Source organism: Gossypium hirsutum, chromosome D05 (genome assembly GCF_007990345.1).
Source record: "Gossypium hirsutum isolate 1008001.06 chromosome D05, Gossypium_hirsutum_v2.1, whole genome shotgun sequence".
NCBI lineage: Eukaryota > Viridiplantae > Streptophyta > Magnoliopsida > Malvales > Malvaceae > Gossypium > Gossypium hirsutum.
This window is the reverse complement of record NC_053441.1, coordinates 51,037,615-51,181,793: the sequence shown is the minus strand read 5'-3', so window position 1 is coordinate 51,181,793 and position 144,179 is coordinate 51,037,615. Positions and strand designations below refer to the sequence as shown.

At 32.8% G+C, this 144,179-nt stretch overlaps 2 protein-coding genes and 4 long non-coding RNA genes across 20 annotated transcripts; all 6 read right to left on the bottom strand.

Moving 5' to 3' along the window:
• Positions 1–71,300: 71,300 nt before the first annotated feature.
• Positions 71,301–75,512, bottom strand: LOC121217061 (uncharacterized). The gene is made up of 2 exons (XR_005913282.1): positions 74,666–75,512; positions 71,301–71,519 (listed from the first exon to the last, which is right to left on the bottom strand). It is a non-coding gene; the product is annotated as an uncharacterized lncRNA (long non-coding RNA).
• A 3,495-nt stretch (positions 75,513–79,007) lies between these two features.
• LOC107903897 (plant UBX domain-containing protein 11) lies at positions 79,008–83,824 on the bottom strand. Of its 4 annotated transcripts, XM_016830093.2 has the most exons (10): positions 83,620–83,812; positions 83,196–83,301; positions 83,008–83,060; positions 82,829–82,910; positions 82,218–82,283; positions 82,036–82,103; positions 81,691–81,909; positions 80,986–81,478; positions 80,211–80,480; positions 79,008–79,422 (listed from the first exon to the last, which is right to left on the bottom strand). In XM_016830093.2, the coding sequence occupies exons 2-10, from the start codon at positions 83,299–83,301 to the stop codon at positions 79,208–79,210; spliced, it is 1,572 nt and encodes a 523-aa protein (XP_016685582.2). In that variant the 5' UTR covers positions 83,620–83,812; the 3' UTR covers positions 79,008–79,207. The 4 variants fall into 4 exon arrangements, with proteins under 4 accessions (XP_016685582.2, XP_016685580.2, XP_016685586.2 ...); XM_016830091.2 differs by lacking the exon at positions 83,008–83,060 and having other exon boundaries at positions 83,620–83,824; XM_016830097.2 differs by lacking the exons at positions 83,008–83,060; positions 83,620–83,812 and having other exon boundaries at positions 82,218–82,324.
• A 10,030-nt stretch (positions 83,825–93,854) lies between these two features.
• Positions 93,855–103,816, bottom strand: LOC107903896 (uncharacterized protein At3g49140). Of its 4 annotated transcripts, XM_016830088.2 has the most exons (12): positions 103,623–103,816; positions 102,106–102,229; positions 101,463–101,694; positions 100,985–101,087; positions 100,730–100,794; positions 99,943–100,059; positions 99,746–99,850; positions 98,883–99,036; positions 97,917–98,026; positions 97,336–97,485; positions 95,704–95,799; positions 93,855–94,366 (listed from the first exon to the last, which is right to left on the bottom strand). In XM_016830088.2, the coding sequence occupies exons 1-12, from the start codon at positions 103,654–103,656 to the stop codon at positions 94,256–94,258; spliced, it is 1,401 nt and encodes a 466-aa protein (XP_016685577.1). In that variant the 5' UTR covers positions 103,657–103,816; the 3' UTR covers positions 93,855–94,255. The 4 variants fall into 4 exon arrangements, with proteins under 4 accessions (XP_016685577.1, XP_016685578.1, XP_016685579.1 ...); XM_016830089.2 differs by lacking the exon at positions 99,746–99,850 and having other exon boundaries at positions 103,623–103,802; XM_016830090.2 differs by lacking the exons at positions 100,730–100,794; positions 100,985–101,087 and having other exon boundaries at positions 103,623–103,801.
• A 6,792-nt stretch (positions 103,817–110,608) lies between these two features.
• Positions 110,609–114,042, bottom strand: LOC107903895 (uncharacterized). Of its 9 annotated transcripts, none has more exons than XR_005913277.1 (5): positions 113,811–114,042; positions 113,444–113,694; positions 112,226–113,100; positions 112,099–112,150; positions 110,609–111,855 (listed from the first exon to the last, which is right to left on the bottom strand). It is a non-coding gene; the product is annotated as an uncharacterized lncRNA (long non-coding RNA). The 9 variants fall into 9 exon arrangements; XR_005913280.1 differs by having other exon boundaries at positions 110,609–111,852; XR_005913272.1 differs by having other exon boundaries at positions 110,609–111,852; positions 112,963–113,100.
• Positions 114,043–127,481: 13,439 nt separating this feature from the next.
• LOC121217058 (uncharacterized) lies at positions 127,482–128,378 on the bottom strand. The gene is made up of 3 exons (XR_005913270.1): positions 128,080–128,378; positions 127,913–127,963; positions 127,482–127,836 (listed from the first exon to the last, which is right to left on the bottom strand). It is a non-coding gene; the product is annotated as an uncharacterized lncRNA (long non-coding RNA).
• A 945-nt stretch (positions 128,379–129,323) lies between these two features.
• On the bottom strand, positions 129,324–130,114 carry LOC121217057 (uncharacterized). The gene is made up of 2 exons (XR_005913269.1): positions 129,658–130,114; positions 129,324–129,546 (listed from the first exon to the last, which is right to left on the bottom strand). It is a non-coding gene; the product is annotated as an uncharacterized lncRNA (long non-coding RNA).
• Positions 130,115–144,179: the final 14,065 nt, after the last annotated feature.

The window sequence follows — 144,179 nt, the reverse complement described above, 5'->3', positions numbered from 1 at the left end:
AATGTAACCTCCAGAATTCGATCTAAAAGGGTGGACGAAAAGATCTTTGAATGGTTGGGGTGGGTTTTTTACTTAATGTATTCAGTTTGCATTTGGGCATATGTGTCTGATTATGGAATTCTGAAATTGTTTGCGAATGGTATATTAATTTGATGTGTTCATACCACAATTTACCGCTTCAAGGTTTTATGCTCTATTTGTGTTTTCTTATCTAGGATAATTGTTTTTGAAATGACGCCTTTTTTCATTCATTTTTTGTTTCAGACTCATACTTATGTTGGACTTTCGTAAAGTGTTATTTGGACTGAACTTTAGAAACTGTAGATTTTAAGTCAGAATGTTTTGATGCCGGTTTAATATTGTTTCAAACATAGTTAAGTTTTATTTAGTTTCTTTAAGTTGAAACGAACAAAAGGGTTTTCTTGATTTGAATTAAGGTTTTTATTTTCGCCACCCTTGGTAGCTAAATATAACCTCCAAAATTTAGTCTGAAAGGGTGGACCAAGAGGTGATTGGATGGTTGGGATGGGTTTTTAACTTAATGCATTCGATTTGCATTTGAGCATATGTGTCTGGTTATGAAATTTTCAAATTGTTTTTGAATGGTATATTGATTTTATGTGTTTGTACCTTTTTTTACAGCTTTAAGGTTTTTATGCTCTATCTGTATGCTCTTATCTGGGATAATTGTTTTTGAAATCTCACCTTTTGTCATTCATTTTTTGTATCAAACTCATACTGAGCTCGCATAGCTCTTTTCCCTTCAGTTTCTCTCTTTCAGGTAACTCAGTGTTTGAGGCTAGACTTGGTAGTTGGAGGTCTCAGAGTGATAGTGTTTGATTTGGTTTAGGTAAAATTGTCATAAGTTTTGTACGGTTGGTTTAAGACTTTTTATAAAGCAATTATATAAAGTGTGTTACAAAGTTTTTATGTTGGACTTTCGTAAAGTGTTCTTTGGAATGAACTTTAGAAACTGTGGATTTTATGTCTGAATGTTTTGACGCGGGTTTCATATTGTTTCAAAACATATCTAAGTTCTATTTAGTTTCCTTAAGTTGAAACGAACAAAAGGGTTTTCTTGATTTGAATTAAAGTTTTTGTATCTGCCACCTTCGGTGTCTAAACGTAACCTCCGAAATTCGATCTAAAAGGGTGGACCAAGAGGTGTTTAGATGGTTGGGGTGGGTTTTTTACTTAATGCATTCGGTTTGCATTTGAGCATATGTGTCTGATTATGAAATTTTCAAATTGTTTGTGAATGGTATATTAAGTTTATGTGTTCGTACCTCTGTTTACCACTTCAAGATTTTTATGCTCTATCTGTGTGTTCTTATCTGGGATAATTGTTTTTGAAGTCTTGCATTTTGTCATTCATTTTTTGTTTCAGACTCATGCTGAGCTCGCGTAGCTCACCTCCCTTCAGTTTGTCTTTTTTAAGCAACTCGTGATTTGAGGCTGGACTCGGCAGTTGGAGGTTTCGAAGAGATAGTGTTTGATTCGATTTAAGTAAAATTTTCATAAGTTTTATACGGTTGGTTTAAGACTCTTTGTAAAGCGATTATATAAATTGTGGTATAAAGTTTTTATGTTGGACTTTCATAAACTGTTATTTGGACTGAACTTTAGAAACTATGGATTTTATGTCTGGAAACGAACAAAAGAGTTTTATTTAGTTTCATTAAGTGGAAACGAAAAAAAGAGTTTTCTTGATTTGAATTAAAGTTTTTGTTTCTACCAGCTTTGCAGACCAATATAACCTCTAGAATTCGTTCTATACTTCTAGGTCGGGTTTTTTCATGTTACATTTAGTGGTATCAGAGTCAAGTTTGTTAAAACTCGGCCTATGTTTTTACGTGCCCTCATGCGCATGTGATAAAAATATTTTCAATAAACATACCATAGTGTTTTGAAAATGATTTGTGTTTGAAAATGGTTTGTGAAGATGAAATGTCTGAGACTCCGGTGTTGGTCCATATGAAAACTCTGAGATTGTAAGTTTAGATCTGAAAATTTTGAATTGTAGTGTTAGATGTTAATTTTCATACTTGGTTTTGAAATTATAGATATCTTAAGGTTAGATATGAGGTCCGATATGGATTTTGGTGGTAAGCGAGATCGTGAGGATCAACCTGGTGAGACTCTCGAGGAGTCGTCAGTTTCTCCGGGACGTGTGTCTATTCAGGAATCAAAAGTCAATGTGGTTCTGCCAGCTACGGGTAGTGATAACTCGAAGGTTGTTACTGAGGCTTTGACTCGGGTAGTGAGAGAGGTTTTAAAGAAAGTATTCGATGCTAGCTTAGAAAAAACCAGAGAAATGGTTCAAGGTAAGTGTGTGGATTGTGGGAAGAGGAGAGATTATAGCCATTCGAGGTTGGAGCCTCAGTCTGCGAAGCGTGTAATATCACAATTAAGTGATAGCAAAAGTAATGTGGAAGATTCTAGTAGTGGCACAAACATATCAGTTTGTGGGTATTGTAAGAAGCGTCATCTGGGCGAATGTTGGAAAAGTCAAGAGCGTGTCTTAGATGCGGGTCCACAGAGCATCGGATTAGGGAGTGTCCTTGACGACTTTGAGTCATGTATGGTTGTGGGATATTGTTGACTTTGTGTGCTATTATTTTTGAATGATTTGACTTTCTAAATGTGGCATAGTGTTTGTATGTGTGGTAGACAAGTAAATTGGTTTGGCATAGTGGTCAAGTGTTCTGGGTATGTGTGTGAGATTTTAAAGTTTAGTATGGTGGTGTTTTAGAGTCAAAGTTGAGCAGTTGGAGCTTGCTGGTGAGTGTTGTATTTAGGCAACTGTTCAATAGTAGGAAATTTCGGGGACAAAATTTCTTTAATGAGGGGTGAGTTGTAACACCTCGAAATTTGGGGTTAGAAGTTTTGATGTTTGTAGTTGGGATCAATGAGTAGGTTGAACAATTGGGTTTATTTATGCATTTTAGTGTCAAAATGAGCCTACTGGTTCAGTGGTTGTGGTTGTGGGTGTGGTAGTTGATTTTTGGGTCTCATGTTCGAATCCTTGTGAGTGTTTTAGAGAAATCAATTTTAGTTTAGTTTAGTTTAGTTTCAAAGTTTAAATACTTATTTGTTTTGTTTTGTTTTTTTATGGGAAATAGAAAACTATCCTAAAAGACTTTTTCACGTTCTTTCCCTCTTTCTCACGTCAGTTCTTTTCCTTCTCCAATTATTCTTTTTGTTCTCTTTTGCTTTGTTCTTTTTAGGGAGTACTAAATTGTTGAGAGTATTGCATCATCCTGGTTTGGCTTTAAGAGTTTTGTTTTTGTCACTTCGCAAGAGGATCAACATTTGTAATAGTCAAAAAAAATTATGGCGTGTAAGTGGTTTCTTTGAATTGGTGATTTGGTTATCGTCGAATTTTTAATGTTGTCGACAGAGGTTGTTTTTTAATAATTTTGTTGTGGGTTATCGCAATTGAGGTTTCAGATTGCTAGAATAGAGGTGAACCAGTCAATTTTAGTGCTTTGGAAGCGTCCTTCAAGTGTGTGTTCTGAAACTAACTAATTTTGATATTTAATTGAATGAAATTCTACGTGTTTTTGTATATCTCTAAGTTACCTACGGTTGGGGTCTATTTTGTTGCCAAAAACACATTTTTCAGCCTATTTCGATCTGGTTTCATAACCATATTGGTGTAGGTAGCACACGGGCGATTCACACGGCCGTGTGACTTTGGGAATTAGGGTTTTGGGGGCAATTTTTGGTGTCACATGACCTGGCCACGCGGTTTGAATTAAAGCTAATATTGAGTAAATTTTGAAATATTCAATGTGAAGTTGAATTGTGTTGTATTGATGTATTTTAATTGTTTTAATTCCGTAGCTAATGTCGTACCGAAATCCTCAACTAAAAAGGGGAAGGATAAAATCGACGTCGAGTAGCTCGAAATCCATGGTTTGTATTTCTATAAATCTGAACCTAGTTGTTAATTGTTGTATTTCGATTTAATGCACATGGTAAGTGGTTGAGGTGAGTATTTTGACACTTTGATAGTGAATTGAAATTATAGTTGATTGAATTGGTATATACATTATGAATGTATTGATTATTTAAATTGAAATGAATATATGTGTAAATGTGATAATGTGCAAATATGAGAATTGGATATTGGTTGTATTTGAAAAGTGAAACAAAACCCTATTGTAACACCCCAAACCCGGCTTAGACGTTACGGTCGGATCTAGCGTCACATTAAAGTGACTTCGAAAGATTGGACTCGTTGGTAAAAATTTGTTTCCAAGTTTAAAATTAACTCCTTTATTATTAAATAGAGAAAAACATTTGTCTTGTTATCAGATTTCGTTTTAATAAGTTAGTTCTAAATCGTGGAAGCTTTCTAAATTATTTTTTTTAAATCCATGTCTTTAAAAACAATAATTATTTTAAAACTCGTCTTCTCCTAACTAGCAGTTTAAAATAGGTAAGAAAAAGCCTAATTAAAAATTTAAACAAACTTAAAGGCCTTATTACAAAAACATAACCCAACTTGTAATTTAAATTAAAATAGAAGTAAATGTGAGCAACAGCAATTGTGTGGCTACCTCCGAGTCCCTCACAGCACCAAATCGCCTAAGGCTGAAGATTACCTGCACATTTAAAAGGAGAGGGTGAGTTTACGAAACTCAGTGTGTAATCTCCTATCAGTCAATCAATATACGACATACAGTAACAGTCTCGGCCTAAGCCCTAAGCAGTATCAGGGTGGGCCTGAGCCTAATACAGTAGCAGTGTGGGCCTTAGCCCAAAACAGTAACAGTACAGCGTAGTAATGCAACCCATCCCAATCCAGCCAACACACCAGTCCGTACCACCAACACACCATGTGGGGATAAAATCAACCCACCCAGCCAACACACCAATATCGCAGCAAAGCTACCAGTAATAGAATTGCAGTGAAGCTGCCAGTAACAGTATGTGTGGCAAAGTGACCAGTACAGTATACTTTTCCCATATCAGTATCCCAACCCTATGCAGTATGTCATGTCATAAATCATACATGAATGCAAAACGTCATACTCAGTAACAGTCATATATATATCATAGAACAAACCAGCCCTACATATCATAAGGCTATAACGGTCATTTCATCTCCTAGGGGTGTATCAGTCATTTTACCCTATTGGGGTATTTCAGTCATTTTACCCTTTGGGGGTATTTCGATCATTTTACCTTTTGAGGGTATTTCAGTCTTTTACCCTTCGAGGGTATTTCGGTCATTTTACCGTTCGAGGGTATTTCGATCATTTTACCTTTCGAGGGTATTTCAGTCATTTTAACCTTCAAGGGTATTTCGATCATTTTACCCTTCGAGGGTATTTCGATCACTTGCCCACGAATCGCAAATTGGGGTTACCACTCGAGACATTACACGTCCGTGTGGTCTCAAATGCCGTGTTTACGGCTTTTTGGCTTTCCACCGATCTACGGTTGCAATGGGTGATTACACACCTATTTACGAGAAGAGCGTAAATCTCCACAAATGCCCACCTAGAATCAAACATGACCCAAAGTTAGTTCATTACTACGAGGGTAAAACGCCCTGTTAAAAGAACTTAATCCAAAACACCCTCCTTACCTTGATTGAACAGTGAAGCCAAAGATTGACTATTTCAAATAACTTGTAAACCACCACTCCTCGAAGGAATCCCTAAGACCGTAACGAGTAACACCATATGAGGAAGAAAACAACCAAAGGAAATCAAAGGATAAGGAAGAAGAGTATTCGGTTTTGAAAAATAAAAGAAAAGAACAAATATACTGAAGTGAGAAGTATAACTACATACTGAAAGTCAGAAACCTGCAGCACAGGAACGACAAGAAGCAGCAGAGAAGATCAACGTAGAGAACAATACAATGAATGGGTAATATTTGGCTAGAAGATAAGAAAGGAGAAAACTTGACAGAGACAAACCGATGAAAATAAAGAGATTATTCTGCCAAAGAAGAAAAAGAGAAGAGAAGGAAGGTTCGGCCAGTAGAAAAGAGAAAAGGGAGGATTCGGCAAAGAGGGAAAAAGGGAGGAAAACAGTAGAAATGAAGAGTGAACAAAACCCGAGAGGTACTTCCTAAAACTAGGCAAAATTCGGCACCAAAAGCTAATAGGAGAATACGAAACCGACCCCAAAACTGAAAATATTTAGTACCTAAAAACCAAATTCGACAAATGCTACCACAAGAAGTTCTTCCAAATGCTGAAAATGACAAACTTCCTCCTAGCCAAATTCCCAAGGGTTGAATTACCCCAAACGGCACACACTCTCTCTCCTCATCCAACTCCTTGATTTTCTCCTAAAAACTCTCCCCTTATCCCTTCTTGATTTTCTCCACCACTTCCTCCTCAACTCCCCAACCACTCCATTCAAAATCCATTCATACTCTCCACAACTGCGTTTCAGTCCAACACCACTACCTACATAGCTCAAGTAGCAAAATTATTACTTCCTTGCCCAACCCAAGACTTGAACCTCAGACCTCAAGAATACTTCACACGCCACCTAGCACTGGACCAATAGGCTCTTTGTGTCATAAAACAAGTACTAATATAAATAAGGCTTAAGTGCTAGTGTCCAGATTCATTTAAGGGAAAAACTAAAAATTATGCAAAAGCAAAGACTTGAACCCAGGCTTCTCAAAGACCCTCATACACACCCAAATCACTTAACCATTGAAGCAAACAAGAAATTTGTATCAAATCATGCAAAAAATTAAAGACTTAAATTTTTGGGGTGTTACACCTATTAGCTGTATCGAGATGAGTCAGATATAGATGACATGCCATAGGATAGAAAGAGTTTAGCGATTTCTTCAACTTTGATTTGTTGAGGCACTGGGTGCCAATGTGCTTCATTTTAACCGATGAGACTCTGGGTGTCAATTTATATAGCGTTGGGCGTAGTTATTACTTTGGATTTATCCAATGAGCACTGGGTGTCAAACTAGTGTGTTGGTTTGATCCGTGTATCTGTCCGAATCTGAGTCTTGTTAATAGGGGTAGATAAATATAAAGTTCTATATTGATATTGAAATGACACGATATGTGAAATGGAAATGAGATAGTGGATTGGAAAATGAAATGTGAAATATATGAGTTATGTACTCATGAATTAACTATGGAATGAATTGTGCCATTGTATAAATGCAATGTTGATTGATATATGGAAAACTATTTATATAGCAAGTGATAGGAATTGAGATAATTGTTTAAGCCAAATCAAGTATGAAATCATGTGAAATTTGAATACAACATGAAATGATGTTTTAATACATATGAAATTGAAATGATGATATCTTGTAATGATATGCATAGTTAATAATGTGATTGAATAATTCAGTTTGAGCATTCATGTATTATTATGTCTTTAAATGTCTGAATTATAGAAATATTACTGATTTTTACTCAGCATACGATTTTGTTTTCCTTGCGCAGGTTAGGTACTTCTCTTTTGATAGTTGACTCGACATCCAACAATGATCCCAATCTCAAATGTGGTGATGTTTACCTTTTATGATGACATGTACCTAAGAAGTCTTGATTAATAGTTATTTTGTGAATGGATTGTAATGGAGTTATAATTATAATTTTGGTTTGAGTATCTATAGTATATGTTTGTGTTTGGAGCCATAATTTGGCATGTTGATTTGAACCAAGACTTGTTAGATGTTTGTGAATTTAAGTTTGATGTTTTAGGTAGATATAAGCTAGGCCAAATTGATTGATTTTGGCATGCTTAAAACTTTGATTTGAATGATGTGTGGATGATATGTTTTGATGATATAACTTGTGGTACCAATGAGGGTACATTGGTCAGGCACCTAGGATGATTGTTTTAGCATGTTTTGAGTATATTTGATTGTGTTTTGAATAGGTTAAGTTAATGGTTTTTGAGTTGCTTAATGCCCAAGCGAGTAGGAAATGGTAAACTTGTTGTTTAAGGTACATTTTAGGTCCACACGGACAGACACACGGGCGTGTGACTTAGCCGTGTGAGACACATGGCTTGTAACATCCTAATTTTAGGTCTAGTCGGAACAGTAGTTTCATGACCACAAATCTGATGAGCAAAAAATTTTATTTTATTATATTTTTATGGTTTACGATTTCACAAAATGATTTCTTGAAAATTTCGTTTGAAAATTTCGACGTTTGGGCACTCAATTTAGTCAAAAGAACTAAATTGTAAAAATTGCAAAAGTTGAGTACTACATGTTAGAGGTGTCCAATTGTTATGAACTTTTAAATTGGAGGTCCTTATATGGTAATTAGACCATTGGTTAATTTGGTAGACAAAATGGACATGGTTAGGCATGTTTCCAAAGTTTTTCATTAAGGGCATTTTGTTCATTTAGTTATTAAAATGAATTAAAAACAAAATTAAAAGTCAATTTTTGTCCATCTTCAACCCCATGGCCGAATTTCACAAGGGGAAACCATGGCTAGGATTTTCAAGCTTCCAAGCTCGATTTTAAGTCTGTTCTAGCCCCGTTTTTAATGTTCTTTACGTTTTTGGAATCCCGGTAGCTTAATTTAGCTTATTCTAGCAATAATTTAACCTATGGTTCATATTTGTAAAAATACCCATAGGTCAAATATGTTTATTTTGATGTTTTATGGTAGAATATGAAGCTAGAAATTATGTTAAACAACTTTTGCTAGTCGATTTTAAGTGAAAACGAGTATATTGACATAATCGGCAAAAATACCTAATGTTCATAAGTAAGTGTTAGAGTAAGAATTTGATGTTGTCATAGAAGGGAAAAATGTTCAGCATGTTATAAAATATAAGAATAAGAGATGAAGTTTAATTTTTGAGCTTTGGGGAAAAAGTGTAATTATGTAAAATTTAGGGGTAAAATCATAATTTTGTCAGAGTTAGAGTCGAGGATTGTTTTGATGAATGTGGGTATTAAATAAGCTAAATTTGCAATTATAGATCACGAAGAACAAAATTCGGAGCTAGACCGGGGAAAGAAAAAGATTGAGGACTAAAGTGTTAGATTTGATCACATTTTTGTACTGAGGTAAGTTTACGGTAAATAAATGCAATATTTTGATAATTATTATTAATGCTGTTATTTTTCAGCAATTATGTATTTATTTCATGAAAATATCTAATGTTAACTCAAGTATGAGATGACAGAGAATCAGTGTTAAAAGGCCCCGTTGAAACATGAGGAATGTATCAAATACAAATGTCATGACATTAAGAGGATGAGATCCCATGTATGACCATGTCTAGGACATGGCATTGGCATCATAGAGATTATGAGAGGTCCCATGTAAGACCATGTCTGGGACATGGCATTGGCACCGAGATGAGAGGTCCCATGTAAGACCATGTCTGGGACATGGCGTTGGCACTGAGATGAGAGGTCCCCCGTAAGACCATGTCTGGGACATGGCATTGGCACCTATATGAGAACTCCCATGTAAGACCATATTTGGGATATGGCATTGGCAGTACAAGAAACATCCCATGTAAGACTATGTCTGGGACATAACTTTGGCATGTTATATTCAAACAGGAGACCCGAGTATCCTTAGTATTCCAAGTGATTCAACGAGCTAGTAAAGAGACGATGTTACATGAAAGTTCAGGTAATAGCCTAATAGACAAGTTCAGGTGAGTTAATAAGATTAAGAGTATCTCAGTTATCAGTTGAGAAAATAAATTTCAGTAACGAAGGAGTAAGTTAAGCAAGCAAGTAAGTAAACGAGTAAGAGAGTAAGTAAAGAATAAAGTAAAGATCTTAATGCTTAATGAAAATTTATGAATATAATGGTTTATGATAAATGTTGTTATTTATTTACTTGTAAACTTACTAAGCTTTATGCTTACTTCTTTTATTTCTTTTTCTTTCATATAGTATTATCAAGCATAGCCGGGATCTTGAAGACGTCGGAGAGCATTCACACTATCAACCATCACAACTCAATATTTTAGACGATAAATGTTTTGAGCTATGGCATGTATAGGGACTTGGTCATTTCGATTGTATATTCTTAAGATATGACCAAAAGATGATATGTAAATATTTGATGATGAATAGTTATTAAAATGGCTAAGTATGAAGGTGTTTGTTGTTATAAATGTCTAGGTGCTAAATTATGCATAGAAATCATGAAAAAGTAAAAATTTGTAGTAAATCAGTTTTGAGACAGCAGTAGTGACATTATTCTGAAAAATCACCAAGGATAGTAGAAAATGAATTAGAGGGTGGATGAGATATATAATTAAATCTTATTGAGTCTATTTTCATAGAAAAATAAAGGTGTAGACAAAAGAATTATGTATTTTGAGATATTTGCATTTTAGTTAGACAAGGTCAAAGTGGTTTTCGGAATCCCCTGTTATGAATTTGGAAAATAATTAAAAATTGTAAAAAAATATTTATGAGTTTTAATTTATATGTCTAGATTCCTTATTGAGTATATTTTCTGTAGAAACAAGTGAGAACACTATATTAAGTCTGTACAAAGAGATAATTGAATTTTCGTGACGAGAGGTTAGGATAGTTGATCAGTGAAACGGGGGAGACTTTAACTAATAAAATGTACTAATTGGCTGAACCAAAAATTCTGAAAATTTTACGGTAAAAATATATATGAGTCTATTTTCAGGGAAAATATACGGATCTAAATTTAGAGTTTTTTAGCTCGAGTTATAATTAATTTAGTAACTACTGCGCAGGTGGACAGCCTTATTATGAACAGTGAAATAACTTTTAAAAGTAAATTTTTATGCCCCGAACTTTTAAGTTAAGTCAAGTAAAGCCTCATGCTCGACTCCGGAAATGGTCTCGGTTAAGGGGTGTTACATGGCTGGGCGACACGACTGTGTGTCGTCTGTTGAGTGCTTAGGAAATAAGTCAGCTAGCACACGGCCTAGCACACGAGTGTATGGCTTGGCCGTGTGACCCAAGTTAGAGAGTTACATGGGCATGGACACAAGCTGGAACACAGCCGTGTGTCCCTATTTCGAGAGTTACATGGCCTGAGACACGGGCATGTGTCTCAGCCATGTGACCCCTGCAGTTGAATTTTTCTAACTTTTTCCTCAAATTTTCAAATGTTCCTGATTTAGTCCCGAATCGTTTCTAAAGTGATTCTAAGGCCTCGAGGGATTGAATAAGGGACGATATGCATGCTTAACGATGGATTATATTGTGATTATTGAAATATTTTGAAATGAATAATTTAGGTAATGTTGATTTGGTAATGCTTAGAAACCCTATTCCAGCGACAGATATGGGTTAGGGGTGTTACATATTTGAAACATGAAGTTTTAAAAAATAGGAAGAAATTTACATTTCATTTCTTTAGTTACCCGGAATCATGTTTGTGAATGAATTTACTATTTTTTTTTAAAATTCATAATTAATGAATCCATTGGTGTTATATACTATAATATATTTAAATCAAGTAAACCTACAATTCATAAAGGTTATTCATCCTAAAAAGATTAATGGGAAAACTAACAAAACGAAATAGCGCCTAAAAGCAATGACAACTTGAAACCTATGTTTCACGATTTCAAAATGTTAGCTATTAAAAGAATATATCTAGTTTTAAAAAATACAAACACTATATATAAGGTAGCTCTCTCCATTAATTTTAAGCATTAGAAAGTAAAGAATTCAAAAAACATTAGTTACCCTTATTTCTTTGATACCATAATCATTTCAAATGGAATTTTGAGGAGTAATATTTATTCTTTTTATTTTTCTTCTACTTGGAATTGATTCCAATGCCTTCCCAATGAATGATTGGTTAAGCAAATTGCCAAGACAACCAGATGTTAATTTCAGGCAATTTGCTGGATATATTGAAGTGGATGAAAATGTTGATGGTCGAAGTCTTTTTTATTATTTGGTTGAAGCTGAGAAAGAGCCCATGACTCAACCCCTCACTATTTGGTTAACTGGAGGTTAAGTTCTTTAAATACCTTTTATTGTAGTTTCTGATTTTATGCGGATTTCCTAGTAAGTATCCTATATGACTAAGTTAGATAAAGTTCACTATGAGCAAGTTAAAGCCAAGAGAAGGCTAGGGCTTTGGCCCCATCGGTTAAATGTTACAATGTCTTTTTTAGCCTTTCCCAAAAATTTATAATTAAATTTAACCCCCTTTAACCCCTTCAAATAGAAACATTATCACTTTTTGCCCTCCTTAGAAAGTAATGATTCAATTTAGGCCATTTCCATGGAAAACTTTTAGATTTATGTCCATCCCTAACACTAAATTTTTAACCTTGATTTGACTATGATTTTTTAACTCATCTGAAAATCCATACCTTTAAGCATATACTAAATACTTGTCAAATTAGATAAGTCATTACGTTAGATCAAGCAATTACTCCATTTATCTAGCTTTACTTAAGCCTGACCAACAAGTTTGTTTGATTACTCACATACAATAAAATATTTTGTGTAATACTATTCAGGACCAGGGTGTTCTTTAGTTGGAGATGCCTTTGGAAGTGTTGGTCCTTTCATTGTTACAAAAGATGCTCATGGTCTCCAAACAAATTCCTTTTCTGGGAACAAAGGTTGTCTAATTTCCTAAGATTATTTTTTTATTGATTTTTTTTGTGTATGTATATCATGTTTCATAGTTATTTCTATCATATCCATATAAATTTATCAAAAAATATTAAATGTGTCAGAACCATAAAATATTACAGAACATCTAGTTTTCATCATGTTTAACTAAATTGCATTGTCTTTCTTTTATATATATATATATATATATTATATTTCTATATCTATATAAAATTCTGCCTAATATATGTTTCAGTGTCAAATCTATTGTTCATTGACTCTCCTATTGGATCTGGATGGTCATATTCAAACTCAAGTAGTGATTATAATAACGAAGATGATAGCACTAGTAAAATCAAAATGTATATTCTTTGTTATTAAATAAAATAGTTTGGGTATTATATATATTGATATTTTTCAATTGTTTGTTTCATACAGATAAAATATTACTTACATTCATGCAAAAATGGTATGAAAAATATCTAGTCTTCAAGTCCAAAGCTCTATATATAGCTGGATCAAGTTTTGAAGGTGAACAATTTTTTTTTCTTTCTCTCATTTGTTTGTATATCAACATATTTTTAGCACACCAAAATATACTTAATGACTAACTAAACAAAATATAATGTGGTCTCTAGCATATAGTTTTTTCCATAATATATATTGTACTTTATTATTTAATATCAAGCTCGCAACATTATTTTTTAGATTCAAACTCAAATAATTAATCAAATTTCTTATTAAATTAACAAATTTTTAAAAAATAATTCAAAAAATGTAAATGAATTCATAAAGTATTTTTTGTAGCATACTTCTTGAATTGAATATGTCGAATTAATTATTGAATAGAAATATAACAATCAAATGATCTCGACTTAATACCAGTTATGGATAAGTCTCTATGCAACAATACAAACAATATAACATGTTCATTACTTCATTTAAACTTGTGGATTTTTATTTTTAGGACATTTCGTACCAAATCTTGCTAATGCATTGCTCAACGACAAAAAGCAATCCAAGCAATCCAAATTTAACCTCAAAGGATTGGTTGTAAGTAAAATTGTATTTAATTAATCTAATTTAATTGCCACTTTAATATATATATTTGTATAGAAAGATTAGTTAGAAATGTTCATGGTTGAGTAACTTGCCTAATTCAAGAAGGCTTAGATTTATTAGATTGGATTAGGATATACGTTTAGGATCAAATCATTATGACCTTGATTGTGACACCCCTAATTTGACCCTAGTCGGGAAGTGGTTTCGGGACCGCTAAACCGAGTTGCAGAAATAATTGAATATAATATTTTATGTCTAAAATATGTGATCATGCATGTGTGAAATTTGAATGCTTTGATTTTTGTCAATTTGAATGTGTTTCTAAATAAAAAGGACTTATGTGAGAAGCTTTGAATATATGTGTGGCTTATTTTAAGTGATTAATTATTGAATGATGCAAATAAGTGGGTTTGCATGCCAATTTGCCACTTTTAATGCTAGTGGCCGGCCAAGCTTATAAGTATGGGCATTATATGCATGGGTTAATATTATTATATTTATTAGTGGTGAGAAATATGTAATAAAAAAATGTATTAGATGAATTAAAGATGAATAAAAGAGTATGGGTAATAAAAATAATGTGTTAGTGGGAGGAGAAACCAAAGTTGGTTTATTCCTCCATTGCCGTAGCTAGGAAAGGGTGGAGAAGAAATTTCCTTTTTGTTGTTAAAATTTTCAGCTGAGATTGCTAGATCAAGGTATGTACAATGCTACTCTTGGAAATTCATGCATAAATTGAATGGTTAGTTTGAATTCTACCTATTTCACGGCTCAAATTTTTGTTATTTTGGAAGATTGAAATTCGGCCAAGGAGCTTGAAATTCTTAGTAGTTGTTTTGATGTCATTAGCATGGAAATTTATGTTGGATGTGTTGAAATTTGCTAGTTGTTTTGGCTTGGAAGTTAAGGTTTAGTGTTTGATTATGTGATTGCCGAATGTGTGGATAGTTGAAGGAAAATTTGTTAAAATGCTTAGTAAATGGATATTTGGTTAATATTGTGTATATTAATTACTTAAAATATAAACTTTAAATGAGTACTAAAGGTTGTATATAAATTCGGCCTTGGGAGAAATGTTAGTATAAAAATGCTTGAAAGTTAAATAGGTGATTTCTTTAATGACCAAATGTGCCAAAGAATAATGCATGATCTAGTTGACCAATATGTGTTAAGGGAACATGAATAAATATATTTCGATGAGATATACATTCGGTTATAGTATGAAATGCAATGTTAATACATAGTTGCTAGTATGTATATGTGTGCTGGCCGAATTTGAACTGGAATAATGATTTGAGCACGACGTATTGTATTGAGAATAGGCTTAAGTGAAATTGTGATGAAATTGATTGGTGATATACATGGTTAAATAATATGTAATGCATTAGTTAGTAAAATGTATGCCATTTATGTGTGGTATTAAGTATATAATCGGCCTAAACATAGACATGCATATTCGGCCATAGGAAGAAGATTGGTGTTGCATGTATTCGGTTAGAGGCAAGCATATTGATGCTTTTGTCTTGGCTTAGAAAATTCGGCCAAGGGGGAATATTAGCTAAAATGTTGAGTTTGATTCATGATTCCATATATATATGTGACTCTAATGCCTAAAGTATATATGGGCTAAGTACCTTGAGGTTTTCTTTTGATGTTCGAATGAATTGTATTAAATTGCTTGATGCGATTAAAAATGCATATGACCATTGTGTAGTTGAGCTAGAAGGTGGCCATATGACCAATCAAACTCCTTGTCATATTCGGCCATAAGCTAGCATAATGAGACTTTAATAAGTTAAATTTGTTTGAATTAGCTCAAGAGCTTAGAGGACCACAGTTGGATAAGGGAAAGGAAAAAGTGATCGAATAGCCGCCGAAATTGTTCGACCACATCCGAGGTAAGTTTTAAGTGATTAAACGTTGAGTAAATTCAATTATAATAGGACATGATGTGTTGATTTAATAAGATATGATGTGGCCATGATATGTTCTAAGCTCAAATGGTAAGTTCTTAAGTGTTTGAGCTTGGGAATTCAAGGGTAATTTGAAATAGTCTGCTTAGGACAGCAGCAGTAACGTGACTTTAGAAAATCACCATAAATTTATGGATTTGAATTAGAGGCTGAATGAGACATGAAATTAAAGCTTAATGAGTCTAGTTTCTTATAAAAGAAACCGTGTAAGCAAAGGAATTTCAGATAATGAGATACTTAAAGTTGTGTGAGACAGCGCAGAATGACACTGTAATCCTCTGTTCTGTTTTTAGAAAATCATTATAAATTGTACAAAAATGGTTATAAGATAAAATTTATATGCTTAGACTCCTTAATGAGTCTAGTTTCAAATCAAATCAAATACAACACATTTTGAATTCAGTAAAATGAGAAATTTGATTTGTAGTGAAGAGTGGTCAGATTAGTCAAACAGTGAAACAGGGGAAATTTTAAGAAAAATATGGTATTGATTGGCCAAACCTAAAATTCTGGAAATTATATGGATGGAAGATATACGAGTCTATATTCAGGAAAAATTAACGGAAAGTGATTTGGAGTTTTGTAGCTCCAGTTATAAATAATTTAGTGACTATTGCTCAGGAAAAACAGCTTGTGCTGAATTTGAGATTATGTTGTGAACCTTGATAAACTTGTTTTAGTTGCTCATAAGCTATTGATTAAACCCATACTTGAATTCTAAATCGTGATATTGTAAGTTTATGAGTATTCGAATATGAAATGATAGTAAGGCCTAATGGCCGATGTGATGAATGTGAAAGTGTATATATGCGATAAGGCCTAATAGCCGATGTGATGAATGTAAAAGTGTATATATATGCGATAAGGCCTAATAGCCGATGTGATGAATGTGAAAGTGTATATATATGCGATAAGGCCTAATAGCCGATGTGATGAATGTGAAAGTGTATATATGTGATAAGGCCTAATGGCCGATGTGATGAATGTGAAAGTGTATATATGCGATAAGGCCTAATAGCCGATGTGATGAATGTGAAAGTGTATATATGCGATAAGGCCTAATAGCCGATGTGATGAATGTGAAAGTGTATATCTGTGATAAGGCCTAATGGCCGATGTGATGAATGTGAAAGTGTATATGTGTGATAAGGCCTAATAGCCGATGTGATGAATGTGAAAATGTATATATGTGATAAGGCCTAATAGCCGATGTGATGAATGTGAAAGTGTATATATGTGATAAGGCCTAATAGCCGATGTGATGAATGTGAAAGTGTATATATGTGATAAGGCCTAATCGCCGATGTGATGAATGTGAAAGTGTATATATGTAATAAGGCCTAATGGCCGATGTGATGAATGTGAAAGTGTATATATGTGATAAGGCCTAATGGCCGATGTGATGAATGTGAAAGTGTACATATGTGACAGGGCCGAGTGGCCAACGTGATGGATGTGAAAGTGCATAAATGTGATAAGTCCCGAAGGGCATTTGTGTCAGTACTATATCCGGGTTAAAACCCCGCAGGCTTTATGCGAGAATATTATCACTGATTAATGTCCGTAAGCTTCGTGCTCGTACTATATCCGAGCTCTAAAGACCCGATGACTACGTGTGGGAATTTTGTCCGGGTAAGACCCGATAACTTCGTGTGGAGATTATGTCTGGGTAAGACTTCGTAATAAGAATTGCTTATAAATATATTCAATGCGAAAGGTTAAACAGGTATGTACTCCAAGTTTATATGTGAGCTTGATTTGCACTAAATCATAAGGTAGTTTGTGATGCATACGAGAGCAATCTATGAGACTATTCCTATGATTATGTGACATCGGATCAGTGTGAGAGGTGATGTGAAATCATACGATATATCTATGTCACATGAGCTCACTTTTATGTGAAAGTTTATCTGCCTATTGTATATGATGAGATGTGCATATTCGGTAAAGGGATGGTATGCCCGAAGGAAGAGTGAAATAAAAATACGAACAACTATGTTATAATTTGATTGTTACCTGTTGACACTGCTTAAAACTTACTAAGCATTGTAATGCTTACTCCGTTTACTCTGTTTCCTCTGTTTTATAGATCTCATTGCGAAGCTACAGGCTCGGGGATCGTCAGCAACTAGTCACACTATCACTATCCACTGTTTGGTACTGCTATGTTTTGGATTATCTTATGGCATGTATAAAATAGACTAGTGGCGGAAGAATATTTTGGTTAATGTATATAGCCATGCGAAAATGGCTTATATATGTTTGAGCATAATGTTATAATCATTTGGTATGGAATGGTTAATCACTATCATAATTTGTGCTATTTATGCTAAAAGGGCTAGTTGAATCATGGAAACTATGAAATAGGTAAAGTCTACCTTAAAGGCAGATGCTGGCAGCAGCAGTGATGTAGATTTGGAAAATCACTAAAAATAGTAGGATTGGAATTAAATAATGAATAAATTATGTAAACGAACCTTGATGAATCTATTTTCATAGGAAAGTAACGAAACAATCATATGGACAGTATGTTAAGAGATATTCAGGTTCTCATGAGACAGGGCCAGAACGGTTTCTGGATTCCCTGTTCCGACTTTGGAAATTTATTATAAATTAACCAGAGATAATTAGGAGTCATGACATATATGTATGGATTCCTCTCTGAGTCTAGTTTCTATAGAAACAAACAGCATCAGTATTTAAGCTCTGTGGAGGGAGATATCCAAGTAGTAATGCGCAAAGGTCAGTGTAGTTGATCCCTGTAACATGGGAGATTTGACTAATAAACTGTACTAATTGGCCCAACGAAAAATTCTATAAAAAAAATATGTAGATGGCCATATGAGTCTAGTTTCAGGGAAAAATTACGAAACTGATTTTCGAGTTGTGAAACTCAAGATATGATTTTTAAGGTGACAGTGTCGCAGTTAGCCAACTGCTTGGAAAATTTTAAAATGGACTGCGATAGTAAGCGAATTTAGTCTGTGAACCCCTCGTGTCTGACTCCGGCAACAGTCTCGGGTACGGGGTGTTACAAGTTTATTGGTATCAGAGCTACGGTTTAGTCGATTCTAGGACTAACGTAGCACGCGTGAGTCTATTTATACATGCCATAAAGTGATAAAATGATAGTGTGATGATTTTTGGCTATTAAAATGTGTTTGCTGTATTGTAATGAATCTTGATCCCGATCGAGCTGTAGCAAGCTTCTGACTATGAGAATTTGCGATATAACTTCATTTAGATATGCCTAAATTATTAAGTTGATCAGGTACGTATCATGTACTCGTATTTGAATTTCGATTTGGATTGAATTATAAGGGTATAAGTGATGCAATTTTGAAGGAGTGTTATGACTATAAATGTGATTTTTGTATGTGGCTATGGAACTGGAAGTTGAATGGTCGATAAGCATGTTGTGTTTGTATTCAAGTAATGTGAATGATATACTAATGTGTATTGCTATATGTGTATATGTATGTAGAGACGAAATTGTCGAATGTAAAAAGGCAGTGAAGCGTATAGAGTGGTTGGTTTTCAGCACTAAGTGTGCGGGCAATAAGTGTTCACGGTTGTGAGATTGGCACTAAGTGTGCGGGCTTGAAATGCATGGCACTAAGTGTGCGAGTTTAAAGTACATGGCACTAAGTGTGCGTGGTTGATTATTAAGCACTATGTGTGCGAACCCACTATATATATATATATATTTTCTATCAATTATTTATATTAAGGGTGCGACCTTACCAAGTCGATTTCGGACAGCGGAAAGGGGTAAGTTCTTGAGTAATAGAGCTTAAATTATGATTTGATTAGATCATGTTTTAAGCAAATCAAAATCATGCTCTTTGTGTGTGGCTATTGAGCCGAAATTGCAAGAATGATAAGTGTCTTGTGTTTGAGTTTTGCTAATGAAAATGAAATACAAATGTGTCATGATTTATTGTTAAATGTGCATGGTTATTCGAATGATGTCCGGGCTAAGTCCCGAAGGCTTTCTGCTAAGTGACCATATCCGGACTAAGATCCGAAGGCATTGGTGCGAGTTACTAAATCCGGGCTAAGTCCCGAAGAGCATTCATGCTAGCGATGTATCCGGGCTAAGTCCCGAAGAGCAATCATGCTGGTGACGTGTATTCGGGCCTTCGTGCCTAGTAGGCTTCGTGCCGGTAATTTGAGCAAAGTTTAAGTATTCATTACTATACGAATTCAAATTTAAATGAGATGATATGTTTAAAAGTGTACATACATGATGTTTATAGACTTGGTTAAGTCATATCAATGTGTATTAACGAATGAATAAGAGCACTATGTACGTGAATAATTAGAGGCACTGTGTGTGTGCGAATTCCTTTAACCGAGCACTATGAGTGCGAGATCGGTCAGTGGGCACTAAGTGTGTGAAGTGGAATTCATGTAAGACCTCGTTTGGGACGAAGGCATTGATTTGAGATAGTGTGTAAGACCATGTCTGGGACATGGCATCGGCTCGATATGTGAGAATATGTAGGACCATATCTAGGATATGGCATTGTAAGAGCTATATGTGCTATTGCTGAATGGACACTATTTTGTTAATCTTGTTCAAGAAATTATTTTGATTAAGTTTCGACATTCGAAAGTTTGAAAGAATTTTTGATGAATGTTGATAATTTTGGATATACGAGTTATGCGCTAGAATAAATCTCATGCCAGAGTATTATATTAGGCTTTATGCCTATTCGACTGTATACGGGTAACGTTAACTATGATTGAATGTGCTAAATGAACTAAATGTTCAGGTACGTGGAAGTTGACTTTTCTTTTGGAAATGAGTTAAGTTGAATATTGAGATGTGATAAGGTTATAAAGGATATTTATTGGGATGTTTGAGTATATGTGTACTTTCGGATAGGTTACAGCTTATTTATGAATGAAAACATGGGTTACAAATATGTGGGTTGATGATGTGAATTATACATATTAATATGTGCTTAATATGTGTTTGAGATGCAATTGTGAATTAAATTAAGTGATTATTACTTATGAAATCAAGAAAATGAGATATATGTGCATACTTGTAGAAATGTTTATGTATTTGTTTTAAGATAAGAAAATGATTTTACAGATCGATGCGAAATCAATAATGAATTACAATTGCCATCGATGAGCTAATGTTTATATGAATATAATTCAATAAGAGGACGTTATCCTAAACTATGCATCGGTAGAAATTTTCGGGGACGAAAATCCCTAAAGGGGGGAAGAGTTGTGACACCCCTAATTTGACCCTAGTCGGGAAGTGGTTTCGGGACCGCTAAACCGAGTTGCAGAAATAATTGAATATAATATTTTATGTCTAAAATATGTGATCATGCATGTGTGAAATTTGAATGCTTTGATTTTTGTCAATTTGAATGTGTTTCTAAATAAAAAGGACTTATGTGAGAAGCTTTGAATATATGTGTAGCTTATTTTAAGTGATTAATTATTGAATGATGCAAATAAGTGGGTTTGCATGCCAATTTGCCACTTTTAATGCTAGTGGCCGGCCAAGCTTATAAGTATGGGCATTATATGCATGGGTTAATATTATTATATTTATTAGTGGTGAGAAATATGTAATAAAAAAATGTATTAGATGAATTAAAGATGAATAAAAGAGTATGGGTAATAAAAATAATGTGTTAGTGGGAGGAGAAACCAAAGTTGGTTTATTCCTCCATTGCCGTAGCTAGGAAAGGGTGGAGAAGAAATTTCCTTTTTGTTGTTAAAATTTTCAGCTAAGGAGATTGCTAGATCAAGGTATGTACAATGCTACTCTTGGAAATTCATGCATAAATTGAATGGTTAGTTTGAATTCTACCTATTTCACGGCTCAAATTTTTGTTATTTTGGAAGATTGAAATTCGGCCAAGGAGCTTGAAATTCTTAGTAGTTGTTTTGATGTCATTAGCATGGAAATTTATGTTGGATGTGTTGAAATTTGCTAGTTGTTTTGGCTTGGAAGTTAAGGTTTAGTGTTTGATTATGTGATAGCCGAATGTGTGGATAGTTGAAGGAAAATTTGTTAAAATGCTTAGTAAATGGATATTTGGTTAATATTGTGTATATTAATTACTTAAAATATAAACTTTAAATGAGTACTAAAGGTTGTATATAAATTCGGCCTTGGGAGAAATGTTAGTATAAAAATGCTTGAAAGTTAAATAGGTGATTTCTTTAATGACCAAATGTGCCAAAGAATAATGCATGATCTAGTTGACCAATATGTGTTAAGGGAACATGAATAAATATATTTCGATGAGCTATACATTCGGTTATAGTATGAAATGCAATGTTAATACATAGTTGCTAGTATGTATATGTGTGCTGGCCGAATTTGAACTGGAATAATGATTTGAGCACGACGTATTGTATTGAGAATAGGCTTAAGTGAAATTGTGATGAAATTGATTGGTGATATACATGGTTAAATAATATGTAATGCATTAGTTAGTAAAATGTATGCCATTTATGTGTGGTATTAAGTATATAATCGGCCTAAACATAGACATGCATATTCGGCCATAGGAAGAAGATTGGTGTTGCATGTATTCGGTTAGAGGCAAGCATATTGATGCTTTTGTCTTGGCTTAGAAAATTCGGCCAATGGGGAATATTAGCTAAAATGTTGAGTTTGATTCATGATTCCATATATATATGTGACTCTAATGCCTAAAGTATATATGGGCTAAGTACCTTGAGATTTTCTTTTGATGTTCGAATGAATTGTATTAAATTGCCTGATGTGATTAAAAATGCATATGACCATTGTGTAGTTGAGCTAGAAGGTGGCCATATGACCAATCAAACTCCTTGTCATATTCGGCCATAAGCTAGCATAATGAGACTTTAATAAGTTAAATTTGTTTGAATTAGCTCAAGAGCTTAGAAGACCACAGTTGGATAAGGGAAAGGAAAAAGTGATCGAATAGCCGCCGAAATTGTTCGACCACATCCGAGGTAAGTTTTAAGTGATTAAACGTTGAGTAAATTCAATTATAATAGGACATGATGAGTTGATTTAATAAGATATGATGTGGCCATGATATGTTCTAAGCTCAAATGGTAAGTTCTTAAGTGTTTGAGCTTGGGAATTCAAGGGTAATTTGAAATAGTCTGCTTAGGACAGCAGCAGTAACGTGACTTTAGAAAATCACCATAAATTTATGGATTTGAATTAGAGGCTGAATGAGACATGAAATTAAAGCTTAATGAGTCTAGTTTCTTATAAAAGAAACCGTGTAAGCAAAGGAATTTCCGATAATGAGATACTTAAAGTTGTGTGAGACAGCGCAGAATGACACTGTAATCCTCTGTTCTGTTTTTAGAAAATCATTATAAATTGTACAAAAATCTTATAATTTATATGCTTAGACTCCTTAATGAGTCTAGTTTAAAATGAAATCAAATACAACACATTTTGAATTCAGTAAAATGAGAAATTTGATTCGTAGTGAAGAGTGGTCAGATTAGTCAAACAGTGAAACAGGGGAAACTTTAAGAAAAATCTGGTATTGATTGGCCAAACCTAAAATTCTGGAAATTTTATGGATGGAAGATATACGAGTCCATATTCAGGAAAAATTAACAGAAAGTGATTTGGAGTTTTGTAGCTCCAGTTATAAATAATTTAGTGACTATTGCTCAGGAAAAACAGCTTGTGCTGAATTTGAGATTATGTTGTGAACCTTGATAAACTTGTTTTAGTTGCTCATAAGCTATTGATTAAACCCATACTTGAATTCTAAATCGTGATATTGTAAGTTTATGAGTATTCAAATATGAAATGATAGTAAGGCCTAATGGCCGATGTGATGAATGTGAAAGTGTATATATGCGATAAGGCCTAATAGCCGATGTGATGAATGTGAAAGTGTATATATATGCGATAAGGCCTAATAGCCGATGTGATGAATGTGAAAGTGTATATATGTGATAAGGCCTAATGGCCGATGTGATGAATGTGAAAGTGTATATATATGTGATAAGGCCTAATGGCCGATGTGATGAATGTGAAAGTGTATATATGCGATAAGGCCTAATGGCCGATGTGATGAATGTGAAAGTGTAGATATGCGATAAGGCCTAATAGCCGATGTGATGAATGTGAAAGTGTATATATGCGATAAGGCCTAATAGCCGATGTGATGAATGTGAAAGTGTATATATGTGATAAGGCCTAATGGCCGATGTGATGAATGTGAAAGTGTATATGTGCGATAAGGCCTAATGGCCGATGTGATGAATGTGAAAGTGTATATGTGCGGTAAGGCCTAATAGCCGATGTGATGAATGTGAAAGTGTATATGTGGGATAAGGCCTAATAGCCGATGTGATGAATGTGAAAGTGTATATATGTAATAAGGCCTAATGGCCGATGTGATGAATGTGAAAGTGTATATATGTGACAGGGCCGAGTGGCCAACGTGATGGATGTGAAAGTGCATAAATGTGATAAGTCCCAAAGGGCATTTGTGTCAGTACTATATCCGGGTTAAAACCCCGCAGGCTTTATGCGAGAATATTATCACTGATTAATGTCCGTAAGCTTCGTGCTCGTACTATATCCGAGCTCTAAAGACCCGATGACTACGTGTGGGAATTTTGTCCGGGTAAGACCCGATAACTTCGTGTGGAGATTATGTCCGGGTAAGACTTCGTAATAAGAATTGCTTATAAATATATTCAATGCGAAAGGTTAAACAGGTATGTACTCCAAGTTTATATGTGAGCTTGATTTGCACTAAATCATAAGGTAGTTATGTGATGCATACGAGAACAATCTATGAGACTATTCCTATGATTATGTGACATCGGATCAGTGTGAGAGGTGATGTGAAATCATACGATATATCTATGTCACATGAGCTCACTTTTATGTGAAATTTTATCTGCCTATTGTATATGATGAGATGTGCATATTTGGTAAAGGGATGGTATGCCCGAAGGAAGAGTGAAATAAAAATACGAACAACTATGTTATAATTTGATTGTTACCTGTTGACACTGCTTAAAACTTACTAAGCATTGTAATGCTTACTCCGTTTACTCTGTTTCCTCTGTTTTATAGATCTCATTGCGAAGCTACAGGCTCGGGGATCATCAGCAACTAGTCACACTATCACTATCCACTGTTTGGTACTGCTATGTTTTGGATTATCTTATGGCATGTATAAAATAGACTAGTGGCGGAAGAATATTTTGGTTAATGTATATAGCCATGCGAAAATGGCTTATATATGTTTGAGCATAATGTTATAATCATTTGGTATGGAATGGTTAATCACTATCATAATTTGTGCTATTTATGCTAAAAGGGCTAGTTGAATCATGGAAACTAGAAATAGGTAAAGTCTACCTTAAAGGCAGATGCTGGCAGCAGCAGTGATGTAGATTTGGAAAATCACTAAAAATAGTAGGATTGGAATTAAATAATGAATAAATTATGTAAACGAACCTTGATGAATCTATTTTCATAGGAAAGTAACGAAACAATCATATGGACAGTATGTTAAGAGATATTCAGGTTCTCGTGAGACAGGGCCAGAACGGTTTCTGGATTCCCTGTTCCAACTTTGGAAATTCATTATAAATTAACCGGAGATAATTAGGAGTCATTCCATATATGTATAGATTCCTCTCTGAGTCTAGTTTCTATAGAAACAAACGGCATCAGTATTGAAGATCTGTGCAGGGAGATATCCAAGTCGTAATGCGCAAAGGTCAGTGTAGTCGATCCCTGTAACATGGGAGACTTTGACTAATAAACTGTACTAATTGGCCCAACCAAAAAATCTAGAAAAAAATATGTAGATGGGCATATGAGTCTAGTTTCAGGGAAAATTTACGAAACTGATTTTTGAGTTGTGAAACTCAAGATATGATTTTTAAGGTGACAGTCTTGCAGTTAGCCAACTGCCTGGAAAATTTTAAAATGGACTGCGATAGTAAGCGAATTTAGTCTGTGAACCCCTCGTGTCCGACTCCGGCAACGGTCTCGGGTACGGGGTGTTACATTGATTATTGTTCATTACTGACATAATAGATAATAAATTTTCATTTAAATTAAGTATCGAAACTAACATAAAAAAGTTAAAATGATCCTAAAATACTTTTAGGAATTTTATCGAGCCTAGATAGAACAAAAATAGCATGTGTTGCACCTTAACTCTCAATGTTAATTTAAAGATTTTGTTGTGAACTTTATTTTTATTTCTTTAATTGTAACTATTTTGAACTGTTGGGAAACCCAATGCTTCGTAAAAAGCTAGATGATATTGCAAAAATTGATTTCTTTTTCTCTTGGGAGATGATAAACAGCTCGTTGTATAACGAAATCAAGAAAGAATGCAATGCCATTGATGAAAATAATTACTTTTTTCGCATCAAAACCACTTGGAGCGCAAAATGCAAAAACCTTGTGTTCGAGGCTGATTTGGCTGCTTTCAAGACCGATGCTCATAATTACTCCCCATAGAAGCTATTTGATGTCTTTCGCCCTCCTTGTGCTGAAAATGAGCTAAATTTGAACTTAAGAAAACAGGTTTTCATTTATTTCTTTACATTCCTCTTACTTTACTCCAATTTGAAACTACAACTAACATAAGTTCCTATAGAATCGAATTAACTAATCAATTGACTAATTAATTTTGTGTTATTTTTCTTTTATTAGTTATATCAAAAGCATAAAACTTTATATTTTGGTCCAGGCTCCTATAGTTAGCACAGAAGTAGACATGTGCCATCCATTAAGGGTGCAATTTTACTTTAATCTCCCAGAAGTTCAAAAAGCTTTCCACAGCAACCGAACTAAATTGTCATATAGATGGCAGGGTTGTTTCACGTAAGTTTTCCCCTAAAATTTGAAACAAAATGAACTTTTTTTTCCCGATATGTTGATGTAATTACTTTTAGAAATTATTTTAAATTCAAGATTTAAGACTCACGGTAAATTTTTCTATCTCCATATTGTCACCTCTTTCTTAAGAAAAATAAATAAATTACTTGTTTATTGAAGTGAACGTTGTGTAAAATTTGTTAACCTTAAAATTTTCATTATATTTCACTCTTATTTATTTAGAGCTAATTTTAAATGCAACAAAGCTGATAAGGACCTTGACATGCTTCCTGCGCTTAAAAACCTTCTTCAACAATCCATGCCCATTACAATATTCAGGTTGGTATTGTATTTGTATGCCATTCTTTTTTCCAATACTTTCTTGAATTAAGTTAAATAAGTATGAAGAATCAAAGTGAATGAGTTTGAAAACAAATTCTCATGCCATTTGACTGATTTTTATTTTTATTTTTTTAATATCATTACAATGTTATAGTGGAGATCAAGATGGTATAATACCAACAGAGGGAACCTTACAACATTTGGAAAAGTTGGCTAAGGAGTTAAACATCAAGTTAACAAAAGTGGAAACATGGATTTTTAGAACCAAGGTTTTATGTTTACTCGTTTAATTATATAATAGCTTCTTTTTTATATTATGATTAGATATATTTAAGTGTCAAACTATCCCTCCGGTATGATTATCCAATTTGGGTCTAAACTTGAATAATAAATTTTAAGTGTCGACTTGATTACCTTTATTAGCTCTTTCAAGGCAAGCTCACACTACCTACCTAGTTCAATAGGCTTGACCAATACGTGCTAGGCCGTAGACAATATTTTTCACAAATTTTAGACAACTTGTCCTGAATTTTTATTTAAATATGAAATTTTTAATGTAAACATATTTTATATTTTCTAAATATTAAGTTGAGCCAATAGGTCGGCTCGGGCTAAGATTTGGTAATTTAAAAGTATTTTAAATTTAATCATAAAAAAGTAAAAATATTAGAAGAAAATAATTTTGCAGCATTTCATATATATTGAACATTGAAATGAGTTTTTTTTTCATTGAGTAGCCCGACTCAAAAGAACACTATTTATATTTATAAATTTTCTTTTTTAATTTAATAAAATTAATGATAAATATTTAACAGGAAGGAGGGTTAAAGTATGAATTTGGAGACTTACTAAAATTCTTGACGGTGAAAGGAGGTAATCATCATGTTACATCTTCTCGACCATCTCAAGCTTTTTCTATTTTCTCAATTTTCGCAATTAATTGGATGCATTAAGGATTGGTGATGAAACTTATGGAGCACACGATCATTATTCATGTTGAATTCATCATTCACCATAATAAGATTTGTCATTGTAATAATTTATTGTGATTTGTATTATTTTATGATGCATGAACATCGTAAATTTTTAAATTATGAAATAATATAATTAGTTAATTCATCTAATATCTAAAACATTGTTATTATTTTAATAAAAATCAATGGTCAATTTTTTTTCAAATTTTATACATGAAATTAATCCATTTGATTAATGCGTAAGTATTTTTACTAACCCATTTGAAACAAGATTTTGTTTACTAATGTTAAGGTTTGTTGGAGCAAATAAATTGATTAATGCTTGAACCTTTTCAAACATCTCTTATAGTTTTGTTATATGCATTTTGTATAATTAGTATATTTGAATATATTAGATACATACTCTAAAAAATGTCAATTTATAGTATTTTTTATATTTTCTTGATCATAAGCGTAATATATAAATAATTAAAAAAAAGATGGAGTGATACATTTACGTATTTCTTATGAATATAATGTTGCATTAAAATCCTCAATAATGGGAACATATGTATAATGTATAATGCTATTATAAAGTGTAATTCAAAATTAAGTGAATAATTATGTTATAAGTGTCATAGGTATTAAAGTATCACAGAAATAATGTGTGGATACCATAAGCTGTATTTATAATTTGATAAGAGGCCAAATTATATATACGCAAAACTAATTTAATAATCAATTATTTAAAAAGAGGTAGTGGTCCTCAAGAAATAGATATATATCCCGTATTTCTTTTCCATCCCCATCAAAGGGATATACAAAGAGAAAAACTATTTTCTTGGAAGATCAAAACCTTCTAAGCGATCTCCAGCAATGGATTGGGGTATGTTTCCGCATCTAGTTTTGGTATTGATTTGTTCTTGATAATTTAACATGACATATCCTGGTTAATTGAATTATTTATTAGATTGTTCTTGATAATTTGAAGATAAATGATTATTAGATTTTAGCTAGATGACCACTTGAAAAAGCCTATAAATAGGTTGTTTGTATTGCATATTGGCCAAATATCATAATTGGGTCACCCAAAAAGAAACAAATCCATAGTTGAGTGACCAATTTAAAAAAATCATAATTGAGTGACCCAAAAAAGAAATGGCTTATAGTTGTGTGACTTGTGGTGTAGTTTACCAATTGTGGCCAAATATAAATTCTAATCCCTTTACTTTTTTACATGACAATCGTAACACCCCAAAAGTTTTAATCTTGACTATCAGAATCTATTGTAATTAAGTCTCTGTATTTGTGGTTAGGTGCTTTGCTTATGTGTTTGAGGTCAAGAGTTAAAGTCTCTCTTTTGTTAAAGCTTGCTATTTTTTTTTTTGACTAAATCCTTACCCTTGAAGTATTGACTTAAGTTTTATTGGGTTTCAGTTTGTGACAAGAATGAGCTTGTTGGTTTATTGGTTTACTATTTGTTTACTTTCTGGTCTTGAGTTTTAGTCTCTGTGGAAGCGAAATGGAGATGTATATTTTTTTTTCATTTTGCTGAATGCATCTGGTTAATTTTTTTTAAAATAACCACATTAAAATTTTCCCCTTTCTTTTTCTCTCACTGTCCCTCATCCTTTCTCTTCTATTTTTCTTTTTCTTTTTCCTTTTCTCTACTTTGGAATTGCGACTATAACGTTGGTTGTGTGATTGGGTAAGTACACATGTCACTACTGCCAATTGAAACATTGATTGTGTGAATTTCATTGATCGTAGAACTTCCCTTATACGATGGTTTGCTCATTTCTGTTGGAGTTGTTTTCAACTCAAACTGTTTAAACCTTCTCTTAAGAAATCGTTTGGTTTCTTTTTAGGTGAGGATATCAAAAGCAACGATTCTCAGCGCATTAACTTGAGTAGTTGTTGTTTATTGTCGGTAAGTATGGTTTCGTTGAAGGTTTTGCATTTAAACTTTTGACATAGTTTTTCTATAACACCCCATACCTGGCCTAGATGCTAGGCTAAATATCGAGATGACACACCACCATCTCATCTCACTCACAACAAGTGGAAAGCTTATTCTAAGAAAAATGTCCTTTATAATAATATTCTTGTAGTTTTTAGGTCACTTAATTTGGTAATTATCATTATTGCATGCAAAGCATACCATAAGCAGTCCCCTAAACGAGTGTTAACATGCAGAAGGTCCATTTAGCAAAATTCTCAAAATATGTACCTAGGTATCAATACTGACACTAGGGTATCGATATTTTCTCTGTGTGGTAAGGATACCACTTGGAAAAATAATACCAAACTTGCGTTCTATTTCTCGACTAAAATCCTAAAGTCTCAGAAATTATCGATACCTGTTATGAAGTATCGATAAATTTAACCTGAGTATTGATACTTGAGCAAAGGTATCGATAGCAAATCTTTATTTTGACTTCTTGCTTGTTTAAAAACATAAAGGTATCGATTTTCAAACCCGATTATCGATACCTCTGGCCCAAACCTCAAAAACACAGCATATATGAGCAATAATCCATTTCAATTGAGTTCCTAAACATCTTACATCAATTACTTCAACAAATAATCATTCAACGACCCAATTAACGGTTCAATATCACAAAACCGTGTTCGAGCAAATAACAGTAATCCATTCTCATGTTCATGAACCCAAGCATAATAATAACATGTAACCTTCATAAACCAAACCAAAAACCAGTAAAATCTCTAGAATTTAACATGTCTATAAACAAGTCTATCATATTGTCTTTTTCCCGAAAATGTAAATAATATTGAACACTTACGAAATAATGCAAAAGTTTTGCTTGGATCACCTCTCAGAACCACACCACTCACGCTGGTACACAACTAATCTGTGATGATTAAAGAAGGGAGTGGGTGAGCTTATCAAGCTCAATGAATGCCTAGAACAACTACCATGCAAATAGTTCATCATGCATTAACGAAACAACCATATAGTCTAACCTTATAGTTTCAAATTTAGTGACATAATATACTTACTTCTGCATTATTATTAGTTATTTTACATGGTAAACATATTCACTCTTAAGCATATATCCTAACATTTGAGCATATATCACAATATTCAAAAACAGGTTTATAGATAAATTGCATAATGGTCACGCGTCATATACACACATATCATAATACACACGTATTCATAATTTAAGATAATGTGGCACTTGAGCTAAGAAACATAAAAGTGAGCTCTATCACCGCTCATTGGATATGCGGATCTCCAACATACCAAATATAGACTCATAGAGTCAAACATATCCCAAAAGTGAAGCATAAAGCTAACACTCTCCTTATTTTCCCTCACATGTCCCATTGAATGGAGCTTCGCTCACATTCCCTTATCCCTCCAACATGTCCCAGGGCCTCAATGCCCAAAAACACTATATATATAGGTGAGTACTCATAATCCTATGGCATGCCAATTATATCCAACGGTTTCAATAATTACAAGGCCAAAATATCTGAAATCAAACACATATCACTTACCAATTATCCGTGCACAATCACCGTATATTTGCATCTTTAGCTAAACATTGTCACTAACATTTAACATGTACATATTTGGACTTTCTCAATAGTTATCATAACCACATATCACATGTTATAGCATTTTATCTCAATTCACATATTCACAAACACATAAGCACTTTGTTCACAAGATAACAAAGGTATGTGAAAGCTTACACTCAGAATTTAGAGTAGGGGTTTAGGCTAACACTAAATTCCCAAATAATGCATTGAATCATGTCCACAAGCCATTATTCCAAACACTCACCAATTACGCTTTCATCAAAAAGTCGAAAGCTCAAACTAGATTTTCCTTGCCTTTATCTCTACCCGTAGAAGGTTTTATCGAATCCGAAACTTCAATGCAATAAATTCACACAACAATACATCCAAAAATTAGTCAATGACTCATTACAAGCATACAAAACATAAGCCTAAACTAACTTCTCATGAAACCGAAACCTTTAACATAGCCAACTTAAAACTCAAATATCTCAGTCTGTACTCAATCTTTTCACCTAAAACCAATTTTGTTCATCTTATTATTCACCTACGACTAATTCCCAACCTTTAAAATATAATAAAATACTCAATTCATAGTTTAACTTTTTCAACATGTTTTTTTGGCTATTTTCTAAAAATTCATTAAAACTCAAGAGATCTTTAATGAAACTTCAAAGTAAGTTTAGAAACCTTCTAATCATGTTAAGACAAGTTGAAAAACACTTTGAAACCACATTTTTATGCAAAATCCTGAAATTCACCATTAAAGACCCAATTTTTGGCTTTTATTTAAAACATATGTTTCAATGGCTACAAATTCAGTTTAAGGGACTAGATATCATTTAGAACTTCTAGAAAATCGAATGGTTACCTTTGATGGAAGAAAACAAGCTTTGACACAAATGTAAAAAAAACCCACGTTTGGAGAAGATGATGTAGATGATGAAGTTTTTGGGTGATTTTCTTGGTTTTTATAGAGGTTTATGGTTCAAGGGTGATAGAAATCAAAGAAGATTAGGAATTGGAGTTCAAAATTGATTGGAATAGGAAGAGAGAACAAGGGACAAAAAACACTAGTTTTGGGGGTTGTTTTTACGTGAAATAATTTAAAGAATGTGGGGTTTTTAGCTTGAATTATAAAATCAGGTTCAATTGCTTCATAAAAACTCTAAGTTTTGACTCTTTTATAAATCAGTCTTTTTTACAAAATTAAAGGCATTTAGAATTCATTTTCTGAAATTTATTTAACTTTCTAAAAACCATAGTAAAAAATATTACTAATAAAACATGTCACAAAATTTTGAACACTCCAATGCTAAAATTCCTAAAACACCCCTAAAACTCCTAGACCCTATTTTGGGGTGTGACATTTTCTACGCGTAATTGCATATTGTTGTCAATTCAATTATTTAATTGAGTTATTGAATGGTCGTTTTAGGCTTCGAAAGTCTTCTACATTGTTCGTACTTCGAAACTACTTCAAGTGCGTACCAAAAACTCAATTTTTTTGTGAATTTTGAATGCCAAAAAACATGGTTTTTGACACCACATAGCTGTGTGGTAGGCCGTGTAACTCACTGTTCAATAATAAAAGATGTACGGGCTAGGGACAAGAGTGTCTATCCAGACTGTGTGCGGTTATGTGATGTGCAGGATTCACATGGGCCAAGGACATGAACGTGTGTCCAGGTTGTGTAACTCACTGGTTGTGAATTAGGACCACACGGGCCAGCTATCCAAGACGTGTGAAACCACACAGGCATGTAGACCAATAGTTGGAATTTTTTCCTCTGGCTACAAGTGTCATTTGAGATGAATGTTGGCCTTTTGTGGGGTCCTTATAAACTGAATTAAACTATATAAATTATTATTCTATGACCTAAGACTCAGTATTAAAAATCTATGCATGTATTGTATATGAAAATTGTTAATGATATTGATTTATTCTGTACAAGTATGAATTGTATCTAAGTGGTAGTATATGCCTCTATATTAGCTGTCATTTGAAATATGCAACTGCACTGGGTGGTAATTGAGCAAAGGAGAAAGTATTTTATTCTGAGACAGTGGTTAAACCACTGGTATCTATATTCTGATATGGTAGCTAGTCTGTAATTACTAAAACATGTCAGACTGACATTATGTGGTGTGTAGGGTTAGATGGGTATTGGATACCTTATTTTGGTGTGTTGGGCTGGTCAGAGATGGTGTGTAGTGGATGGGGTTAGGAAAATTGCATCAGTCTTGATATATTCTGTATTTGAAAATGATTCAATTTATTATATATCTGAACTATCCTGATTTGTTAAATTGAACGAATTGTCTTCCGAATCTAATTTAGCATTTGAACTTGGAAATCTACTAGTGTATCTATAACTCTATTTGAATATATAATTGGTTCCTTTATTGTAGTATTAATTCATTTTGTTTTTGAATGAATTACAAGTAACCCATAGTCTTGAGGAGGTTGACGGATCAGAAGCTCGGTCACGCTGTTTAAAACATCTAGTACTGCTAGTATTATTAGTTAATTTCCATATTTTCAACTTTGTAAGATAATAAACCTCAAACTACTTGTTATGTTTTCTTTTAAGTCCTTTATGACAGACTCTGGAAGATTTTAAAAGTTAAGTTTTGAAAGTTATGTTTGAGAAATGTTCAATGTGACTCTCCAAACTTGGCATTATCGTCTAGGCCGGGTATGGGGTGTTATATTTAGTGGTATCAAAGCTAGGTTTGCAACACTTGGGCTGTGTTCTAGGCTCCTATTTTTTGTACGGTGTTGAAATGAGTAATCTTCAAAATCAATTTTATAGAAGACTAAGTCTCCTACGCCGGACCTATAAGTATTTTTGTTCACTTATTGAGATTAGTTGAGATAATATAGGAATTGAAACTATTGTCTGGTTAAATATTTTAATATGAACTGGCATGAGAACTATGATAAAGACTTTGAACTGATCGGTGCACTTCTGATATTGTAGATAAACTAATATTATGAGTTTGTGCGGTAGTCGTGTACGTGGTTCTCGTGGGAGTTGTAGACGCTAAGGAAGAGCTCGAGCAGATTCATCCTCTATGGACAGCATGCCCAATCTAGAGACCAATGAGACTTTGATACTCCTACTATTGAGACTGGGTCTTAGACCCTGACAGCTAGGGACAACGCACTATCCCGAGGGTCAGTTACTGAGCGACTTCGGTCAAATGGTGTTGAGTTATTCAGGGGTGTCATTGAAGTCGCCCTTACCATGGTCGAGTATTGGCTAGAAGCCACTGAGCGTTTTATGACTAATATCAACTTCACTCCCACTCAGAAACTAAGGGGTGTTATATCTCTACTCTGACAAGAAGCCTATCAATTGTTGCTGACGATTGAGCAAGGTGCTCAATTGGAACAGATTAATTTGGACTACTTTAAGATTGCCTTACAGAGTAAGTATATGGAGGCGAGTTACGTGGAGGCTCACCAACATGAGTTTATAAATCTGGTTCAGGACGAGAGATCTATGGCTAAGTATGAATCACTAATATTTCTAAAATTGAGTAGGTATATGCAAGTTTTAGTAGCATCTGATTATGACAAGTGTATGAGGTTTGAAAAAGGTTTCCGTTATAATTTGTGAGTTCTAATAGCTCCTTCGAGGGAGTAGGTTTTTGCAGCTTTAGTTGACAATGCTATGATAGTAGAAGAAGTGAAGCACAATGAAGGCGAGAGGCGAGACCAAGAGAGAAGTCAGTGCAAGGTTAAAAGGGATTCCGGTCCCTTTAGTTTTGGACAACACCCTAGGAAATGGGTGAGGTTCGATTAGCCTTCATGGATTGAGGCACCAGCTGCAGAAACTGAGATTCAACTCTGTAGTGATTGCGGAAGGCACCATCTGCACGAGTACTGGAGGAAATCGAGAACTTGTCTCCATTGTGGGTCGATGGAGCATTGTGTTTGAGATTACCTGGTCGACCAGATTAGGTGCTCGTCACGATACAGACTCCAACTCTAGATCCTGTTCTGAAAGTAGCTCAGCAACCACCTAGGGGTCGTGGTATGGTCAGGGGTGGTAATGGTTTTGGTTGGGGTCAGAGAGCACCGGACAAGGGTGTGGATCAGATTGAGGTACAATAGCCTATATTGATCTATGCGACAAGACGTCTTGAGGACAATGACGATGTCGACATTATAGTAGGTACATTCTATGTTCATTCTGCTCCATATTTTTCTTTGATTGATATCGGGTCTACTCACTCATATATAGCTAGTATTGTTTCTGTAAAATTGGATATTACTGTTGAGTGTATTGCTGGAGAGGTTTCAGTAATTAGTCCCTTGCGTCAATCAATCTAAGTTGACAAATTTTACAGACGGGTTCCATTAGAAATTCAGGGTGTCGTATTTCTTGCCAATTTATTAGAACTGTCTTTCAGTTAGTTTGATCTAATTTTAGATACGGATTGGCTCATAGAACATCGGGTCAGTCTAGATTGTGCCTCTAAGAGGGTTACTTTGCGAACTGATGAAAATAATGAGATTTTTATGATTGGTAAGCATCGAGGTTACCTTTCTAATGTAATCTCTACCATTATAGCTTAAAGGCTAATCAGGAAAGGTTGTGAGGCTTACCTAGCCTTTGTGTCCAATTTTGTATTTATAAAGGATATTTGCACTATGAGGGACATCCCGGATGTCTTTCCTGTGGAGTTGGCAAGAGTACCTCTGGATAGGGAGGTTGAGTTCGGTATTGATCTGTTACCAAGTATTTACCTTGTGTCCATTACACCCTATCACATGGCACTAAAGGAACTTGCGGAGCTAAAAGCTCAGCTCCAGGAACTTCTCAACCGAAGGTTCATTAGACTGAATGTGTCTTCGTAGGGAGCACTAGTATTATTTGTCAAGAAGAAAAATAGTACGGTGCGAATGTGTATAGATTACCATCAATTGAACAAGTTAACAGTAAAGAATAAGTATCCACTACCGAAGATTGAAGACTTATTTGATCAATTCTAAGGAGAATTTTTTTCTCTAAAATTGAAATGCATTCTGGTTACCATCAACTCAAGGTTAGGGAGACTGATGTCGACAAAACTGCCTTCAGGACTCATTATGGACATTACAAGTTCCTAATTATGTCGTTCGGTTTGACAAAAGCCCCAGCTACATTTATAGAATTAATGAATCAAGTATTTCAGTCGTATTTAGATCAGTTTGTAGAAGTTTTCATTGATGACATACTGATTTATTCAAAGACTTAGACTAAGCACGATAGCATCTTCGTATTGTTCTGCCAACACTCAGTGAAAAATAATTGTACGCTAGTAAGTGTGAGTTTTAGTTGCAGGAGGTTTCCTTTCTAGGACATGTTGTGACTGTCGAAGGGATCCGAGTCAACCTTACGAAGATTAAGGCTATAGCCGAGTGGAAACAATTGAAGAATGTGCCTAAGCTTTGAACTTTCTTAGGGTTAGCAAGTTACTGTCGGAGGTTTGTCGATGGATTTTCACTGAATGCATCCCCCTGACTAAACTGTTGCGTAAGAACACCTTTTTTTTTGTCTGACAAGTAGCAGTCGAGCTTTGAAAAACTTAAGTCTTTTTTGACTCAAGTCTATTGGTCTAACCTAAGTCGAGTAGGGATTTGTGGTGTAAAGCGATGCGTCACACATCAGTCTAGGATGTGTCCAGATGCAGGATGGTTAAGTTGTAGCTTATGCATCTCGACAGTTGAAGTTGAACGAAGGTAACTATCCTACACATGATCTCGAATTGGCTGCAGTTGTTTTTGGTTTGAAAATTTGGAGACACTACCTGTATGGTGAGAGGTGTGTCATTTACACTGACCACAAAATCCTCAAATATCTATTCACTTGGAAAGAGTTAAATCTTAGGCTACGTAGATAGGTTGAGTTGCTTAAGGATTATGATAGCACAATAGAGTACCTTCTCGGTAAGGCCAATGTGGTGGTCAATGATATTAGCCGTAGAGTGATGACTAATCTGAGAGAGATGTTCGCTCGTCTGAGTTTGTTCGAGGATGGGCTTACTAGCTAAGTTGCAAGTTAAACCAACTTGGGTCGACTAGTTTCAAGCTAAACAATTCAGTGCTGAGTCTCTAGTTCAGCGTCTGCATCAGATTGATCCGGGTGAAATTTTTTATTTTAGTTTGTACAGCAACAAGGTTTTGTGTTTCAAGGGTTGAATTTGTGTACCTAACGACAAAGAGATGAGGCGTTCGATTCTACAGGAGGCACATAGTAGCCCTTATCCTATGCATCCTAGTGGGAATAAAATGTATCGGGACCTCCGAGAACCTTACTGGTGGCCTAGTTGAAACAGGAAGTGACTACCTTTATGTCTCACTGTCTGACTTATCAAAAGGTTAAGGATGAGATCAGTTGTCTTCAGGGTTACTTTAGCCAATTAAGATTCCTCTATGAAAATGAGAGTGTGTAATGATGGACTTTGTTAGTGGGTTGCCTTTAACACCCACTAAGAAAGATTCAATTTAGGTCATCGTTGATTAATTGACCAAGTCATCTCATTTCCTCCCTGTCTGAAAAGATTACTCACAGCAAAAACTTGCTAAGTTGTATGTTTTTGGAATTGTAAGATTGCATGGAGTTCCAATATCGATTATCTTATACAAAGATCTGTGTTTTACTTCTTGATTCTGAAAGAAGCTTCACGAGGCATTAGGCACTCACTTGGATTTCAGTACTTTGTATCACCCTCAGACTGATGGACAGTTTGAGTAGGTATTCAGATTCTAGAGGATATGCTTTGGGGTTGTCCAATCAATTTCTAGAGCAGTTGGGAGGATTATTTAACATTTGCTGAATTTGCATACAACAATAGCTTCTAGTCTAGTATTAAAATTGCACCTTACGAGGCTCTGTATGGTCGTAAGTGTCATACTCCCCTGTGTTGGATTGAGTTAGGTGAGCTTTGGGTTTTGAGTCTCAGCAAGTTTCTGAGACCAAGAATACTGTCAAGTTGATATAAGATCGTCAAAAGGCTGCTTCTGACCGACAGAAATCATATGTTGGTTTAAAGAGGAAAGATATCGAGTATTTTTTAAGTGATCAGGTATTTCTGAAGGTTTCCCCGTGGAAAAAGGTCCTCTGGTTCGGACGTAAGGGCAAGTTAAGCCTGAGGTTTATCGGACATTACCGTACTCTTAAATATGTCAGACTTGTTGCTTATCAGCTAGAATTCATAATGTGTTCCACGTCATAATGTTGAGGAAGTATTGATCTAATCTGTCACATATTGTGTTCAGTTTTCATTCATTACTCTGTTTTTGCAATGAGGACATGGCATATTTTTAAAGGGGGTAAGGCATTTCACATGAATTTTAAAGTATGTTTCAATCTTTTTACTTAAGTATGCTGAAATAAATGAATGTTCACAAAGAATTTTTGTTCGTAAGTATGTTCAAATGCAAACATGATTTCTAATTTTATCTAAGTTATTTGTATGTTATCTTGAGTGATGTAATGCTTGCATGATCTTTAGTCTTATGTAGCATTTTCCATGAAAATTTGATTTCTTTAGAAATAGACATGTATGAATGTTTAAGTCTTTAGAATTGAATTAGTAACTTCCTTGAGGTGAAATCCTTAGACGTATAAGAATCTAATATGATATAGACACATTTTCTTTGGATCCTTTGAGCCTTTCAATCTGACCTTATTAAATTAACCCTTGAAACTTAATTTTTGAGCTTAGTGGCCTGTTTATTGCAAATTACCTACATCATAAGCTGTATTACCAGTTTTTTAATTTTATCCTATTTTGTGCATCTATCTTAACTAAGCTTGTCTTGGTGATCCAAGTTTGAGGAAAAATAAAAAATATGTACATGCTCTTCACATGTTTTAAAAAAATTATGATGAAAGAACAAAAGTAAGTTTGTTCAAAAGAATAAAAAGAAAAAAAAAAGTTTGCTCAAAATCTGAAAAGTAAAGGTTGAGCATGATTTTGAAATAAGTTTGGAAGTGTTCCAAAGACCCAATTGTACGAAGGTGGTGACACAAAAGGATCCAAGACAAAGTTAGAGTTAAGATGATTGAGCTTAAAAATTCACTTCTCTTTATCCCTACCAGTAGCCTAGCCCCATTACAACCAAATAAAAAACCTATTGATTTGATGATTATACCGACTACATTAGTGGAGAGGAATTGCTAAGTTCAACATATGAATACCACAAATTAAACCTTGTGATTGCTATGTTTAATTGATGAGGAAAGCATATTGCTTGGTAAATATTATATATGGTTTGGAAATGCATATATAGTATGACTCATGTTGACATTTTGATGTATTTAGTATAAATTTTGGAAATGATATTTGCATTCGAGCTACTTATCAATAAAAAGTATTTTTGAGTATGATTCCGTTGATGCATGATTATGTGCAAAGATTGATGTTGCTTTATTCATTTTTGCAAAATTGCCTTAACAAAAGTTATGTTGTGCATGAACATTACTCAGGACGAGTAATGGTTTAAATTTGGGGGTGTGTAAATTTGAAATTATATAGGGCTTTTCTATATATTTTACCACCTTTTTACTTAATAAATATGTTAATATTGAGTAATTGTTATTAAAATAAGTGAATTTTACATAATTAGTAATATTGGGTATGAATTTATAAAGTATGTGAAATTGTGTTTAATTACATGATTTTTGTACATATTTTATATTATCTCCTGTTAATTTATTAATATGTGATTTTTTCACTCTGTAGGAGGACCATTGAAGATGTGATTAATATGAATGAAACATGGACATGCACAAATCAATTCATGTAGATGGCAAGACCATGCAAAATTGGTCATGAGGCTGATAATTTGACCCTGTAAAAGATGTGCTAAAATATGGACATGTCTACTAAATTATTGGATTAAGAAACTATCCAACAAGGGGAAATTAAAGCTCAGTTTTGGCACAAGTAGATGGCTACCCAAAAGTAAGCTTTGGGGTATTTAATTGAAGGTCCTTACAGTTGGAAAATAATTAGAAATCAGCCCAACAAAATTGTTGTTGAAACCGTGCACCCTATGGCTATTAATAGCCTTGGTTTAAATTCAAAATGAAGATACTAAGTCATCCTCTTTTCCATGAATTGTGTTCGACCATATGTGAGAGAAAATGAAGGAATTTAAATTCTATTTTTAGCAAACTCTACCCCTTACCTTCACCTATAAATACCATGCCTCCCCCATCCCTTCATTCATAACACACATTCTCATCACTCATCTCTCATTCATCATTCCCTTTTCCATTCTCCTTTTCCTTTTCCTTTTCCTTTCCCTTGCATAGCCAGCATCTCCCTTCCATCATTTAGCCTCAAAAGCTTTTTCAAAAGCATTCCTTGGCTAGCCACCTTGAAACCCTTAGCAAAGAAGCATCAATCAAAAAAGAGGAACACATCAATCATAATAGATCTGAAAGGCTGCTAAATTGAATAGAGTTTACTCTTTCCCCTTTTTATCTATCTTAATTATGTTTGCTTTGAGTTTATTGTTTTTGACACCAACTATGGTATTTTAAATCCTATTTGCTAGTATGATTATGTTACTTCAATAAGATTTATTTTATTCATGTTTAATATGTTTGGGCCTCAGTCGATCATGTTTTCAATTAATATCATGATGCATTTCATTCATACATGATTGGGTGAACTCAGATTAGCTAAGAGATCCAAACCAGAAGACTGCTAGTAGACATTTAATTGAAAAGTGCAATGCTCAATTTAGATCCTTAAATCTGACTAAGTTGAGGTTCATAATATCTTTAGTTGGCTCTATTATCTTGCATAGATTTTAGGTTTATGTAATTAAATTGTTGCAAACATAAATGTCCCTGTGACCTTACATAAATCCTAAGAAACTGTTAGTCTAATATGATCAGTAAAATGCATATTTCACTAAGTAAAAGATCCAAGATGACTTAATTTGGTTTCCAAACTCATGAAAGATCGAATTGCCATGCAACTATTTCCAAACATTATTAAGCATGATAAACTAAATTGAATTGATTAATATAATTTTCCTAGCCCATTTAATGTTGATTGTTTAGAGTTACAAATTTAGAGTTACAAATTTCTTGCTGATCTAATTTTTTTGTTGTTTGATGAATTTGATGTTATTCTGAGTATGGATTGGCTAACTATTCATGATGCAGTTGTTAGTTGCAAGCATAAACAAATTATTTTGAAACGTCTGGGCGGTGATTTGGTCAGTGTTGGAACAGAGAGATCTAGTTGTGTAATAGAATGGAACCAGCTTTACTTCTCAAAAGTTTATCCAAAAAGGTGTTGAAGCTTATCTGGCATACCTTTTAGATACTCAAGCATCTGAATCAAAAATAGATCAGGTTCCAACAGTGCGTGAATTTGTGAATGTTTTTCCTGAAGAATTACTTAGGTTACCGCCAGAAAGAGAAATTGAGTTTGTAATTGATCATATATTAGGGATTGTTCCAATTTCTACTACCATCATACAGAATGTTTGATCTGTCGTAATTCAGTGTAGCATATTAAACTAGTTTTTGCACTTTAGGAGCTTGAAATTAAGCATTATCATTAGGATTTAAATATGTTTTAGTAATTTTTGTTAAATTTAATAAAATCTACAAATTGAGTCTTTTATTGACATTAGAGGCCGAATGAGACCTAAAGGTGAGCTAATGAACTTTATAAGTGTGCAGGAGACTGTTATAAGGCATATTAAATAGATATTGGCTACTATCTCGCAACACAAAATGATCAATCTCACAACATAGGGAGCAGAATGGAGAAATCATGAAACTACCTTCGTTGTCATGACACAGACTAAGGGTGTCGTGACATACCCCTAAAGATGCCATAAAAGGAGTATACTAACTCCTATGTCGCGACATAGGTCCTGGTGTGTCGTGACATAGAATCTGGATGGGAACTAAACACAAGCCAGGTGGCATTTTGGTCTACACAATCAAACTTAAAGCTCAGGAACGTCAGCTAACCTAGGGTTAAGGACGACGGCCACTTGAGATCTATAAATAGGCTCCTTTGTCACATGTAAAAGTCGCAAATTCCTTAGCTTAGATTTTTTCTCTTAAGTTTAGTTTAGTTTTTCTTTTTCTTCTTAGGTTTTAGTTTACTTCCATTTTGTCTTTATTTTATTTCAGCATATTCGATTTGTGAATGAAATCTATAAATCTTATATTTTTGATTCATGCATTATGTTTATCTTTTCTATTGATTTCATACTATTTACAAAAACCATGAGGAACTAATCCCTCTATAGGGGATTACCGAGTGGAGGTATGATAAATTGACTATTTTGTAGGGTTACTCAACAAATTAGCTATTCGAGAAAGGAAGAACATGAAACAAACCCTAATCTTGATGACCTTATAAAGTTATCAATGTGCGAATAACCCAAAATTGGTATGGCCAATCCGTCAATGCCTTAACCCCAAGCCAGTCTAGACTGTGAGGTTGGAAGATAAGTAGTTCTTGCTGACTCGTTATTTAGTGAAGATTAGAATATCCTACTGGGATAGCGACTAGTTGATTGACAAGGAACCCAAAGCAACAGTTAATGAAGATTATCGAAGCGAGCTAGTCTCCCATAACTAGATTTGATTAATTCTGATTTTCAATCTCTTTATATTTATTGCTTTGTTTTATATATTTTATTATTATAAAAATCTTAAAAAATCATTTTATTTTTACTTTTGCACTATAACTTATTTCGAGTACTAATTAGATCTTTTGGTGTTTAAATCAAAATTGATCTAGCACTTGCCTCCCTTGAGTATGATCCTTGGAGTACTCACCTACTCTGTTGTAACTATATTACAATTGGACCCGTATACTTGTGGATACCACCTCGTTTATTTATCTTTTACTACAGTATTCACACTCTAGACATTAGTAAGTCTAGAGACGGTCAAGTTGTTGGCGTTGTTGCTGAGGAGGCAACGTTACTAGTTTGATTTTAATTTTTGCACTTTAGAAAGAACAATTAGAATTATTTTTAAAAGTTATAGCTACGATTTATTTATCTGTAGTAAACTATTATCATTATGCAGGTATTAGGAACCTTGTTTGATATAGAATGTCTACGATCTAGGATTTCCCATTATGTCATTCATAACTCACATTCTGAACTAAATCCTTCCTTGCTCACATGGATTTATGAAAATGTCAGGCTAACCGACCATAAAACTGAAGACCCTGTTATGTTTTTGTAGAGATTTGATCATATATGTAGCACCGTTACTTATGCAGGTGTTCCACCAAATGATATTTAATTGTTATTAATTCCATTTGCACTGAATGGGAAGGTGAAAATGTGGCCAGAAGCGCTTCCCCTAGACACCATTACTATTTGGACTGAGTTTGTGCTGCTATTTCTTTGCTTAGAAGTACCCATAACAAAGATTTTAAGTACTTATACACAATTATTTTGTTTTAAGCAATTTATTACTGAAACATTGAGACAGGCATGGGAAAGGTTTAAAACGAATCTCAAATCCCTATTAGGTGCGGGTATAACTTCGCGGTTCAGATACAACATTTCTATTATGGGTTGGACAGTCAAAATACACTGAAATTCAACATTATGACTGCTGAAAGTATTTGGGCGAAAACCCAGGAGGAAGTTATGGAAATATTGGAGAAATTTAGCATGAATGAATCTACTTTGGAGGATTACTATGAAGCAGAAACCAAGGGATTGGAATATAAAAAAAATGGAAAGCAGTAAGAATGTAACCAGTTGAAGTTAATTATAAAAGAATCAAACGATTACAAAATAGAAAAAGAAGAGGACAATGCCGAGCAAGAAAATAATCACATGGTATCCCAACTAGATTAGTGGAGTCACAGTAAGGAGCAATAGGAAAAAAATCATTCCAAATTTAAAACAAAATTGGTGTCATTTGTTATTAAACGTTTTGAATTGGAATTGAAGTTGTTACCCCCGCATTTAAAATATGTCAATCTGAGAGAACAAAATACTCTGCTAGTGATTATTGCTGCAGGCTTAGAAGCAAACCAAGAAGAGGTTCTACTAAGTGTTTTGAAAATGCACAAAAAAGGCTATAGGATGGACGATCATTGATATTAAAAGAATTAATCCTACATTTTGTCAACATAAAATCATATTAGAATAGGGAAAAATACCTGTAGTTGATACTCAATGTAGACTTCATCCATCTATGAAGGAAGTGGTAAAAAAGGAATCACTTAAATAGCTAGATGTAGGTATTGTTTACGACATTTTTTATAGTGAATGGTTTGGCCCTACTCAATGTATTCCAAAGAAGGGAGGTCTAACTGTAGTCAAAAATGATAAAAGTGAGTTAATTCCAATGACAACAATTATTGGTTGGAGAGTACGTATTGACTACCAGAAATTGAATGATGCAACAAAAAAAAGCATTTCCCATTGCGAATGATACGGCATTAAAACGAGACATTTTGAGTGAAGCTCACACTAGTTCCTATTCGATTCATCTTAGTAGTACAAAAATGTATAACGATTTGAAGTAAATTTACGGGTGGCCAAGTATGAAATGTGAAATATCTGACTTTGTGACTAAATGTTTAGCATGCTAGTAGGTGAAAGTCGAGCATCAGGTTCCATTGGGTTTATTGCAACCTGTGATGATTTTGGAATGGAAATCGAAATGAGTCCATGGATTTTGTGTTGGGATTACCCCTGACTCCAAAAAAGATGCATAATATATTTACAATAGTCAGCTTAGGGACTCACCTATTAACTTTAAAGGCAACATAAACCTCAGATCCAGCCCTTTCTTCTTGAAATCAACCACTTGAGCTCTAGATCCTTCAACCAGCCAGATGTTACGACTTCCTCGCCTCAACAAATAGACACTTTGTTAAAACTCATTTGTGTAACCCTTTTACCTCTACTTTAACTCAAACATAAATGAAGCCTTATTTCTTCAAGGATACTCAAATATCTATGTTTCCTTAGCAGACAAAGTCATGAAATGTACCTTGTTGGGATAGAAATCACTAGCAGAAATCAGGGTTTTAAACTCAACTTTTTGGGAGGCAACTCCTTAACAAAGGGCACCTCAGAGCCTAAATCCATATCTTTAAGTTAGTTCAAAGATGAGAGGATTTCTCTCTGTTTTTCCCATTTTTTATAAATAGAGATTACTTCTTGAAGAAGAAGGAGAAAGGTCCCCCAGTTCTTACCTGAGTTACCCTAATATTTTACCTTTATCCCTATGGATATTTGACACGCATCTCGGTCCTTACAATCCACCAGATAAATGCTTGACAGCTGAAGAGACGTGTATGGGAATAGATATCTTTACATAACATACCTTTAGGCCTTAATCTATCTGTTGTCTTTAGTCATTTCGTTATAGCGTAGCTAACATCTTACCTAATCACACTTGCCACATCATACCTTCTTGACGATGACCCTATTATTCAAGTTTCCTTAATACCTTACTAGACTTATTTTTCCTAATGATTTATTCCTTTCTAAGGCAGTTTCTTGCCATAGTCCAATATTGGTTACGCACCCACTTAACACGCCAAGTGCATCAGTGGGGTGGACAACAGTTCACCCTTTGAAGTGACACTTAGTTTACTTATTAAGTTCAGAGCTCACCCAAATACCAGGCGTTACCCTACTTTTAAGGTAATCTTGTTGAAACATCATGGTCTCAGACTTAACTTAAAGGAGTACCTCACCTTTCTTCTAGCCCTATTATCTTCAAGAAAAAAAAGAGAGAAGATATTTTCTTCTTAACCTATCTTAAACACTTAACTCAACCCAAGTTTTATTTAAACTTATTAAACGTCACATCATTCATTGAGTGGTCTTATCCAAATCTATAATTTCTAAGAAACCTAATCGAGTGCCTACCTTTGGTCTTTACTATCTTGGTTCTCATTTGGTTGGTTCCTGACTATTGTTACTTCCATCTTGACTGGCTCAAAGCCAACCTTATAGGATACTCTACACAACTGAGATAAACTCTCATCATAAAGATCGTTTCCCTTATCCATAATGGAGTCTACCCACTCTTTATGCCATCAAAGTTTTTGGGTGAATCCTTTCTTACCAGACACACTTCTTGATCATTATGTGCCAACCTAATGTTTGTCAACATCAAGGCATCGCAAGTGAGCTCAAAAGGTTCTTATTCTTAGTCTAGTTCTAATGCTATACATATTCGAAACTTATCTCATCTGTCTTATTTCCCCAAATAGTATTTGGACACTAAAGCTTCGCCGGGCATAGTGTTACACAGTCTATCCGTCTAAATTATTATTTTGGCATATAGATCAGGTGCATACCAGACACTAGAATATTGTGCAAGGAATTTTTCTCAGAATGTATTGAGTTGTAAAGCAAAAGAGATTGGTTAGAGTATTGAGAACTATGTAAGTTGTGCTTATCTCTGAAAGTATCGTACGTCCAGTTCATTTAGTTCTTGTGATAGTTACGCTCTAACGAGGTGGATGGGAATGAAACAAAGGGATGAACCAAGAAAAAATATATAAAGAAAATATACATATTGGATTTTCATAGCTATAAACCATTTATAAAGGCACTCTTGAAATTTCATGACACATGTCAAGTGCCCATAGGAACTTAGGTTATATATATATCAAGCCTAGATAAAAGGGGGAGTTTTTTTCTTCCTTCTTCAAAGTGTTGCTATTTAAATCTTAAGGAACCAACATTATTTATTTCTCCTTTAAGCTAAAGTTAAAATTTGAGATTTTATCAATAATTACTCTATGACAAGGTAAGTTTTATAACTCTACATGTTAAAGTTATGAAAGATTAAATCTGTAATAGTACATGAACAGTAAAATGAAGAAGTAAGGCTTTGTATGAGGGTTATCTGGGTTTGATATGATGGTAAAGGTTATACGAATTAGTTTTAATGGTGTTCCTATGTTTTATAGGCAGTAGTTGCTACAATTCCTTGTTAGATGTTGGATCGAGAGTTCAAGCTGCTATCCACGGTTGTCAGGTGAATCTCTAAACTGGATCTTATGTGGTATTGTTCATACCTTGATGTCTATGTAACAAATCGAAAGGTGAAGCCAAGATCATAAAAGGTATAGTAGGTGAGGTAAGTGATTTCTAAACGATATCTATTATTGAGTAAATATTGTTAAGAATAATATGTAAATCTAGTACAGAGTCTGATGAATTCAAGCATGTGTTGAATGATGCATGAGTAATGTAAGGTGAAGCATGGTTGTACCAAAATGTTTGAAATGTATGTTGTGAAATGTGTGTTATATTGGTTGCTTGTTATGGATTAAGAAAATTTGGCTTAGTTTGTTTCGATGTATGAAGTTTCTGCAAGTAAATAAGTTTTGAAATCGAGCTCCAGCATTTGTTGCAGACTCGAAGAAACATGTCACACAGATTTAGTCTAGACTGGTAATCTTTTTTCGTTTTAAAGGTTTAGCTTGGACTAGTAACCTTACACGTATATTAAGCCATGACAATGACACCTTCTAAAAGGAACCAGAGAATGGTGATTTCCCAGTAGGGTTTTCCGCATATCCCAGGACAAAGATGGGCAAACCTCACATAACGTGAGTTTAGGCAAATCCATACCGTAAACATATCAGGAAAGAATAGCCCTTATGGTGAACTCTGAATGAATAGCCTTTGTGGCGAACTCTGAAAGAATAGCCTTTGTGACGAACTCTGAGAGAATAGCCTTTGTAGCGAACTTTGAGAGAATAGCCTTAGTGGTGAATTATGAAGAGATAGCCTCAGTGGCAAATCCTGCAAGGATAGCCTTTGTAGCGTACTCTGGATAGAATGCCCTTATGACATGTCTTAATATGACTCTCAATGAAGAACCTTGAAGGATGTTCTTTGTGGTGTACCACGATAAGGCCTTCATGGCGTATTCTAATAAATTTCCCTTGTGGTGAGTTCTGTATGGCTCCTAAACATAATCAATGAAATCAATAAGGATGAAATATATCTATGGACTATATGGTAAAATATTTCATAAGACCAAAACACGATCGAGAATAAAAAATTGAAGAGATATAGAGAAGTACTGGGTTAATATTGAAAATATATGTTGAATAAGGATGTGAACTTGGTATGTTCGAAGGTAGTATATGTCATCTGTGTATGTGTTACTTCTTGAATCACGACGAGGTGCTGGCTCAGAGTTGAAGGATGCAAGTGATATATCGAAGACATTGAATGAGAAGGAAATAGTTTCAAAGTGAGGTATAGTAACTATTTGTATAAAGGGATAGAACTTGAGGAAGCACTCGCAAGACAAAGTTGAAGGTTAAGAATAATGTAATCATTTATATAAATTATCAGTTGCAATGTACAAATATGACTCAGGTAATTATATTTTCCTCACTAAGTTTTTGTGAACTTATCTGTGTGCGCTATGTTACAGGTGAGTTGATGTGGGACTGCTGTAACACCCCAAACTCGGCCTGGATGTTATGGTCGAATTTGGCGGTGTCACATGGTAGTGTTTTTCAAAAACTGAGTTGTCGTCAAAAACCTTTTATCTTAACCACCTCTTTACACTCTCTTATGCTTAATTCCTAGACATGCTGATTAATTTCAACGTGATTCATATTCAAAAGTTATTCTCTTTCAAAACGTTATTAATTTTCAAAACGTCACTTATTGCAGAAGCTTTTCAAAACAGTTTGCATGTTTGTGCGAATTTTGTTAAAATGTTTGATCCATTTTCAAAACTCGATTACCCCTACTACTAGCAGTTGTAAATCAAAACAATAAAAACCCCAAATTAAAAATAAAAATCCAAAGAGGCCATTATTAGAGTAAAATACCCCAAAATAAAATCAAAATTATAATTAAATACTAAGTCAAACTAAATAGGTCGTGTGGCCACCGTTGAGTCCTCTGTCGCACCGATCCGCCTATATTTGGGGATTACTTGTATAGTCAAATCGAAAGGGTGAGTTTACAAAAACTCAGTGTCTAATCCCATATAAAGCAAACAGTCAGAAGGCAATCGCAATCTGGGCCTAAGCCCATTTCAGTACATTTTCAGTTTCAATTAGGGCCTTAGCCCATTACAATACAGAAGCAGTCATGCATTTGGGCCTTGGCCCATTACAGTATCAATATTCAGTACAGTAACAGATATACAGTATCAAATCCAACCCAGCCAACCTCTACACTCCAACTTCGTTCAACCCTACACTCCATGTAGGGATATAATCAACCCACCCATCCCTACACTCCAAAAAGTACCGAATGCGGCACTAAATAGTAGTTCGCAGCAGAGCTGTCAGTAACTTAGGCTCGAGGCCTTTCAGTACACTTCCTCGGAACATTATAATTCCCCAACCCAATGTAATGTAATATACAGATATGACATGCTGTAACATAATATCATGCATATAAACAGAGCATACAATATCAAATCATTGGGACATCATCAGGCTTAATCATATCAGTCATACAGTCACTTCAGTCAATTAGGGGTCTAGGTAAACTTACCGTCCCTATAGTAGGTTCACAGTCGACTTGGGCGACCCGTGTAACCTTATCAGTCAAACAGTGAAATCGGGCATACGAGCCCATGAAGTTCACTCGTGTGGGCCTACACGCCCATGTGGCCCACATGGCCCAAATTGGCCTTGGCCTCTTGATCCAATTTAGTGTAACCCCTGCTAGATAACTATTCATATGTGTTTCCACTATTTACTTATATAATCCTTCAAAGCTGTCTACTTGAGTCACTATTACTAAATTATTTGTATCTTAAGCTAAAGAATTCTGAATTACGATCCGAAAATTTTCCCTAAAACTAGACTCACATATCTTCTTACCATAATATTTTTAGAATTTATTTTAGCCAATAAGTACAGTTTATTCTTTAAAGTTTCCTCTACTCTGCTGTTTGGTAGTTTCGACATTTTTGCACTAAAAATTAATTATCTTCTCGTACAGATTTTGACAATGTTCTCGCTTGTATATCTTTAAAATAGACTCATTTAGGATTTTAAACATATAAAATATAACCCATAATTATTTTTATACAATTTTTAATAATTTTTAGTAGTCAGGACAGGGGTTTCCAAAATCATTCTGACCCTGTCTCACTAAAATTCCATTATCCCATAATATGAAATTCTTTTTCTTACTTCATTTCTTCTATGAGAAACTAGACTCAAATATCTTTAATCCCATATTTTTTCACCCTCTAACTCGATTCCCACAATTTATGGTGACTTTTTTTAAAATTAGCCTACTGCTGCTATCCAAACAGCAAGCAATATCAGCTTTTCGCCGAATCCCTTATTTTTGTGTTTCGAGTACACACCTGGTATCGATTGATGCTACAACGATCCTCGAGCACTCCAGAACCTATAATTGACCAATTCCACTCAATCTCTCACTTAATCGATAGAACCAAAAGTAAATCAGAAATGAGAAACGCAGCCCTTAAGCAATGAAAAACTTAACCCAACACCTTGAGATAGTTGGTTACGCAATAGCACGATGAGACCCTTAATCCACACGAGATGCTGCTACCAAACGTCACAAACCCCTAAATCAAAGTTGGAAAAAAATTGTAAGTTAAAGAGAGCAAAAACTCTACTTCACAGAACGTGCGACAAAAATTGACCCAACGGAACGAAGGTGTGGTAGCCAACAAAAGAGACAGAAACAGAAAGAATAATGGAAAGAAAAAATTCGGGTTTGATAATAGAAAAAAATGTGAAGAAGAAAGGGAGAAGAGATGGCGTCAAAAAGGTGATGAGTTTTAGGAAAATAAAAATTTTACAAAAAGGAAACGATAATGCTCAGAAAATCTGATAACCCCAAAATCCACTCCACTAAATTCTCTCCACCAAACTCCCACTACTCAGATTTCCAATACAACTCAAACTCTCCAACTCACGACCAAATAAAAATATATTTGTCTTTACACTCACGCAGGGATTCAAACTCCTAACCCTCTACCAACCAACACTCCCCTTAACCACTAGACCAGCAAGCCCATTCTGGTAAGTACTTACAAACTTTTAATTAAAAGCCTACTAGCCAGAAATAGGGGTTAAGTCAGAAAAATACTAGAATTTTCCAAAGTTAGGGCTTGAACTCAAGACCTTCCAGACTTACCCAGAGCACTTAACCACAAATGCCGTTGCACAATTGTGTCATATTTTCACAATAACAAAAATAAGAATTTTGGGGCATTACAACTGCGCCAGAAGGGACAATGCCAGGATTACACCAAGAAGTGGCATATCTAGTGGTAAGTTCGAAATCTGAATTGTTACATAGAAATCGATACTTTGGGGTATCTGCAATAGATTAGGATTTCAATTTAGATATTATTGTAATTTAATTACCATGTATAGTACTTGTATTTTCTTGTTGTATATACTTAGGTAATTTAGTTTGAAATCTTAACTAAGAGGGTTTAATTAATTGTAACTTGTTTAAGTAGATTAAGTTTTTGTATTTATTCTTTTGGTAACACCTAAGATCCGTATCCGACATAACGGATTAGATTGAAGGTGTTACATTTAATGCCCTAATTTTGTTTTAGTTACTCGATGACATATATTCACAAATCTCGTTATTAACGCATCACATAGATTATGATATTTCAATCAGGCAAGCAGATAGATTAACATTGTCATTAATAATTTCTAAATCAAACGACAAATAATATATGGTTACAAAAGCCTTTTCTCACAAGATTATATTTTTAGTTATCATGCCCATGTCACAAATCGAACGAATTTTCCACTTCAATTTTTCCTAATAATCCAACAAAAACCAAATAGATTTAGACATTAAGAATATGAAGGGCCCCACTTAAACTGAAATCTTTCTAGATGTAGAACCTTGCATTTTCCAAAAACATGTGTAGTTTCAAGAGTTTCTAAGATAGTCAACCTTTTCTCCATCTTCCAATAGGGAGTAGGACAAAAAGTATTTTAATTACCACTAATGTGCTGAGTGACACCACTGTCTATCAGCAACTATTTCACATTAGCCAAAATGTTGACTTGAGAAATGACCACACAATTATATCATCTACTTCGAGCAAATTGACATTTGACTGAATAAGATTTTCATTTCTCCATTATTGATTTCTGTACCAAGTTATATAGTGGCCTAATTTGTCATCACAATTAGTTCACTACAGTAAAACAGGTTTTTAGAGCACCGCTAAACCAATTTGTGGGATTTTAATAAGTGCCACAAAAAATGCCGCTATAGATAATGCCGCTAAAATTTGAGGCATTTATGTGGAAAAACGCCGCTATAGAACATGACATTTAGCGGCGTTTTCCCTACAAACGCCGCTAAAGAACATGACCTCTAGCGGTGCTTTCCCCAAAAATGTCGCTAAAGAACATGACATTTAGCGGCTCTTTACCCAAAAACACCGCTAAAGGTCATGTTCTTTAGCGGCGTTTTTAGTAAAAGCGCTGCTAAAAGTCATGTTTTTTAGCAGCGTTTGTGAAAAACTACTAACTTTAGCAGAGTTTTACCAACCCATTTTCATTCATATAGAACCCAAATTGTCAACATAATTTCTTGTAACATCAAATCTAACCAAAAAGTGTAAATCTAAATGATACTGCAAGTCCAATGAAAGAAATATGTATATGATCTAAATTAATAAATGAAATAACAAAATATATTTTATTCAAAAGTTATATTGTTAAAATATTCTCACAATAAGAAAACAAACATCTAAGATGGTAGATTCTGTGGCTGCTAAAACATCTTTATCATATTCGTAAGTTGTAGCTAGAGTTCGTCATATTTTTTGCTTGCCTCTGCTTCCCTCGCTGCTGCCTCCGCTTTAAGTTGTAGCTGGAGTTCTTCATATTTTATTTGAGCCTTTGCTTCTCTCGATGCTACCTCCACTTAAAGTTGAGCAATGTGATCAACTGTACTCTCTTGCATCTAAGCCATGTGGTCTCTTAACCTCTGAACTTCAGCTTTAGCCTGATTCCCCGAAGGCATGTATTGATAGGAGCTGGATCTAATATATTGGGTTGGGTTAACAAAAGATCCTTGAAATAAAACCTGACCATACCTTTCAGGACCCAAAACTTCAGTAATAATTTAGTTATCGATGTTGTCAAGATTAACAGAACTATTACTTGAAGCGATCGCTTCACACTTTGCCTTTTTATCCTTTAGTTTCTCCTAATAAATCAATCAAAGAGCTAGAAACGAAATATATAATCAAAAAAATGCAACATAACTTAATATTATATCCATTACAAATGGCGAATTAAATCATTATAATTAAACATGATAAATATTTAAAATAATACAAATTTTATTAAGTAAATATACCATAATTTTTGCAGGTTCAGTAGTCATAGAAGATCCATATTTCTCTCTATGAGTAATGTCAAAAAGCTGAAGGCGTCTAACTTTTTGACCAGACGACAGTTCCTACAATATAGTAGGAAAAATATTATTTAGTAGAAAGTAATTAATATTTGACACATTAATAAATTCAAAATACCTCGTCATCAGCTACACAAGCAAAACTTTTCGACCCAGCTGTGTGCGTGAATTTTTGTTTTTGCGTACTTGTAGTTCCAACTCGCTCACGATCCTACATTATGAAATTATTATTACGTATATAGTAAATACTATAAACTGAAATAATTATAAGATTTCGGAAGAACGTAATACCTCTCCTTTCTTTGAATTCCAAAATCTCACTACATCTTCCCATTGGTACCTCAACATTCCCAGCGGGACATTTCGCAATTTCTCTTCGAGGCTTATATTTTTCTTAAAATTTTCCTTCTTTAAAGAACTTTTATGGTCTCTCTATTTTTTTCCTAATGCCTTCTTCACATAATTATCCGAGACCTCTAAAACAAATCTCTCCTGCAAATAACACAAGTTTAAAAAGTAAATATAAATGAAACTTAAACCAAAGTTTATAAATTACATTCACGTTATTATCTTAATATTATCGAAAGCTTTATTTTTGTTACTATCAGGCATATGATGCCATGACTCGTAGTTGATAGGCAATATATTGGCATTTCATGCTATAATGCCCAAGTATCCTGCTAAAAGTCGAGCTTCTGATCCAATAGGCTAACCAAGACTGTTTCTACCTACTTTGACATGCTCGACAAAATTTAATTCGTATAAATCTTTTAATAGCGTATGTCCTTGAGTTTTGCACCTTCCACCACTTTCAGCTAAAACAATAGTATATTATAATATAAAAATTTGAAACAAAAATCAATAATAAAAGTCAACATGCAAGTAAATTAAAGTTAACATTACTTTGAATTTCTGCAGGTTCATCACTTGTATTTGGAACATTCAAAGATCCAATAGCAGTCTGTTGTTCACTATTTGTTTCTTCTGAATTTGGAGGATTTTGAATAATACTGAGATCTTGCAATCTTCTTCTAGGCATTTTATCTGCAATACACATAAAATAGTTGAAATATTAGTAACTAATTACAACAATAATAGTACATATAAAATAGTTGAAATATTTAACAAGATCAAGATTTAAATTATAATATTACATATAATTAAAAATCGTAAAATCATACTACATCATGATTCGTAAATGCCTTCATCCACATCCTAGCGAACCCATTGCAATTGTGTACTAGTACTAGGGATAGTTTCATTTAAGTTTTGTTCTGGAAAAGCCAAAGTTTCTGATCTTCCATCGATGTTATCTCTACTTCTATTGCCCATGTCAAACAAGTCTCTAGGGGTGTTACGGAGTACAACGTACCAACCCTCATTAGTTGGATTTTTCGAGTAAAAAACTTGTTTGACTTGAGAAGAAAATACTTACGGCTCGTCTACCAATTGTTGTCCAATGTGAATTAATCGAGAGAAGTTCACCATTGTAAAACCAAATTGATCTTTTTTCATTCCGCGAGTAGTATTAACATCACCCCAATCACATCGAAATAAGACAACCTTCCGTTTGCCATAGTAATCCAACTCAATAATGCCAGTAAGAAGTCCGTAATTCTCCACATTTCCCTCAACAGGATTACTGTCCCTAGCACTAGAATAACTTCTAACTGAAGACTTAACAACTATTCCACAATTTTGAATCCTCCTCAATCTTTCGCAGGATTTTGTATGAAACCTAAATCCATTAATAAGGAAGTCAATATATCTTTTTACCACTCTATTCGAACCTTGGGAAAGTCATTTAACTTCATCATTGACGTCCTTTCCACTCCAAACCTATTGAATCGAAAGTAAATTGATTAATTATAAATGTTATACGAAAACATTATTATTTGTCAATGAAAGCTTTAGTTGCATACCGTTTGCCCTAACCATTCCTGAAAAGATTATGTGAATAACTTATGAATCTCTCGATGTTGTAATCTTTGAGATCGTGAACGAGATCTCAAGACTTGTTTGTACTCACTACGTTAAAAAGTGGATTACTTGGTTAGAAGATAAAAAAATTAAAAAGATGAATATTTATCAAATTCTAAAACTTACTTGCGTAATGGTTCAATTGAATCATGGTCAAAAAGAACATATCGATGTGCTTGTACCCAAGATCTATCATCTAAGTGTGCAATTTCAACTTTACCGATTGGTTCTTCATAACTTCGAAATAGATAAGTTTCAACTAAGTTATGATTAGTGAGCCTAGCATTTCTACTTGGTCTACTCAGTCTTATTTCAACATCTTTTAAATATCTAAAGCAGAAAGTCATACACTCCTCTGCCAAGTAACCTTCAGCAATTGATCCTTCTGGATAACGCTTATTATGACAATAAAGCTTCAATTTGCATAGGAACCTAAACACGATATACAACATTATCAAAAGTTGTAACTAAAGGTATATTCATGAATGAATGAAAACTTTACAAATAAATTAGCACCTCTCTATAGGATACATCCACCGATAGAAAACTGATCCACCAAGTTTTGCTTCATGAGGGAGATGGATTAGCAAGTGCACCATAATAGTGAAGAACGAAGGAGGAAAGATCTTCTCCAAACTGCATAAATTCAAGGTGGCTCAATCTTATACTTTCTCAAGTTCTTCAACAATCAAAACTTTGCCACAAATAGCTTTCATTATATTGGATAGTTCAATTATACAAGACATCACCTTTTTTGACATACAACACCGTAAAGCAACCGGTAGTAAATCTTACTTCAAGATGTGGTAATCATGTGATTTTAGGGAATATAGTCTTCGATCTTTAAGACTCACACATTGAGATATATTTGATGCATACGCATCTGGGACCTTTATACCCTTTAACACCGTACAGAACACTTCTTTTTCTTTCTTTGACATTGAAAATATAGAAGGCAACAACTGAGATTTTCCATTCGAAAGTAATTGGGGATGAAGATCACACTGAATTCCTATGTCAACTAGATCAAGTCGACTCTGAAGATTGTCTTTCGATTTTCTATCGACATTCAAAATTTCCCAATGATGTTCTCACAAACATTCTTTTCAATATGCATGACATCAAGATTGTGTCGCAAAATGTGATGCTCCCAATAAGGCAACTCAAAAAAATACTTCTTTTTTTCCATAAGTCCTCCTCATTAGGATCATCCTCTTCATCAAATTCATCATCAATCTGCCGGTCAACATCACCAACATACGCCTCCCCCAGTCTTCTCTTTGTTTGCGTGTTAGGTGGTTGATTCATCTTCCCATAACTGAAATTGATATCTTTTAACATGGACAAGATTTCAGATCCAATAGTCTGCTTAGGAGCTTTTCTGAACACTTCATTTTCATTAAATAGAGTCCTCTGAAATCTAAATCTATGATTTTCATCTAACCACCAACGATACCCCATATAAGAGAAATTTTTCCCATTATATAACAACTTCAAACATGTTTGCGCCGTACAATAAGGACAAGCATAATGTCCTTTGGTACTCCAACCAGATATATTGGTATAAGTTGAGAAATCATTAATAGTCCATAACAAAGTTGTACGTAAATAAAAGTTCTCATTTCTTAAGACATCATATGTTTCAACACCCGCCCATAACTGTTTCAACTCTTCAAAAAGTGGCTGCAGATAAATGTCAATATCATTCCTTGGACCTTTCTCTCCAAGGATAATCATAGATAAGATAAAAGAAGATTGCTTCATGCAAATTCATGGAGGAAAATTGTAAGGAACAAGCACTACAGGCCAAGTACTGTACGAAGTACTCATGATTTTAAAAGGATTAAATCCATCAGATGCTAGCTCAAGCCTCACATTTCGAGGATCGCTTGCAAAGCTTGGAAATTTAATTCAAATGATTTCCAAGCTAAAGAATTCGCAGGATGCCTTAATAATCCATCATCAGTTCGTTGATCATGATGCCATATCATAAACTCAACTGTCTCTGATGACATGAAAAGCCTTTGAAGGCTTGGTATTAGTGGAAAATATCGTAAAATCTTTATTGGCTTCTTTCTTGACTGTGTCTCACCTTCATCCTCATTCACATCTTCTGTATTCCTATTCATCCAACGAGGTTTACCGCAAACATGACAAGACTGTTGGTATTTCCGGTCACCCCAATACAACATGCAGTCATTTAGGCAACTATGAATTTTGTCGTACCTAAGGCTTAAATCTTTTATCAGTTTCTTCATATCTTTGCACGAATGATGGATTTTTGCAAACGAAAACATATCTCTCAAAAACTCTAACAACGGTGCCAAAGAGCTTCCGGTCTACCCTCCCAAACATTTTAAGTGAAAAAGACGAATGCAGAAGGACAATTTTGAAAATTTTGATCCTTCATAAAGTTCTTCATTCATTCCATTAAGTAACTTGTAGGACTTCGTCGCTTCTCCATTTGGCTCTTCATCAAGTACACTTGTTCCCGTTTCGGTAAAAGTATTTCCACCAATATCACAATCATCGGATAAAATAATTTCAAGTGGAAACAATTGCAAACCATGACCATGCATATTAAATGTATCTCGCAACATACCTTCCATGTCATCTTCTCTAACAGACCGATGGTAAGCATTATGAGGATATGCCGGATTAATCGTTGAAAAGGTTCTACGAGGTGTACACTCCCCATGGAAAATCCATTTTTTATACCCCCTGAATAAAGCCATCAACAATTAGATGTTCGTAGACAACTTCACGAATATGCCAATTGATGTTGCCACACTTCTTACACAGGCAAAGAATCATATTCTCTTGGCTTGCATTTTCAAATGCAAAATTTAGAAAAGTTTGTACTCCATTTCGATAGTCGTTGCTTACCCTTGACAAATTCATCCAACTCTTATCCATTTCATAGTTCTTAAAGTCTAAAGTTGATAATAAATTACGGTTACTTAAGTGTTCTAAATTGATTTAAATCATGTCATTGTACTAAAATAGACAATACATATCAAGTATCAAGTATCTAATGGGTGTAAACTAATTTAGGTAAGTTGTTTATTTATAAGTATAATTAAGAGCAGGGAAAAACAATAGTGTTGCCCAAATTTCTGTGATTTTTATATATTTTGATCCAAAGTTTTATGGAAGTTATTATATGATATTTATTTATGTAAGTTATGTAAGTTATGATATGATATATATTTATATAAGTTATGTAAGTTATGATATGATATATATTTATGTATTATGTAAGTTATATATTTATGTATTATGTAAGTTATATAAGTTATAATCCGATTTTTTTTTATTCTTTAAATGTTTATGTAAGTTATGATAATCATAAACTTTAAATATTTTTGTAAGTTATGATTATCATCTTTAAATCTTAACTTTAAATTTTAACCCTTTAATTATACTCTTTTAATATATAAATTTGTGTTTTTTATCACATTTATGTTACTATACCTAAAAAACAAAAATTAACAAATTAATAATTATATGTTAATAAAGTTAATATTTGTTAATTTTTCATCTATTTTGAGTTAATATTTAAATTAAATTTCGATGAACTTTTTAACTTTATAATACACATTAAAATCGATCAATTTATTTTTATGATAATATTTATGAAAAATATTAAAATAATTTTAACATTAAGATAAAAATTATTTTCCTTTAAAAAATTTATTTTAATTAAATAATATCTATTTCTATGATAAATATTATATTATGTTTTATTTTTAAAATTTGAACTTTAAACTATATACTTTAAGGATAAACAAAAAAAATATTATTTAAATTAAATTTTATATGAAAATCTTAACTTTAAAACTAAATATAAAAATTAATGAATTTAAAATTAAAATTTAAAATAATAAATTAATAACACAATTAAAATCCAAAAGTTAGAACTCAATTATCTTCAATTTTAAAATAAAAATAAAAATTTAAAATCAAAACTAAAATAAATAATAAAAATTAGATTAAATATAAAGATATCAATAAAATAAGATATTATAATGAAGATACTTAAATTAAATATGACTTATATCATAAACATGTAAAATATAAGATTCGAATATCCATTCCCATGTGAAATATCAACATTGATTATTTAAATTGATTATTCTCTTTTTTTATTAAAGATATTAAAATTTTGTTACTTTTTTGTTTACTTGTTTTCATTTTGTTTATTTTGTCAATACTAAAATTAACCATATAAATAATATCACCGAATAAACGATTTTACTTAATATCACAACTCAATAAATCAAATTAATTTAATCTTCTCAAAACATATAACTTGAATAAATTGTTCTACTTAATATCGAAACTCAATGAATTGAACTAAAATAGCCTTTTAAAAAACACATAATTGAATAAACGGTTCTACTTAATATCAAAATTCAATAAATTGAACTAAATTAACTTTTTTTTAAAACGCATAATTGAACAAGCTGTTTTACTTTGTATCAAATTTCAATAAATCAAACTAAATTAAGCTTCTGAAAATGAATAACTAAATAAATGGTTTCACTTAATATCAAAACTTAATAAATTGAACTAAATTAACCTTTTTAAAAACACATAATTAAATAAATAATTTTACTTGATAATTAATCTAACTAAACTAACCAAATTTATTCAATGACAATCAAGTTTTAGTGCAACTAATGCTAAACCCTAATTATTGAGTTAAATTAATCATTAAAATGTAAGAATTAATTTGAATGTCACAAATTATGTACAGTAATAAACTTGAACATTTATAGACTGAAATGGAAACAAAAAACCCTCTGAAATGGAATCTTCAACACCATGGAACATTATGAAACCATAACCGATTTAATACCTAAGGAGCAAAAGAGATCTCATACATACTCCACCAGCATACAGGCAAACAGTTTGCAAGTATAGGACAATGAAAGCTTTAAATATAGGACAATGAAGGCTTTAATAGTTTGCAAGTAGCATATCCAGAGAAAGACAATAGCATGCTCAATGTAAATGTTTTCACTAATCTTCAATTTCATTAAATGGCAAAACATGCAAAAAAAAAAGAAAGCAGCAGTTTTAAATATAATGGTGAAATTCATTGCTATTAACTTTACAAACTTTGGTCTGCTTAATTCAGTCTGACCAAAAAAGAGAAAGAAACAGAAATTTTGGAGCTCAGTAACTGCCCTGCAAAACCGTGCTCTATATCAAGAACTTGCTGATGTAAAAACTCAACTATACTAGCCTTAGGCAACAAGGGAAAATGATTTTCTACACTGATATGGACTAAACACCATTGTAAAGAACATATTTATACATGGGAAGCCCCTAATAAATTAAAAGCATATCCGAGTTTCGGTAGGTAAAAATTAAAAAAATGAACATGAACGTGCTGATCATTTAAGAATTGTTCTGCATACTCTACGTGAGTAACAACTGTATGCTAAATTTAGAAAATGTGAATTCTGGCTTCGAGAAGTTGGTTTTCTTGGACATATAATATCTGCTGAAGGCATTAGAGTGGATCTGAATAAAATATCAGCTATTGTTAATTAGAAACCCTCGAAAAATGTATTTGAAGTCAGAAGCTTTTTGGGATTAGCTGGTTACTATCGGAGATTCATGAAAGAATTCTCGATAATAGCTTCGTCGATGACACGGCTATTGTAAAAAGATGTGAAATTTGAATGAACTGATAAATGTCAGCAAAGCTTTGACCGGTTGAAAGCCCTATTGACTGAAGCACCTGTTTTAGTCCAGCCTGAATCAAGTAAGGAATTTGTAATTTATAGTGATGCGTCATTGAATGGTTTAGGTTGTGTTTTGATGCAAGAAGGTAAAGAATAGCCTATGCCTCTAGATAGCTAAAACCACATGAAAAGAATTACCCGATACATGACTTACAACTGGCTGCTGTTGTATTTGCCCTGAAAATTTGGCGACACTATCTCTTTGGTGAAAAATGTCATATATTCACTGACCATAAAAGTTTAAAGTATCTAATGTCGCAAAAATATTTGAATCTGAGACAGCACAGATGGCTTAAAAAATTATGATCTGGTTATCAATTATCATCCGAGAAAAGGAAATGTGGTTCTAGATGCTTTAAGTAGAAAGTCTCTGTTTGCTTTACGAGCAATGATTACCCGATTGTCATTGGTAGATGATGGCTCAATCTTAGCTGAGTTAAAAGCTAAACAGACATTTCTACAGCAAATTTGCGAAGCTCAGAAAAATTATGATAAGTTACAGGCTAAACGAGTACAATGTGAGTCGACATCTGATTCAGAATTTTAGATTGGAATTGATGATTGTTTGTTATTTCGAGGTAGATTCTGCGTACCGAAGAATTCAGAACTTATACAGAAAATTTTGCATGAAGCTCATAACGGTATTATGTCTATTCATCTAGGGAGTAATAAAATGTATAATGACTTGAAAAAGATGTACTGGTGGTCAGGAATGAAGCATGATATTTCTGAATTTGTATCTAGATGTTTGATATGTTAGCAAGTTAAAGCTGAACATCAGGTACCTTCGGGATTATTACAGCCAGTCATGCTATCGGAATGGAAATGGGAAAGAGTTACCATGGATTTTGTGTCAGGATTACCCCTATCTCCAAAAAAGAAAGATGCCATTTGGGTAATCGTTGACCGTTTAACGAAGCCTGCACACTTTATTCTAGTACATATAGATTTCTCCCTGGACAGATTAGTAGAGTTGTATGTTTCAAAAATTGCCAGGTTACATGGAGTGGCGGTCTCCATTATTTCTGCTAGAGATCCGCGGTTTACATCCCGATTCTGGAACAAGATACAAGAAGCTTTGGGTACGCAATTACATTTCAGTACAACATTGCATCCTTACACTGATGGCCAATCCGAACGTGTAATACAGATTCTTGAAGATATGTTTCAGTGTTGTGTTTTAGAATTCGAAGGTAATTGGGAGAAATGTTTGTCATTCGTTGAATTTGTATATAATAACAGCTATCAGTTAAGCATTAAGATGGCACCGTATAAATCTTTATATGGACGCAAATGTAGAACTCCATTGTATTGGACTGAGCTTAGTGAGAGAAAGATACATGGAGCTGATCTGATCCGTGAAACTGAAAAGAAAGGGAAAGTGATTCGAGATAGTTTAAAAGCAACTTTTGATCGCCATAAATCTTATGCAGATCTTACACGTAAAGAAATAGAATTTCAAGTTGGTGACAAGGTATTCTTGAAAGTTTCACCTTGGAAGAAAATTCTTCGGTTTGGCCGTAAAGGAAAACTAAGTCCATGATTTATCAGACCATATGAGATTACTAAAAGAATTGGACCTGTTGCGTACCGATTGGCCCTACCGTCAGAGCTTAACAGAATTCATTATGTTTTTCATGTATCAATGTTACGACATTATCGATCTGATCCTTCACATGTTATCTCTCCGGCGGAGGTTGACATGACTTACAATGAAGAAATGATCAAAATTCTGGCACATGAGATGAAAGAACTAAGAAATAGAAAGGTAGTTCTAGTAAAAGTTCTCTGGCAATGACATGGAATAAAAGAAACTACCTGGGAACCGGAAGAAACAATGAGAAAGCAATATTCAAACCTCTTTACTGGTAAGATTTTTGAGGACAAAAATTCTTAAAGCGGGAGAGTTGTAACAGCCCGTTTTCAGTGAAATCAAAATAGTGGTTTCGAGACCACAAATTCAAGCTTGAAAATAAAATTATTCTAATATTATTTTATAGTCTGCATTATGATTGAAATATCGTATTAAAAATATGTAAAGAAATTTTACCGGTTACATGTTTAATTTAATAGAAAGGACCAAATTGCATAAAGTGAAAAAGTTGAATTCTAGTAGTTATAGGTGTCAAATAGCTATGGAATTCAAAATTTGAGGTCCTTATATGGTAAATAGACCAATTATTGGGGTTAGTAGATAAGTGTGATGATTCATCATTGGAAATTTAATAAAAGAAAAGGATTAAATTGGAAAGAGAAATAATTAAAGATGATAAAAATCTAATATCATCTTATTTCATCATCTTTCCCAAATCAAAATATATGGAAATCCTAGCTATGGAATTTGGGTTTTTAGAAAACTATTTGGCTCAATTAGGTATGTTTTCTTGTCTCGTTTTTAGTAAATTTTATATTTTCGAGATCGTAATAATTTAATCTAGCTATCTTGGGGATTAATTTGCAAAGTTATCAAAGTATTAAAGTTTTTTCATGGATGAGTATGTAAGAATTGTGAAGTTTTATGGTAGAAAATGAAAGGTTGTTGATAGATAAACAACTTTTGTAAAGTGAATTTTCATGAAATTGTGATTTAGGGACTAAATTGAAAAGATGTAAAATTCATCAAAAATTTTGAATTTTATGAAATACATGGGCTGCTATTGTTATATGTAAAAATTAGTTAGGCTTGGAATAAGGATTAAATTACATGAATTTCATTTTCCGAACCTAGGGACAAAATCAAAATTAATTAAAAGTATAAGGGCAAAATGGTAATTTTTCCTAAGATGTGTGTTGGATTGAATTGAATATGAATTATGTTAAATTGATGTTAAACTCATTCATAGATTCGGATAGATCAAATACAGAGTTAGATCGAGGGAAAAAAATGTATCAAATTAGTAAATGTTGCATACACGAACATTGTCGAGGTAAGTTCATGTAACTAAATTGAGAATTCATATCTGTTAATTGAATTATATGTATGTGGTTGGTTTTTTGTTATGTATATGAAATTAATCGCATATCCGAAAATACCCGACAAATATTAAATCCCGATTGAATAAAAGAAATTAGATGGATACAGGGTTCCCGTATTGGTTGTGGTCTTGCATATGTTGCAAACACACCACAACTCGAAAGAGAGTCCCATTACTAGCCCTCTCGAGCTTCCCTTTATATGGTTCTTGCGAGCTTCCTGTTACTAGCTCTTCAAAGCATCCCGATTGGGTTGTGATTCTACGTGTGTTGTAGACACACCATAGCTCTTATGAGCGTCCCGTTATATGGCTCTTCGAGGCTTCTCGATTAAAGGCTTTTTGTGAGCTTCTTGATTAATGGCTCTCTAGAGCTTTCCGATATGGCTCGCTTGAATTTCCCGATATATGGCTATCCGAAGCTTCTTGATTAATGGCTCTTCAGAGCTACCCATAATTTGCTCACATGAGCTTCTTGAATATGGCTCTTATGAGCTTCTCGTTAGACAGCCCGGATAAGCTTCCCGTTATACAGCTCACATGAGCTTCCTATTATATGGCTCGAGAGAGGGTTTCCCGTTTATGTGCTCGTATGAGCATTTCCGAATATGAATTGATAAATTACAGTTTTGTACACTTCAAGTGTATTACCTGTGTATCCATCGATATTTCAAATAAATTGAACGGGCAAAGTTCCGACATGGGATAATCTCAACTTGAGATGAATTATTATGGAAATGTACATGTTATATGAATATATGATGTGGAAAGCATATATATGAAAATTGTTACATGATGAGCTCATCCTTATTTCTTGATGTTCACATGAAGTACATGACTAACATGTTTCTTGAGGTTATATGTGTTTAGGAAAATTGCCAAATTTCTTTGGATGAATTTTGTGTGCTTACCTTAAATGTAAATGAATGGTAAGTTAACTACCCATTATACAAACTTACTAAGCATAAAATGCTTATTCTTTTTTACTTTCCTCTGTTCTTTAGTAATTCAGAGGCTCATGGGTTGAAAGCTTGGTTAGGATATCATCACACTATCCTTCGGCCCATTTCTGTATAAATATAAAATTAATTTTGGTTATAATGGCATGTACAGGTTAAATTTAGTCAATGTTGGCATGTAAATGTTTTGGTTGTAATTAGCCATTGGCATGGCTTGTGATTTGGTATATTTTGATATGTATATATAAGGCTTTATCATGATTGATATGTGTTTTGTTATGTTAGAATAGCTAATAGGTATAATAAGACATGGTTTGAGATAGTATATTTGGTATAAGTAAGCAAAATAGATGTTTTTATTAATATGGTAAATTCGCATGCTATTATATGAGGTATATGACGTTTTTATGACTTGGTTTTGTCTTGGTTTAAATATCTTGGATTGGCTTGTAAATGTGTTAAAATGTTAATGTAGGTGGAAGATCAGTTGGGTGAGAAATATGGCTTGGAAATGGCCTTATTTCGTTCACACGGGAAGCGACACGGGTGTGTGTCTCAACCGTGTGTGACACACGGCCTAGCACATGGGCGTGTGTTTTGTCCATGTGTCCCCTGCATCATTAAAATTCAAAACAGAATGCTCAATATTTTTCACACCGCCTGGCACACAGGCGTGTGGCTTGGCCGTGTGACCCGTGCACCTATTTAATGCAAATCATCATGTTCACACGACCTAGCACACGGACATGTGACTTGACCGTGTGATCTAAGTCATAGAATTACACAGGTATGGACACAGGCTAGGACACGGTTGCACGCCTACTTCGAATGCCCACACGGCCCGAGACACAGGCATGTCTCTTGGTCGTGTGAGCCACACGGCCTGACCACACGGCCGTATCTCTTGGTTGTGTGAGCCACACGTCCTGACCACACAGGTGTGTCTCTTGGCCATGTGAGCTACACGGGCGTGTGCCCCCTACACCTTGGATAAATTTTGACATTTTGCGAAAAATTCTTTGAGTACTCAGTTTAGTCCCGACTTGATTCTAATACGTATTTTAGGCCTCGAGAGCTCATATATGGGACAATATGATTGAATATGATTGATTTCTGATATGTATGTGAAGTGGTATGAAATGTTTGTATTTGATCTGTAAATTTAGGTAATGCTTAATAACTCTGTTCCGGCGATGGATATGAGTTAGGGGTGTTACAGCCAACCAGCATAATAACATAATGTACTTAACTGGAACATCATTTTGAGTCACTTCTTGGGTTTGAATTATTTTGAGCACCAGTCATTTTTAAATTTGAAACAAAATTAACATATTAGATAACATGAATAAGTAGATTAACATAATAGAACCTAAACTCTAATACCATATAAGCCTGTAACATAAAACTAATTGCTTTGGTAAAAATGCTATATTCTAACTTAAAAATGAAGACCAACAATTTTGAATTAAATAATTCTCAAATTGGTTTCCCTTGCCTTTTTAACTACGCTTCCTCCTAAAGGGGTTTTAACTCAATCAGCTCAAGCAATTGACCATGTCTTCTCTAATTATTTAAAAGACCATGCCTGCAATATTTTTTCTCTTCTCTAATTATTTCAACCAGGCATTGAAATCTAAATAGTGGATGAATTCAACTAGTCTTCTTTTAGCTTATTTGATTTGAAATATAGGCATTGAAAGCAAATCGAATGTTCAGTTTTCATCTGCATGTTCTGAATATGTTCTTCTGGTACTCCCTTATTGTGTTGGAGTGTATAAGTGTACATTTGAATATAACATACAAAAAATAATTAAAGCATAAGGTTTGGAATTAATTAACAATAAGTGAGCAGATAACGAGGTTGAAGAAAAACACAAAAATAAAAACCCAATAAAAAAATTAAAAACAAAGAAAGAAAGGAAAATAACCTGTAGTATTTGTTCTATTACAACTTGATCCTTCTGCTCGTCAAACTGCAAAAACCAGGCACCTAAGATTAATTACTCGACAAAATTACAAATATCCAACCACGAGAGGAAGAAATACAGATAGGTAGAGAAGCAATCAATCAGTAGTATATATGGTGAAATTTACAATTGTGTATCACACAACGGCAAAAAGACAACCCAAAATATTATTGAAAAATCGTACATGCCTCTTTCAAAATTAGCCCAAGATCAGCTTTGAGAAAAAAAATTCTCATCCCATCAAGCATGCACATAAGCAGCCTTCAAAAGGCCATTTACAATAATTAAAAATAGAATGAATTTTAAAGAAAAAAAAGATATAAAAAAAGTAGAATGAAATGAAAACTTACCAGAATTTTTTTGGTTTCGGTGAAGAGAATGGCAACGATGAGAAATTTTTTGTTGCTATTTCTGATAAAGAATTTGTACAAAAGAGAAAAAGGTTAGGATTTGAAAGATGACAAAAAGGAGGGGATTTGGAGAAAAAAGTTAGGGATTTCGATCAGTCAGGGGAAATTGGGAAAGAAATAAAAGGATTTGGGAAAAAATAACTTAGGAATTTCGGGGAAATCTGATTTGGGAAAAACTAAAGGAATTTTGGGGCTAACAAAACGACGCTGTTTAAGTCAAAGTTAATAAATATTCGTGGCATTTATGAAAAACGCCGCTATTTCTTACCTTTTGCAACGTTTGTGAGAAAACACCGCTATAGTTCTAACCTTTTGCAGCGTTTATGAGAAAAATGCCGCTATAGTCTAGCCTTTTGTGGCGTTTATGAGAAAACGCCACTATTGCTTTACCTTTTGCGGCATTTTTCTCATAAACGCCGCTATTGCTTTACTTATTGTGGCATTTTTTAGTTAGCGCCACTAATGTATAACTGTTACGGCTTTTTCAGTTCAAACGCCACTAAAAACACCGCTAAAAGCTTAATTTCCTGTGGTGGATACTAGAATATTGAGCATAGTTGATATAGCTGATGAATAAAGTACCAAGTAGATTTCTTCAAAAGAGGGGTGGTGTATATGACACTGAAGTACCAATGTTTTCCTAACCATAACTGTTCTTAGACATGCACTTTCACACTTTCACATTTATTTCCAGCAACCAACTATGAATTTGCCACACAAAATAGCTTTCCTCTTTTTTATTCTTTTCTCAAAATTTTTTATTTTGAGTTTGTAATTATATATCATACATCATGTTTAAACATAAATTCAACTCACATGGGAAAGTAAATAAATTGAACTTGCATTTTCAATCAAATATGATAGCATGGTAAATGAGAAGTTCTTATCATGGTTATAAATTAATATATTATTATTAAAACTGTAGTTTATATATATAACTCAATGTTTGATCTAACCCATATTAAAGGTAAAATTAATTTGAATAAGTAGATTCATATTATTACTATATTGATAATTTCACTTTTTTAAATTTCAATTTAAAACCCACTAATCTTTTTAATAATAATAAACAAGTTGGTGCAATCTAAAATTGTCGATTCATGCTTCATTTGGACAATTAATCATAGAAACAGCACACTTTATATGCGATCAAAATTTTATTTTTTCAAAATTAAATATTTTAGAAATATTTAGATCTTTACCCTTTTTAATACTAGTTAATGATTAGGATATGTATTGCAAGACAACAATAAAAGTAGACACATGGTACCTTCATGGAATTATGACACAAGTAACATAACGACAGTAACGACAACAACGAATATGAGTATCGAAAAAGTGAACAATATCTAAATATCCTTAAGATTGTTAGACACTAAATGTATAGAATATTAGAATTGCTTCTTGAGATGTGAATATCACTATTCTTAAAGATATTTTTCGGATTTGAGTATTCCTCATAATGTAATAAGCACTTCTGTTAACCAATAGGAGAATAGGGAGCAAGGAAGAATAAAGTAATTAAATAGTCAACTAAGATCGTAGTAGAGAATTTTTTTGAGAGAATAGAGGATGATTTGAAGAGAAGTAAATTGATAGATTCACTCGGAAGACTATCATGCATTGCATTTATAGGCACCATGCATGTTAAAAGTGAAAAACATATCTGCTGAAAATTATTAAGAAAATTTGGTTTGTTTCTAAGTTCGGAAAATCAAGTAACCTAGTTTGACTAAAACAGAAAAATTAAAATAAATAAATAACGTAGATAGCAAACTGAATCAGGCCTAATATCATGCGCGCGTGAGAGAGTTAACCCGTTTAAACTAAATTGAGCTTTTGGGCTTAAGCCTCATTTATTTTTGCTCTTATAAGCCTAAAATAAAACAAAATATAAACATAATTTTGATAGGTGTATTTAAAGGATGTGGGATATGTAAATTTTTGAAATATATTAAACTTCTAACAGATCTACCATACGCAATTAAGTGCTTGAGGTTGAATTGTTTTAGTTTTTAGTATGTTTGTACTGTAATAATTTTATTATTTGTATTTGTTATTAGTTCATTTAATTTTATACTTAATGATTATTTTAATATGTATTTATATTTATACTATATAATGATCTATAATTTCAATTCTTTACTGCCAAATTAAATGACTGTTGACTAAATTTCTTAATTTTGTATTTGCATTTTAGCTTATAATACATGAAGCCGTCAAGTAGTTTAACCAGCTCGCTTCATCTCGATTTGAAGTGGAATACCTCCAAATGAGGCATAGTCATAACAACTCTCAAATTAAATCCATACATTTTATTATTTTAGGTTATAATATCGTAATGATGTCTATAATCTTTTATGTTTATACTTTGAGTTATATAAATATTGATATTTTCAGGTTTATGTCTATGTTCTTTTCTTGTTGCTTTAGATTTCATATTGTGTTTTAATGTTTTTTTATACATGTATAACCATATGTTTATATCATGCTGAGAATAATTTATTAGAGATTACAAGTGTTATACCCATTCAACAAATTTAGCGTGTAATAGTAGAGTATTTTTCATTTTCAAAGAGGAAATTTACATTCGAGTCTTGAAGATGATATTGTTGAGAGAGACATGTTGGAAAAATCTAATTAAAAAACAATTTACGGTTATAGCGGAAGCTTAAAATTTTCAAAACTAAGCTGGTTTGTAATATTTATAACAATATTTCTTTACCAAAAAATACATGTGCTTTGTGCGAAACAAATTAGAATCGATCTTGACTTTCAGTGGGTAACCTTATCTGCTATTCTCATATCACGAATTACAGCGAATGTGAGATCGATTAACACAAACCCAAAATAATAGAAACTAATAAATATCGCAATTCCCAAAAAAATTGTAACACCTTATACCCGGCCTAGTCGCCAAGCCCAAATACGAGATGCCACACCACCGTCTCATCTCGTGCACATCAAATAGGAACTAGATCTAAGCAAACCGATCTTCTTTTGTGAAACCGTATAAGTTTTAGTCATCCAATTAGTTAATTAAAATTATTACATGCAAATCATTCATTAATCGATCTTACATACTGTCAAAATCATGCATAAGGGCTATTTAAAAAAAATCATAAAACTGCTCGTAGGTATCGATACTAGCATTAAGGTATCGATATTTTCCTTGAGTGGTATCAATACTTCTTGGAAAAACAATACCAAAGTAGCTTATTATTTTTCGGCCAAAAATCTCAATTATCAAAAATTATCAGTACTTGTTATAAATTATTGATACTTTTGTCCCAAGCATCAATACTCGAGATAAGGTATCGATACCAAATCCCTATTTTATTTTCCTGTATGTTTTAATTCACAGAGGTATCGATTTTTAAAGCCAACTATCGATACCTCTGCTACTGAAGATAAAAATGTAGCATAGAAGAGCAAAAAATTCATTCAAAATAGTTCCTAAACAACATGCATCAAGTACTTTGTTTATTTCATCATGCTATGGCTAAGTTTATCAGTCCAAAGTGTCCAATCATCCAAGCAAGAATCGTTCTACCAACATCAATGTTTAAAAATTCTAACATAAAAATAACATGGAATTCTTATAAGCCAAATCAAATTGTTTAAAAATCAATAAACCAAAATAGTTCTACCACATTACCTATTTCCCTAAAATGAATATAAATAATAGAGCACCTACGATAAATAACCAATTTTCCTTAGATCACCCTCTCATTAACCACACCGTCCACACCTTGACATCACTAATCTGCATATGTTGAAATGAGTGGGTAAGCTTCAACAAGCTCAATGAGTGCAAAGAATTTCCACAACGCAAACATAACATCATGCAACACAACCAATCATTTACTCACAAGTACCTTATTCTTAAGTCTAACATCATATAGTATTAAATCATGCATCATCTAATAGTTCATTCTCACAATGCATACATACTCATTCAAGCATAGAACATATTCCACACGATTACATAAAATGTGCAAAGATGACACTTGCGTTATGAAACATATAGTGAGCTCTATCATTACACATCGAATACACGGATCTCCATGACACCACATAGACTCATAGAGTCAAACATGTCTCAAAAGTGAAACATATAATTAACATACTCCTTATTTCCCCTCACATGTCCCGTTGAATGGAGCTTAGCTCTCATTCCCTTATCCCTCCAAACATGTCCCAATGCCTCAACGCCCAAAACCACTATACATATAAGTAAGTGCTCACAATCCTATAGCATGCCAACTATATCCAATTGTTCCAAGATCATAAGACCAAAATATTTGAAACAACACTTATTATTTACCGATTATCCGTGCACTATCTATAACAGTTTGATTTTCAGTAGTATCGAAAATAGTGGTTTGAGGCAACTAAATTCGACGAGTAAGTTCGTAAATATTATTATTTAATATTTACGAGTCAAATGTGATTTTTTTTAAAAAAATTTAAAAAATATATATGCATATTCGGGACTCCGTTTCGATAAATCAAATTCGTAAATATTTTTAATAAATATTTACGAAGTTAGTTGTGTAGTTAATTAGGCTTTGATTAGGTGAGTTTGACTTAATTAATATTAATTAGATAAAAGGACTAAATTGAATTGACTGTGAAAGTTTAATTATGAAATGGAAAAAATCAAGGGACTAAATCAGCAAAAAATGTGACACTTGTGTGGTAATAATAAAATACATGTGTAATAAAATATATACATACATTTGTAATAAGTATAAGATATTTTAAATTAAAATATTATTATATTATTATATATATAAAACAAAAGAAAGAAAAGAAATAAGAAAGAAACAGAAAGCTTAAAATGAAATAGAGAAGGAAAGAAGGAAAGAAAGAAAAGAGAAATTTGGGGTTTTGAAGTTTCAAGCTTAATTGCTAGCATTGTACCGGAATTATCGACTAAAAAGGGAAAAAATATAGTTAACGAAGAATAGCTTGAAATTATATAATCCGAATCTAGTTATTAGTTGTATTTTGATTAAATGTTATAGTAAGTGATTGAGGTGAAAATTATTGTATTTTACAATTGAAATTGATTGTCTTGATATGTGATGAAATTATATTGATTGAATTGAATTGGAATATATATATTATGAATATACATATGTGTAAATGTGAAATTGTGCATATATGATAATTGGATTATTTTTAATATGTATAAAATTCAGTTTTAATGCCCAAGTAGACGGAATTTAGAACTACTAGGATATTAGTGGCATGCCATTAAGGAACTTTAGCACTCTCTAATTATTAGCACATTAGTGCTCTCTAATTACTAACACGACAGTGCTATCCGTTTAGCACATATGTGCTCTCTGTTTAGCACATATGTGCTCTCTGTTCATTAGTGCATAATAATTCACCTCTGTATTTGTTCCGTATATCCGGTATGTTCTATAAAATCTACTTTGGGCTAAGAATATGAGATAGTAAACTGAAAATAAAATGTGAAATATGTTATAAATACATGAAATACACGAGTTATATATTCATAAATTGATTGTGGAATGGATAGTGTCATTGTTTAAATGATACGTGAATAAATTATGGAAAGGTATTATATATAGCAAGTGATGACAATTGAGTATTGTGTGATTGTGCTTAACATTTTATTATACATATTTTATTGTTTTATTTTTAAAAAAATTCGAATTATAGAAATATCAATGAATTTTTACTCACCGTACAGTTTTATTTTCCGTGCGCAGGTTAAGTACTTAAGTTTGATCGCTGATTCAGCATCCAACAACGATCCCGAACTCAAATATGGTGATGTTTATTTCTTTGTGTCGGCATGTACCTAGAGAGTCTAAATATTATTTATTTTGTGGTTTGATTGTAAATGAAGTTATAAGATCTATTTTGGAGAGTTTATTATTTGGATTAAAATGATGCTTTGATGACTTGTTTTGATGACATAAAATGTTTGAGATTTTTTTTCTATTTGATCTGTAATCTCCGGTAATGCTCCGCAACCCGGTTCCGGCGAGAGATTCGGGTTGGGGATGTTACACTATCGCTGCATACTAACATCTTTTGCAAAACACTGGCATAGTCATATAACATTTATATTACAAATTTATTTCATGTATATAATTACACTTTACACAACAATCACCACACTCGCTTATCACATTTCATGCACAATACATAACCAATAGATAATTATAGATTTAAGAAAACTAACCGTTCGAAACTTAGAGTACGGGTTTAGGCTACATCTAAATTCTCAAATAACGCATGACTTGTGTTTACGAGTAGCAATTCCATACCCTCACAACTTTATGCTTTTGTCGAAAAGCCGAAAGCTCAATTAACTCTTCCCTAGCTCGTAACAAGCTCTAACGAATCCGAGGCTTTACACACAAAAATCATACAATAACCACAGCCAAATAACAACCAAAAATTCACTCAAACCAACTAAAACACAAGCTTAAGCTAAGTTCCCATGTAACTTAAACCATGAAGTTAACAAACTTTAAATTCTAACATCTCGGTCTATACTCAATCTTTTTGCTTAAAATCAATTTCGTTCATCTAATTAATCATCTACACCTAATTCACAACCTTCAAATTACACAAATCTACTCAATTCATGGTATCAACATTTTTCGACATCTTTTAAGCAATTTTCACAAAATTTATTAAAACATGAGAAATCATTAACGAAACTTTAAGGTAAATTTAAAAACCTTCTAATCATGCTGAAACAAGTTGAGCAACACTTTGAAACCACATTTTTATGCAAAATCCCGAAATCTACCATTAATGGTTCGATTTTTGTCTTTTTTTTAAAACATGCGACTTGAGGGCTAATAATTCAGTTTTAAAGACTAGATATCATGAGAAACTCATAGGAATTCGAAATGTTACCGTCGATAGAAGATTAGACTAGCTTTGATGCAATTCCGAAAAACCCACGTTTGGATAAGATGATGAAATCTATAAAATTTTGGGTGTTTTTCTTGAAGATTTATGATGATAAATAACTTGGGAATGATAGGAAATCAAGGTATTGTGGATGGGGAATCAAAAATCAGTTTAAAACTCAAGGGGAATGGCAAGGGCGGCACAAGCTTGAAAGGAGATGGAAAAATCGCGAAAACTGCAGGTGGGTAACTTTTAGGTTCAATTTTAAAAATTGATTAAATTTCTAAATAAATGCTCACTGTTTTCACCCGTTTACAAATCGATCCATTTTCTAAAATTAAAGACATTCAATACTCACTTCCAAAAATTAACTTTAACTTTATGAAAACTATTGTTGAAAACATTATCAAGTACCAACCTTACGAAATTTCGAGCTCATATAAGCCAAAATTCCTAAAATACTCCTAAATTTCTTAGGCTCTATTTTGGGGTGTGACAAAAATAAAATTTATTCATAATTGATAAATTCTCACTACTTTATGACAGAATAACGATATATCAAAACTTATGGTTTTAGGTCAATCGATGTTATCTCTTTATAAGAAGAGAAGAATCTTGATTAAATAATACTTAAATAAATAATGTTATTTTAATAAAAAATACTCTCCTAATCTAACTACGAGAGGGGGCACACCCTATTCCTTTTGGGTTATCACCTCTCACATGTTATGTGAGGTAGATTGGGTCTCTCTCATGCATTGAGTCCAATTACATGTGCATTCTGAACTTTTGAACCAACACTTTCTAATTTAATCAACTCAATATTTAGTTTTTATTTTTCAAAATAATATTATTTATTTAAGCTAATTGAATTAGTTTTTCAATTAAATAAATTTCTCAACTCAATTCTAATTTCGTTAAATACATGACAAATTTACCATAAAATAATCTATCAAAAATATATTTAATTTTCTTATTTAATGGATTCATGATAACTAATTAATTTAATTTCATTTTTGAACATTAATTATTTAATTATAATTAATTAAATAATAATTCAAAAATCTTAAATTAATTATCAAGTCTTTTTTGTACTTAGTGAGAAAACACATTCATTTGTGAAAGCTCCACTTTTCTAACTTTATCATTTTCATTTATTTTTACTCATTTTGTTCTACATGCAATTCATTTCTGATTTCAACAAGCTAACAGAAAGACCTATTGTACATATATAATTAGGTTCAAATAATTTATAATTAGGTTTCAACTTTTCGCTTATTAATTATAAACTTATTTAATCACGAAGTCATTCTACTATAGTATTGTGAATGAGTTTTACCTAGTTACATATCACTACAAAAGCTATTTAATAAGTGTTTGTCCAATAATCTTGTCATAAGTATGTAACCCTCCTATATATATTTAAAGAGATAAATTCATTCTCCCAAAATGATCCTATTTCATCTCATGGTAATCATTACATCTTCTTTCATGAAAATCAATTATTATCGAATAGTAATTAAGTCATTATAAATGACTTGTGACCACGTTTACTTTTCATCTATCATGTAATGTCAATAAGAGGATATCATTTACCCTTTAGTTAGGCTATGAATTTCACTATTGTAAATTATGCTAAATACTATAAAAGTCGTATACCCAACACATCTATATCTCTAACTTTTGAGAGTCATCCATTCTGATGCTCATGACAAAGCATCACCTTGATTGAATTTGATACATGACATTAATATTCCAATTGATTTACTCATTTTTGATTAAATTAAGAACATATCTACTAATACAAGTTATTTTTTATGACAACTCTGAATTTCAATGGGTTATGTCACCAAGGAACATACTCGAGCATGAGAGTTTGTAGTGACATGGTTCCCCATGAAAACAATCAGTGTGGTGGCAAGTATGTGTTGTTGTTTATGGTGTTGAGCTGGGAAGAAGGTGTGAGTTGATGGATATCTTTCATTTTTTTTTGTTTGTTATTCTCCTCTAACGTTTGTATCTTTTCTTTGCTTGACTTCACCATTTCAAGTGAAAATTAAAGGAAAAACATGACTATTTTTCACTAAAAGTAATCCCTCATCCTTAATAAAGTCGTTAAAATGTAGAGGGTTCTTTTTTGTGAGTTAAGGAGATGTTACAATCTAAAAGAAAAATAAGAAGTCATGAAGAGATGATAGAGAGACTTATTGAAACATACTTCGAAAAACAAGTGTGATAACAAATGATAATAATTGACGCAATAAAAGACTGAAAAAGATAAGAGTTACGATAGTTGTTGCAATTGTAGAAAAAAAGTTTCAAAGAGAATTTTAGTATGCTAAGTTTGCCAAAAGATCAAAAAGCCTCAAATGAGATATTCAAACCTCTATTAATAGTCATTTAAAAAGAAAGTAAAAAAGGAAACGGTTATGAAAAGTAAGTCGGCATGAACATGTTGAAATGAAGAGTAGTGAAATTGAAAAGGGTTACTTAAATGAGAGAAAATGAAAAGTAAATTATATGGATAATAGGTACAATAGTAATTGCATAATAATTATACCTATTTACGACATTTTAACAAGGAGAGTCTTAAGTGAAATTGCATTATTCGTTCAATAAAGAAATAATAAAGCACTTGTGTTCTAAAAAAGGTAAAAAAGTTAACTTCTTAAAATTATCTTTATCTAACCCTCCAAATCATGCTCTTTAGGACACACTAAAAGTGAAACAACTCACCAACCCTGCCAACCTTCCAAAGTTGTTCCCAAAGATAATTGTCCCCAATTTGAAGTTATTCTCAACGAAGTTATTCACAAAAGTGCTCAGACAAAAAATAATATTTATTGGGACTACTAATAATAGAATAGTTGGCAACCAAAATCAAATATCTATGGTCCTAAGCCTAGGCTAACAAATGATCTAATTTTTAGAAACTAGGGTAAATTATATAAATAGTCAACAAACTATTAGTGTATTTCTATTCTAATTGCTCAGATTTAAAATTTTCTATTTGAGTCACTAACATTATTGAATTTTTTTTTTACACATCCATTAAATTTTTAACAAGATGCTAAGGTGGTCATTTTTCAATGGCATAATAACAAATTTAACCTTCTAAATTTTATAATTTCTATCAATTCAATCATAATTTTTTTTCTAAAAAATTCAACAGATTTAACCCTCATCTTTTCATGTTATGTCAATTTAACCTTGATTTTAAAAATTCAAAAATAAAAACTTCAAAAAAAAATTCGATAAAAGTACTTAAGGTCACATAAAAATGCTTACAAAATTATAAATAAATGAATACCAACATTTTTCTCTTTTTAACATGAAATTTATTTATTAAAATAATGATTTATAAATAAAATAAAATTTTTAAAACACCCACAAACAAAATTTTAACCAAAATTCAATTTTTATTTTTATTTTATAAATAATAATTTATTTATTATACGTCTAGCCTTGTTTCATAGTTTTCACCAAATTTGTAAAGTGCTGGGCACTACCTTCGCTTAGAACCACCAACACCAATAACTCTTATTCCAAACCCCTCAATTTCCATATCATCATATCATCAAATTAAAAATCAACAATGAAGAAACCCACATAACCTTCAACCAAGTTGTATTTACCCAAATCATGCTTATCCTAAAGTACAACCTCAAATACAACAAATTTGTCACTTACAATAACCTAAAAACATCAATTCTCACTCCCAATCAATGTTCAAAAAAAAAACATAGTTGAATTACTTCAGTATTTTTTCCTTAAATTGTTTTATTTATAAAAATGTTATTTTTAATAAGTAATATTTTGTTCAAAAATGAGAAAAATAGATATTTATTAAATAATTTTTTTATTTTTTAAAGTTTTTTAATTTTAAATTTTGAATTTTTAAAAATCAAGACTAAGTTGTCATATAATATGTAAAGTTGAAAGTTAAATTTATCGAATTTTTGAAAATTAGAACCAAATAAATAAAACCTGTAAATATTAAAAGACTAAATTTATTATTATACCAATAAAAAATTTTATTACTATACCCAAATTATTAATAAGAACCACTGGCTGATATAAGTCGAAACACATTGAATGGCTAGTAATATTAAAAGACAAAGTATTCAAAATTTCTGTTATATAATTTTATCAATTGTAATGATTTTGTAATTTCTATTATCCTAAGCCAAACGTCAAAATTTGAGCATGCCTATGTAATCAAGTAGCACCTCGACATGGCATAGTGTACAGGAATACTGTTCAAAAAGAAAATGTCACATTCTTGTTCGATATAACCTTTTTATCCGTATCCCAACATTATATATACTCCAAACATATGCAAAAGTGAAAAAGAAAAAGAGAAGATATATTAGTGTCATACATACCTGAATGTATCTCCAGTCACTAACCTACTAGAAAACTAGGATATAGACAAATAACGTATTTTAAGTTATTGACATACGGTCAATTATGTTTAAAAGGGTATTGACTTTAAACATCAAAGATAACGTGTGATAAGAAGAAGCAAGACCTACCTGACCCTAATTATTTGCTGTCGCTACTACCACCATACTGTGTAGAATTTCCATTCCAGAATGGATTTCTATCAGTGAAACTGTCATCGTCTTCATCACGTTTTAGAGTGTGAATATTGCTGCCATGTTGAGTGGTCACAGGTCGTCTGTTCCTGCCACCGTCACTGGCCGTTGAAGTGCTTCTATTTCTTCCACCCAAGTTATTCTGCACTGTAGGATTTGGACCTATAATTACAACCAAGCCAGATGAATGAGAAATGACCAATTTCCGAGTATGGCCCTAACGATTAACAGACTATGATACCCCACCTCTTCCCCAAGACAAAATGCCCGCATACATGAAAAACTAAACAAATAAGATTGTTATAAAAATGCAGGCTAACCCCCTTCAACAACATCTCTCTTAGAATTCACCAAGAAGATCCAAATTTTGGGCCATCAATGACCGGGACAGAGTTGTTTTGAATCTTTTTTTTTTCTTGAGTACCTGTTTTGGTGCATATTCAGATATGGGTACGAGGATACGACCCTCTAAGGATCCTCCACATACATGAAAATGTTACCCATGTCCAACACATATCCATATCCAACCAAATGCGACGGAGATGCAATTACTAAAGATGTGAAAAATAGAACATCTAGGAATTGCATTCTTGTTAGATAAGATGGCAACTACCTTTTTGAGACTAGGATTCTCAAAATCCCAGTTAATACATTTATATACGAATAGACTTAAAATAAGGAAAATCGAATAATTTTCAATTATATCACCTTCAATTATACGTGGCATTCTATATCCTAATCCTCATAAGTAAATCCAGCTTATATACAGGCTTGCTCTCTTCATGTACACCACATGCAGTATATTTATGCGACTATGTATAACGGAACAGACATGTATACTTAGCCTAAATTAGCTTAGAAGATTAAATAGGCCATGGAATAAACATTTTAACTCATGGCCTTCAGCCTAGCAGAACAAAGAAATTAACCTCAACAGCAGAGTGACTCACTGTATTCCCAGATGCTACTTTGAGATTCCTGTCCAGTAGTTGAAGAGCTGGCACCACCACCGAGATAAGCAAAAGGATTTACATAAGACAAAAAGCTTTTGATGTATGAAAAATATCCCCCACTGCTTCCTGCAGAATCTTCTATAGGTGTCAAATTTCTATTGTCATCAGATGGTCTTTGCCCTTGGAAACCAGCGGTTCTCCGACGTGGAACTACTATCAATGCTTGTCTGTTAAACAGACCCAAGTCCAATAAAGATTTAATCAGATCTGCAGGCAAGAAGAGAGCAATAGTGGTGAATGGCAGACATTTCAAAAGCATGTTCCCTCACATAAGTATATTTTAAAGACATGGAACAATCTTCATATGTGAAGGCAATGCAATGTTACAACTTTAAGAACATCTTGGCCAAGTTCCAACACATCTTCAATGCAAAGAAATTAGCAAACGTATATTATCTACAAGTAACCACCAAAACGAGATCACAGAACAGTGTTCACATGAAGAAAAAAGGGATCATCCCTTGTAGTATTAAAAGAATGACCTTCAAATGCCAAAAAGAAAACATTCAATCTGTAATAAAGCACCTGAACAGAGTTACAGAGCATCCAACATCCAGTAATCTGGCCAGATATTCAACATTACTAATTTGCAATATGCTTCTTGATACCAGCTTGGGATGGGCAAAGTTCAGCTAAAGTAATGCAATATCTGAACTGAGAAAAAACTAAATAAGCCACATTGATTTTAAAGATGTAAAATGCACAGTCATACCTTGATCACCAAATAACCTGCGAGGATAAGGAATGGCAAGATCATAGGAGCCCATGCCATTTGATTGGTTTCTATCCACATAGTCTTTAATCATACTCAGTGTGTATGTCACAGGAAACTTCTCCTGTAGGCTACTACTGTCAGGTAATCGGATATTTAAATGAACATCAGTTGGTATGTTTGCAGTTGTAGTATTTTCTAATGCACCATCTACTTTATCCTTCACATGTTGCATGTCTTTCTCTGCTTCTGCAGCACTCACTGGCATACTTCCAGCAGGACAACTTGGCTGATGATCAGTGCCCTTTACTGGGATGAGACAATCATCTTCAGGATGAGAGGATGCATGAACTGCTAGACTTGAAGTAACAGAACTAACAACTGTCCTCATTTCTTCATTGGTAATATCACATTGTTCATCCACAATGTTAGCTAAGTTGTCAGTGCTAAATGATTCTGAACTACCATTTTCAACCAATTCAGGATTTTTCTCCTGCAACATCAGCATAGAAAAAAAATCTTATATAAAGCAAAGTTTTTAAACTTCCAAAGGACTTCCCCTTCTACCTGGTGATGACAGCACATGCCTCTTAATTTTGCACCACACCCTGTATTGAAGTCTAAGTGTCCTCCTTCACCGAAACTCCCAATTATAACACAAAAATTAGAAAGCACTTACAAAAAACAGCCAGCGTTCAAAATTACCTTAACTGTTTGCTCACAATCTCTGTTTTCCTCCATCACCACAGACATAACAGATGGGTTAGACTCCAAGGTCTGGACAACATTGGCCATTGTGGTTGATGGAACAGAAGCACTTGAAGAACTTCCTTGTTCAGACTGGCTAACAGTAGATGACCCAGAACTAGATGATTCATATTTCTTTGAAGCAAGTGCAGCACTAAGGACAGCTGCCGTTGTTTCCTGCAGTTTTGATAAGAAACTAAGAATGCTAAGAAATCCAAAATGAAAACCTGAATGTGGTAAATGTTTTTTTAGCATTTTTCACTAACTGGGGAATAGTCCTAAACTCAATCATCACCAGCAAACCTGGATATGAAGACTCAACCATGCCTTCTCTAAACTGGATGCCAAAACTTCAGCACTAATACTCCCTTCTGGAAGAGTTCCACAAAAGAAAATAATTGATTATTTAGAACACCTTTCCATACATATTACATGGTTCCTCAAAATTAGAGGAAAAAACGGATTTACATAAGAAAATTTCATACCACTTTGCCAAACTTGTACACCATTATATCCAATTGCCGTTATACAAGGGACAGATTTCTGCGGGTCTGTATAATGTTGATGCAAGGATTTTTTTCTCCCATTAAAACTGGTAACAGATACGTACAATAGGAGTCAAGAAATATCAGCTGAAACATGTCTGAATCAGCTGCACATTATAAGTAGCCATTGAAATGGTAGACATGGCTGATTTAATCCACCCATTGCTTGGCAGATTAAAAAATGAGAGGAAAAAAAATGAAAAGTACATTGTTTTATAATTATACTCGTTGCAAGTTAAAGATAGAAAAATAAAATAAAATAAAATAATTAAACATTTAGTAAATACACATATTAACTCATACCACTCTCATTTTCTTTCATCTTTTCGGTCCAATTTGAAGTGATTTGTGTTTGTTAATAGATGTGGAAAATAATATTCTGCCTTATTTTTTCCTCACACTCCTATTTCTGAGCAAGACATGCCAAAAGTTCATATTCTTTCCATTTTTCCACCCTCTTCTATCCATCCTTACACTTTCCATCCTACCAAGCATGCCCTTAAGAGTAACTATAAGCAAATGATATAATTAACAATCGAGGATTAGGATACATATGGCAGAAAAATTTGCAGCATCGGTGCTTCCACCACATTTATGCAATAGAACGCAATACTTTGACAGTGACTCTTTTAACTGAATCCACCATGATAAGATATAGAGCACAAATATAAGAAAAAAAGTTAATTTAAGACGAAAACCCTTAAAATCAACAATTAAGAAAAAAAAATACTTTTAAGTCAGTCCAGGTAGAATCCTCCATGTTTTTCGACTCAGAATCTTCACCTTAAATCCCAATAAGCATAAAAAACTAGTAATCAGGATCACAATAAAACAAAAAAAAGAACAGTCTTTTTCGATCAAAATACTACATTAAAAAAAAACTTGTAAAAACAGATCAAATAAAGAAGAAGAGGCTACCTGAAATGTAGACCACGAAAAGCTTCTTTTGGATTTTAGCTTCAAGAATTGCTTCAGGTATTGAACCTTTGAATGTAAGAGATGAGAAAGATTCGGACCTTTCCATCTGTTATGAAACAATTAGATTTCAAAAACTTAAAATTTGCAATTACGTATCTCTTTCGTTATCGAAATAGATTGTCTCAAATATTCCAGTATACATTTCTATGTGCACTCGTAAATATATATTGAACAATCCGTAATTTCTAAAAACCCTAAAATAACAACAAACTGAGAGTACAAAACCCCTAAATTAATTAGAACGTTTGAAAATATGATAAAATTTTCTACTATTAGGGGAGGGACTAAAGCGAATGATTAAATCAAATTAGATTAGATTTAAATTAAATTAAAAGAAACAGAAACAGAAAAGATTTCGGCATACCTTGGACTTCTAGAAAGAATCTTAATCAATAAAGAAATGTGATAAGAAGGAGCTCTGAAGAGTTTGAAGAGCGAATCTATGAAGGATGGACGCGTCATCTCTTTAATCTCGCCACGTATACTTTACAAAATTACTATTTTTGTTTTATTTTTTTTGGTTAATTCGAATATTTTTTTTTTCGTCACTAGAGTTGGTAGCCGTTAAAAAAAATCAACCAATGGGATTGCCTCACCTCTTCATCCATTAAAATATAATTAAAAAATAATTTTATATTAATATTAAAAAAAACTAAAAAATATTACCCCTCCCCACCATCCCCGTCCCTCTCCCTCTCCCCGTCCCATTGTTTGAGAGATGGTGAAGAATTCTTTGTCAGCATTTTCTTAATCATGAAGGGCGTGCAGCAGCCGCTAATGAAAAGCACTAACTAATTTTCTTCGATGCTAATCCCAACGTGACGATAACGTAATGCAATTGTTTATCTCAAGAATGATGCACTAATTTGATTAGTCATAAAATTTATCAACGATCATAGCATTTAGCCATTCCAGATACTAACCTGCAAAGTATATATAGTAATGAAAAAGGAGGAGAAGGCGAAGAACGGTGACGGAAAGGGACAGTGGGAGGAAGGGACAAGTGAGGGAGGGGTATTTTTTTATTTTTAATATTAATATAATCATTTTTATTTAATATAAAAAAATTAAATTATATTTTAATGGGGTGGTGATATGACGTAATCTCTTCTGGTTGGAATTTTTTTTAGAAGGACAAGGATTAACTTCAATAACAAAATCAAAGTTTAGGTACTCAAATCAACCAAAAAATAGTTTAGGTACTTAACTCAGACAAAGTCAATACTAGAGGTGTTCATAGGCCGGGCCGGGTCGGGCCGGGTCGGGTTGGACTGGGCTGGGTTCGGGCAGGGCCCATAAAAAATTTCGGCCCGCATACTAGGCCTGGGCCTGGCCCTGCCCGAAATATGGGCTTGAAATTTTGTCCAGGCGCGGCCCGGGAAAAAATTCTTAGGCCTGAGCCCGGCCCGGCCCGTTTTTTAAAATAAACACCAATTTTTTAAAAAAAATTTAAAAAGTATTTTAAAAAGTATTTTAAAATATTTTAAAATTTAAAAAATATAAAAAATATTTTTTATTATATATTCGGGCCGGGCCGGACCAAAAAAGTCGTGCCCGAGGACGGGCCTCATTTTTTTGCCCAAACACAGATTTCGGGCCTATATTTTTACCCGAACCCTCCCATATTTCGGGCGGGCCGTCGGGCCGGGCACACCTCTAGTCAATACTTTAAGGGTATTCTATTCAATTAAGTTTTTTCTTAAAATAAAAATTAAAAAATAAAAGTAAAAAACATAAGGCTTAAACAATAAAATTATACTTAAATTATACTCATTTTTTCAAATTGATACTTAAACTTTTTTATGTCACAAGTGATACCTAAACTATACTCAGTTACCCAAAATGGTACCTAAACTACACTCGTAAAAAATCTCTAAGCCAACCATTTTGTTACATGTGGTAATTTTTAAATAAAAACTCCAAAAAAGGTTAAATATTATTTCCTTAAGTAAAACCTTATAAACATATTCATCTCTTTTGTTCTTTACCCAATAATTCTAATGACAGAAAATTCAAGAACTCGTCGAAAATCTCATCCAAACCCAGTTTTCGGTAACAAAATCTAGATTCTAACGAGCTTCATTTCCTTTTTAAATCTCGATTCTAATTCCTTTCTCACCCCCAATTCAAAATCTATGCATTATTTTTCTTAAAAATAACATTTTTCATTCTTTTCTATGTACTTTAAATAAAATAGTTAATATTGGGTGAACTTCTATAATAGAAAAAAAAAACAGATAGATCATGAAATTCAAATACAAAGAAGAAACTAAGTAAAAGAAAATGGTAAGAGGATTGTGATTTGCCACAATTCGTTGTGGCAAACTAAAGTCTTTTCAGCACCTAATGAGTTTGTTTTCAAGCCATTTCATGTTATTTCGTTACGTTTTCTATTTTCAATAGCTTAGATTTAATTTTAGTAAAATAAGTGTTTTTACGCATATTTTGGTAATGTAAATGAGTTTTCGGGCCAATACGTGCCTAGGGAAGGACTGATGAGTCATTTTACTGTGCAAGAAACCATTTTCAGGCTAAGGAACACCAAAGATGACACCAGCATGCAGTGTTGCAACACCTCATTTCGAAGCTAAATATGTACCCTGCGAAGTTCAGTTTCGCGATACCGGTGCAACAGAGTGCAATTTAGGGCCAGGGGTGTTTCCATCCGCACAATGAAATTTTATCAGTTTTAAGGCTTGTAGTTGACCTAATTAGGGTAGCTAATATTTTAGATTGAGCCAAGGAAGTTGTTTAGAGAGTAGTTTTTCATATTTTAGATTTAGTTTTCAATTTTTTTTCTTTAGTTTTATTTTTTTATGTTTGCTTAATCAGGAAATCCTATTCCGAAGTTAGATGATCGCGAGCGGAGATTCTTCAGGAGTATTCTCTATCTCTTATTTTATTCTTTTACTTACATTTCTTTCTTTAACTTTATTAATTGAATATTTATGTAAATATTAGAATAATTTGTGCTTTATACATATTTTGCATAATTTGATTGTTTCGTTAATTCATTGATTAAGTAAATAATAACCTAAAATTAAGTATTTATTCGAGAGTACTTAATATACTAAGAAATGATGCCCCTAGTAGAAGATCTGGATAGGTGAGATTGATAAGGTATCATGTTAAGTAGAACCCATACCAAGCGATGAAACCAAGAGGGTATCCGTATGCCTAGGTGAGTCCAAGAGGGTATCCTAGGTGGTAATTGGAACACCCCATATCTGACCCAATCTCTAGATCCAGACTATAAGGTGCTACATTTCAATAACTAACTAATTAACCCGTACCTTACGGAAATATGTCGCTAGTTGGAAATCATATAATATTAACTCTTAAAATATAAATTTAACTAAGAACATTTCGCATGCCAAATAAAAACAATCTAATAGACTTTATAACATAAATGAATTAGTTGTTAAACTTAAGGAATTTACTACAAGGTTAAGACCCATAGAAAAACACTTTCAACAGCCATTCCACAACAATGAATTAATTACTTAACTTGAAATTTAAAATTCTACTTTAAATTTTATTTACAACTCGACTCGGACCCTGAGACTCCGCATTTGGGTTGCCCCACTCTATGTGCATCACTACAACCACAAACTAAGCTGCCTGAGCTTGGTGAATTCTGGCCTGGTCTCTCATTGATTCCTTGAATCAACCACCAAACCTGCAATTCATAATGAACACTCTGGTAAGTTCAATTGGCCCTAATGAGTGGTCCATACCTAGCATCAAAATAACGCTATTGAACTGAAATTTGGACATTCAGAAACCACATGACTTTGCTAGTGCAAAACACATACGTCAAATATTGATGGCGTCATATTGATTGCATAATGTTCCATTGATGAAACTTTAACAATGTACAATAAGGGATAGACAGATTGAGATGTTGATATGTTAGCAAGTAATTTTTGCCAATCCTTTCTTCAATGGTTTTCCTTGTGGACCCTTTCGTAGTGACTTCTTTACAAGATACTTTCTGCGGATTTTCACTTACGTACCTAAGAAAGATACTCATGCATCTTTCTTGCGACAAATTTACAATGAAGGATAGATCATGATGAATACCTTCCACTATGAGCCATTATTTGTGCTTACTCTAACGGACTCTATTAGTTGGATCCTTACTTTCGGCCACATAGTCAGATAATAATGTTTCGTACAAGAATCTCAGACAAAGTACTTAACTACATAAGTAGCTCATCCATTTAGAAAGTCTAGGAGAATACCCTTGTATCGTCCCCAAATAAAACCCAATGGACTGTCATATATAATATAACTTCATCATAGTTTACTCATACATTTGGTTTGAACGTAGAATGTGTTATTAACATGAGGGCTCACTCTTGGTGGACTTATAACACTGGATTCGAATCCCCAAATGAGCTGTGAAATGGGCCTGCTCATACAAGCTGTGGAGAATCCACAACAATGTAGGACCTCAGCCATCGGTAGGGCATTCAAGACCAGCACCCGAAACTTGAAATCCTTAATGACATGTTATTTGTATCCTAATAATTCTTAAGGTTCAAACGAGATTCGTTATACGTCAATTCATCATAGCATTGATACAAATATATTCAGATTCATTTATATTAAAAAAATATAGCAATTAGTCAATTTAACTAACATTATAACTATCATAGTTCATACGAACTTACCTCGATAACTAGGGTTGTAGAAGTATAGCCGAACCCTAATCCGAAGCTTTAACTTTTCCTTGATTTAAGTCTGATTGTGGTTTATCTTAATCTAAATAAATAATTTCATTCAATTAAGTACTTCTAGAATTCAATTTAATCCATAATTCATGTTTATACAAAATTACGAATTTACCCTCAACATTTTTAACTTTTCACAATTTAGTCATTAAGCTCATAACTTAAATATAACTCATTTTAGCCTAAATCCAACTTAACCAATGTTACAAGGGACCTTGAAACAATCCATAATTACTAAAAATTCACAAAAAACCTATGGATTTATACTTTTAATAATTTAATCCCTATTTCTAAAATTCAACAAAAATCACTTAACAGAACATGTTTATTTTACAACAAAGATTAATAATCTATCAACTAACATAAAAATACATTCAAAAAAATCCATGGAAAGTCCCTCAACCTTTAAAAGTTTCGTAAAATAGACCCCATACTAGCTAGATTAAGCTAAAGCAAGCTCAAAAATATAAAAATCATTAAAAAAAAGGGACACAAAATCATACCATGCAATGTATTAAGCCCTAGCCAAACTTTAAGCTTCTCCTTTCATGGATATTTGTTTTGTATTTATTTAACTAATTACTAATTTACCCTTACTAATTTAACTTAAAACTAACATAATCATGTCTAAATTTGTCCACTTCTAACATATATGGTATATTTACCATTTAAGTCCATTAAATTTCCTTTCCATAACCATTTATCCCTTTTAACTAATAAAATTCAACTTTTGTACCTTTTTCAATTTAGTCCTTTTTAACTAATTAACCATTTAACCGTCAAAATTTCTTAACGAAACTTTAATACGACCCTAATATAATCTGGTAGACATTAAATAAATATTAAAATAATAACTCACTTGTCAAAATTGTGGTCCCAAAACCACCATTTCATACACCACTAAAAATGGATTGTTACACAAAGTGTCCCCCACAAGAAGAAGTATGGCAATCGCTAATAATATCCCCCATTTCCTTTTCTGTAACATATCTCCAAATGATCTGGTCAGCACACTCTTGAAAGGCATAGGTTTCTTTCCAAATATAATCCCTAGCATCATGAACAATCTTTTTCTTGTGCTGACTAGATGCTCCTGCAGGGAAAACTCCTCGCACTAAATATTAACGATATCCACATATGAAGGCATGGATTTAGTTTTGTCATTCACATGATAATTGCCCTACCATAGGCATCACAAGGAATGTTATACACATAAGTTACTTACCTAGATTTATTCACATACTTGACGGATGCTTAATCTTTCATATCAGATAATCATAGGCAGGCTTTCAATTTAACTTCTTACTCAAACAATACCTTTCTCATGTAGGATCTTTGCATTACTTCTTATACACACTTACTAGTTGTTTTAGATATCTTCTTCATATGTATTTTAATTGAACAGTCCACATGCAAGAGCCAAAATAGAGACTTACCTGATACTCATCAAAACTATAGCTTAGAGTTCCAAAACTCGAACATCCCTCTCAAACCAGCAGTAGCAACTGCTTAAAGAATATGGAATCACCATTAAAACTCATATATAGACAAATGACTAGCATCTCAATTACAAACAACCCCCATGAAAGGTCTCTTATTCACAACTCACTACTCAAATGCTTCTTACTATCTTATTTCTTTCAAAAACTTAACATGTAACAGCCCTTTTTTCAGTGAAATAGGAACAGTAGTTTCGGGACCACAAATTTGAGTCCGTAAGAAAAAATTATTTTATGGTCTACCGTATGATAGGAATATTGTATAAAATTTTGTTAAGAAAATTTTACCAATTATATGTTTAATCAGATGGAAAGGACCAAATTGCATAAAATGCAAAAGTTGAATTCTAGTAGCTAAAAGGATCAAATAGTCATGGAATTCAAAATTGGAGGTCCTTATATGGAAAATAGATCATTAAGAGGGGTTAGTAGATAAGTATGATGATTCATCCATGTAAAATTAAGAAAAGAAAAGGATAAAATTGGAAACATGAAAATAAAGATGATAAATAATAAAATAAAACAAAATATCATCATTTATCATCTTTCCTAAATAAAAATACATTGAAACCCTAGCTAAGAGAAGAGAACTCAAGTAAGCTTACTTGGCTTAATTGGGTAAGTAATCTTGTCCTGTTTTTAGTAATTTTTATGTTTTCGAGATCGTAATAGCTTAATTTAGCTATCTCGGAGATTAATTTGCTAAGTTACCAAAGTACTAAGGTTTTTCCATGGATGAGTATGTATGAATTATGAAATTTATGGTAGAAAATGAAAGGTTGTTGATAGATAAACAACATTTTTAAAGTGAATTTTGGTGAAATTATAATTTAGGGACTAAATTGAAAAGATGGAAAATTCATGGAAAAATTCTAAATTTTATGAAATACATGGGCTGCTATTGTTATATGTAAAAATTAGCTAGGCTTGGAATAAGGATTAAATTGCATGAATTTCATTTTCTGAGCCTAAGGACGAAATTGTAATTAATCAAAAGTATAGGGGTAAAATGGTAATTTTTCTAAAAAGTGAATTGGATTTAATTGAATAATAATTGTATTAAATTGATGTTAAATTCATCCGTATAGATCTAGATAACTCAAATACGAAGTTAGATCAAGGAAAAAAAGTGTCGGGTTAGTAGAATTTGCATACACAAACACTTGTCGAGGTAAGTTCATATAACTAAATTGTGTATATTTATATGTTTGCATTGAATGTTATACACCTGAAATCACATAGAAATTTGATATTTGATAAGCTCATCCTTGTTTTTTGATATTCACATGAATTACATGACTAACATGTTTCTTGAGATTATATATGTTTTGGCAAATTGCCAAATTTCTTTGGATGAATTTTGCATGCTTACTTTAAATGTAAATGAATGGTAAGTTAATTTCTCGTTATACAAACTTACTAAGCATAATATGCTTACCTTGTATTATTTTTCCTGTTTTATAGTAATTCAGAAGCTCGAAGTGGTTGGAAGCTGGTCGGAACATCATCACATTATCCTTCGGCTCATTTCGGTATATGTAAAGAATTAAATTTTGGTATAAAGGCATGTATAGGTTCAATTGGGCCATTGATGGAAAATATGTGTTTTGGTTATAAATAGCCATTGGAACGGCTTGAGTTGGCATGCTTTTGTTATGTATATATATCTATGGCTTCTTCAATTGGGCCATTAATGGAAAATATGTGTTTTGGTTATAAAATGGCCTTATTTCGTCCATACAGGCAGAGACACGGGCATGTCTCTCAGCCGTGTGTGACACGCGGTCTAGCACATGGGCGTGTGTCCCCTGCATTATTAAAATTCAAAATAGAATGCTCAATATTTTTCACACGGCCTGGCACACGGGCGTGTGGCTTGGCCGTGTGACCAAAGTCAGAATGCTCCCAAATTTGGACACGGGATAAGACACGGCCGTGTGCCCTATTTTGAATGCCCACACGACCTGAGACACAGGCATGTCTCTTGGCCATGTGAGCCACATGGCCTGACCACACGGGTATGTGTCCCCTGCACATTGGAAAATTTTTGAGATTTTACGAAAACTTCTCTGAATATTCGGTTTAGTCCCGACTTGGTTCTTATGCATGTTGAGTCTCAAGGGCTCATATAAGGGACTTTATGAATAATTTATGACATGAATGTTAAATAATATGAAATATCTGTATTTGATCTATATATTTCGGTAATACTCCGTAACCCTATTCCGGCGAAGGATATGGGTTAGAGGTGTTACATAACATGTAAAGCTATCAAACTTAGTAGGAGGTGGATCATCCACTCATTCCATCAAAACTTTTAGCTTCCAATTTAATAAAGAAGAAGAAAAGGTATAAGTTTGAGAAGAAGAACCAGAGAGTGGTATTGAAGAAAGAAAAACCATCCAAACGAATCTTTCTCACAATTTATATATTCAATTTTCCCTTTATTAAAACTTCACAAGTGTCGATTGTATCCTGAATTTGTCCTCATATTTGGCCTACAAAACCCGAGGGAAATATAAATGAGGATCATGTACAAATATTACTTGACCAGATAATTTAGTTGGCTCCTAACCAGCTCACATTACAAAACCCAACTAACAAAGTGCTCAGGCAAACTAGGCATACTATGCATACGACGATAACTCTTACCAGGCTTACTCTTCGCTTGTCCTAATATTTTCTTAAATAGTTGAATAACCTAAGTTAAACTCTTTAATTATTTCTATGGTGGATACTCTATACGCCAATCATCAGTTCACCAAAAACTTATAAATTGGCGGATCAATCACCTAAGTGCGCCAAAACAAATAACCGTCACCACTATATGTATTTCTCTAAGATATGTCAAATTTGGGATGTGACAAAAGGTTTGTTTGATGTGAACTTCGCTCAACGTATAATCATTTGTGGAGGTGATATAACGCAAGTTGAATCATTTTAGGGCTTTTTTTTATCAATTTGAGACAAGCCAAAAGTAGGGTTGATCCAAAATCGTAACTATTAAGAATAGATTAAATTTTGATTCATGTAATACTTAAATATAATATATTCAATTTTATTCATAAATTTAAAAACTAAATTGTTTTGAACCAAATCGAAGGTAATTTTCTTTTGATAAATTTTATAAAAAAATATCAATTTATAAATTAACGAAAAAAAAGTTAAAATTATTAGACAAAAGGCAACTTTTAAAATTTTTAAAAACTTTAGAAAAACCAACCATCAATAAGATGAAATTTAATTTATGTCACGTTGAATTTTATTTAAGTTTGATTTTGAAAATAAAAATATTGCATATAAACTACCAATTTTCTCTAGAACTAAACCATTCCAAAATGTAGTTGTTTCTAGCTTAGTCACCACTGATGAGATTCTTTGCCAGGAACCATTGATGGGTTGATGAGCAAATTTGGATCCAAACGGCATTTGAGAAACAAAGCTATGTATCATGTCTTCTCCAATGATATTTGGATGACAACACACACCATATCTACCATTTTTATAATATTTAAATTCAAATTTACCCAACTTTTTAATAATCTAATCTATTCAAATTCACTAAATATTTGAATTTAATAAATAAAAAATTAAAATAAAATTTTAAAACGTAAAGTGGATTAATGAATTTTTATATCTAAACTCATTTTTCACCATCCATCCAAAACCATCATTCGCAAAAACAATGCAAATTTAGATAATTAATATCTGAAAATTAATAATCACATCCACATAGAAAAGGGATTGTAGGAAATTAGAATACTGCATCATTTGTATCTCTTTCCACCACATCAACTTTTTTCCCTTGAATTTCATCATTAAACTATTGAAAAGAAGAAATTATTTTATGGAACTGTCTCACCATATTATTTATGGTCTTTTTTCAATTATTTAATAAAATTTCAATAAATTTTTTTATGTCATTGACACATAATTTTGTTAAATATTTTACTTCAAACCCAAAACTTTGAACCCTCTTAGAATCCTAAACCTTGAACTTGAATTCTAAAATTGGGTTTCAAAGTTTAGGGTTTGAATTCAGAGTTCAAGGTTCAAAGTTTAAGGTTCGAGGTCCGAAATTCAATTTTCAAGATTTGAGTTCAAAGTTTAAGGTTTAAGGTTCAAAATTCTAGATTCGAGATAAAAAAAATACCAAAATTATGTGTCAATGACATGAAAAAATTTGTTAAAATGTCATTAAATAATTAGAAAAAAACCATAGATGATGTGGTGGAAAAAATCCATAGGATAATTTCTCATTAAAAAGGGATACAAATGACATGACATCCCAATTTCATAAATCCCTTCTCATTTTACATATTATCCAAATTCACAATATCCAAAATTAAAAAATAAGTCACAAATATCTGAATCCGCACTATCCATTACCATATATCAATCTAAAAATGTACAAGATGCCACATCTAACCACCCATTAATTACAACATCAACCTAAATTGTTGAGCTACCAAGCTTAAAAGATAATGCCTACCTAGCCACTCATTTATTACAACTTCAATCTAAATGGTTAAACTTCCTGCCTTAAAAGGCAATGCCTGTCTACGATACAAGGACCCTTCATTTTTCTTAAAATACTCATAACACCAATGGATAATACGTTTGAACATGGATATCGAGATACGAAAATGATTACTTTTGTTGAATGTGCATTTGTATCCGACGCTCATTTTTTGACTCCGGATGACATTGATACCCTCTTTGAATAAAGCCACAAAAATGGTTGATTGGCTACAAAGGGTAAAAACTAAGAACCTGGGTCTCTAAGTTCATACCCATGAGACTGGAATTTCTTCCGGCGAGACCGGGGGAAGAGTAGTTGTCGGATTTTCTTTTCAGCTGCAGCTTCAGACATAGCCTGCAAATTGACATGAACCGTTGTTTTAAACCCATGAAAAAAATTATTTTGAACGGCTTATGCATCACTAAGTTCCAAATGCAAGAATTCTTTAAAAAAGAAAAATTAAACTAACACATACATATATCCAACACTCACATGAATCCGAATAACATACCTTTTAAATCTCAATATAAGTGGAGAAATTGGGACCACTATTATATGTAGCATTGGTTTAAGTTGATGAGCTTAATTTAGGCATTAAATTGTAGGTTTTAGTGTAAATTTGTCTCACGAATATTGAAACTTACCACTATACTTCATTTTAATTGATATTTGCCATTATATATTTTGAAAATATGCTTTTATGTGATTGGACTTTACTACTAAACTTAGATTTTTATTAAAATTGGCCACGAACTTTAATTTTTTTTAATTAATTTTTACAACTCAATACTAATTCTGATGATTAGAAAGCTTAATTTAGTAAGAAAATTTCATTCAAATATTTTATTTTAATAATTAACAATAAACTTATTTAGAAAAGATTAAAAGTTAAATTTGAGTTTTTGTTTAATGAAATAAAGACTTGAAAAATAAAAAATACATATATCCAAAAAAAAATTTAAGGTTTTTTTAATAAAATAACCATTTTATATTAATTCAATTATTTTGTTAAATTTAAAATAAAATATAAAAATATATTTTTATTAAATTTTGTCATCAATTTATTTTAAATTAAAATTGAATAGCAAATTCAATCAAAAATCAAACTTTAGCAGCAAAATTCAATGAAACAAAAGTAAAGCAGCAAATTTGAATCAAATAGGAATCAAAGTGAAGTATAAGTTATCTTAGGCACCTAAAGGATAATTGCAAATTTGTACAAACAGTTATCTTAGGCATCACCTAAACCATGATGAAAATGCTACATCTTTGAATGCAAGCTTGAAGTTAATATTAATTGAAATGGGAATAATAGACCTAGCAATCAATGCATCAACGCTATGTCATAATCATGTTTAAAGTACTATATAATTTATAAAAAATTTCACACTTAGCTATTTTTTCACATCCTATCATGTTTTTATTATTTTATCTTGTGATGTGTTCACATGGGATAATTCAGGCCAGGATTGAGCAGCTGATCCATCTGTTCAGGTTTCTTACCGGTTTCGGCCTATTTCTCTAAATTTTCAATCCACCAGACCAAGCATTATTTCAAATTGAACCAGCTGGTCCGTTCCAGTTTTTTAATGCATGAGTAGACTCATATCATATGATCTCAGAAATGAAGCAAATGTTTTGGAACGAAAAAGAACATTTTTCTTCTTGTCAATATCTTATAAGTCACTTACCCGAATTTTGAATGGAAAACGACAAGTCCGTACTTCCACACCAGAGAATATTCTTACATCAATGCCGAGACTATCGACTCCAATCAAATTAGCTTCCTATTACAGCAAAGATGAATACTTCAGATTGCACCTAAATTAGTAGTCGATGATATCAATGTAGAATTCTCAAGTCATGACAAGCATGCAAATCTGTTATCACTCTTCTAAACAAGTAAACACATTTCAAACTCACGGATGACATACTAGTTCCTTGAAACTTAGTCAGTTTGCTTGTGTTGGAAATGGAATCATGTTTTTTTGTTTTTGAAGTACTCGTGTCTGATGCATATCAAGACATGGGACAAGACTTTAAAAGAATTGGACATACTCATGTCAAACACATCTAAATCCAACACTAACACCCAAATCTGATGAACATAGTTTAGGGTCATATATCCATCTCCCTATTCATGTATAGTATATATCAAATGCATGTGTTGGATGTGAGAACCGGACACGGGTGCTTAAAAGAAAAATAAAAAACCGGAGTAATATGGGTCAAAAGATCTAAGATTTTGTTTAGGCTAAACTAATTGGCAGGTCTATGTACTATAAGTTTATGAGCAAATTAGTCCTACTATAAACATGAGTAATTAATCCTTGTACATTTAATTTTGAAGCAATAGTTAAAACTATACACGGCGGTAAGGTTGAATATTGAGAAATGGTGACTTGTCATGTTTTAAAGTAATGTCCAAAAATTTGAACATTTAGTCTTTGTTGTGTTTTGCAAATGTTGAATTTTAGTCTTCATGTCACTTTTTAAACACAAAAATCAGCAATTTTTAACGTTCAGGTTTACAGCATTTAAAATTTTACCTTTTTACTTCAAAATTGAATGCACGGTAATTAGTTTGTTTCACTAAAAACAGATTCTGTAAAATATTTCTTGAAAAATGGATTGATTTTCTGAAAAAGTTTATATTTTTTTAGTGTTTAGATGATTGTGCATAAATTATTTTGTTTGATAATTTTTTCTGAAATCATTTTTGAAACATGTTTTCAGTTAAACATACACAACATAAATTATATTTGTTACAAAATATTATAAAAGTATTTTCCTTCAAAAATCGAAATTTATTTTATAATATAATATTTTATAATAAATAATATCTAATTAAAACTTAGTTTGAAGTTCAGTATATTAAATGTTAAAATTTATTATTAAAATAGGATCGTAATATTCAATAATTTTGTTAAAATAATAAATTATAGAAATTATATTAATAATTTATCATATAATTAAATATAAATATGTGTTTAATAATATTGAAAATTATAATATTTGGGATTAATATTTTAAAAATTAAAATTTTATTATTAATATAATAATATTTTACTTTATTCAAGTTAATTATTTTATAAAAATCAAGTTACTCATAAAGAATTGTTTTCTGAAAAATAACTTGGGGAAATCATTTTCCAAACTAGTAACTAACTTTCCGTTGACCAAACTATTTCCACGAAATAAATACAGGAAAATGCAAAAAACATTAACACACCCTAAATTGCTCAGCTTTATTATAAAGGGACTAATTTACTCTTCAGCCTAGTACAAAGACTTGCCAAGTAAGTTAACATTTTATCTATTACCTCTATTTGGAGACCCTTTTTCTTGCATAGAGATTTTAGAGCAACATTGCACCAGATTCCCTTCTCACTGAAACGCTCCAAAATTGCTGAAGTAGAGTGTACAAGAACATCAGGCTCAGCATCTTGAAAGTCTTTCAAGCTAATTAGGGACTGCAAATATACCAAAATAAAACAGAATTACGAATCAAATAACCACAACTCATGAAATGAAAATTTTGGTTGTTTTGAGAAACCATGTTACTCGGACTCAAGTGTAAGTGTTAGTATGAGTACATGTCCACCACAAGTATTGTTAGACTTTTCAAAGTGTCTTTCTATATTTGGAGAACCTTTGAAGGTTGTATCCCATATTCATGTATTATTATTGTCAAACACGAATACTTCAAGAAAAGTGAAATGTTGAAACAACACAACTGAGAAATCATCTATTTCAGGATTCCAACATTTTTCAAGGCAATCACTTTATAAAAGAAAACAAGATTTTCATCCATGCTTCTGTTCATTTGAACTATATATGTCCAATTCACCACCATTCTGAATCAAATCCTACAATTTCGTGATAGAGAGAGTAAATTACATGCCTGGGCACCATATACGGAGAACAGTTCAATTTGCATTATCTCCAACCGATAAAGTATTGAGCCGCTTTTACTTCCACCATATTTGGAACTTGGTTTTGGAGCTTCGCCATCTACACAAGAGCAAAACCATGCAGATCAAAGACAAATTAAAGATTTAATCAACTCTTAATTTGCTAACCAAAAAAGTTATATTTCCCCTTCTGAAAGAAAAAGACCAAAAGGTAGTAGTGTTTGCAAGCTTCCACAAGCAAACCACTACTAGAAAAAAGCTAGGGAGATCTCCAAACAGCTTGAAGAAATTCCGAATTAAGTAATTTCATCTATGTTGCTCCAATTCTTCAATTTTCTTGAAGTACTGTATTTAGTGCGTGTTAGAACATGGATACGAGATATAACCAATTAAGAATCTTCCAAATACATTAAAAACTTATAAAAATTTAAACATACCATACCTATATTAAAAGTATACTATGACAAACCTGAGTTTTAGTAACAGAAGTTCAAATGAAGTTACAAAAGTCTCGTTAAGAGACTAATTCTTGGGATACACATTCCAAACTGAGCTGTGTCAACAAATTTGATAAGGGTATGCGTCCAACATGAGTATGTTTTCTTTTTACTTTTTTTAGTTTTCTTGAAGAGTCATATTCCCACACCCATGTCTTAATATGCCTCAAACACAGGTGTTAAGACACAAATACTACAAGAAAAATGAAGAATTGAGTGATAAAGAGGTCTACTGTGCTAATATATGCTACTCGAATTAGGATCCAAGCATTGGATACGGATAGGTGTTCGACATGAGCATATTCAGTTTCTCTCCATATCCATGTCTGTATACGTCTGATACATATTTCGAATATGATTACTTCAAACAAAATGAAGAGTCTGAGCAACATAGATTTTTTTTTTGAGTAAAGCAACATAGGTTCTTGATTATGGTATTAGGGTGGAAATATAAGAAACCTTTCCAATCTGAGGTGTATCCTTCATCATAGTCAAAATGGAATAGCCTTCTTAGATATGATTCTTCATCAGCAAAGGCTGGTCGAAGGCAACCGACAATCGAAACACCATTAGAGGGATGGTCCATTTTCCTGTCATGTTCTACATGAACAGCCTGCATGAATGCAGAAACTAAGTGTAAACAGAGTTACCTATAAAATTCAAAATGCAAATATGCATCTACTCATCATCTCATGAATTCTCTTCGATCCAATTAAGACTTCTGCCTTACCAAACTCATGATAAAAACTGTCTTAGCAGCATATTGGAGATAGAAAAGGATAAAAACTCGTAATATCATTCAGGGACTGATATAAAATTATAAAATCTAAGGAGGGCCAAAGCTAAAAAATTTTGTTAAAAGGGTTTAAATTGAATTACTTTTTTTTTTTGGTTTGGCCAAAAAAAAACAGAATTACTACTTTTTTAGAGGGAAAAATGCAATTTTTCCATGAATCAAAGGGTCAAAAAAGCTTAAATTAACTAATTGATTATTACAAGGGGCTATAACTGCAATTATCCTGTTTAGCCGGGGGGGGGGGGGGGGGGGCATACCGGGCTTGCTTCATCCCTGATATCATTGATCCATGTTACTTGGAACTCTTTATTTTTCTTTAAGTATCAGTGTCCAAGACTTGTGTTTGACACATACTCAGCATGGGTATAGGGTATAATCCACCATATATATAGAAAAACTAAGAAAACTTGAGCATACCCGTGTCAGACGCATAACCCATCAGTCTAGAGTCCGAGTAACATAGTCATTGAGTACAATTAAAACTTATAATACAACTAGTACCTAAGGGAAACTCAGGCACAATCACCTTCATCAAGCACTTGGCAAAATATATAGGATGAACCCAGCTGCTATCAGCCGAATCTGGCATCCCCCAACGAACCGGAGCCTCGTATATTTCAGAATCCATAACCTATTTACGTGAATGGGACTTGAGTAGCCAAAATTAACAAAAGAGAATATCACAGATTTCACTTCAGAAGTCAATAATCAGTGGTTTCTAACCTCAAAATATTCATCATCAAAAGGAACTTCATCATCAATCCCGATGTCTGAATGGTTGAAGTCACCGACTGCCTGGTTATTCTCTCGTACGGGAATGTCCATCCCAATCAGAACATTCTGAAAGAAAAGAAATCATTACAAATTTTAGAATATGGCACTCATTGAATAGGAATTAAAGTCAAGTGAAAATGTAGAGTTACTTAGAAAAAATAATTCCATTAATCAACTGTTAGCATTTCTATTTTGAACATTTGTTGTAGTCTATGGTGTTCTGGCTCTCTTCACTTTTCTTAAAATAACCATGTCCAACATATATTTCGGCAAGAGTATAACTCTCTAGGAACCCTCTAGATACACGGAACAAACTTAAATATACCTATGTTGGACACACCCTTATTAAACACTCACACTTGAGCCTGAGTAACAGATTTTGCTATGATATCTCAACAAGCTTAACTACTCACCATTCCGTAAGATTCTCATACTCATATGAGAGCATCGGATGCAAGTATGTATTTGATACGAGTATATTCAATTTTTTAAAGTTTTTTCCATGTATTTGAAGGATCTTTTGAGAATCATATTCCAATACCCATGTCCAAATATGTGTCACACACATATACTTAAAAAAAGATGAAGAGTCAAAACAACGTTGCAACGCATGAAAACTGTTACACTAGCAGCTTCTAAATGATTAGCCAAATGACACGTAATTTTGAAGTAACGAGTGGCACCAAACTTGAGCTAGAAAATCAAAACAACATTTGAGTAGAAATGATATCCTCACCACAAGGTTACTCGCTCCGCGATCTTTTAAGATGTTCTCATCATCCAAAATTTCAAAAAAGATATCTAAATTTGAAAGAAAAGATAACACATAAATTAGGTTAACACATAAAGAGAACTAATGGTTTAATATATATATGCATATGTAGGTGTGTGCTCATTTGTATACATATACAAGGAAACTGGAGACAAATCCTAAAGCCTTAACGGGAATAAAAGCCTAATAGAGCTCAAAGGTGGTCTCCAATAAACTTACCTCCATAATCATCAACAACATATGGAAACTCAGCCCATGAAATCTGTTCATGAGGTTCAGAATGTACTGTCCCAGGAAAGACTAGCAAAGCACTGCTGTTAGCCTAAGGCAAGCAAAAACTAGAAAAGCATAAACATGAATTCTTGTTGCAGAGGAAGTTATGTTTATCTATGTTGCTCCGACTCTTAATTTTTCTTCAAGTGCACATGTCTGAGACTTATATTGAACACAAGTCTGTTCATAGGTATTTGGAACCTCGAAGAAATCTCCAAATACCTAAAAAATCTTGAAAAAAAGTTTAACATACCAGTGTTGGACACATCCTTGCATCTGACACTCACAACTGAGTCCAAGTAACAAGGATGCTTATGTCGTCAGTCTAACAAACACACTGATGACACTATCAAATAAATTCAGCTCATTTCAAATTGTCTAAACTAAGGTTTTTTTTTTCCAATTGAGTAATTATAAAATTCACCTCGACGGTTGTCCTTGCTATTTCAGCTGATGACAGTTGTATCTCCTGGATCCTTTTGGAAACTTTAAGTTCTTCAAGAGGGTGATAACCTTGGTTGCTTTCATAACTCGATGGATTAGGAACAGAATCAGAATAATCCGCGGCAACTAAAACTTTTGAAAGGGAAAGATCACGTCCCATAGACAACCAATGAAATTGTGTTGATCCAAAAAACAGGTTCCTGCATCTGACACTGAAATGGAAAACTGCATCTCAACCAATTGGATTTAAAGACAAATCAGCTGAGAAGACCAGATAATAGAATGTCATCTGGTGATGACCTTCTCATCAGATGACATTACAATAATACATGAAACTCTCCCCGGAAACAACCATAACAAAACATATGCAATGATCATTATTTAACTCTAAGTTACTATACTCAAGTATGAGTGCCATACGGGTACTAGTCCGACACAGGCAGGTTCAATTCTTTTTTTGAAGTTTTTCCACATATTAGGAGGGTTATATCCCCATTTCAATGTCCTGAATACTCATCAGACATAGCGTTGAACATAGGTAATTGAATAACAAAATTTTTACACAATACAGAAACGGTTTTCTCTTTTCCAGATAAACTCAGATCCATTTAACTATTGCACACCTTATGCCGGGCGAGTCTGTCACTTTGCAGCCATCAAATGTATGTCTGATCCAACCATTGTTGACACCAACTAATGGTGAGTAATAAGCCCCTTCTACTTGACATAAATGACACTGGGAAGAACCTAATAGCATAGTTCAACAAGAAAGAGTTATCAGAAGATGTCATGAAAATGCAAATGCAAATGCAAACATTAGAATTAGCCACACTAATAAACTAAGATGTATGAACAAATATTCACAAAATGTGCATAACTTTAGAATTTTATGTCGGTGTAAGAAAGAACTTGAGTATAAGACCTAGCATAATACACTGAATCATATACTCTATACATTTTAATCGCCCCTCATTGACAGAGGAAATCAAGTATAGAATCCAGAGCATGCAATCAACCTGCTCGGTTAGAAAAACTGAAATTGACCCCAATTTAAAATAACCAGTAACCATCTGACCATGATATCATAATTGAAATAACCAAACTGAGTTAGTTCGGCTGGTTATCTCGATTAACCAACTTAGTGAGAATGGTAATTGGGTTGGATTTAGATAAAATATTTGTATATTATATATTATATATTATATAATTATGTTTAAAAATACATAAACATATTTATTATAAGTTGGTTGAGTCAATCAGTTTGGTTACTCATTTCACAATTTGAAAAAAGACCAAATTAACTTATTTAAACCAAAGCTCATAACCAACCAAGTATGACATCGTTTTAATTGAACTGAATTGACCAAATCATGCCAGTTCTGGTCAATCTTGTCGGTTTAGACCGAATTCTGCTCACCACTATTTACCAATTACCTAGCAAGAGGTCACTTCTTGTGAAAATGAAATTTATTATTGGTTCACTATTAGGCAAAGCAATTTGCTTTCCCAATCCCTTTTCATAAATTTAAAATAATATTAAAAGGGGGAAAAACCCAGAAAGACAACTAAATTAAAGAACATGAAGTGTGCCCATTTGCACGTAGGTATTCTGATGATTTCCACAGAAAGGGTTACTGAATCTAATAAACCGTTCCAAGCGAAAGTTTTCTTTTTTAGCTACTTAAATATTTACAAATCATCTTTTAAAATTCCTTAAATATTTATAAATCATTTCCGTCCCATTGCATTCCCATCCCTAATTTGAGCATGAACAAGAAAAGATAGTGAAGAAAAACAATGATAAAACCAGACCTTGAACAATTACACTTTTTTGCTTCATATTTTCATCACATCAACAGAAATCAACTTGAATAAAGAGAAAAAAACATTACATGCATGTAGGCACATTTAAGATAATAAAATTTCATCTAATTTAGGCTTTAAACAGCAAATCAGGCATCGAAGATTAGAAATACAAAAAGGGTTTGCTTCAAAACATGGAAATCAGAATGGGAACTTAACCAAAACAATAAGAAATAAATAAATCTTTGTTCTTCATTCGTCTATTCCCAATTAATCCACAATCATAAAAAGAATTTGGGTGCAAGTAAAATAAAAAGATGGTTTTGAATGTAATTACCGACGGAGAAGGAAGAAGCAGCGGCGATCGCCATGAAATAAGAGGGAGAGATGGGGAAAGGGATCAGAGAAGACAGTGACAAAATGATTGATCCATCCAAATCTTCTGTCGGAAAGAGTCTTCAGAGCAGAGCTTTGAGAAAAAAGACACTAAATATCGACAAAATCATATTAAAGAAATGTCTGTTACAAACCTAGACAAAACAGATTCGAGTAGTGGACATAACTGTCATTTTCACTTTCGGACTAGGATAAGGAAAATAAATTATATTATTTTTTTATGAAAAAATATTATTAGCACTTAGCTCGCTTTTTTTTTCCTTATATTATTTACACTTTCAAAAATTTTGATTTTAGGCATAAAAAATGAATAAGCAATTTAGGCTTTCACACTGTATAATCCATCATTTTAGTCATTATCTTAAAATAGTAAACGAAAAATTATATATTTTAGCCACTTATCTTAAAATAGTAAACGAAAATTTAACGTGAAATAAAATTTCCTATTAAATAATAATATTTTAAAAATTAACCTTAATAACTCTGGTTTCTTTGTTTCATCATCATCTAATCATCATCACCATAACCACCATCATCGGGCCATTGTCATCTTCTTCTCCAACATCAACCCCTAAGATCTCTTTGACAATTGTTTCTGTAACGGTCCGATTTTCAGTGGTATCGAAACATGCGGTTTTAGGATATCATTTTTGTAAATAGAGTTTGTAAATATAAAATAGGAATATTTACGGAGTTAATATAAAAATATGTTGAAGAATGGTTGAGTAAACTAGCTGATAAAATAGTTAATTAAGGCTCAGTGACTGAATTATAAAAGTCCAATCGTTATAGAGTTTTAATTAAGAAAACGCTTGAGGACTTAAATAGAAATTATCCTAAGGGGCTAAAATGGTTATTAAACCAATAAATAGCATGAGATAGTAGATGTTGATGTTAATATTAGCATCCACTTTTGTTTAATTATGGGATTAAATATATAAGTATGCTTTATTAAGGTAACTAAACATGATCTATTAGACTAATTAAGCACTAATTGGCCTATAAATAACAAAATTGGTGGAAAGAAATAGAATATTATCATCTTCTTCTCCATCCTTATTCATCCACCATAGTTAAAAACCAAAAGGAAGTTTCAAGCTCACCTAACATTCAGTCAAGCAAAAATTCAAGGTAATCAAGCCTTTTTCCATGTAATTTTTCCATGTTTGTGATCATGAGGCTTAATTTAGCTAGCCCATGTATCAATTTGATCAATTGTTGAAATTTTAGCAAGGTGTCATTGTTGATAAATTGATGAATTAGACTTGGAATTGATAGATGTTGAACTCAGATTATGAAAAGTATTAAATTGTAAAGTTAATTAAGCTTGTTTGTTAACTTTGTAACATTAGGGACCAAATTAAATAAATGAAGAATATGTCTTGAAATTTTGCTAGAAATAGAAAGTATAGGGTCTCTAATGAAAGAATTTGAAATCATATTTTAATCTAAAGCTAGGAATTCAAAGTTATGTTTATATCGAGTTTAAGGATTAAATTGAATAAAATACAAAATATGTTTGAAATAAAAAAAAGATTATTTAGTATCATGCATCTTACGATATTATTGTTGTAAGCCATTAAATGGATATTGTGTGTTGTTATGTGCTATTAATTGATATTTATATATATAATTGTATAAAATCGAAACTCGGTAGAAGTGGAGCTAGTAGCTAAAATTGCATAATAGGCCCTGAGAAACCTACATGTTTTGCGTTTTGAGGAGATAAGTACCTTGTGTTATATGTTTGCTTGTGTTTATTTTGTTATATCAATGCTTGACATAAGTTAGGGCTTGATGGAAATTAACATACATAGCTAGTAAGTGTGATTTGAATTGATATAGGCAATTTTATGTTATATCTATTGATTATAAATAGAAGAATGACAAATATCATTAAATGTATGTATAATTTATGTACAAATTTATTCGACAAAACCCGAAAATTATATGAATGATTACAAGGTATGAAAATGCAAATATGAATGATTACAGGATGTGAATATGCAAATACGAATGATTATAGGGTATGAATATGTAAATATAAATTATTGATGCCCGTGTGAACTTAGTAAAAGGTTAGGATACAATTGGCATGCCAATAGGGTCATATGCGCGCTTGTGTATGGGATAGTTGATAATATGAAGATAATGACAGGTTATTTTGAGATCCAACATCTATTGTGGATCATTGAGTTTTCATTGTCTCTACAAAGACCTTTGTGTGGTGGAGGGATTTATTTGAATATGTTTAAACACTTGATGCCTACAGGCTTTGCACTTTGGTGTCTTGATGTGGTGCAGTTTATGCTCATACGAGCTATCTTGGTGTAGTGTAGTTCACTCGTGTGTCTGAGTCCATTTTACTAGGGTTCTCTTGGGTAAAACATTAAAATTGAATCTTGAAATTGGAAAATAAAATTGTAATAGCTCATTTTCAGTGGTACCAAAAGTGGAGGTTTTAAAACCCCATTCTTCGGCGATCGAGTCAGTAAATATTATTATTTAATATTTACAAGTCATTTATAGTGTTATAATGATTTTTGGTCTAGTAATTTTATTAATTGGTTAGTTATTGTGAAAGACTAAATCGTAAAAATTGCAAAAGTTAATCACTATTAATTTATATGTGCTAAATGAGTAAAAAAAACATATTATAAAGGTTTTAAATGGAAATAATGTCATAATGGATTATAGTGGATGGTTTTTGTATAGATTAAGTAAAAAATATGTTTTTTATTATATTAAATAATATATGTTAAAACATTAGAAAACATTATCACATTCGCTTTCTTTTTCTTTCACAAACTAAAAACACCATTGAAGGGAGCTTGAAGAATTTGGTCAACTTCTCTTTTGCAATAAGCATTTTTTAAGCTTTTTTTTGTAAATTTTATGTTTTTGATATCGTTGTAGCTTAATCAAGCTATACCAGGGACTATTTCGTAATACTGTTAAAGTTTTAAAAAGTTACCATTGTTGATTTTTAAGGTTTTTGATGTTAAATGGTTAAGTTTGAAGCTTTATCATGAAATAGGACTATTTTGTAAAGTGATTTTTTTGTTAGCTTTGAGTTTAGGGACTAAAATGAAAATATGTTAAAATAGGCATGAAATTTCTATAAAACTGGATTTTGAGTATTGTATAGGGATGAGTATGAATTTGGTTTTAAATTTTGGGGCTTAAGTATGAAAAATATGCTTGTTACGATTTTAGGGACTAAATTGAATAAATTGCAAAACTTTAGAGAGATTTTGGAAAATGATAACGGGATGTCATATGCATTAAATAAGATGTTATAAGATATTTAGAACTGATAATTTTAAATGAATTATCGTTTAGATTAAGAAATGAATCAACTAGTTGATAATCAAGGAAAAGGAAAAATAGTAAAGTAGTTTCTAACACTTCTTCTATTATTGTTATTCCCTAGTAAGTTTATACGGTATAGGTGAGGAAAAGGATTGAATCGAATAGTACTATATTGCTATATGTATTGAGCTTGGATGAACATGAGTTAGGATACAATTTGCATGCCAATAGGGTTATTTGCGTTCTGTACGAGTTTTATATGAGATGAGATGTTGACGTATGATATATATATTCACTGAATGTACCGGAATCCAACATTTGTTGTAGATTACCGAGTTATATCCACAGTGATTCAGACGTGTTTTTGGGGGAGGATATGTAGCCTAACGGCTTGGCACTTAGTGCCCAAGCTTGTTTTTGAAAGGATGTTTAGCTTATAGGCTTGGCACTCAATGCCTTGGCGTGTTCTTGGACGGTAAAGCTAGGTTGAGAAATCATACGTGTTTTGGGTGGATAACCACGTATTCATTTATTATAGTTCATTGGGATAAACTGGTATTGTTATTGAATTAGATGAATGGTAAAAGTATTATAATGAGATGAAGTAAGTTATATAAAGTAAAAGTGCATATGTTCAATGGGTTGATGTTATAGCTTCGATCGAGATTAAATTATTTTGAATGAAATGTTTTATGTGATATATACTCGGTGAACTCACCTGATTATGTGAATTGTGGTAACAGGGAAATTTTTTAGTTAAATATGTTATATTGAAATTGTGGGATTTAAGGTAAGTTTTATTTTTCAAAAAATATGAACTTACTAAGCTTATTTAAAGCTTACTCTGTTTCATTTTCTGTTTCCTATTGTTATTGATTTATGAAACTCAGTGATCGGGTCATCTTAAAGATCACACTATCTAGCCACCATTTTGGTAGACTTTTAAACGTTCAATTCGATTATGTGGCATGTAATAGGAGTTGAATTATATATAAGTGTTTTGTAATAGTAAAGTGAGAATGGTATTATATAAAGTATATGTGCTTGATGACCTTTTGATATGTTTGATTATGGCGTGAATTGGTAAATTTTGATTGTGGTTGTTAAGCATGGAAAAAGTGATAGATTCATATGAGAGTTGGTATGGTTAGTTATGTTGTATAATGTTTGAATAGGTGGGATTGAGTTATAAAATATGGTAGGAAGCCTTGATAATAAAATTTGATGTTTTATGTATGACAAGTGCATGGTGATAGGTATCAATCTCATTGGTTGTGTATTTGGTATTTTGATAAATAATAGGTGAGTGAAAGTTGGCATTTTGTTTGTGATTAAGGTATCTTGGTCTTTAACTTTGTTGGCATGAAATGGGATGAAATTTGGTATTGATTATTGTTTGTGATGGTGCCTTGAGGCATATTGGTTAGAATTAGGAAAGTGATATGTTTTGTTACATTTTTTGTGCATTTTGAATAGGTTTAAGGAATGGGCAATTGCATACTTATGATATATGTGAGAGTTTGGGTTGTAACTTGCATTATAAGGCATCTTTTGGCACACACGGGCAAGTGACACGATCGTGAGCTCTTTATGATTAGGGTGGTTTTGGTTAAACATGGTTACAGTCTCTCACACGGCCATGTGAATGTTTGTAAGATTTTGCATTTAGGTCTACATGGCCTGGATACACGATTATGTGTGTAACACCTCACACCTAACCTGACCTCCGAATTCGAGTATGGAGCATCACAAGTTGACCCGATTTGAAAACACATCTATTTATTTTTCTTTTTCGAAAAGTCCATAATCCATTTTGGCGAATACCCCCTTTTTCCAAAGTGGTATTCCTAAGTATAAGTCCACTTATATTTGGAAGCACAATTTAAATAAAAGTTCCACTGCATTAAAGGTGCATGGACGATCCCTCTTGTGGCTACTTAATCAACATCAATGATCATAAATATCGTTATGTTATCAAGGCTTCCATTCAACATTCTACATGTTCAAAATATCATTCAATACAAATTAAAAATTTTAAAGTGGCAGTTTCTAACAATTAGCCTACACCCCCCAACAAATACATGTTAATCCCAAAATTAAGAAGGCTCACAAATGGCCACAGATATGGTTGTGTCCCACTTTAATTACTATTCGACAATAAGGTAAAAGGGACTCGATTAGTCCACTATGTATAGCGGATACATTACTCTGACATACAAAATAATTGGCAAATGATACAACAAATCAACTCAATTGATTGGCAAACTCATATAGAACAATCACAGGCACATCAACTCCACGAACATGCCACTTATGTGGATGGCCATTTATGGCAGACAAGTTTACTATTTATGCTGTCATGCAACATGCAATACCACATGCACCATTTTTCTACGTACTCTCTTCCTTGTGCTAGCTTCTAATACTCAATTCCAGAAGATATAACGGCCTAAAAGTCAGTTGTGTCAAAAAATATGGTTTCAGAACTCGTTTCCATAAACTAGACATGTAAATATTTTTATTAACTACTTAAAGATTTATATAGTAGGTGAATTGAATTTTGGATAGGTAATTTTATTGAATTAGTGATTAGATCTAGAGAAATCTCTAATTAAAACATGGAAAAGGAACTTAAGTGGAAATTAAACCACTATGCTATTGATAGTGGACAGTAATGGATGGTTTAGTTGTAACACCCCTAACCCGTATCCGTCACCGAATTAAGGTTACGAGGCATTACTGAACAAACACAACCATCTCAAAATCAATACTTATATATTACATATATATTTAAATATAATAAGCTTGCACTACACCAAAACAGGCTTTTGCTGGCGCTTTTTTAGGCCTTTAGAGCGCCGCTAAAAGTATTTGCGGCGCTTTTAGAAGCGCCGGAAAAAACACCGCTAAAGACCACGTCGCTAACTTTAGCGACGTTTTTTCAAGACCTTTAGCAGCGCTTTTCATACAAACGCCGCTAAAGACCAAGACCTTTAGTGGCGCTTTACCAAAAACGTCGTTAAAGACCAAGACCTTTAGCGGCGCTTTACCAAAAACGCCGCTAAAGACCAAGACCTTTAGCGGCGCTTTACCCAAAAACACCGCTAAAGACCCAGACTTTAGTGGCACTTTTCCCACAAACACCAAAAAAACGAAGACCTTTAAACGCCGCTCAAGATCATGACCTTTAGCGACGCTTTTATCACAAACGCCGCTAAAGAACAAACCTTTTGCGGTGCTTCTCGCAAAAACGCCGCTAAAAACATAATCTTTAAAAAAAATTATTTTAATCAAATAATATTTATTTTTATGATAAATATTTTATTTTATTTTATTTTTTAAATTTAAACTTTAAATATACTTTTTAAGGATAAATAAAAAATATTATTTAAATTAAATTTTCTATGAAAATTTTAACTTTAAAACTAAATATAAAAATTAATGAATTTAGTTTTAGAATTTAAAATAATAAATTAAAAACACAATTAAAATTCAAAAGTTAGAACTCAAGTTGTTGTAAATATTAAAATAAAAATAAAAATTTAGAATCAAAACTAAAATAAACAATGGAAAGATAGATCAAATGTAGGTTTTTGCTGCAAGTTACACAGACAGTAACGAAAAATTAAACACCACACATAAAATTTATCAAACTAGTTAAGAAATACATGGTACAGCCATGCAGTATAAATACAATAGAATCATAGGGTAATTTTCCATAAATATCTTCAGTGTACCAAGAACAATTTGTCACAAAATTATAAAACATGATAAAAAGAAAAAGAACAGGTAGTAGACAAGCTATTTGTTACTTTTTGTTTTGCTTCCAAGGCTTCCTCAGCTACCTTCATCTTGGCAACAAAATCATCTTCATCATCCCTACTTAAGAAAACAAAGAAACTATTGTTAAACAATTTAGAACTTGAAAAAGAAAAGAACCATGTTACTCGGACTTAGGTATGAGTGTTAGGTGTCAGTATAAAGACATGTCAGATATGGGTATGAAGGCATGTCTGAGATGAGTATGTTCAATTTTTTTTCCAAGTTCTCCCACATCCATGGGTTCCGGACACTGGTACTTAAATCATAAAGTGTCGGAATAAAAAGCATAACCATAATAATAAAGTACGAACCTAAAAGAGCAAGTACATTCAACAACATATTTTTCTTGAAATCCCATAGAAGCAAGATAGCAAATCACGTGGCAACTCTTATCATATAAAAAATAGAGGAACTAATAGATCATAAAACTATAAAGACAGCTAAGGGAAGAAGTGGACATTAGAACCAAAAATAACAAAATAAAGGCACTAATATAATAACTTAAACTTTTAGGCTAGCTATGCTATTAACAGATTCACAGAATATCAAGGTCATTTTCAATAAGAATAGGGGAGATTAAATTCTTTTCAATGTTTTCTAAAATACTCTCTTCCTTCTCGTTAGACAGCGAAACAAGCGTAATAGCCAAATAAAATTCTAAAAAGAAATTTCCATTCTAAATCACATCCCAATAGCAGAAAATATTTGCTGCAACTTAACTAAGAAAAATGCCTGACTACACCTCCACACAATTCTGAATTCAATTTTGGTTCCATTCCACATGAGACATGACTATATTATATTCAGTTAAGGTAATCATAAACAATGGATGGAGGCGACGTGACTTCTAGCGTGTATGATAAAACACCCATCTATACTAGCAAATACATAAGAGGGTTGAATGTCAACTGCAATATTCTTTCAAGACAAAATCGACGCCAAAAACTTGACAGATCTCACCACTGGTTTACAGCAAACATAGTAGATCAAGGCGATGAGTTAGATTTCGGCAGGTTCAACTCCCTAAGTTGCTGGAGCTGCTAAAACAATGAAACCATCACGTGTTATGCTAGAAATTCAATAAAACATGAAAAATAATCAGACTCAAAAAAAAATATAGGAGCCAGCTTTGTAGATATTGCATGTGTAGTACTAGTAGAATACTGTATGCCACTGGTCAAGCCAAACATGAAACCCAAACAATATTTCAAGATTCAAACTCGGAGTTCAAAAAGAATCAAGAAATTAGGGGAAATGGAAGGTGTGAAATGGAAGTAATTAACCTTTAGTGGATGGTTCATCCTGAGATTTCATGGCTGGGAAGAGAAGAACTTCCTGTTCAAAGAGCACACAAGATTATGAGTCACCAGAGTCAAACTATAGAATCACATATGAGAGAGAGTGTGTGACCTTGATATTCTGTGAATCTGTTAATAGCACCTGATCAAATAAGATAACGAATTAAAGAGACTGAGACCTTTGCAGTCTTCCACACAAGATAAGAAGTATTATAACAATTCCAGTTATGGAAGACACAAAATGAGATCGAAAAAGATATGGCAAATCACAAATTCCACAAGCAATTTGTTAACTGCGGTGCAAGGGATAGCATGATGAAAGATAAAAAAAATATAGAAAAATACTACACACAGAAAATAAATAAATTGCTGATCAACAAAAACTTGCAAAATTAAAAATTAAGCCACTTTCAATAATTCAATTAAAGTTCTAAAATCTCCAATGATAAACATAAGACTCTTGCCTCAGACAATTTTTCTGATAACGATGTTATCTGAGAATTGTATAACTTTCTTTTCTCTTCAATAGCTTCAATTGAAATATTATATTAAAAAGGTATCTAGCAAATCAATGGAAATATTAAAATAAAAAGGTATCTTAAATGTTTTAAAGCTTATTACTCCAAAAAAATCAGTAAAAAATATTATACAAACCATTCATCTCACCTACCTTTTTTATCCAGTGAACAATCATTGTCCCTGTACGAGGGCACTCATCCAAAATTTGAATAGAAAAGATAGTGAAATTTGAGCAGGCCAATAGAGATGTTTTTTGGGACATAAATAAAGAACCAAGTTCAATAAATAAAGAATCATTAATCTTCCAGTTCATAGCTAAAAAATACTTACAGAGCAATCTTCACCGCACTAATCTCAGCCACATTGGCATCATTTGCTGCTACTGAACCAGAAAATAATTAGCATGAGGAGGAAAACCCCCATACTCGAACAGCCTTAGTAAGTCACTATATTGCCCATGTATGTCACCTAAAAACACAAACAAAAATTTTACAATTAAGATACAGGAAAATGATGGTACTACTATTAAGTCCCATTTGAATGATATCTCCATTTCTATTCATTCGTGTTTACAATCATATTCAAACATGTCATATATATGATTTTATTTGCTTCATATATCAATCTTATTCCCTAAAAAATTATTTAACACTTACAAAACTACGACCGCTACCGAATCTATCACGACCTATTTAATACATGTTAAATCCTCAGCTTTCCTTTAAAACCCACAAAATATTTTCTAATAACAATCCCCAACGAAACATAAAGCTAAAAATTAAAAAAAAAACAAAAAGCCCAAAAACTTTACCGCAAATTTTGATGGGTGCTTCGAGTTCAAGTAAATTAGGTTGTTGAACGAAGATATCTTTCGAAGCAACACAAAGCTGTTTGATCTTAGATTCAGATAATTGCACTTGTTTCACTGGCTTGGCTGACCGGACTTCCGTCGGCCATCTGATTATATTGTCTAGTACCGCTGGGTCCATCCCTTGCGCCGTCGCTGCCGCCATTAAATCGTCCTCCTTCAACGGCCTTTGATTAAATGAAACCCTAAAAAAACTGAAACGAAACAAGATAAACGACCCCTTTTTATTAGGGAGAGAAAGAGCTTGGGGAAAATGGTAATAATCTTTTTTTAGAGAAATTAAATATAAATTTATTTAACTTTGGAGAACCTTGCAATATCCAGTTTCTAATCGAATCGTATGCAGCTAACTTTGGAGAGCTTTGGAGACGGAAAGGATTGAAGAACTTTGGAGAGAGGGAGAAAGAAGATCCGAGAAAAAGAACGAAAGGAGAAAGAAATGAGTTTGAAAAGGGTGAAGAAGCGAAATCCTCATAGACCGCGAAGAAGAGGGGGAAAAATTAGGGTTTCAGCGGGGGAAAATTTGGATAAAAAGGCGCGATTTTATAAATAAAATAATTTTTTGTGGCGTTAACGCCACTAAAAATTAAAGTTCTAATCATAAATGGCGCCGTTTTATTAAGCTTTAATGTATAGTTCTAGCTTTTTTTTTGTAAAAAACGTCACAAAAATTTAATTTATTTGATTTCTAAAATATAAGAATTATATAAAATTATAAATTTTAGGTTTTTTTGGTCTTTTGTCTTTTGTCTTTTGTGTTTGTATTTTTATTTCATTTCTTATAATTTGGTCTTATATATTCAAAATAACTAATTATACGTACCTAAATATATATCCATCCATATATATATCAACACTTTTTTTAATTTATTTATTAATTCTATTTAAACTAATATTTAAATATATCAAATGGTTTAGATTAAATTTTTAAAATATATTTTTAAAAAAACTAATTAATCTAAACCCAAAACATTGATTCAACCCTAAAATCCCTAAGCCCTAAATCCCTAATGTTTAACCCCTAACCCCTCTTTTACAATTATATAAGAACTTAATTAAAATTTAAATTAAAAAAATACTAATTAATCTAAACCTTAAACCCTAACCCAACCCTAAATCTCTAAACCCTAAATCATTAACTCTTAACCTCTAATCCCTAACTCTTAACCCCTAACCCTTAACTATTAACCCCTAAATATTATTTAATATATAAATTAAAAACACTAATTAATCTAAATCCTAAACCCTATCCCGAATCCCTAACCCTAACCTCTAACCCCTAAACCTTTTTTAATATAGATTAAAACATACTAATTAACCTAAACCCTAAGCCCTAACTTGACACCGAATCTATAAACCCTAAATATATCCCTAACTCTTAATCTCTAACCCCTAACCCCTAAATCACAACCCTTAAACCAGAATCCCTAATCCATAATCCCTAATTCCATAATCTATAAACCTTAAAATTCTAACTCCTAAACCGGCCTTAAATCCTAAATTAACCCTATACCCTAAATCATATACCTTAAACTATATATATTAAACCCTAAACTATAATGATAATTAATTAAATATTTTAAAATTAATACTATCGTATCTTTTGTAATTATATATGAAATTATTTAATATATAAATTAAAAATCAATCAGTCATGTACCCAAAAAATTTTAAAATTATTTTAAATAATAGTATTTTAATTTTTCTATTTTTAACAAATATTTTTCTATGTTTTTTTTTATTTTAAATAATAGTATTTTAATTTTTCTATTTACCCAATTTTAAGAAATATTCAATTAAAAATAAATTGAATTTTAATTAATATAAAAAACAAATTAAATTGTAAATAGACAGATAAAATGTTTTTGATCGCTTTTTCAAAATGCCGCTAAAGCCCTGAGCATTAGCAGCACTTCTTGGAAAACGCCGCTAAAGCCCCGAGCATTAGCGGCGTTTTTGAAAAAGCGCCGCTAAAGCCCGAGCATTAGCGACGTTTTTGAAAAAGCGCCGCTAAAAGCCTGAGCATTAGCGGCGATTTTTCAAAAACGCCACTAAAGCCCCAAAAGGTCAAAAAACGATGTCGTTGGGCTTAGATTTTTTGCGGCGTTTTTCCAAAAACGCCGCTAATTCTTATTTTTAGTGGCGCTTTCCTAAAAGCGCCATTAATGCTCGATCTTTAGCGGTGTTTTATGAAAAGCGCCGCTAATGCTCGATTTTTAGCGGCGTTTTTTGTCCAAGCGCCACTAAAGATGCCGCTAAAAGCCTGTTTTGGTGTAGTGTTGGTCTATATAAAACAAATTGCAAAATTTTAAACTTCTCTCTTCTAACCATTTTTAATAAACAAAGACATTAAAATCTAACTAATATAGACATTGCAAACTAGCAAATTCATAAAAAAATAAACCATTTTAGTATGGCTATTATAATTATATACAATACAACAAAATACGACCTTCAAAACATTTATCTAGTCTATACGTGCCATAGTTAGAATTTAAATATTTAAAATACCGAGATAATAAATAGGGTGATGAACTTGCTGACGATCCCCGAGCTTGAAGCTTGAGCTAAAGTCTATAAAACAGAGAGACGTAAACGAATAAAGTAAGCTTATATAGTTTAGTAAGTCTATAGCGTAACTAAAAAAAATATAAAAGTCATATAATTTCCAAATCAAATTCACTGAAATCGTAAATAACACAAATAATTATTATATTAGTATTTACTGTCCTTAAACCATTTTATTTATAATAAAATATATATACCTGTCGAATGCATACATCTGAATATATGTATATAGATACATCATATGCATATAACCGATCATATATATATACTAAATAAACATTATAACCGAATGCAAACATATTCATCAAATACTTATAAACAAATGTATATACACCTCAAATATATATATACTTATTGAATGCATTTGCTGAATATATATTTATCAATTGCTTAGCAAATGCATATACCTAATGCATATATATTTAATATATGCATATACCGAATGCATATATATATTTAGCAATTGCTTAGACCGAATATATATATGCTCATCAATTTAATATAACCAAAATCATATGACTGAACATTTGTATACTCATCAAATACATGTAACTAAAAAATAGATCGAATGTTTATGTATTCATCAATTCCATATAATCAAAATCATAGATATATCAATTGCATATTCTCACATAATTTAAACAGATTCACCGGCACTTAGCCTGCTAGGTTTCAAAACCTGATTCGGTACATCGGCTTTTAGCCTGCTAGACTTATAGTCCGAAATGTATCACCGGCATTAAGCCTGCTAGACGTATAGTCTGAATAATTTCACCGGCATCAAGCCTGCTAGACATAAAGTCTGAATTATTTCACTGACAATAAACCTGATAGGCACTGAGCCTGAAAATCTCAATTCACAGAAGTTGTTACTCATGTTTGAACTATATTTGTATATACTGTCCATACATAAAAATTTAGGTCAATAATTTATAAACTATATTTTTAAATCACATAGATATATAAAGATCAAATACCAAATTCAGCTAAATAATTTAATTATACATTCGTACACTCACATATATATACATATAACTTAATAAATTAAATTCTACTGTTAAAATCTTATCATTTAACTTATATCATACTTTAAGTAACATACATTTACTAATCGAATCACTTAAATACATATATATATTTCATAACATTAAAAAAAATCAATTCAAAGAAAATATATATCATACATTCTAATACCTTATAGATAATCTAAGCTAACAATTTCATACCTTTAATTCAATACAAAAATTTGTACATGTATATACACACTTATTCGAAATTACATATACATACATAAGATTCATACCTTTAAATATAGTCAAGACTTATTCATGAGTATACATATATATTACAACTCACGTGTACATATATGTACACATTCATACCTTTAACCAAGTCCAAGGATTTATACATGTATATGCTTATATATATATTCGAACCTTATGTATACATATATATTATATATATAATTACCTTTGATTAAAAACAAGTATTTATACATATATATATTTTCGAACATGATACATATATATACATATATACATATCATTCATACTTAAACCAAATTCAATCCATATACTTTCAATTTTAGCTCATCAAAATACAATAGATATACATGCATATATACTGATTTAATAACCTCAAATTGCTAATGGACTTACCTCGGACATTGAAAAGTCGAAATCGGACGATTAATCGACAACTTTAGTTTTTCCCCGATCCAACTCTGATTTCTTCGGTTCTTGATCTAATTATATTCAAAATAAGCTAGTTTAAATATAATTACATTCAATTTAATCCAAAAACACATAAATGGGTAAATTACCATTTTTGCCCCTAACATTTACACTTTCTACAATTTAGTCCCTATTGGATAAAACACAAAATACACAAAATTTGTTCACAACATACAAGGGCCTAATGTACCTATTGTTCATACAAATCCTCACATTTCATTTATTTCACATTTTAATCCCTCAAAAATTTAATTTCACAATTTAATTCTAATTACTCAATTTCACCAAAACTTCCAATACAAAACATATTAATCTAAAATGCATCTTTCATTATTCATCATCAAACATCACATAACACAAATTTTCATCAACGGCACAACTCAAAATATTCATTGAAATTAAAAATTCAAACATGGGCCGGATAGTATTCGAAACAATGATCTCAAAAATGTAAAAATTATCAAAAACCGAAACCAAACCATACCTTAATTTATCTTTAGAAGTGTTGAACATTCAAAAAGAAACCATGCATGAGTTCTCTTACACATTCGGCTTTCAAAGATGATAAAAATCATCTTTTCTTAGTTTATTTTAACATATATACATTATAATTACTAAATTACTTAATTAACCTTATTATAATAAATATATAAAACATATATATATAAAGGACAATGTTGCCATATGTCATCCACTAACTATATTTTGGTCTAATTACATCTTTAGACCTCCCACTTAAAAAGACAACAACAAATAAATGCTTTTAAAATTTAACCTCTAAATTTTTATTTTACGCGATTAAATCATTTTTTATCAAATTGAACCTTCAAACGATAAAATTTCCACACGAATTTTTCACACCTATAACTTAACATATAATAAACACTAAAAATAATATAAAAATATTTTTCTGACTCGAATTCGTGGTTCCGAAACCACTATATCCGATTAGGGTCAAAATTAGGCTGTTACATTAGTGATGATTAGTTTGATAAATCTTAAATAAATTAAACAAAACATTAAAATAAAATAAATATAACTAAAATAATAAAAGATGGTGGAATGAAAGAGAAATTTATTTTCTTCTCCATTCAGTCAAAACTGAGAGAAGAGAAGGGAGAAAGAAGAATGTCGATCTTAGGGGTTTTAAGATTTAAAGCTTCAATTTGGTTAGTATAATTTAGTTTTTTATTGTAATTTTTATGTTTTGAGATCATGGGAACCTAATTTATTCAGCCCATGTATTAATTTGTAGAATTATTAAAGTTTTGAAAATTACCATAGTTGAGAATTTAAAGTTTTAGGTGCTAAATTTAAAGATTTTAAGCTTTAAAGGAAAAAGGACTAAATTGTAAAGCTAATTGAAAGTTTTGAGCATTAGGAACTAAAGTGCATAAACTGTAAAATTGGATGTCAAATTAAGAACTAGATCATTAATGGACTATAGTGTAATTGGTTTGAAATTTTGAGTTCTAAACTGAGAATTATGCTAGTCCCGATTTTAAGGACTAAATCGAATAAAATTTAAAATTTGTGTAAATTTGCAATTGAGTGTGGGATTAATTGTGTAACGATGAAATTATGTGTTTATGTTAATCCGTAGCTAACATACACCCGAATTCCTCGAAAAAGAAAGGAAAAGACAAAGTTGTCAATGAATAGCTTAGAGTTTACGATTTGTATTTCTATAACCCAAACCTTTTCAATTGCTACATTTACAAACTATTTTGCATACTAATATCATAAGGTAAGCTAGAAATGATAGAACGAGCTAAATTGGATCGATTTGAATTAGTTGTTTATGATAAGGAGTAAATTGAATAGATTTAAAAATATAAAATATTGTTATAATTGTGCAATTGAATTTAGTTTGAGACGAGTTATGTTGTTACATATGTGAATTGATGATTGGTCGATGAAATTATGTTCTGAGAATTGAGAAATTAATTTTTATGAATTGAAATAATGATGGATAGTGGATATTGGATTATAGATTCAGAAATGTAAAATTAGACTGTATAATCAAGTTATATATTTTGACATGTAGATAGTTATATTAATTTGCATTTGAAATTTCATTTGTTGATTCATGCATTACATAATTTATATTATGTTCTATCAGATATAGAAATACCGCTGAGTTATACTTAACATACGATTGTTATTTTCCATGCGCAAGTTAGGTTTTGATCCTAAACACTTGTCGAAATCAGCATCCAGCTACCATATTGGACTCAACAAGTTGGTGATGCTTTTGTTAATTAATGGTATGTACCGAAGGGAGTCTTTTGGTGTCAATCTTATATTTGAATGAAAGTTGATATTTTGGTATTGTTGGTGCATATGTAAAGGTTAACCATTAGTGGTATGAACTATGTGATTATAAATGTGTGGGATGTGTTTAAAGATGAAATAGGTACAATGCAAGTTAGTAGCTAAATGTGGTATATTGAATGATGATTAATAGTGAAATGGTTGAGTAAATAACATGCTAATGTTAATATGAAATGGTAAGAAAAATGTTGGTCATATTAGTCATGAAATGGTCATTGTGATAGATTTAATTTGTATTGTAGATGACTAGGTTAGATTTGATGATCTTTTTGAATGTAAATTGATATGTGTTGGGTGCCATTTGAGGCATATGGTATTTTGAATGAATGTGCCATGAATGTGTCGAATTGGTATGTTTTCTAGTGAAATTATGCAGGTTTTGAGCAGGCATTGTTGAGCATTTGAACACAGACTATGTTTTGGATATTATTAAGCATGAAATAGGTCCCAAAATGACATATTTTGTACTACACAGTTTGGCCACATGGCCGTGTGACACTCACGGGTTAGTGACACGGTCGCTTGCCAATTAAATATAGGATTTATTAGAAGCACACGGTTCCTGGCTATCACACAGGCTGGCCACACACCTGTGTGAATACTATAGATTTGGCAATTTAATTTCCACACAGCTTAGTTGTTACACGGCCCAGCAACACGGCCGTGTGACTTTTGTTGAATAATTGTAATTTTGACCCACACAACCACAGTGAGTTGCACAGTCTAGATACACGGTCGTGTGACTCCAATTTCACACGGCCACAATTTGCCACATGGTTTAGGCACATGGCTGTGTGACTTCTATTTTGTACAATTATCATTCTTTAGTAAAAGTTTCAAAATGATCATTGTTTGATGTTGGGTCAATTCTAGAGCCTTCATAAGCTCAATTTAAACCCAATTTTGTTTGCAAAGCATTATTTATGTGAATATAAGTAGTTATTCAATGTATAATTGAAATTTTAAATTATGAATTACGTGTAACTGTTCTATTAATTACCATAGAATCTTATCATTCAGGTCTAGGGACCAAACTAGGTGAGGGCCGTGTTACATTTAGTGGTATCAAAACTATAGGTTTAGTCGATTATCGGGCTAAATCGAGCTCATATTAGAGTTTAGAGGTACATGCCATTATCAAATTGAGTCGGAGTCGAGATTTGGATACTGATGATTAAATTTCCTTATTTTATAGCTAAAATGTCTTGAGCATTCAGAAATGATAACGATAACGATGTACTCAGCAATGGTCATTCCGTTGAAAGCAAAAATAGAGTATTATCTGAAGCACCCTGCATAGGTTTAGTTGGGGTTAAACAACCTAAAGAGGATAGATATAGACGTACAGGGAAAAACAATGAGAATTTACTCCAAGTGATAGTGAAGGCCCTTCAAAAGGTGACGACTACTCCGGCGGCTGTTCCTATGCCTATTAACTGTTGTAGCATCCTGTAGCTCTAGTCCGGCGACCTGACTGGGTAAAGGTGTTACAAAAATGAAACTAATTTGGTAAACTATTATGATTTTTTATTTAAATTGAAATGGTATGAACTTGTAAATTGATAATAGTATATGAAATGGTGATGATCTTGTATGAATTGATACGAATTGGTAATGTTTTAGGCATATTATAATGCCTAACACATTTGGATACCTATGTTTTACATTTTGTTGTGACATTATGCACCAAGCTTTAGCCAAATGTATGCCAAAACCTTTGGTAGTTAGCATGCTCACCTATGAGCAAGGTAAGTGTTGTAATTTTCCATTTGAACTTACTAAGCATTAAGTGCTTATTATCGCTGTTTTTCCTACATGTAGATTCCCAACTTCCTATAAAATTTTTTCTAATACACGTTATTTGACATAATGGGAAGAAGATAATTGCGGACATCATGTTTAATAAACCCAGTCCGACATGTTTCAAGGTTGGATAAAGCCGTGTTGAGCCATGTTTGAGCTTTATTCATGTTGAGATAATCTGGGAAATTCCCCCTAAAAAAAAGTAGTGGTGATTGGTGTTGTTTAGCTTTTGGCTGGTAAAACATCACGTTCATTTTTTATGCTAGTTTTCTCAATAGTCAATTCCAATGTTGTCTTTTTTATATATAGTAGTTTTCTTATTTGTGTGATGCAAAGGCTTACTTAGTGTATAAATTAGTTATAATCCTAAAGGCTATGAAAATCTATCAAAATTTGTATCAATAATAAGTTATTTAATAAGTAAATTTAAATAATTTGATATGTGCATATGGTAATATTGATTATAATTATAAAACAATCAGTGTGCCTTTAATTAATAATAATGTCTTATATGTAGATGTATAAGTTTATTTTATTTAAATTAATTTATTTAATTTGTATTTTTATATATAAATTATTTACACATAACCATTTGCCGACTTTTGGTGACTAAGTGCAGTGTAATGGAATCACCAAGATTTATTTACAAAATCTTAGTACTACTACAAAATCTTAGTACATAGTATTCTATTAAAATCATCACCGTTAATATTAATAATATATAAATACCTCTAAATTATAGATTTGAGAGTGTTTTCTAGTTAACGTAACATTAAAATTAATTTTTATTAAAAATAACGAAGAAATTGATACTTATTTATACATAAGTTTGTTCTTTAGAGAATGTGGGATTAAAATTAACTTTTTAATGAAAATAGTGAAGAAGTGAGCTATGATATTCCCTCTTCAATTTGGGATTAAAATTAAATTTGTAATGAAAATAGTGAATGTGAGATATGAGAGTTCTTATTTATAAGGTAAATGTGAGATATGAGAGTATTCTCTATTCAATATGGGATTAAAATTAAATTTTTTAATTTATTAAATTATATCTAAAAGTTGTAAAAAAAATTCTATGAGGATATTTATCAAAACTTATTAGACTGAAAAAATAAACTAAAAAATAAATGGTAGTTAACTCAAGAGAGCTTATGAAAATAGTGAAGAAATTTACACTTATTTATAGGGTAAGTGTGTTTACTAATCAATGTGGGATTAAAAATTGGATAAGTGGTTGGGTGCAATGGTAAGGCACATTGCACTCCCAAGAGGAGGAACCATGTTTGAACTTTGGAGATGATATTGTTGGGAGGGATAGCTACGACCGTAAAATGGACATGAAAATTATAAAAAAAAAACAAAAATTGATTGTATAAAGAATTTTCACATGTGTCGAAATATTAGGCTTCCATGTCAATTGGAACCTAAGCTCTTGTTATATATATATATATAATATTCTCAGCTCATTTTGTATGGACTGTACAAGAAAGCTATTGTTGGAGTAGTTAGTGTATATATAACTCATTTTTTTCCATTGGGATGCATTGAAGGTAGGTATGTTTGAATTAGTATAGGATAATTATTTGGTTTCCTTGAAAACTTTAAACTGAATTTGCTTTTTGTTTTTTATAGGGAAATCAAAGGATGCCTTGACTTAAAGATATTGCATTAGGAATGCATTTGTTTGGAATCCATTTAGGATTTCCATAATGAAGCTAATTTATTGAAATTTCTCTCATATGTATGCTATTTTGGTAATGTATATAGCCAGGGTATGCCTTATGTATCGCCCCAAAATTTTAAGATTTTAATTGTGTGAATCTACAGTAATTAAATTCTGGAATCTCTGGTTATGTGCTCTGCTTTTGTGTTTAAGGCCTAAAGTTCAAGTGGCATAGTTCAAAGTTTTATTATTATTTTAAAACAATCTTTATCCATGTGTTAGGTAGTTAACTGCAATTCTAGGTAAATCAATGTTAAGAATGAGCCTGCCGGTTCACTGGTTAAGCATCTGTCTGTATTCTGTTCAATTTCAAGTTCAAGTCCCATCGCATTCGTAAGGAAATATTTTTTTTTGCAAATGGCAGAAGGTGGGATGGTGGTTAATTTTAAACATTCTGAATAAATTCTATCGTTCTTCTTTTTCTTTTTCCACATTTGGTTCCTTGTTTTTCCTGTTCTCCTTTTTTTTTCTTCTTACTGCAATTAATTTTTGCGTGAATTGGGAAGTCTTCGTTGCCTGTGAGGCCGATATTGTGTAAGTTTTGTAGTTATTTCCTTTCGTTTTGTGATTTCCGCTGTGTTAACACATTTCTGTCGAAACGATATTTTGCTCGTTTGCTTGATGTTCTGTTAAACACTCGATTGGTTACTTTTTAGGCGAGGATATTGCGAAAGATGTTATTCACCGTGTTAGTCTGATTTCCTCTTTTTTGTGTGAGGTGAGTATGCGAATTGAGTTGGGATTGCATCAAAATTTTTGACATAATCTTGACGGTAGGTTGGTTTTGTTAAAATATCGAAAATGATGGTGTAATTGGTTATCGGATGGTTAATTAGGTTTCGGGTAGTCTCCGTATTGCTTTTCTGTCAAACGAAACCAGGTGCGTACCGAAAACCTTAGTTTTTGCAAGTTTCGGTTGCAGAAAATGGTGGCTGTCAATGCCACACGGCCAGGTACACGAGCGTGTGCCCAGGCCATGTGATTTGGTGTAACTCACTGTTTACTTATTTGGGGTCACACGGGTGGGGATACGGGCGTGCGTCTAGGTCGTGTGTGGCTATAGTGGTGCAGGGTTCATACGGGCAACGGACACGGGTGTGTGCCTAGGTTGTGTAACTCACTGTATGTGGTATAAAACCACACGGTTAGAGACACGGGCGTGTACCCAGGCCGTGTGAGTCACACGAGCAGGAACACGAGCATGTGTCCAGGCCGTGTAACTCACTGTTTATGCTTTTAAACCACACGGGCAAGGCACATGGGCGTGTGACCTGGCCATATAATAGATTATTAGGGCCCGAAACCTGTTTTCGAGGCTGTGAACATTATTTAAAACTGATACTGACCTCCTGAATGTACGGATGATTGAATTTGATTACATGATAATTGTCTGATACTCTGAAACTAATTTGTGAGCAACGTAGTTATATGTACACTATAATGCTTATTCTGATGTTGAAATGCCTTATTTAATTGTGAAATGAATTAGAATGACCGAATACATGTTACGGGTATTTGTGCACTGCATCTGCATGGGTTGGGATATAAAGAAGGAAGAAATAATCTGTTCTGAACTAGTGGCTAGGCCACATTGGGAATCAATATGATTCTGGCACTATGTTGCATTCTGATCTAGCAGCTAAGCTGCATCTCCGTAAAAGTGTTAAACGGACACTCTAAGGTGTGCAGCGTTTGTTAGACATTGAATGTCCATAACGGTGTGTTGGGATGGCCGAAAACGGTGTGTAGTGGTTGGGGTTAGGAATATTGCATCTGAATCTGATCTGTATTATATTTGAAACTGAAATTGCATATATATATATATGTAACAAATATGCTCTGTTGCATATATATTACGCACTGAATTCACAACTCATATTGTTATTGATTGGATTTCAGGTGGTTCGCAGTCTTGATCTGGTCAGTGCCGCGGGAGCTCGGTTAAGCTTTTAGCTATCTTTTAAGTGTTATGTTGAGACTTTCTGTAATTTATGATAATAGCACTTTGGAAGATTGTGTACTAACGAAATAACTAATCTTTATGATGAATATTATATGAACTATGGTTTAGTATTGTTATGTTACTTGTGTGGTATATGAGTATCGTTGATGTAACTCCCTAAACTTGGACTGGACTTCTAGACCGAGTGTGGGTGTTACATTTAGGGCACGTTTGGTTCGTTGTAATGGAATAGAGGTGTAATGGAATAGAGCTGTAATAGTAATTCAATTGTTTGGTTGAATGGAATGGAATAGAACTATAATGGTATTCTTGTGTTTGGTTGAATGGAATGATGTAATAGCATAAGGAAAAAAACTAAAATGACTAGAATACCATTAGTAGAAGTTTTTTTAGGTTGATGATTATTGTTATTGTTATTAAATTTTAATAAGATTATTAATATAAATAATAAATAATTTAATCATATTTTAACATAATTATTATTAAATATAATTTTAAAAAAACATAATTTAATAAAATTATTAATATAATTATTCTTATATGAATTTACTAAAATCATAATATATAATACTATAAAAATTATATATAATGTACGTTATTATTTTTAAACTGTAATACATATTTAATGTGCTAAAATATCATTAGTGAAACAAAATAGAAATTAAAATTATCTTTACTAGTTATATTTTGCACTGTTATAAATTATTTCAACATATATTTACTTTTGTATTATACTTATAAAATCTACTCTATTTCTAGAAGACTAATTATAAGCTTAAGATATGGTATTAGCTGTCTCAAACATATATACAAATTCCCCCCACGTTATTTGAAGATACAGGATACGAAACGAATTAATTGTTTGACTAATCAAGGGACTGATTTTGTTTAGCCATAAAATACATCAATATATATATGTAATGAGAGTTTTTCATTTACATCTAAACTTGTCCATGGGCCAGGCCGGGCCCAAAAAAATTTTGGCCCGACTCTTAGGCTCGGGCCCGGCCCGGCCCGGCCCGGCCCGAAATATGGGCCTAAAATTTTGCCCAGGCCAGGCCCGAGAAAAAAATAATAAGCCCGGCCCGGCCAATTTTTAATAAACACAAAAAAATATTTTAAAAATAAAAATAAAAAATAAAAAATTTATTTTTAAAGTATTTTAAAATAAAAAATAAATATTTATTATATTTGGGCTGAGCCGAGCCGAGCTCGGGCCAAAAAATTTGAGCCTGAGCCCTGCCCATTTTTTAAACGGGCCTCATTTTTTTGCCCAAGCCCATAATTCGGGCCTATATTTTTACCCGAATTCTCTCATATTTCGGGCGGGCTGTCGGGCCGGGCCGGGCCGCCCGGCCCATGGACAGGTCTATTTACATCCAAGTAAAGTTATTTTAATTTTATATTTTTTGTATTTTTTAGGATTAATATTTTAATAATTCAATCGTTAAATTTATCGATATAATTGTACTTATTATATATGTAAAATTTTAAACTTATTCAATATTTCTATTACATCAATCCAAAATATCACATATATATATTAATATTTATAGCAAAACAAGTGATATTTTGGGTTTTAATTTGTAAAAAGAAAAACAGCTTCCTTAGGTAATATATATTTTAATAATTTTAATTTATTTTCTTAAAGCAAAATAAAAGAATAAAAATTAAATCAAAATTTTCAATTTTTTAATATATAATTTGGTAAATTAAAATTAGTCAATATCCAAACTTTACATGAATTAAAGCATTTAAAACATGCATTATTTAATAATTGAAAAACAAATCTATTACATCAATCCATAAAAATTAAATTAAAACTTGAATAATAAATGAAAAATAATAGTTAAAACAGAAAAAATAATAATTCTCGATTAAAACAGTTTACTAGTGTTTGAGAAATTCAATTATCCTTAAAAAACAACACATTAATCATCAAGAAACAATACGACTTGCATGCTTATCAAACTAGCTCAAGGAAGTCAATTGGGAGACTAAGACCTCTTGATTCTCGAATCTTAAACAACACAATTTAACCATTTGTGTCCTACATTTTAAGCAAATATTCTCTCCATTGAAAGTGTAGTAGATCACTTCATGCAAGACAACAAATCAAAAAACAATTATATAAAGTACAAAATAGAAATCTCTAAGCTTCAAATCTGGAACTTTTTCATGCGGTGGGTTGGGATCAAGGATGCACAAAAATCTGTAGAAGGGAACTGTAAGTGCAGAGGGGGGAGGGAAAAGATTATCATTAAGTCATAATAAAGGAAGAAAATTACCACCAGAACTTGCTTCAATGGAATCTTGTAATATGATACAATGGCCCCAACCTTCAATATGTAAAGTGAAACCATCCAATGGATATTAGAACTATAGTAATTTCAATCAGGTGAGAATCTTAGTCTCTCTAAAACATTATATAGGCCCTTTGAGATAGCTCACTTACAGACTCACCACTTGAGTTCATAAACGTTTGCGGTTTGGCAAGCATGACAGGAACATTTCCTATAAATCCGAAAAAAGTAACTATCTCAAATTAAATATTGCATAATGGGACATTCTGAGTTGCCTAAGAAAATTTTAGAACATGAATTCATTTGTAATTTACCTACAATTTTCATTGAAATGAATAAACTTTTACTTTTTATTTTCCATCTATCAGGCTAGAACTTATGTTTTATTATCTTTATGCATAAGGAAATACCAATCTTGATGCTTAAACTAATATGGAAGAAGATGAAGTATAGAAGGTTTTTGGATAGTTAATGCCACGTATTAAATAAGTTTCTCAAAAAATATGAAAATTGTGAAGTCACTAAGAATTGCAGCTGCTATTGTCTGCCATCATCCAAATCAAAGATAAACTTAGGTGGGATTCTAATCTAATCAGTTTCCATTATCCAATACACTCTTGTTTGTTTTACTGTTTAATCTAATTAGTTTCCATTATCCAAGGGTCACTAATCCACTTTCAACTAAATCTAAGGTTGATATTTTTTAGTTAAATTTTATATATCTTAAAATCATTAAAATTTCGGCCATAATTTTAATTGAGGGTAAATTACTCCCTTTAAACAAAGTAGTTGAAACTTCCATTATTTTTGTAGTAGAAGGGAGGATCTTTTCCCAATGAGTAATCTAAATGCACTCTTCAAGGTTACAATGTAAAACAGTATCTTCATCTAAAGCATTCAAAATCAAGAATAAAGTTGCAAACAATTGCAGTTAAAACTTTTTAAGGTATGAGTGGCATACAAGTTACAAACACTCTCAAGATGCCTCAGGCAGGTAATGTCTCCCTTAGGTTCGTTAATGACATGTGGGAGGCTAGTGGTAGATTATGAACATCAAAGAATATATAATTATTAGTGTTTTACAGCACATCTCATCACCAAAACCATAAAACAATCAGTTAGAAGTTTCAATTGCAAAATATACCCTTCAATCACCAAAACCATAAAACAATAAAACAATAAAACAATCTGTTTAACAAGTGAGACCAACTCAGTCAAAGACATTATATTAGTATGGATAGATAATTAAGTACCCATTACGAAATATACCCTTCAAATACACTACATATAGTTATTCAAAATTGGAAGAAGTAGAATCAACTTAATATCAAAGCAATATACTAGTCTAGAATTAGAAATTTGGGACTCTATCATGTCTAAATGATAAATTTATGAAGAAACAATAACCCATTCCAGCAAAGTTCCATGGCTATTATATTTTCAACAGGCATGCAATACATCAAAGCATATTGAAGTTCTTGAATTTAACAATAGTGAAAGTCATTCGAAGATTGAACTTTTTTTTAAAAAGTACCTTTTCTAATCTGAGCTTTAAAGTTAACTGTGTTAATAGAAATCCCTTTAGCCTTAGCTATAGCATCTACCATCATAAAAACCACCTGTTGGTAAAAAAATGAAACAAAAAAATCATTAAAAGAACATTAAATTCGTTAAAAAATTAAAACGAGGACGTATTAATACGTTGTGGCGGGTGCCATTGAATTTCTTACCGGGATTACCGAGACTGACGATGAGCCACGGCTTGCGAGGCAGAGACTGCGGCCTGGGCTCGGGCAGCGACACCTGGGCATCTTCCGCCGTATTGGCGAGAGAAGAATTTGAAATTTTCGTGGAAAAATTAGGGAATTGAGTCATGGTTCTTTTGGTAGCGGCAGAAATTTTGAAGGAAGGATGAGATCTGGGGATATGAAATCTGGAGCAAACTTTTTGGGTAGAAGAAAGTAGGATATTTTGGTCTCAAAATTTTGGGGAGAAGAAATCAGTAAACGGTGAATACCAATTCCTTACCCCCACCCCTGAATACCTATTACAGGTGCTGAGGGAATAAACAAGTAATAGCAAAACGGTGGAATAGTAAACGGTGAACCAAACAGTGGAATAGGGGTGTAATCACTGTAGCGCGCGGAATAGGCAAGGAATGGAATGGCTATTCATGCCAACCAAACATGCCGTTAGTGGTATCAAAGTCAGGTTTGCCAACACTTGGGCTCATAATGTGTGAGAAAAGTAGCTTAGTGATAATTTTGTATCTGAATTAATATAAATAAACTAAAACCTTAGTGAACAACCAAGCCTCCAACGCTGACCCTATAAGTATTTTTATTCTGTTATAAAGATTGTAATACCTAAACCATTATTGGAAAAATGTTTTAATCTAAAATGGTGAAATCATCCTGCTGGATGTATGGACTGATCTGTGTACTCTGACATTGTAGCTAGATTGCTATAATGAGTTCGCGCGGCAATCGTGGACGTGGTATACGGAGGTGTCGAGGACGCCCAGGAGGAACTTGAGCAGAGTTATCCTCTATGGCTAGTATGCCCAATTTGGATACCAGTGAGACTGTTGGTACTCCCACTGCTGAGACGGAGTCCCAGACTCTGACGACTGGGGATGACGCACTGTCCCAAGCCATGATTCGAGCATTAGAGAGGGTCACATAGGCTCATTCAGGATCGGGATGTCGAGGGTCAGTTACTGAACTACTCCGGTCGAATTGGGCTGAGTTAGTCAGGGGCGTCATAGGAGTCTCTCCTACTATTGCAGATTATTGGCTCGAGGCTACGGAGTGTATTATGACAGATCTTGACTACACTCCCACTCAGAAATTGAAGGGTGTTGTGTCCTTACTCTAGGACGAAGCTTATCAGTGGTGGCTGACCGTTGAGCAAGGTGCTTAGCCTGAATAAGTGAACTGGGACTATTTCAAGAACACCTTCTAGGGTAATTATGTGGGGGCGAGTTATGTTAAGGCTCGCTGACGCGAGTTTATGAGCCTAGTTCAAGGTGACCAATCTGTGGCTGAATATGAAGTCGAGTTTCTGTGACTGAGTAGGTATGCACAGACTTTGGTAGCATCTGACTACGACAAGTGCATGAGGTTTGAGGAAGAATTGAGATATGATTTGTGGGTTCTGATAGCTCCTTAGAGGAAGTGGGTTTTTGCGGTCTTAGTTGACAAAACAAAAATAGTGGAAGAAGTAAAGCGCATTGAGCGTGAGCAGCGTGATCGTGAGAAGGATCATAATACGATTAAGAAGGATTCGGGTCTCTCTGGTTCTAGTCAGTGTCCTAAAAAGCGGGCGAGATTTGATAAGCCCCCGAGGGCCGAGGCACTAGCTATAGTGACTGAGATTCAGCTGTACAGTGATTGTGGAAAGCGCGATCCGGGCGAGGGCTGAAGGAAGTTGGAAGATGCCTCTATTGCGGTTAGATGGAGCATCGAGTTAGGGATTGCCCCCGTCAACCAGATCCAGTGCTAGCTGCGGCACAGACTTTGGGCCCAAATTTTGTTTGGCCTCTAAGAGAGGTTCAACGACCATTCAACGGTTGTGGTACTGGTAGGGTGGTAGTGAATTTTGGAGTTGACAACGAACACCGGGTAGAGATGGAGGTCAAGCTAAGGCTCGTAAGTCGGCACTGGTTTATGCGGCGAGACGCCGCGAGGAGAGCGATGATGCTGATCTCATTCTAGGTACATTCTTTATTCATTCTGTTTTGTATTATGCTCTCATCGATATTGGCTCTACTCACTCGTACATAGCTAGTATTGTTTTTGTAAATCTGGGTTTAACCGCTAAGAATACTACTAGAGTGTTTTCTGTGATTAGTTCTTTGGGTCAGTCAATTTGAGTTAATAAAGTATACAGGCGGGTACCCCTAGAGCTCTAGGGTATGGTATTTTCAGCTGATTTCATGGAATTACCCTCTAATGAGTTTGATTTAATTCTATCAATGGATTGGCTCGTTAAGTATCGGGTCAGTCTAGACTGTGCATCCAAGAGAGTTACTCTGAGATCGATTGAGAATGACAAGGTGGTCATGGTTGGTGAGTGTCAAGATTACCCCTCTAATGTAATCTCCACTGTTGTAGCAGATAAGTTAGTCCAAAAGGGGGTGCGAGGCATACCTTGCTTACGTAACCGATTCTACTCTCGAAAAACTTTCAGTGGGAGATATCCGCACCGTGAGGGAATTCTCGGACGTCTTTCCCGAGGAATTGTCTGAAATACCTCCGAATAGAGAGGTGGAGTTTGGATTTGATCTGTTACTAAGTACTGCTTTGGTATCTATTGCTCCCTACCGCATGGCACCGAAAGAGTTGACCGAGCTAAAAGCACAGCTTCAGGGACTCCTTGATAGATGATTCGTTCGACCAAGTGTGTCTCCATGGGGGGCACCGGTGTTGTTTGTTAAGAAGAAAGACGGGTCGATGAGGATGTGTATATATTTCTGACAGTTAAACAAGTTGACAATCAAGAATAAGTACCCGTTATTGAGAATTGACGACTTGTTCGACCAGTTACAAGGAGCATCTATGTTCTCCAAAATTAATTTGCACTCCAGTTACCATCAACTCAAAGTCAAGGAGGCTGATGTGTACAAAACCGTCTTCAGGACTCGTTACGGACATTACGAGTTCCTGGTGATGTCTTTCGGTTTAACGAATGCCCCGACGACATTTATGGATTTAATGAATCGGGTGTTCCAATCTTACTTGGATAAATTTTTAGTGGTTTTTATCGATGATATCCTGATCTACTCTGAAACTAAAACTGAGTATGATGATCATCTCTGCATTGTTTTGGTTGTATGCCAAGTTTAGTAAGTGTGAGTTTTGGTTGCAGGAGGTCACTTTTCTGGGTTACGTGGTGACGATGGAAGAGATTCGAGTTGATCCTAAGAAAATAGAAGCTATTTTTGAGTGGAAGTAGCCAAAAAAATGTATCTGAGCTTCGTAGTTTCCTAGGTTTAGCCGATTACTGTCGTAGGTTCGTCGAAGGGTTTTTTCTGATTACATAACCTTTGACAAAGCTGCTGCCTAAGAATGCTCCATTTGTGTAGTCTGAGACACAACAATCTAGTTTCGATAAGCTTAAGTCCGTTCTGACATAGGCTTATGTCTTAGTTCAACAGGAATCGAGTCGGGAGTTTGTGGTATACAGTGATGCTTCACATGTCAGGTTAGGATGTGTGCTTATGCAAGGCGGTAAGGTGGTTGTTTACTCGTTGCGGTAGCTTAAGACACACGAGGGTAACTATTGTAACAGCCTGATTTTGGGTCTAGTCGGAATAGTGGTTTTGGGACCACAAATCCGACGAGAAAAAATGTAATGGCCTGAATTTTTAGAGGTGTTGAAACGGTGATTCGAGATCACTAAATTCAAAAAATGGGTAGAAAATATTATTAATTTAGTGAGTATAAGTTAAATGTGAAGTTAGGAAATTTTTGAAATAGTGAATAGTACACTAGAAATAAATATTAAAATAATTAGAATAAAAAATAAGGAATCGGGACCTCGGGGATTTTAAACCGAGCCATAAATATTCTTATAAATATTTATGTAGTGTTAAAAAGTTAGTATTAAAGTTTCATTAAGAAATTTTAAAGTTCCGATAATTAATTGAACAAAAAGGACTAAATTATAACAAATGCAAAATTATGGGAAATGATTAAATAGCTTAAATGATAAAAGGAAGAGGGCTTAAAAGGAAAGTAAACCCAAGGTCTATTTGGGCTAGACGGCAAAGGCATGAAATCAGCAACAAAGTAAGGAGAATTAAGGGCAAAATTAGAATATTGCAAAATTTACTTAATAAAGTTAGGACCAAAGTGGAATTATCTAGATTTCTCTTTATTTTTCTGCATTCTCATCAGCAAAAACACCATAGAAGGGTTTCCTTAAGCTGGTTCTTCCTATTTTTACTGCAGGTAAGTTCAATTCTTGATTATTTCTTGAAAATTTTATGTTTTTGTGACTTTTACAACTAGGCCCACTTGTTGAATTCATTAGTTTTTGATTCTATGAGAGAAGTTGAAAGTTGCTATGAATATGTGCTAGAAGTATATGATGATTTAGCATGGAATTAGAGCTTTAAATTGTTCATATGCTGATTTTATTGAAAGAATTGAATAGAAAGTGAATGTTTGAGACCTAATAGTAAAAGAGTTTGAAGATAGAGTTATATGTGGAAATTCTGAATTTCAATAGTTTTGTAACAACTTATAATGTCTAGGTAAAGTATTAATTGAGAAAATTAGATTAATTTAGGGGTTAATTAAGAAAGAACCGAATTGTATAAACTGTGAAATTTGGGGCAAAATGGAAATCAACATTTTTCACTAAAGTAGTTTTGGACAGCAGCAGTAGTCTAACTTTGAAAAATCACCAAAAATTGTGGGAATTGAATTAGAGGATGAATAAAATATGAAATTAAATCTTGTTGAGTTTAGTTTCTCATAGAATAAACGGTGCAAGTAATGGATTTGTAAATTTTGATATATTTGAAGTTTAGTTAGACCGAGTCAGAATGAGTTTGGAATCCCCTGTTCTAAATTTGGAAAATTTTTAAAAATTGTAAAAAAAATAATTATGAGTTATAGTTTATATTATTATAATCCTTAATGAGTCTATTTTTCAAAATAAGTAAACGGAAACATCATCTGAATTCTGTACAATGAGATAATTAATTTTTAGTGAAGAGAGGTCAGAACTGTCAGACAACGAAACAGGAGAAACTTTAAAGAATAAACTGTACTATTTGGCTAAACCAAAAATTCTAAAATTTTTATGGTAAGAAAATATGTGAATCTAGTTTCGGGGAAAATATACGGATCTTAATTTTGAGTTCTGTAGCTCCAGAGAAAAATAATTTAGTGACTCTAACTGAGACGGACAGCTTGAATTTTACATACAAGAAAATAGTGAAAGTACGAATAATGTTGTTTAAATGTGTTATACACATTAAGGATGAGGAATGGAGAGGAGGTGGAGGAAAATTGAGAAATATATGAATGATTTGTTTATACTATGTCATATGTTTGATTATAACTGATAAACGATGAAATATGAATGATGCTTATATTTGTGTATTATTGGTCATGGTTTAAGCTCATGTGTGAAAATAAAGTTTCATATTATGTGTGTATGGTATATTCAGTATATGATTTGGCATGAAATAATGTCATGAATGGTTTATCATGTGGTTAGTTCCAAAAAGAGTTATGTTTAAATACACTAGCTTGCAACTATGGTTGAATGATATGTTTATATCTTGTATGATGTGCATAGGAACAAGTGTGGAAAGATAATGAAATAGTAAGTTCATATGGCTGAAATTTAATGATTAAATATTAATTTCATGAATTATATAATGCATTATGAAATATATATTTATTGTTGAAATGAGAATAAAATAAAAATGCGAAAATTGAATAAATGATCAAATTGAGCGGATCACCGGATTTGAGTACTTCTGATCAAGTGACAAAGTGATAAGTGGTAGCTTTAGCTATACTTATCTGATCAAGTGACAAAGTGATAAGTGGTTGCCTAGCTACACTTATCTGATCAAGTGACAAAGTGATAAGTGGTAGCTTTAGCTACACTTATATGATCAAGTGACAAAGTGATAAGTGGTAGCCTAGCTACACTTATCTGATCAGGGACAAGTGATAAGTGATCATACGTAAGACCATAGTTATACTATGGCCAAGAGGAAGTGAAGTACTCAATTTTTCGTAACCATTCCCTAATTTGATTAAGGATGGTAAGTGAAAAATGGGCCCAAAAGAATTAAAGAAAATTGATAAGTGGTTGTGTATTTATAATAGGATGATGTTGTTATTTAAGCTAAAGTGATATCTTCATTGCAAAATTGAGAATTTCATAAATGTGTTATTGAATGGTATAATCGATAAACATTGAGATAAATGGTAAATACGTATTAGTGTTGAACTTAATGTCATTGAATTGTACGTGAATTAAATGGAAATTGCTAGTGATATGATTTAAATTGTGCGCATAAGAAATTGCGAATTAAATGAAATGGAAATAAAGTATTGAATTGCATGAGTATGTATCGAGTCTCGTAGGCCCTAATTATTATGATTATAATATTTTGAGGATATATTGTGAAAAGTTATAGAAGCATGTTAATTATTTTGAAAGTTTTAATTTAGATGAAATTTTATAACTCGGTTTAATACGTTTACAAGGATATGTGTTTTGGTAATACCTCATACCCTATTCCAGTGTTGGATACGGGTAATGGGTGTTACAACTATCCTACGCACGATGTTGAACTAGCTGCGGTCGTGTTTGCTTTGAAGATCTGGAGACATTATCTGTATAGTGAAAGATGTATTATTTACACCGATCACAATAGTCTCAAATATTTGTTAACCCAAAAAGAGTTAAATCTCCGACAGCTTCTATTGGTTAAGTTACTTAAAGATTATGATTGCACGATAGAGTACCATCCGAGTAAGGCAAATATGGTAACTGATGCCCTTAGCCATAGAGCGATGACTGATTTGAGAGCAATGTTAACTTGTCTGAGTTTGGTTGAGGATTGCAGATTGTTGGCAGAATTACAAGTTAAATTGATTTGGGTAGAGCAGGTTCGAGCTAAACAACTGAGCGACGAGTCCTTAGTGCAGCGATTGCTACATATTGGTTGAAACGAGAATTCTGATTTTAGCTTGAATAGTGATAATGTGTTATGCTTTAAAGGTCGGATTTGTGTACCCAATGATAAGGAATTAAGGCATTCGATTCTAAAGTAGGTGCATAATAGTCCCTATGCTACGCATCCTGGTGGGAATAAAATGTACTGGGATTTTCGAGAGTTTTATTGGTGACTCAGACTAAAATGAGAGGTAGTCACTTTTGTATCTCACTGTCTAACGTGTCAAAAATTTAAGGCCAAACATCAGTTGCCCTCTCGACTACTTCAGCCAGTTAAGATCCTAGAATGGAAATGAGAGTGGGTAACAATGGATTTTGTTACGGGATTTCCTTTAACCTCTAATAAGAAAAATTCAGTTTGGGTTATCATTGATCGGTTGACCAAATCAGCCCATTTCATTCCTATCTGAATAGATTACTCCTTACAAAATTTAGCTAAACTGTATATCGCCAAAATTGTGAGGCTACACGAAATTTCAGTCTTAATAATCTCTGACAGAGATCTACAACTTACGTCTCGGTTCTGGAAGAAACTCTATGAGGCTTTAGGCACTCGACTTAATTTCAGCACTGTGTACCATCCTCAGACCGATGGACAGTCGGATTGGGTTATTCAGATTCTAGAGGATATGCTTTGGGTTGTGTGATAGACTTCAGAGGTAGTTGGGAGGAGTACCTACCGTTACCAGAGTTTGCATACAATAACAACTTTCGGTCTAGTATTCAGATGGCACCTTACGATGCCTTATATGGTTGTAAGTGTTGTACTCCATTATGTTGGACTGAATTAAGTGAACGCTGGATACCGGGTCTTGAGCTGGTTTCTAAAACTGAAAGCACTGTGAAAGTGATTCGTGATCTCCTGAAAGCAGCCTCCAATCAGCAGAAGTCTTATGCAGATTTAAAAAGAAAGGATATTGTGTTTTCGGTAGGTGATCAAGTGTTTCTAAAGGTATCACCTTGGAAAAAGGTCCTCCAATTTGGACGCACAGGCAAGCTAAGCCCGAGGTTCATTGAGCCTTATCGTATTTTGAAGTGTGTCGGACCTATTGCTTATCAGTTGGAATTACCACCGAAATTGGATCAGATTCATGATGTATTTCATGTCTCGATGTTGTTCCTGTCGACGAGATCGAGTTGCGATCAAATTTAACATTCGAGGAAAAACCTATCCAAATTTTGGAATGTGATGTTAAGGTACTGAAGAAGAAAATTGTTTCGCTAGTAAAAGTTCTATGATGGAACCATGGTACTAAGGAAGCCACGTGGGAACCTGAAGAAGCAATCCGGCGACTGTATCCGTATCTATTTGAGTCAGGTAAAATTTCGAGGCGGAAATTTCTTTTAGGGGTAGAGAGTTGTAACGCCCCAAAATTTTAAGAGTTTAATTGTGTGAATTTGCAGTACTTAAATTTTGGTATATCTGGTTTTGTGCTCTTCTTTTGTGTTTAAGGTCCAAAGTTCGAGTGGCATAGTTAAAAGTTTTTTTTATTTTTTTAAAACAACCTTTATCCATGTGTTGGGTAGTTAAGTGCAGTTCTGATAAATCAATGTCAAAAATGGGCCTGCTGGTTCACTAGTTAAGCATCTGTCTGTATTCTGTTTAATTCTGAGTTCAAGTCCCATCACATGCGTTAGGAAATATTTTTTTGCAAATGCCGAAATATGTGATGGTGGTTAATTTCAAACATTCTAAAGAAATTCTATTGTTCTTCTTTTTCTTTTTCCACATTTGGCTCACTGTTTTTCCTATTCTCCTTTCTTTTATTTTTCTTCTTATTGCAATTGATTTTTCCGTGAACTGGGAAGTCTTTGTTGCCTGTGAGGTCGATATTGTGTAAGTTCCAATGTTATTTCCTTTTGTTTTGTGATTTCCATTGTGTTAACACTTTTCTGTCGAAATGGGATTTTGCTCATTTGCTTGATGTTCTGTTAAACACTTGTTTGGTTACTTTTTAGGCGAGGATATTTCAAGAGATGTTATTTCGCCGTGTTAGTCTGATTTCCTCTTTTTGTGCAAGGTGAGTATGCGAATTGAGTTGGGATTGTGTCAAAATTTTTGACATAATCTTGACGGTACGTTGATTTTGTTAAAATATCAAAAACAATGGTGTAATTGGTTATTGGATGGTTAATTAGGTTTCGGGTTGTCTCCGTATTATTTTTTCGTCAAACGAAACCAAGTTCGTACCAAAAACCTTACTTTTTGCAAGTTTCGATTGTCAGAAATGGTGGCTGTCAACGCCACACGGCCGTGTGGCAAGCCGTGTGATTTGGCCATGTAACTCACTGTTTACTTATTTGGGGTCACACGGGCGGCAAAACAGGCGTGTGTCTAGGTCGTTTGTGGCCATAGTGGTGTAGGGTTCACACGGGCAACGGACACAGGTGTGTGTCTGGGCCGTTTAATGTTTATGGTATAAAACCACACGGTCAGAGACACGGGCGTGTACCCAGGCCGTGTAAGTCACACGGCAGGGACACGGACGTGTGTCCAGGCCATGTAACTCACTGTTTATGCTTCGGAACTACACGGGCAAGGCACATGGGCATGTGACCTGGCTACATTACAGATTATTGGGGCCCAAAACCCATTTTTGAGGCCGTGAACGTTACTTAAAACTGATACTGACCTCCTCAATGTACGAATGATTGAATTTGATTACATGAGAACTGTCTGATCCTGAGACTAATTTGTAAGCAACGTAGTTATATGTATACTATAATGCTTATTATAATGTTGAATTGCCTTATTTAATTGTGAAATGAATTAGAATGACTAAATACATGTTACGGGTATTTGTGTTCTGCATCTGCATGGGTTGGGATATAACGAAGGAAGAAGTAATCTGTTCTAAACTAGTGGCCTAGCTACATTGGGAATCAATATGATTTTGGCACTTTGTTGCATTCTGATCTAGCAGTTAAGCTGCGTCTCCGTAAAAGTGTCAAACGAACACTCTAAGGTGTGTAGGGCTGGTTGGACATTGAATGTCCATAACGGTGTGTTGGGATGGCCGAAGACGGGTGTGTAGTGGTTGGGGTTAGGAATATTGCATCTAAATCTAATTTGTATTATATTTGAAACTAAAATTGCATACATATATGTAACAAATTTGCTCCGAATCTGAATTAAATACTTCGTCTGTATTGAAGCGAATTTTTGAATTTGGAATTATTTATAAAAAGGGCATTAATTGAACAAATTTCTTTTACGCACTGAGTTTACAACTCATACTATTATTGATTGGATTTCAAGTGGTTCGCAGTCTTGAACGGGTCAGTGCCGCGGGAGCTCGATCAAGCTTTTACCTATCTTTTAAGTGTTATGTTGATACTTTCGGTAATTTATGATAATAGCACTTTGGAAGATTATGTACTAACTAAATAACTAATCTTTATGATGAATATTATATGAACCATGGTCTAGTATTGTTATGTTACTTGTGTGGTATATGAGTATCGTTGATGTAACTCCCTAAACTTGGACTGAACTTCTAGACCGGGTGTGGGGTGTTAAAACTTATCTTCACACATCAGTTTCTATTTAAATTACCTTTACTATACACTTTTGTTCTATTAAACAACATTCCATTCTAACTTTTTCTTTAAACCAGATTTGATTAGTCTTGGGTTGTGACCTCATGAATTGCTTGTGCTTCTTAATCTCTCTATCATCAAATCTGACGTTATCTCATTCTAGCATATTATAAGCGTTTTTAATGTCACAGAGTTTCAGTCATGACAGTTTCAAACATCCCTTTAGCTTTCCTTATATTATATGAATTTCAACAACAATTATCTTCGTTCTATTTTTCTATCCTGTAGGGTTTTGTGAAGCTAGAAACCAATTTTGCTGCCTCTTAATAAAATGATCTCAAAAATTGAGGGAGCTGCAAAGCCTCTAGGCTTTAATCTTCACAAGCAAATCTACAATGCTTACTAAAAATATTTGGTTCATGTGTTAAATATTCAACGTCTTCAAATATATATATTTTTTAAAAAAATTTTGGGACGATATTTGTCCCAAAGCTCTAGGGACAAAATTCATCCCTAATTATTTTAGTATGTTTTTATGAATTAGGGACAATATTTGTCCTTCAAGATTTAGAGATAAATTCATCCTTAAATATTAATATGATTTTTCATATTTGTCTTTAAAACTTTTTCATAGACACATTTTTAAAGAAGAACTATTAAGGACTACTTAAGTCATCTTTACATTTATTGAAATGATTTTTAAACTTTTTAAGATAATTTTAATCGTCTCCAAAACCATTAAATTATATAGTGAAAATAAATTCAAAAAACTCAAAATAAAAAATAAAAAATGAACCGAATTGAATCAAATTAAAATCACCGATTCAGAAATTTACAAATTTAGACCCTACCCATGTATAAATATATATTATATATAATATACCATCAATTATATACTATGTATTATATAAATATCTTTTTTATCCATTAATATATTTTAGAGTTATCAAATATAATATATATTATATATAAACGTTATCCTATTTTATCTTTTAACCTTTTCCAACCACTTATATATAGAATTTTGTGAATTTTCTTTTATTATATTAACAATTAAATAATAGTTGTAGATATAATATAAAATAAATAATAAAAATACAAAATAAGAAAACAATAATATAATAAACTAAATAAAATGTAAATGAGCTTCATCTTCAAACTCAAAATTAAAAACCATAGGGCTCGGACGAAATATGGTGATTACAAAAATTAATTAATAAAAAGATCTCATGAAACACTTCACTCTTGATCGAATTGTCGAATCTCAGATATATGAGATGTCACATTCGCTATCGAAGCAACTACGATTTCATTATAATATCCAAAAGACTAATCATGCAAACAATTAAGTTTTAAAACTCCTAAAAACATTATTGATTCAAATCTGGGTTATAAGTAAGCTTACGAAAGCTCTCATGAAATATCAGAAACAAATGAGGGACCAAAATGTAAAAAATACTAAAATAAGGGTTTCATCGCAACATTAAAGGATGAATGTCGCGACATTGAGGGCAATAGCATGTTGCGACAATGAAGGCAGTAGCATGATGTCGGTAAGTCGCGACCATGAATATTGTGGCTTTATGTCTCAACTTTAGCAAGGGAATTTCGCCACCTTGAAGACAAGGGCTTAATGTTGCGACTAAGAAGACAATTTTCTCAATTTTGCAACATTTCATTCAAGCCTACTAGGCATCAACTCCATTTGGTCTAAAATGACCCAGAAACCTATCTCATAGCATTATATGCATTTACACAAATCCCAAATTACCATCCATAGCATATCAAACACCTATAAATACATGATCACAAATATATATATTCATTTACTTGGCAAGAAAGAAATAACTCAATCACAAACATAACATAGCCAAATGGGCAAGTAATCATTAACTCACTAGATTAATACCTATACATACCGCTAAACATATATAGTCATATTCAAAATGTAAACATTTCCTCCAATATGTACCAAAACATGTTGGTAAGGACCAATTCTAAACACTAGGCACATCCACTTGCTACAAGCATAATAAGAACTATACAAATTTTGTTGAGTCGAGAATTGAGTCCTGGATGCTATCGCACTCCTCGAGTCCTTGAGATCTAACAATACCTATGAATGGAAATAAACACAATTGTACGTTGAGTAATAGGCTCAGTGGTGCTAACATGATTTCAAACAATAATAAAACATAAGCAAGATACCTAATACATCTAATCTGTAATCTAACTACCATTCAGGTCATGTTTGCATTTCTTGCCTCATGTGCTGAACTTCATACTTTATGCCATTTAACATACCATATATTAAAATTTAATCCCTTTTACCACTATATCTCAATTACATGTAACTTATAGCATATCATAATAATATCGAATCCATTGATTTGTTTTACAATCATATCGACCCTCAAGGCTCGTAATAACTAGATCATATGATCTTTCACATAACATCTTTTATTGTTTTAACATTAATATACATGATACACAATTTACCATTAACATTCCATATCAAATGTCAATAAGAAAAGTACATGTTTCATAATCCCTATTAACCATATATCGACTCAAGTAAGATACACGAATTATCCAACCATCACACCAATATATTCAACACTCAATGCCTTATTGGTATGTCCGAAGTATAATATGCGCTCCATGCCGCATCGGTATAAATTGAAGTAAACATATAAATGTGCTTCGCACCTTATTGGTACGTACGAAGTATAATATGCGCTCCGCGCCTCATCAGTATAAACCAAAGTAAAATCTTGTACATTAATCCTATGACATGCAACTATACCCAGCTCTATCCAAGATCGTTAATAGGGTATTCAATGTTTCAAACATATATACCTGGTTCACACATCATAGTTTAATCTATAACCAATTCACATAATTTTCAAATAAATTTCATACCATTTCATATTATCATATGCACATTATCTCATTTTTGTTACTAACTATTTCATGCTTGCTTATTCATGAGACAAGAAAAAAAACATTACATTAAACATGTAATAGCCCGTTTTTAGTGAAATCAGAACAGTGGTTTCAGGATCACAAATCTGAAGTAAAAAAATTATTTTAATATTATTTTATGATTTAAATCATGATAGAATTATGGTATAAAAATTTTGTTAAGAAATTTTATCGTTTGTATGCTCAATTTGTGAAAAAGGACTAAATCGCGTAAAGTACGAAAGTTGTGTTCTATTAGCTAAAGGTGTTAAATAGCTATAGAACCTTAAAGAGGAAGTACTTATATGGTAATTAGACCATTAAAGGTGATAGCGGATGTGCATGGCTTGGCAATTGAGTAATTTTTAAAGTTAGGTAAAGGTAAAATGGTAATTAGGTAATTAAAGGCTAAAATTAAATAAAAACAAAATGGTCATCTTTATTCATCTTCCCCAACCAAAATTTATGAAGAAAAGGAAGGCTTTGGGAGCTTGAAACTTTTGGTTAATAAGTCCCTTTGATACGAGTCACAAAAGCCCAAATTCTTGAAGGCGAGGCCCAATAAGCAAATTCCCAGCCCAATCAAGAAATCCATCCATACTTAGTTGAAAATCAGGCCAAATTGTCAAAGTGGCCCAAGTTGTAAAGTTTTATTTTTATTTTTATTTATTTATTTATTTATTTACTTAGTTTAAATTTTTATGTCAATATTCAGTCCAAGAGTCCCAGATAAAATGACCTTTGACCAAATTTCCATATTAAAATAATTAGGAGTTTTTTTTTATTTTAGTTTTCTAATTAGATTAGGACTAGTTATAAGGCCTATTTAAAGGCATGGCTATCCACCTTGTTAAACACTTATCATTATTATTAAAATTTCAGATTTGTTGAGAGCAGAATTTTCTTTGAGTTTTCTCCAAGATTTCTCTCTTGAGTTTTCTTTAGAAGTTGTTTTAACAATCTTGTGATTGTGGGAGCCATCTTCAACCTTCTTCTTGCCATTGATATTCTTTGGAGGGGAGATTAGAGCCGTTTG

Bases quoted from the DNA above. Each gene is read 5' to 3' on its own strand.
- LOC107903897 (XM_016830091.2), bottom strand. From the start codon at position 83,717: ATGACGCGTCCATCCTTCATAGATTCGCTCTTCAAACTCTTCAGAGCT. The intron at 80,481-80,985 runs GTATGACTGTGC...TCTTGCCTGCAG, and splicing joins CAGGTTATTTGGTGATCAAG to ATCTGATTAAATCTTTATTG. The intron at 79,423-80,210 runs GTGAGTCACTCT...TTGTAATTATAG, and splicing joins AAGTAGCATCTGGGAATACA to GTCCAAATCCTACAGTGCAG.
- LOC107903896 (XM_016830088.2), bottom strand. From the start codon at position 103,656: ATGGCGATCGCCGCTGCTTCTTCCTTCTCCGTCG. The intron at 100,060-100,729 runs GTGAGGATATCA...CTTTTCTTTCAG, and splicing joins GCGGAGCGAGTAACCTTGTG to AATGTTCTGATTGGGATGGA. The intron at 98,027-98,882 runs GTTTCTTATATT...GCTCTTGTGTAG, and splicing joins ATACACCTCAGATTGGAAAG to ATGGCGAAGCTCCAAAACCA.